General features: G+C 38.5%; 5 protein-coding genes across 9 annotated transcripts; 3 read left to right on the top strand and 2 right to left on the bottom strand.

Annotated features, from left to right (window-relative positions):
- Positions 1 to 4,485: 4,485 nt before the first annotated feature.
- Positions 4,486 to 12,953, top strand: LOC139937479 (uncharacterized). Its single transcript, XM_071932636.1, has 2 exons — positions 4,486 to 4,684; positions 8,736 to 12,953. The coding sequence occupies exons 1-2, from the start codon at positions 4,626 to 4,628 to the stop codon at positions 9,775 to 9,777; spliced, it is 1,101 nt and encodes a 366-aa protein (XP_071788737.1). The 5' UTR covers positions 4,486 to 4,625; the 3' UTR covers positions 9,778 to 12,953.
- Positions 12,954 to 14,051: 1,098 nt separating this feature from the next.
- LOC139937472 (uncharacterized) lies at positions 14,052 to 24,970 on the bottom strand. Its single transcript, XM_071932624.1, has 8 exons — positions 24,874 to 24,970; positions 23,992 to 24,120; positions 22,167 to 23,258; positions 20,904 to 21,062; positions 19,208 to 19,342; positions 17,771 to 17,975; positions 16,082 to 16,264; positions 14,052 to 15,384 (listed from the first exon to the last, which is right to left on the bottom strand). Exons 1-8 carry the CDS (start codon positions 24,958 to 24,960, stop codon positions 15,347 to 15,349), a joined length of 2,028 nt encoding a protein of 675 aa, XP_071788725.1. The 5' UTR covers positions 24,961 to 24,970; the 3' UTR covers positions 14,052 to 15,346.
- A 125-nt stretch (positions 24,971 to 25,095) lies between these two features.
- LOC139937462 (large ribosomal subunit protein uL4m-like) lies at positions 25,096 to 36,001 on the top strand. The gene is made up of 9 exons (XM_071932613.1): positions 25,096 to 25,243; positions 26,476 to 26,563; positions 27,555 to 27,738; positions 29,379 to 29,430; positions 30,232 to 30,349; positions 30,943 to 31,100; positions 31,708 to 31,766; positions 32,497 to 32,576; positions 33,743 to 36,001. Exons 1-9 carry the CDS (start codon positions 25,157 to 25,159, stop codon positions 33,928 to 33,930), a joined length of 1,014 nt encoding a protein of 337 aa, XP_071788714.1. The 5' UTR covers positions 25,096 to 25,156; the 3' UTR covers positions 33,931 to 36,001.
- Positions 36,002 to 36,141: 140 nt separating this feature from the next.
- Positions 36,142 to 43,924, bottom strand: LOC139937433 (proton-coupled folate transporter-like). 4 transcript variants are annotated; one of them, XM_071932585.1, is made up of 8 exons: positions 43,821 to 43,924; positions 41,972 to 42,932; positions 40,963 to 41,028; positions 39,992 to 40,165; positions 39,474 to 39,557; positions 38,703 to 38,862; positions 38,127 to 38,255; positions 36,142 to 36,880 (listed from the first exon to the last, which is right to left on the bottom strand). In XM_071932585.1, the coding sequence occupies exons 2-7, from the start codon at positions 42,909 to 42,911 to the stop codon at positions 38,162 to 38,164; spliced, it is 1,518 nt and encodes a 505-aa protein (XP_071788686.1). In that variant the 5' UTR covers positions 42,912 to 42,932; positions 43,821 to 43,924; the 3' UTR covers positions 36,142 to 36,880; positions 38,127 to 38,161. The 4 variants fall into 4 exon arrangements, with proteins under 4 accessions (XP_071788686.1, XP_071788694.1, XP_071788678.1 ...); XM_071932593.1 differs by having other exon boundaries at positions 36,142 to 36,876; XM_071932577.1 differs by having other exon boundaries at positions 38,194 to 38,255.
- A 727-nt stretch (positions 43,925 to 44,651) lies between these two features.
- LOC139937417 (cysteine-rich motor neuron 1 protein-like) lies at positions 44,652 to 117,959 on the top strand. Of its 2 annotated transcripts, none has more exons than XM_071932566.1 (17): positions 44,652 to 44,802; positions 47,498 to 47,983; positions 52,650 to 52,847; positions 98,376 to 98,621; positions 100,544 to 100,682; positions 102,564 to 102,685; positions 104,140 to 104,457; positions 104,914 to 105,030; positions 105,966 to 106,094; positions 106,702 to 106,977; positions 107,361 to 107,570; positions 108,157 to 108,372; positions 109,706 to 109,930; positions 110,789 to 110,977; positions 111,363 to 111,404; positions 112,347 to 112,421; positions 112,701 to 117,959. In XM_071932566.1, exons 2-17 carry the CDS (start codon positions 47,710 to 47,712, stop codon positions 113,102 to 113,104), a joined length of 3,180 nt encoding a protein of 1,059 aa, XP_071788667.1. In that variant the 5' UTR covers positions 44,652 to 44,802; positions 47,498 to 47,709; the 3' UTR covers positions 113,105 to 117,959. The 2 variants fall into 2 exon arrangements, with proteins under 2 accessions (XP_071788667.1, XP_071788659.1); XM_071932558.1 differs by lacking the exon at positions 44,652 to 44,802 and adding an exon at positions 46,024 to 46,367.
- The last annotated feature ends 2,255 nt before the right edge of the window (positions 117,960 to 120,214 follow it).

Genomic DNA, 120,214 nt, shown 5'->3' with positions numbered 1-120,214 from the left:
TATATGAAATTTTTCTGAAGATGACAAATAAAAAAAAAAATAATAATAATAAAAAAAACTTTAACAAAAACAAGAGCTGTTTCGCTGCGCTTCGCTACGAAACAGCTAATAATAAACTAGACATGATTGCATTTGTGCACAAATGCAGAGCTGTTTCGTTAATAACAGGTTAAATTTTGTCAACTGAATTTGAAATTTATTCTTTTTTTAAAGCAGTTATGACTAATCCAGGCTATTTAAAAAAAAAATTTTTGGATTATACCATGTTCGGATAGCAATTTTTTCGTTAAAGGTGCAAAAATTGAAAAAATCATAAAATATCGTGTGATGACGTCACTATGACGTCATTTCACAATTCACGAGAGCTTGCCAATACCTAACAACCTACCAAGTTTCAACATAATCGCATAAATACTTAGAGAGTTATATTAGTTCAAAATGTGCACCTTTAAGGCCGCGTCACGTGACCTCCAATGACGTCATTGATCTGAAACTTCACACATATGATGGCTGCCTGACAGTTAACGTGTGTGTAAAATTTAAAGTGATTACAAAAAACTTCACCACACACATCTTCAAAAAGTCCATTTTGACGAGTTTTCAACCTGCCGCTAGAGGGCGCCGTTGCATTTTGTGACGTCATTGGTATTTTTTTTGAACTGCCCACCCTTGCCACGCACTAACATCGTTAAAAGCAACTTCATATCTTTTTCCAATTTTGAATTAGAGGGCCACTTCCGGTTTCGACCGGAAGTAGAGGTCATGTGAGGTCACGCACACGAAACAAAATGAAGGCCTTATTTATCCCTCCCCAATCCCGCAAACAGAAACCTACGGTCTCTTGTGGCTGATTTGTTATAAATTTTCAAACATTTAAAATACAACACCTTTAAGATGACGTCACGTGACTTCTGATTATGTCATAATGACATCCTTGTTTCGCAATGATCATTGCACCAATACCTTTCATCCCTGAAAATTTCATTGCAATTGCTCTTTGGGAACATTGCAAATTAGCACTTATATGAAATTTTTCTGAAGATGACAAATAAAAAAAAAAATAATAATAATAATAATAATAATAACTAGAGCTAAATTGCATTTGTGCACAAATGCAGAGCTGTTTCGTCAACAAAAATTTCAAATTTCTCAACTGAGTTTTAAATTTGTTGGGTATTCAAAGCAATTTTACCCAATGTGGCATAAATAAAAAATAATTTGGATTATACCATATTCAGATAGCAATTTATGTGTTAAAGGTGCAAAAATTGAAAAAATCATAAAAAATCATGTGATGACGTCATCATGACGTCCTTTAATATTTCAGAAGAACTTGTCAATATCCAACAACCTACCAAGTTTCAACATGATCGCATAATTACTTAGGGAGTTATATTACTTCAAAAAGTGCACCTTTAAGGCCGCGTCACGTGACCCCCGATGACGTCATTGATCTGAAACTTCACACATATGATGGCTGCCTGACAGTTAACTTGTGTGTCAAATTTAAAGTGATTACAAAAAACTTCACCACAGACATCTTCAAAAAGTCCATTTTGAAGAGTTTTCATCCTGCCGCTAGAGGGCGCCGTTGCAATTTGTGACGTCATTGGTATTTTTTTTTAACTGCCCACCCTTGCCACGCACTAACATCGTTAAAAGCAACTTCATATCTTTTTCCAATTTTGAATTAGAGGGCCACTTCCGGTTTCGACCGGAAGTAGAGGTCATGTGAGGTCACGCACACGAAACAAAATGAAGACCTTATTTATTCCTCCCCAATCCCGCAAACAGAAACCTACGGTCTCTTGTGGCTGATTTGTTATAAATTTTCAAACATTTAAAATACAACACCTTTAAGATGACGTCACGTGACTTCTGATTATGTCATAATGACATCCTTGTTTCGCAATGATCATTGCACCAATACCTTTCATCCCTGAAAATTTCATTGCAATTGCTCTTTGGGAACATTGCAAATCAGCACTTATATGAAATTTTTCTGAAGATGACAAATAAAAAAAAAAATAATAATAATAAAAAAAACTTTAACAAAAACAAGAGCTGTTTCGCTGCGCTTCGCTACGAAACAGCTAAATATATATATATATATATATATAAAAAAATAAAATGATTTCACTTAATAATTTCAGTCACGTTATCTTGTAAAATGTAAATTGGAAGTAAAACTTGTCATTTCTGCAAATGATTAAATCTACGTTTAACTCCTTACCATACCAAGTATAAGACACCGGTAGTTGTGTTGATCAAAGAAAAACAAAACTAAAAATAAAGTGTGATTATTCTAAATGGACCGTCAATTTATGGGGCCTTCTAGAACGCATTTCATATTATACAAATTGTGTATAACATGCAGGACTTTGTGGTTTTAAAGTCGTATTTTTTTTATTTTTTTTATTTTATTTTTTTTTTTTGGGGGGGGGGGGGGGGCTGTAACCAATTTATTGGGTGGGGTCCAGGGGCCGGCCTTACGGCCCCTGGTGGGGTCCAGGGGGCGAAGCCCCGACGGGGGTACAGGGGGCTTTGCTCTGAGCTTTCTGGAGTTTTGAGGTGAACAATCAAGCCTCTTTATGCATAAATTTAGAAGAAAAACATACTTTTTAAGCACTTCTGATTCATATAAATGTATCGTCTATAATTACGAACTGCAAAAATCAGTCAATAATTGTGATTCGTAACCAGACGACAATACTTTATGTAGGCATTGTGATCAACATTCGATCGGGTCGGTCGGTATCTGGTTTCATGCATATTCATCGCGGGTAAAAAAAAAACATTACTATCCGGCGTTTCTCAAATTTAAGTGTAGTATACTAGAAAACCATTGATTGCCGGAGCGACCAAGAACGACGTGAGATATATTTTATCCTGGACAACGGGTTTCAAATGCTTAATATGTTATTGTTGCAAGTTTACACAATTACAAGGGAGTTGTCATAAGATCATTGCATAAGATGTGTTCAAAATCTTTCACCTCGCACCTCGCGTTATCGAATATCCCAGACAAAAGAGTTGTTTTGGCAGGGGAAAAAAATGCGAATGGCAAAGAAAGAAAAGAAAATACTTCCACCGGAAATAAAAACCAAAAACTACACACGCATTTGCGACTTTTCTCCATCGGCTCTTTTTTCCTTTCCCCTTCCTCCCCTCCCCATTATTATTTTTTCCTTTCTTCTCCTTTCCTTCCCTCTTTCTCCCCATTTTTTCTTTTGGGGGGACCCTCTTGGGGGGGGGGGGGGGGTTGAAGCCCCCCGAGCCCCCCCCCCCCCCTGGGTGCGCCGTTGACTCGTATGTTGCACCTTATAGCTCCATGGTTGCACAAACACGTTTCAAATCAATTATTCATCTAAATCGTTTTGTGATTCTCAAAATACTTGGCCTTACGTATTGTTTTGTTCAAAATCAAGTTAAATAGGTCGGTTACGCAATTTTGATATTCAGAATTGCGTAATAAAGTACTACGCGCTGAAATGCTATGACTTTCCAGAGATGGTTCATTGTGAGTCAGAATTATTCTCGAACTTGGCAATGTTCAAACCATGCGACCGCGTCCATACTTCATGTGCATAATAAATATTGACGGGTCTTTGTGCATGATATGTATGGGTCGGCCTTGTCCCCTCGGCCTCCGCGGTCGCTGTATTTCACATTGTTCTGAAAACCTGCGATATATATATACACACACTCAACGCTTTACCATTACCTAATAGCTTAAGAATGGCCAATTAGATCACCCGATATTAACAACGAGGCTGTGTTTTTCATGTAACACCGATACCGATTGGCTAGGATCATTATAAGTCCCGCCTAACCGTGCTTATGGCTGGCCGTCAAGTTCAGGTTCAGGTCACATTATAACGAAGGCTAGCTTGCTGCTGTGTAGATTGTGTGTAGACTGCGTTTATATCATGTACACACATACGTTATAAACGGCTGAATTGCACTTGTCGTTTGCTGGCACATGTTGGCGTAAATTCGAAATTAAAATGGTGGATAATTCATACAAGTGTTAGCCTTTGGGATACCTGTATCGCACCGCCAACTTGCGGGGAGGAACACGGACTGGATACGGGCTAAAACACTCCTCCAAAAGGGTTCGTCGTTCGGTGTTTTTGTTTCGCCGTCGTTGTCGCACACAAGGACAAGGTTAGTCTAGAGTCTTCATACATTAACCTAGATAGTTACGTAAGGGCGTGTCAACGTGAGATTTATTCTACCCCAAATGCAACCTTTTCGTCCCTTTTTGCTGGAAGGTAGTAAGTTCAGTGTGTGCCCGTGTGTACAAGTTAACCCCCTCTGCAAATCATAGCCGTGAAAAAAAGTTGAGAGATTACGTAATGTGTCGTAATAGTGGCAGTGTGAAGGCGCAGAAATGAAAAGTGTCTGGCCTCATACAATGTACGGAACTGACTGCGCCAGTAGTGAACCATTCGCAGATCAGCAGCAGTAACATCAATTCATGTTCGACTCTTTGATAACTTTGATGACACTTGAATGACTGTCTCACTGTATATATGTACCGACACGGTGTATTTTAGTACGGGGTTGTTTACAGTCATACATGTAGGTTTTTTTGTCATCGTGGCGGTGCGTTCAAACTGAACATGGCTTTGTCTATCGTTGGTTTGCTACGGCAGCATTACTTTCAGAGTGAAATGGCAAGGTAACGTGGTTGTTTTATCCGAGCATAGGGAATGCTATTTATTTAGGATAGGAGTAGACTATGAAACCATGGAGGACTAGCGGATCATGGTGACCATGATGGAAATACATTTATGGTTGGCCTACTCTTTCTAAATCGAAGTATTCGGACTACAAAAACATTCACTTGACTTTTACATAGGACTTAGGGGGTATTTTTACTCGCCACTGAATATACCGGTCATGACCTGACGAAACGAATCAATGAGTTGCTGTTTTTGTGTAGACATGGCATGGAGGTAGTCGGAAAGTGTCCGGGACAGAGTTTTTTTTAAATATTAAACCACTGTTTACAGTTTAGTTTGGTGCTCATCGCGAAATTGTTTATGGAATGGGACATGAGTTCATTTTTATTTTAGTAGGCCTACCTTGGGTAAAATCTTGAAAGGCATCGATGATCTTGGGATAAAGATGGAGCCATTCATCAGGTCCATGTCCACTTGAAATAAATACGATCATTACTTTAAATATTTGTATTAATAAATAAATGAACAAAAACAAAAGCAAGCAAATTTGCCCATATCAAATATGTTATAATTATTATTAAATATTGTAATGTTATGTTTAAATATGACCATGGATATGAAAAAAAAAAAATCAATTTGTATGTGGATGCTGCTATATATAAGGAGGACTATTTTATTCCTCTGCTGTATAAAACCATGGATGACAGAAATGATGTGATCAACCACGGGCCATTACAATTTATTAAACCCCACTCTAATTACCCACTCTATTGCTGAACTGTGGTGTCGACCATAATTACAATCACACCATATCACACACCAAGGTTGTATTGTATACCTCAATTTTCCAAATGTTTGTTAGTATCCGCCATTTGATTTGCTGATCGCCGAACAACCTCTGCGATTTTTGACGAATAGAAGCGAACAAATGTTTTACCGTCTGAATGGTACATTCTTTTCTAGAACATGGTTTTATTTCTGTGTGTGGACCTTCGATCATGCTCAGACCATAGTTTACCTCCATGTTGTGACCCGAAGATGGCCTTGCTTTATCCCATGGAGGCTTCCTCCATGATGGAGGTTGCCCATGGTGTCAATTCATGCACTGTTGAGCAAAGTGTTCCATCCTTGGTGTGAGAAAAAAAGAGGGTTACATGTTACGTAACATTACATCGTATATCAGACCATTATCGCACATGCGGCCGTCTTGCTCATAAACAAATGTTACCTTTTCGAAGTGGCTTGTTTGTAATATGGGTGCTGGGTTTCATTTGTCATGTAAGACATCGTTACATCATCTCTTTTTGTGTGAATTGAATTGAGGTTTACTAAGATCCCTGCTATATTCTTAGATGATGCTCTATGCATCTTGTCCTACCTCCATGTTCTATGGATGAATCAATCTAAATTCTGCCTGGGCCCAAGAAACTTGCATTCATCTTATTTATTGTATAGCTAGTTGCAAGGTGTGTATTTGTATTATATATTTGCTTGGAGTCAAATCGTTTTTTATATTTTTTTGATATTTCTCGGGCGGTAGTAAAACACTTTATTATTATACTTATAGGGACAAACACAATCAAAATAAAAAAATTATTAAATAAAACCACACAAAATACAATAAAAGCAGAGAAGAAGAGGTAAGTGCACCTGCTCGAGCCCGATTGAGTACAAACGGGAAAAAGTCAGGTGCCATCCACCTCTCTCGTTGCTGCTTTTTTATTTCAGGATGGTCACACTGGAGAAATAAATAAATACTTTGGTGAAACTTTGCCATAACTATCGGAATTGAAAGTGTAGGGCCTTGCAGATTTTTAAATCAATTATGAAAGTAATGATTTCGTAATAAAAAAATCACGATGACAGCCCATCTCAAGATGAATCTTATGTTTGTGTAATCGACAGTTATTTTTATGTTGATGATTTTAACAATTATGCCACACCGATACTTCTTACTTACAAGGTCTTATATTAACAGGCCTCCTAAAGACCGGTATTTGTCTGACCATGATGAAGGGTATTATTGTACTACGTTCGATTGGCCGGAGGGCGTTTAACCCAACGAATGCGTTCTGCACGTTCCCACCACTGGGTGTCTTAATGGTACACAATGGAACAAGTTCATGAGCCAACTGTCGAAATTATGGAAAGAGAACTTCCAGACTGCACTGATAGTTATTTGAAGAGAAGATCGAACGGGAAAAAATAGAAAACCTTTTTTTTTGTACAGACTTTTTAGTGCCTAATGAAACTGGAGAATTCCTTCCGCGTGCATTTGGTGCTACATGCGTACAATAATGCATTGCACTGTTGACCCGAAGTGCTGACCGCTGTACCCTAATGCATATAATGGTCACTGGTCAGATAACCTTTTGAACTTTAATTTTTACTGCCTATTTCCCAGCTGCTATTATATTCCCGACCCATAAACAAAAACCACTGTATGTTGACCGTCAGCTTTGGCCACTCAGCCCTTCGGCCCTGACCGTTACGTTTGACCTCCCTGACCATTAAAGTAACGTCAGTTGCTGAAATGGGGGTCATGTATCGGTGAAGTCATGCAATTGTAGCATAGGGGTTTGGTGTAAATTTACACAAATTAATTTAAACAGTTTTGGGAATTGTGAACAGGCTCCTTAAACCCGTTGTCCTTGCCTTATAATTAATTTTGTTTAATGTTTTATGCAAGTGTATGGTGTTTTGTACGTTTACACCAACTATTTTTGCTTGTACAGTTTGAGAAGACCTCTAATTAAATGTCCATGCTGGGAACATGTTTTGTAGTAGGTTTTATTCAATGAGTGTTTTTTTAACGTTTAGCACACAACTACAGTTTTGGAATTATGGAAGGTTCTCTAAGTTTTGGAATTATGAAAAAGGTCTCTTATAAATAGTTTGTCTTTCATGTTTTATGCAAGGAAGTGTAAGGGTTTTGACAAATTAATTTTATGCAGTTTTTGAATCATTTTTTTCCCAGACATGGAATAATATACTTCTTTATGTTTGAATAAAACGACAACATGTCTGGGTTTTTTTAAAAGATGAAACCGTGTTTTACACGGAACGTTAACACGAGGGGAAAAGTTCAAAGCATGCAGATCTCTAATTCAATTTCACTAGGCCTATAAATCACAGATCTTGAATGTACAGTACGTGCACAACGAACTGAGTAGGTGTTATACGGCAGTGATGTCAATTATATAATAATATTAATATTATAAATGTTAAAACAAAAGTAAATGGCCTCATGTTTCAACCCTTGCAGAGTCGATCTTTTTAGCCTTCGAGAAAGACTGTGACGTCAGTCCATTATCTATTTTTCAATGATACAATCCATTTGGTTCAGGCACAGTTTGCAAACAGCTCATCATATTTTCTCGATACTATTTTTTATACAAACAATTTGAAAATCTATATAGATATTCAAGTTGTTTGTATACATGAAATAATGTACGGGTATTTCCAAAAATACATAAAGCGTTTCGTGACTGAGCGGTGGAGGTCACCGGAGCCAAGCACTGGGCCCAATTTCATAGAGCTGCTAAGCACAAAAATTTGCTTAGCATGAAATTTCATCCTTGATAAAAACAGGATTACCAACAAAATTCCCATTTGTTTCGTGTTGCTTGTTACTATTCAGCTGTTGTTTGCTTATCCTAAAATTAACGTGGAAAATTGGTTGGTAATCCTGTTTCTATCAAGGGAGAAATTACATGGTAAGCAAATTGTTTTGCTTAGCAGCGCTATGAAATTGGGCCCTGGTGTTGTCAGAAGCAGAGTGTGGGTATTGTAATCTGCTCTACCAGTCTGGCTTCTATGCCTACTACATTACGGACGGTGAAGGGGGTAACCCCATTAAAGCAGGAGTTGGTGGCAACGTGCCTCTAGTTGCAGTTGAAGTTGATTTGGGTCGATGCCAGTTAAATGATAGCCCTCTCATTGAAGTGGCCTTCCGGCCTCGTAATTTTATGGCGACCTTTAACGAAACAAAAAAGTTTTCTAAAAAGTTATAAAAATAAATGTTCTCTGTGTTATTAATTTTCTCAGGTGGCATCTAGTTGCCATGTCGTCCCCTGACAATGGAAATACGGACGGGAAGACACCCGGCAGGTTTAAGTCTGAACCCGATCCAGATATGCCGATAGAGGGCGACGACGAATCTTCCGAACTTATGATTAACATCAAAGAGGAGCCGATGGACGAGGATTATTATCAGAACTATTCAAATACCAACGGAGACACGTGTCCAAGCGACTCGGCCGAAAGTGCCGAGTTGGATGATGACGTAGAGTCAAATAACTTCGATAACATTCGTGAGACCAACGAAGACGTAAGGCAACAAACCGTAGTTACCAAGATAGCGATTGCTCCAGTTACCACAGTGCCAAACGGTGGAGGGTTGAGGTCTAATATCAAGACGACCAAAATACTACCGAAACCCATGAAGTTTGCCGGGATGACCACAAAACAGGTTGTTGCTTCGACACGCTTGCTGCCGGTCGGCCTTAAAACATCGTGCCCCATCCCGATCGCTCTGACGGTCAACACGCCCGAGGTGGACCCCAAAGCAAAAGCTGCTCTGACCACCAGCCAAACCTCGGCCCACCATCTCATGACTCTTGCCACAGAGGCAGATAAAATATTGAAAAGGCAAAAGAAGACGAGTGAGAAGGGTTCTAATTCCGATCACACCGACGATGACAAGTTGAGTTACAGTGATGAGGAGGACGGCATGTGCACCTCAGACTCCAGTAACGGACTCGATCCTTTTGCGAACTGCTCCGATCAGACTTTGACCCTGATTCAAAGGCGAGCTGCTGAAGCATCTTTGTCAGCATCCAAGTCCAAGAAAACCAAGAGAAAACGGAACCAGTTACCAGACGACTTGAAAGATCAGACGTACTGGGAGAGACGGCGGAAGAACAACGAGGCCGCAAAAAGATCCCGTGATGCCCGCCGTGCCAAAGAGGATCAGATCGCGATTCGGGCAGCATTGCTGGAGCAAGAGAACATGAGACTCAAGATTGAGGTAGCAGCCCTCAAGGAAGAGACAATAAAACTGAGGGGAATGCTTTACGATAAGCGATGAGAGACACGATAAAACAATAATGAACTTATCCCTTGCCGATTTTTTTATTTTATTGTTTATTTATTGGACAGCTCGTTGTTAGCGTCCACTTGGCTTTCCGAAATGTTCATTTGGCAGCCATGTTTTATCAAACTATTGCCTTCATGCATTTAGAGAGAAGATCGCATCGTTTTGTACATCGATATCAGAGAAAGCTACAGGTGCCTTGTGAGCATTTTTGGCGAAAGAATAGTTAAGCTGCCTTTGTATTTGAAAATGAGCGCGAAATGGCACGTGTGAATTTCATTGCAACATTTTGGGCCAAAAGTTTTCGGAAGCTTTTCTTACATTATTTACCGGGTAATTGAAGCGATATTTAGTTGTTGGAAATGAATCTTTTTAAGGTGGTATGGCACACTTTTACACTGCACGTTGTGCAGGGTGTTGGAGTATGGGTGACTTTGGTCTAGAGAAAGGACCACTAGGCTTCGATCATTTCAATTCAGCCGGTGTCCCATGGAATTCCGTCCAGGAGATTCTGTGACCCGTAATATGGGAAAGTAACATGGGAGAAGGATGCGTTATCAGAGGAGGTTTGTACATAGTTCGCCATATGGCCTGGGGACATAATCTCCTGCCAACACGGAACGTATAACGGATAGTAACGAAATACTTATCACAATCGCTGCTGACATCGCTTGCAAAATCTTCGCTGGTTTCTAGTCGGTATCTGCGTTACTTTTCTCGTATTTGTTTTATCCCACCAAACTATCAATGACTGTACGCAGGTTCTTGCTGTTATTTTCATTTAGAGATGGACGATTTGGGTTATGATTTTTCTCACATGATCACGGTCTTCTTTTTGTGCTTTTGTTTGTATGCGGATATATTTTTGAGTGACATGGAAGGCCCATTTTCGGCAGAAGTGTGTACCAAAGTCACAATAGGTTTACTCTGTTGATTTATTACTAGATACCTTTGTTATCAACCAAACCAAATTTCAAATCTCGATTACCTCAGGTTTTCTTTTTCTTCATCTGTCTACTACGCATTAATCAGAAAAAGAGCAGCGACGTTGCCGTCGTGAATTTTACTAAAAACTATTACATTATAATGTATAGGCTTACGTATAGGCTTACGGCTTACGAAATTTGTTTCAACATTATTGTTATTATGTTCCTCAAAAGAAACCGTACATGAACTTTAAAGACATTGGACACTATTGGTAATTGTCAAAGACCAGTCTTCTCACTTGGTGTATATCAACATATGATTAAAATAACAAACCTGTGAATTGGTCGTCGAAGTTGCGAGATGAATTGATTGATTTAAATAAAAAGTTAAAATGTTTCTTTTTACTTTTTCTTTAAGTTAGGACACCCTCGGTGAGCACTTAAAGTAGCTATGAACCGACAGAAAAATCTTACTCAGCAAAAACAGGAAACCAGTCAAAGACCCATAAGTTGAAATCGATACAACTGGTGTCCCTCTCATTGTTTTGCTTAAATAGCAAAGGAAAATTGGTTAGCCACCACCGTGTTATTTTTAAGATGGCGTTGTGATGACGTCAGTGCATACAGTGCACTGATCTCCATTAGATGTACTAAATCAATGTTAAGGGCGTTTGACCGTCAAGTTGGGTATGTATGAACTTACGCGGGTAGGTATAACCGCGGGATTTAGGATAATTTTACAACCAACAAAATATACATGTCTTTGTTAATAATACAGCGGTATGGTTTACTGTAAGTCTGACCTCAATCTCTACAGCTGTTTACCGTGCATAACGAATTTTGTGTAGATGACTACTACATTACCTCATTGTACAAACAACTTCATAGGCCTATTGTTTGATTTACAATAATTATAAGAAATACAAATCTTGTACGTGGCAATTTAACTTCTCAGTGCATTGATGCTATAGTTGTTACATAATTATACAAAGCAATGGTATAAATCAAGCGTGGGTAGTTCGGTGTCACTGACGATTGTTGTGTATCAACATCCATAATATCAAAACTTGGTGTATTACAGTTGGCTTTTCCGTTTGTCATCAGAGCAGCGGCCATTCAACACACGAGGCCAACTTGGCCCAAATTTTCTGCGAGGGTTGAAGACATTAATTTCATTTGCAAAATATGAACAGGCTTTCATCTTTTAAGTTAACTTTTCAAGGCGAAATTTCAGATGCAAACAGTCTTGCATTTGTACGAAGTTCAAATCACTTCTAATCGATGAGTCGAAATCGGGGAGCCATCAGTTCGCGCGAGAGCAGTGATCTCGCGAGAGCACTATCTCAGCGCGTGGGCCGATTTAACGACCTGTCCACAAGTCTAGCGTGTGCATGGTAAATATTATAAGTACACAAGGAATTTGAATTTTTGTTTTATAAAAAAGCTTGGTTCGATGTTTTCAAACTATGTTTTTACCCAATCGTTTATTCGAAACTTACATCAGTTAATTTAATCTTGCCTTTTGTCAAGGTACATGAAGGTTGGTGTAATAAAAACCTGAGATGTGGTGACTAACTTTGCTTTGGCCATTAAGGGAGGGATGATTCTATACTATTAATTTTGTTATTACCACAGACAACTTTTAACCAAACCAAGTGGTTAAATAATGATGAGGTCGTTCTCGATTAAATTTTCTGTTATAAATTTAATGAATTGTTTTTAACTCGCAATGGATTTCGAAACATCACAGTTTCATGAAATTATATTTATCGTTTTTTTTTCTACAAAGCAAGAAAATCAGTGGTGGAAGACGGTAATGTCCATATACAATATGAACTTGGTCGTGTAACTTTAAAAAAAAAATATAGCTGCATGTAAATAACAGCAAGTATAAAATAAAATGCTTTAAAAATACCGGTTTCTGGTTTTCTCTGTTTCTGTTGTACCATGATTGTTCATATCCGAAGTCCGATTACATAACACAGGCATGCATTGGGTCATTGGAGATGGTAGGAACATTTGAGGGAACACAAGGGCTAGCCTACATACACACATGGTGAAGGGTCTAAAATAAACACCTCAGGCCTGAACATATCAATTTTTTCGAGTTTATTTCAAAGGGTTAAAGGAACACGTTGCCTTGGATCGGACGAGTTGGTCTATAAAAAAGCGTTTTTAACCGTTTGTTATAAAAAGCATATGGTTGGAAAGATGTTTTAAAAGTAGAATACAATGATCCACACAAGTTTGCCTCGAAATTGCGTGGTTTTCCTTTTACTGTGCGAACTAACACGGTCGGCCATTTATGGGAGTCAAAAGAGTCAAAAATTTGACTCCCATAAATGGCCGACTGAGTTAGTCGACGAGGTAAAAGGAAAACCGTACAATTTCGAGGCATGTTTGTGTGGATCATTGTTTTCCACTTTTACAGCATCTTTCTACCTATATACATTTTATAACAAACGCTTTTCAAAGACCAACTCAACCGATCCAAGGCAACGTGTTCCTTTAAAACCATCATAAAAGTAGGAAGGATACCATGCCTGCCTGCTAACATAAGAATGTCCCGAATCAAGTTGGTTTGGTTTAAAATGATATAGATTGCTTTAGGAAATATTTCCTTTCAAAGTTTTTCCCGAACTCAGATGTTGACAAACTAGGGACACCGCCAACATCGAGCTAGATAGCCAAGTTGGTATGACCCGGCGGCGGTCGCTGGTTCGAATCCCACTGCTAGTCGATTCTTTGTTCAACCCCCCCCCCCCCCCCCCCAAATCTTTAAAAGTTTCATAAGAGAAACACTTTTCTTGTGCGAAAATAACCTCCGTGTCACTTATATCCATCTGGATTTATTCCACGATGGTCGATTGCCAACTTACATGTAGGGTGATGTAGGTCCTATGCCACCGATTAAGAGGGAAAGAACATTTTGTACGGAAGGAAATGTACACAATTTGAATCCAAAAGGACGGCAAGAAAAAGCGGGGAAAATGGGCCCATTATCCCACCATCAAATAACCCATGCGTAAAAATACAATACTCCTGATCAATAGCAGTTCTGATAGATACCATTACCCCCCCCCCCCCCCGCTATGCTTGATGCTTTATCTTTGGTGGGTAATTTAACCAATATTGAGTTCAGTCCTTATGCCTACTTTGATTGTACAGGGCCCAATTTCATAGTTGCTTAAGCAAAAGTATTTGCTTAAGCAAAACATCCTTGCTTAGTAAAACCAGATTACTGGCCAAGACTCCACTCAATATTGTTATGCTAAGTAAACAACAACTAAATACTAGTCATAAGCAATGTATATGGCATGAAATTTTGACCAGTAATAGTGTAAATTAAGCGAGCTATTTTCGTGCTTAAGCAAATTTTTTGCTTAAGCAGCTCTATGAAATTGGCCCCAGGATACATGGGTCCCAAGATATAGAAACATTTATAAGGGACAAATAGGCAAAGAAATACGGGCGGGGTCCCACAGCACCTGCAATTTGACTCCAAGTTCGAAGGTGTCGATAAGCATACAGTCAATAATCCGGGTCCTTAAAACAAATTTTAGAAGTTATCGTCAGATAATTGTTTATTGATACAGATTGGTTTAGAACATTTACATATTTGGTGTGGAATTATTATAGGCGGATGATATCATACCATAAATAAAATAAACACAGTTTGCAAAATTGGGTGTACACAAAGAGAGTAATTATAATCCCACTGGAACCGATTCCTATTGACTATACTTAAATTTACCGAAGATCTTTTTAAATCACATCTCTGTGAATGATACCATGTCCTAAAGTGATTCGCCAATACTGTACACCATAGTAATTTGATAAATAAATAGTATGGTTTCAAAAGCAACGTGTTTCATCAATAGAAAATCTTCAAAGTGACAGGAAAACCAACGACACTTATCTCCTTAATTCTGACAGTGTTCCACTAACCTAATAATAAGTACATTGGTAAACACAAAGCTTTACCAACCTAAAAGCCCAAAGATGACTGCGTTTTTTTTTCTTTACCCTTGCGCTGACGTTTCATAAGTACTTATATATTTGTTATTTTTCGAGTACGAAAAAACCCTCAAGCTTATCTGATAGTATTTGTACCTGGCCCTTATCAACCTCAATACACTGCAGCATATGAATACCTTGAATGGTTGGAGTCCATGACAAAGATTTGCAACAAACCTGTGGTTTACGAGACACCATCAATCCCATGTTGTTGGAGTCCTTCAACATAACAATATGGGGAGTTCCCCTTTATGACATGTTCCTAACCAGAAAAGCCAAAAACCCTCATTAGCCAAGTTCCTAAATAACACCATCTTAACTTCATAGAGAGATGTATGCAGCTTCATATCAATGGAGGAAAGAAAAGCATGTTTAATAGTTTGCTAAGCAGTTTTCCTTCACAGTGTACCCCGTTTGTCATCTTGACATCAAACGACTGTGCTAAATACTACAAAATGGACATATGGTCGTGGATCTTGTATCAGCAGATTTCAAGGCAGCAAATTCGAATTTAGAAGGCAAGTAAAGTAGGCAAGCAAGCAAGCAGAATACTACAGCCCAGTGCTGTACCTGGCACTAACTGGTGGACTTTCAGTTGCATTTCCCTTCTCCAAAAACTTTTAGTAAGGACAGCCTCTTGCCCAGTGACCTCGTCTACCTGTGTAAACAAACAAACAAACAAACACACAAAAATCACCCCAAAAATTCAATTACAAGAGGAACACTACCAATAAGAGACCTCAAATAGGGCCAACCCACGCAATCCCTACCTGATTGCGTGGGTTGGCCCGATAAGAGGGTTTTTCTCCCACATCAAACTGCACATTTTTTTCTTGGTTTCCAATTCACTATCCTGTTATTTATGTGAAATGAAATATTCAAAATACTATCATTTGATGATATAGAATCAAATACACTCTATGTTGATGTCCTTCAAGGGGAGCAAAGGACCACATTAAAAATTATGAATTAAAGAAATTTCGTTTTAGCTCAGAGATTAAATTGTTTGTTTTATGTTTCTTAAATTCCTAAGCAAATAACCTTTGGAATCTGAATAACAGACAAAAACAAAACAGAATTTTTTTTAATCAAAACTTCATCGGCTCAGGACCGAAATGTCGTTATTGCAGTTGTATGGGTTTCATGAAATTGCTTTTGCATAATTTGGAGCTGTTAAATGGGGTTTATTGATCAATAGTGTTTGTTCAGCGAAAAGAAACTTTCATTTCTAAGTAACACATTTTTGTTGATTTTGATGATTTAAAAAAAATTATTTTTGCATTTTTCATTAACGATCTTTTGATCATTTCGATGATTGCCATTAATGAACTTATAGAACGGAGCCAACGACTCACCACAAATATGGCAAGTACCACCCCCATAGTACTCGCCATCTATTCCTGGATCGTAGTCCGTGTTGACTGAATCATCTTCATCATCTTCATCTACACTATTGTCACTGTCGTCATAGTCCGAGGATATTTCTATTGGACCATAATCATGAGATCGGGTACCAGACGCAGGCCCTACTGTTAAACCTGGTGATGGAAGGATGATAAAAAACGAAACATGCAGATAACAATATTTTGCCAAAAACCAAATTGTACTGTTAAAAGTAAAACAACCCTGCAAAAGCTAACCATTTATAAACATTCATAAGGTATGTCTAGACTACATTGAAGTTCTTTGACAAGAAATTCCTTAATGCATGACCAAATGTCAGAGCTACTGATAAAAAGAAGGTAAGCATAAAACAAATTGTGGCTTTCCATATGTAACACTTGTGACCAAATTCCTGACAAATCTTGTGTAGCATAAAAAAAGAGTTCAGCACAATTGTATGCTTAAAGTTGCATTGTCAGAGTTTTTGCTGATTTGGAGTCAAAAATCAATTTTGAATAGTGAACGAATTTAGAAAGGATATATATTTGTGTAACGAAAAATATAAAAAGTGAAGATTTGTGACGTCAGGAACTATAGTTGATTTTGGGGTTGAACAAAGAATTGACTAGTGTGGGATTCGAACCAACGACCTCCGGATTAACGTGCTGGCGCTCTACCAACTGAGCTATCTAGCCCTATATTGGCGGTGTCCCTATTTTTTCAATATCTTTGTTCGGGGGTACCAGTCAGAAGCCATACAACCGTTAACTGCCGTGGGATCACACCCAAATTACGATACAACCTGGGAAGCGGCAGCTAGGGGATCACCTTAAGGGGATGCGACTTTTTGTTTCAGATATCAATATAAACCACAAGGGAAGCTGACTGAGTAAATTTGTAAATTATTTTTGTAAATCATTTATAAATTTACCCAGTCAGTTTCCCTTGTGGTTTATATTGATATCAGGAACTATAGTTATAACACTTTTAAATTCTGCATTCTGAGGACTTCATTCTGATTGGCTGACTGCTGGCAAATCTGGCGGCCAATCAGAAAGATAAGCAAGTGAATGAATATTCATTATGAACAATCATTATTCACATGACGACACATGGCGATCGCGATTTACACCATAGAGTTATATAATAATAAGAACTAGAGGGCGCACTGGCCTATATACGGGCTCCGGCATGCATAGGCGGCCATTTTCTTAGTTGACAAATAAACTGGCATCCCCCACAGCTTGTGTTTGTGCGGCCATTTTGTAAGTTGAACAAAACAGCATCGCGTAGCGTTCAATATTCAATAAAAACAAACTCCAACGTGTGTTTCATATTCAACGCGTGTACATAAGGTCGCACGCTTGTCTCCTTGCTATTTGAAATTTAAATCAAAATTAGCAGGTAAATCGGCCAAAAATCTGACAATGCAACTTTAAGCAGCTCCATGAAATTTAGCTCTCGCCAACAAAGGCTTCGTAACTTCATCTAGAAATTGCAAATGTAAATGCCATACAAAATAGTCACATACCTTTTTTTGGCAGCGATAAATTTCACAGTATTAAAGCACAAGTCAACTGATGCGAATTATTCATTGCAAATTTGTGACGTCAAAATTTGTATCGCATTCACAGAATTATGGTCCTTTTAAAATCACTCACTTTTCCTTTCGGTGATGACCTCTTTCCTTTTCTGCTTCATGTCTTCGCTGAGACTCTCCACCATCTTATCAATGTAGTTATCTAAGACGATAGAGCGACTGTGAGAAGTGATGGAAGCACGGCAGACGGGGCACTCTTTCTTACGTTTCATCCAAGAGAGGATGCAGTATTGACAGAAGGAATGGGAACAGTTCAGAGTGGTAGCCTGAAAGTAATCAACATTAGAGACACAGCTTACAAGTTTGTTTCTTTGTGTTGTCCACAGGGGACCATACATGCAGATTCACATTGATATTGAAGACCAGAGAGACGGCCATTTCCCTGGTTGTATCGTAAACTTGGATCCCTAACAACGAGGCAGCTAACAGTTATATGGCTTCTAACTGGCAACCCCGAACAAAGATGTTTACTTCTTCTTCTGTTTGATCTCTGGACCAAGGTGAACATTGAATATAATTCATAAATACCTCAGACAGTTTCGCTATTCCTATTGGTGGAGAGCGCGTCACGTGGGTGTGTATAAACCTTTGTTTATGACCGGCAAAAAGTGTTAATTCATGGGCGTGACATGCGACCTTGCACCTGTTCTTATAAGACATTTTCTTCATTCCTATTGATCGAGAGCAACGGCTGAAACAGTTGTGCCACATCACGCGCGACGCACACAGCATTCCCTTATAAGGAGTTGTTTACCCAAGGGCTTTACCATTTCATAGCTGGAGGGGTGTTGTGTTGAAAGAAATCATTTAACAATTATAGTTTTTGCATCTATTTTACTTTTTGACCAAAAAGTGATGATGTTTTTGACCGAAAAGGTATTTATGAATGGGAGTCAAAGTTTTCAACTAGTGGTTTAATCCCAACAAGGCCTGGTTCTTGATAATTTTACCGAGACAACTCGAGGCAAATTATAAAGAACCAGGCCTCGGCGGGTTTAAACCACTCGTTGAAAACCGATTCAACACACTTTGATTCCCTTATTAATGTTATAACATAGTTTTAACAATTCCTGTGAGTGGCGGCTTTCCGCTGTTGGATGTCAATCAATAAATATATAAAAAAATAAATAAAAAACACTGTATAAGAAACTGGTAGGTTCTGTAAAGACATGAGAAATGTGAGGTGTCTTGGCTGAGCAGTTACGATCAACGAACTCAAGCTCTGAGTGCATAATCAGCAGAGTGTGGGTTCGAGTCCAGGTCGTGACACTGTGTCCTTAAGCCACTATTTCGTCTTTTGATGAGATGTAAAGCTGTAGGTCTCGTGTGTTGTTATACAAAACTGTCGACCCACAAAAAAAACAAAAACAAATACACACAAATTGCAGAGAGAAGGGGCTCGCCCCAATGAGTCTAAAAGTGTGTTTATCTGCCAACTTCAATCAAGAGGGCTGCACTATAAGGAAGAAGAGGTAGAAGACATGTGTTCATTCCCTACCTGGATAAAGAGTTCAGCACAGACACTACACTGCAGTTCATTCTCCATGACATCAGTGATACTCTGTAGAGCCTCTTCTTTAGCCTTCTGAATACAGATCTCATGCTCCTCTTTCTCAAGACGACTTGCCATCAGCTGATGAGGAAATACAAAATGCATCAATTAGCTTACTTTCAAAAAATGCTGTCATACTTATTATCATAATAAAACCCACAGTTCTTGCAAGCTACGCTCTTATTCTACTTCCCATTGTGCTTTTCCCTTGCACCTACTCACGTTAGGCCAAGTAAAAAAAGAAACATTTTCAGCGTCCCCGCCCGCTTCCTTTTTACCGGCCGCCTCCTTTTTTATTTTATTTTTTTTTAATTTTTTTTATGCACATTTTAATTTTTATTTTTGAATAGGGTTATTTTAAATGATCTCAGCAAAAACAGTCTAAACCATTTCAATTATGTTTTGTGTATTTCAGCAGTAAAAAAAAACAATGGCTATTTGACGTTATAACAAAGAAGGGCGGCCATCTTGAAATAAAAAATAAAAAATAAAAAGCCCCTCTTCCTCCTTTTTTTGAAAAACCTGCACGTGAAACATTTTTGTTTTTTTACTCGGCCTTATATGGCCAACAAGCATTCACAGTCAGTTGTGGAACAATCTCTACCACTTCACATCCGTCAGGCATCATCTTTTGTTAAAAACTCATTTAATTTGATGCCTAGTTACTATAGTTTTTGTTTATTCGTTTAAAAATGCTTTTATACAGCACTTTGAAACTTTTTTTAAAGGCACTTAATAAATAGATATCATTATAATTTAAGTAGGGTGAAATGGCCGAGCGGTCTACGTCTAGAGCATCAAACTCACATTCTAGTGGATGAGTCAATGAGTGTGGGTTCGAGTGTGGGTCTTAACACTCGATACTTAGCTAAGATACTAGTTTCTTCTCATCTCATCAACCAAGAGTAAAGGGGCCGGGTTCGATATCACTCGTCCTAACTTGGGACTAGTCCTTAGAGATATACAAATTGCATGGATAGTCCTAAGTTAGGACATGTAACTGGTCCTAACTCGAGATAAGACTAGTCCTAACTCTTTGTGAAATCCACCCCTGGGTTCTGCCCATGGTGGTCGGAAAAACCCACCCGGCACCCATGATTTCCAAACCACCACTAATTTTCAAATTTTGTGAATTAAATGATTTACCCCAAAACTGAAATGTCTTCCTTTGACCTCAGTGAGGGCACAGTTTGAGCTGGTGACATCTTACACAAGAATCAAAATAAATAAGTCTGTTTGAGGAATGTTATTAATAATTGATTTTTATATAGCGCTTTACACAGCCGAACAGAGTCTCAAAGCACTTCTAACATTACTATACCCCTGGACACTGGGCCATTTAATTCAATCCTTAAACCATCCAAGCTCCATGGGGAAAATACAGCCTGTGCAACAAATTTGCGCTTCTAAGCTTAATCAATCACAAGAACCATTTCTGCCCCTAAAAGGTACCCATTTACCCCTGGCTGGAGAGAAGCAATTATAGTTAAATTTCTCGCTCAGGGACACAAGTGTCATGACAGAGATTCAAACCCACACTCTGCTGAAGAGAAACAGCAGTGCTGGAGTTCAGGGCATTTATCCGCTCAGCCACGACCACCTATGAGTCCATTTCAGAAATTTCATGTGAAATCCAAGTTACCTCAGTATGCAGTTGAGCATATTCCCTCTCCTTCTTGGCAATGACCTCTTCCAACTTGGTCTTTTCGTTCTCCAATCCAGCCTGGAGGTCTTTGTCCTTCTCTTCCAGCTTTCTTTCCATCTCTTTCTGAAGACTTTCCTCTACTTTGGCTTTATCAGCCTGGAGAGAAATAAATTCAAAGTCTTAAGACAGTTCTGTACAATGAAGCCATGTTTCTTAAAATGGTCAATTGAACGAAAGGTGTAGGGATATAATAATATTTGGCCTAATGTTAATTATAATAATCATAATAATAAAACAATTATATAGAGCTAAAACCATTAAAAAGACAAATGCTCACAGGCGCTTTACATAAAGTTAACATTAAAACCAACAAAAGCTAAAACAGCAAAGAATTTAAGATACAGGGGCAGCAAAATAAATGAATACTAATTTAAGCCAAACAAATGGACAAGCCAGTACAGGAAACCATAAAAAAAAAACATTTACAAAATGAGTGAAAACAGGCCATCATTAATAAAAAATCAAAAAATCAAAAAAGAAATCAGTTATTTAAACCAAATATTAATCAATCAATGCATCAACAAAACCAATCAATCAAGTCAATCAACCAATCAATTAATCAATCAATCAAGTCAAGCAACCAATCAATTAATCAATAAGTCAATCAAGGGGTAAAAACAGACAATACGTAGTCAATTAACCAATTAATTAATTAATTATAAAATGCCATCCAGTACAATAAAATCAACCAAAAAGCATTTTTAGAAAAGGAAGTGATGACAGGCCTTCACCAAAAAGTCCTGCACGAATAAAATTAATAGTGCTAGATTTTACTGAAAAATTTCTAAAGATCAACATTGTTTTAGAAGAAACAAGTGGTCATAATTACATACAATTGAGTAAAACTCAATGAAAAACAAAGAGTTTTTTAATGTAAACATGAACATTTTGATGAGCGTCACTCATAGGCAAAAACGCAGAGTTTCACAAAACACCCCTAATGCCAAGGATTAAAAACAACACTGTGGTGTCACATTTCAGACTCGTTCCAAACAAGACAAAGGAAAATGCATAGCAACAAAGAGAAACAACCTTCATCCAGTCCGTGTTGTGATTTTTTCATCACAACACGGATCAGTTTTACACTGGATTTCTGAGGCAATGGTACTTCTGTGTTGTTTTCACTTTTCACATTATTGGTCTTTGATCTGTTTGAGTGATTTCGTTTAAGGTGATCTTTCGAATAAATAATGTAAATACCTGAAGCGATTCTTGCTGCGTTTGTAATTGCTGCAACATCATCTCTTCCTTCTTCCTTATTTCCTCCTCTAAGGTAGTCCGGAGTTCCTCTTGCATCTTACCGAGGCTCTTATCCTTCTCCTCCAGTTTCTTATTCCACTCCTCTTGTAGGCTCAATTCCAGGCGTTGCTTCTCCTTGAGGAGTTCCTCTCGCTGATACTTCAGCTGCTCCATCATGGTAGCCTCCTTCTCTTGTACCTGCGCCTCATGGGTGGATTGCATATCTGCTTGAATCTTCTTGAGTACTTTCTCTTGGTCTTGCAACCGCTTCTCCCACTCTGCCTTGAGCTTTTTCTCAAGGGTGAGTTTCTCTTCGGTGAGGGCATCCTGCTGCATTTTCAGCTGTTCTTGAAGGTCTAGTTCCTTCTGTTGGACCTGGAGCATAAGGGCTTTCTCCATCTCCTCTTGTAGCTGCTTCTTTTTGTTCTCCAGCTCCTCTTTCTCAGACTCCATTTCCCGATTGATATCAAGCTCTCTCTGTTTCAATTGCTCCTCCAGGAGTTCCCTTGCCGCTTGCTGCTCAGCAAGCATACGTGACAACTCATTAAACTGTTGTTCGGCCTCTGCAGCTTTCCTTTCAGCAACTCTTTTCTGCTCGGCTAACCTCGCAGAGAGTTCCAGTTCCGTTGTGGAAGCGAGCTTAGTTCTCTTTGGGAGGGGCAACCCAGAGGTGCCCGGCCTATCATTCCTATCAACATTTGTTTGTGAACATGTTCCTATTTTTCTCTTTTTCTCCTCCAGATCTGTCCTATTTTGAAGCACACTATCATTCCGATTAACGTTAGTCCTCCTGCATGCTATGGGCTCAGAGTCTTGACTCTCTTTCCGGCTTTCTACTCTTGCAATATTTCCCCTGTCCTTGCTTGCTTTGTAAGAGCCAAGGATTTGTGAGACTTCTTCATCGGAGTAGCTTTGCCGAGTCAAATTGAAGACAAATTCTGCCTGGGTTTCCCCGTCAGCGACAACTCCAAGTTGTATTGTGTCTCCACTCTGAAGAACATGCGGCCTCAATGCCGTTATACGTGATGAGTTTACATGAACACCATTCAGACTCTAAAATTGATATTAGGTGGAAACAGAATTTTAAAAAGATTATTATCAAATGGTTATTGTCCAATACAAGATTTCTGAAGCAACTTTACAGTAGCATAAAGTGCGTCACAAGTAAGCAGTTTGTTCACAACAAATCAACATTACACAACCAACAGCCTACAAGTACAAGGCTGTATGTCAAAATCTGTTCAAAGATAGATTTTATCTTGAATGCTGATGTTTGCTGGGTTTTTTTTAATGTTACTAGTCTAGAAATTATTTCATAAGACCAGTATATATAAAAGATGAAAGCATTTTATTATAGACATCATTCACAGTGTGAGTTGTTCTAATTCATATGAAAAACACAACAATGCTAGACTTGACCAGTTGTGAGTTTGGTGGCCCGGCACTAAAAACCACTGGTCTCAGAAATGTTGAGTCTTAATATTGAATGGAAAGGACTAAAATTCAATCAAATTATAAATATTCTTCAGGTTTTGAATGATAATGTGTCTTCGGAAATCTCTGGCAAGTGTCCAGCTGAATGCAATTTAAGAAAAGCAAACCTGTTGTGTAGAAAGAAATTTTTAAATTAAGGATAAAATAAAGCTACAAAAATTTGAATTCCATGAATGACAATCGTTTGTACACACCTAATGCTAATACATCTGAATAGCAAATAATGAGTTCAGAATGTACAATGAAAATCATTCATTCCACTATCTATATTTCATTGAAGACACAACATCACCTTATTATCAATGACAGCCCAGTTTCCATTCTCTGTTTCTTTGAAGATGGCATGCTTTCTTGACAACATCAATTGGTTCCTCCTTGATAACAACTGCACGGTGACATCAAGACCACGTCCTATTGTTACCTGTGATATTATAATTTATATAAAGTTAAGAAATATCGTCTCCATGAACATGTGAAGACAATAACTGAACAAACCTCATAGTTTTAGGTAGTCTAGGTAGGAGCTTCCCCTAGAACTATGAGGTTTGTGGAGTCGATAGCGGAATGTACCTCATAGTCATAGTACTAGTAGGGACAAGTACAAAATTACTATAATGACTATTCTAACTCCAATTGTCTAACTCTAGTCTAAGTCTAATCATAGAGGAAGGACAGTTCCTCTATGGTCTAAATGAGTTGAGTTTAAACCAACAGTTATTTTCAGAACCACCCCAACTCGTTGGAGATAGTCAATGGTGTTACCGCAAATCTTTCCATATTGAATTTCCACCATGCAACATTTTTTTTTTTTTTTTTTTTTGGGGGGGGGGAAATCAGATCTTGCCAAAATGAGGCTCAATGTTTTGCTTGAACTCATTTAGATCTGGATCTGTATCTGAAATGGAGTTACCACAGAACACTCCGTGTGGGGTCAACATGTACAGTATTGGTACAGTTGGGTGTGCCCATGGATAATTTTGTTATGGAGTTGTTTGACTTGTTCTTGTTGTAGAAATATAATGTTATGGCATGGTTGTTTGGTTATGGTAGGCCTATGGCCTGGGACGACCAAAACAACTTCCCAAAATACATAGTTTTAACAACTAATAATGGGCAAATTAATCGTGAAAGTTTACATGGAGGGTCTACATGAAATCATACAAGAACAGTTTACCTCAGTGCCTGCCTTAAGTGGAATCACGGAGTACTTTCTGCTCTGGGAATTAAATCTTTTTAGACACCACTCGCAGCCACCCGCCATTTTGTACTTTATTTACGAGTCGTTTTTAACCAAAGATTTCATGTAACAGCCGCCGGGAGAAACTGCGTTTAGTTATTCTGGCAATTATTGAACTAAAGAGGGCGCTCTTACAAATTCATTCTGGTTGTTAAATTCGTTCACCACACATGTGTGAGAAGGGAAAGTCAATTTTTCTCAACATAGTTGATCGTTTTCGATGATGTTGTCCCAGATAACAAGATCCTTACGGCTGTGTAGCTGTGTAGCTGTTCGTAAAATTCAAGAACCAAAGATATTGCGCAGAGTAAGTAGAGTTAGTAGCGATAATGTAACCCTTCTAAATCTATCTATTCTAACTTCCCTCGACGGCGTTATCGCAACTAAAGTAGAGTAGGCTTAACATACAAAATACAATCTCAATAGTCATACACTACAGTCATACAATAGAGGTAGACCTGGTAATCATTTGAGTAACTTTGGCGGTGTACACTACTCACGCTTATGACTTGTGAAGTATAAGTTGGCAGATCTCCGCCAACAACTAAACAAAATTTTCAGTAAAACTATTAGGGCGTTATTTCTATTAAATAACGCCCTATAGGATAGTATAGGATAGGCCTATTTAGTATTACACAGTTTAACTTTAAATTCTATACGGCGTTATTACGCCCTATTTACGGGCGTATAACGCTCTATTTTAGTTGGACGGCGTTATAATGCTCTACTACCTGATAAGGGCGTTATAGATAGATGGTTTGTTAAAAAACTGTCCTCGCAGCACAAAGGCTGAATTACAACAATTTTACATTAATTTAAAATTTGAAATAAAATAGAAGGCAAATTGGTAACAAAAATAGTTAAGCCACTCCCCTAAATTTACACATTGAAAATTTCACATTGAAATTGAATTACTTTTACTCAAATATGGTGTGACAATACAACAAAACAACAGACAAGAATTGAAATGTTATAATCAAGAAAAACCAGCAAAAGACCAATTAAAATCTGAACATCAATTAGATAAAAGCAGGCCATTGATTGTAATTGTATTTACAACATATTGCCCAATACAGCGTTATAACCATGATAAAAGTTAGGGCGTTATAACGTCTAATAGGGCGTTATAACGCAGAAAAATAGAGCACTATAACACCGTAAATTTAGGGCGTTATAAGGCTTTAATAGGGCGTCATAACGGATGAAGAAGTGGTGGAAACCCCCCTCTACCCCTCTTTGCATACCACAAGTAGCCAACATTATAAAAAATATTGAATTTCACTTTCAATGGGTTTTCAACCAGTGTGACTATATATAAGTTAAACTTGGTTAAAATAATATTTTAACCAAGTTCACATTCCTCTAATAACTATATTAATATTTATTTTACCCGAAGCATTAAACATTAAACTGAATTATTATATAAACTAAACAACAAATTTCCCCGGTTTTCTATAGATAGACATTTCATTTACTAATTTATAATTATGTAGTAATTGTTGTGGTTTTGAACCATAAATTATTTTCTTTTTGAAACAGAATCTGTGCACGACATACAATTTTCTGCAAACAACCTCGGAACATGGAACGTCACAGGGTGACAGTTTGGTACAAACAATAAATACAGGTAAGGGGAATATTCATCAACAAACATATTTATTAGAGCAATTGTTTATTAATTTATGATCTTTTTTTTAAAACTCAAGTTGGGGTATCGAAACCCTCAATCCTCTAGTTGTGATTTTATCACAACAGTATGCGAGGATGGATGGTTACGATTATCCCACATAGAGAATTGAGGGTTATGATGTCCCATGTTAACCCATCCTCCTAACGGTCTGCGACTGGTCTGGAGGGGCTATGATCAGTGTCTCCATTGGCCCCCTATGATTTTTATCAAATTTTTATCCTATGAGTTTTATCAAATTTACTTTTACTTTTTTTCCTATTGCCTGCAAGGTTCTGCTCCTGAATGCAAGACCAATCTATTAAAGGGAAGATACACGTTTGGTAATTACTCAAAACAAATATGAACTTAAAAACTGACTTGGTAAAGAGCATTGGAGAAAATATTGTGAGAAACGGCTCCCTCTAAAGTAGCATAGATTTTGAGGAAGGAGGTAATTTCACACTAAAATAATAAAAGACTTATTTATAGCCAGAAGTCTTTTTATTTCTTATCTGAAAGCACACAAATTCATCCAACAAGGGTGTTTTTTCTCTCATCATTTTCTCGCAACTAAGATGACCAATATAGCTCAAATTTTCACAGGTTTGTTATTTTATGCCTATGTTGGGATACACCAAGTGAGAAGGCTGGTCTTTGACAATTACCAAACGTGTACCTTCCCTCCTAGGTATCTTTGGTCCTTCAGTTTCACATATTGTTTTTTGCACCTTTTAGGTTGATCATTGCAAATGCCTATTATTATTATTATTATTATACTATCAATGAATAATCACTTTGTTTCTTTGACAAAATATTTATTTTGACTTCACTGCTTATGTTTCACTTAGTTACCTGTTCATGTTTGTTGTGTTGTCATTTAGCCTGTGAGAAAGACTCTGCCTGGGTTGAAACGTCAGGCCATTAACTTTAAAACAAAATATTTCCTCAGTTGTAGTTCCAGAGTTACTAAACGCGGACAGATGGGAGAATCTTCCACTAGTTACAGGCAGGGAGGTTGATGCTCCGGAATGTCTAGAAAAACCCCAAGCCTGGATGGAAACACTGAGCACCCTTGAGAACATCAAACTGGGACTGCTGGATCTTCATCCTGATGTATTTGCGACCATGCCACGGTACTTATTATTCATTCGTCATTCAATGGACATTTATTTTTTCATGTCGACAACAACAATTTAGCATACAGTAGAAAAAAAATAATGCTGAGTATGATAATGAAGGATGAATGCCAGATAATTTAACAATATTACAATGTATGGAAATTTGAAGATAATAACTGCAGAAATTAATGTGCTTGTCAACATGCAGGAATTTTTTTTTTAATTTTTAAAATAATGCTTTTCCCTAAGAAGTCCATCCTCTGATTTGGGCTGATTTTGATCGATGGGTTTCATAATGCGGTGTATCATGGCCGAGCGATCAAGTACACAGGACTTTACCAAGGTCTATAATGCTTTTCCCTAAGAAGTCCATCCTCTGATTTGGGCTGATTTTGATTGATGGGTTTCATAATGCGGTGTGTCATGGCCGAGCGATCAAGTACACTGGACTTTACCATGGTCTAGTGTTTCTGACCAGCAGAGTAAGGGTTTGAGTACGGATGGGACATAAGTTCAATGATCCTGTGTATTGTGTACTGCACGTAAAAGAACCCAAGTACACTTATTTTCAGGGGTTCTGCCCTGGTGTTTTCTAGTATTGTTGGCTGCAGATTGCGCCACAGTACCTTTGCAAACCATGACCAGCATTCTCCCTTAAAGGAACACGTTGCCTTGGATCGGTCGAGTTTATAACCGTTTTTTTTTATAAAATGCATATGGTTGGAAAGATGTCTTAAAAGTAGAATACAATGATCCACACAAATTTGCCTCAAAATTGCGTGGTTTTCCTTTTACTGTGCGAACTAACACGGTCGGCCATTTATGGGAGGCATGTTTGTGTGGATCATTGTACATGTATTCTACTTTTACAACATCTTTCTACCCATATGCATTTTATAAAAAACGGTTACAAACGCTTTTTAAAGACAACTCGACCGATCCAAGGCAACGTGTTCCTTAAACAGTAATTTGCTTGCTCAATGCCAGTCAAAACACCTGAGGACCTGTCGACATTCTCTGCAACTGGTCCGGCTGGCTAGTCCAGCGTTGAGAAGCATTCCTACTTCATTTTAAAGATTGGCTTGTGAAAAAGCTGACGAACTAGTGAAATGACAAGCTAACTGGTCCTGCTGACAGTCGGTGACAGGGGTCGAAATTGCCACTAGCCCACTAGCCCAGGACTACCAGATTTACAGCCGGGCTACTAATTTTTCCAGTTTGATAGCCCGGCGGGCTAGTGGGAAAATAATGCAAAAATCATTATCACAAACAGCAATGAACTGTGCGGATGGTGTACTGTAAACTTTGTGCCGTGACTCAAGACATGGTTTTGTTTTTTCGGGCTACCAAAATCTCATCAGGGCTACTAAAAATTCTTGGTTACTAGCCCTGCTGACTACCATGAAAATAGACTTAATTTCGACCCCTGGTCACTAACTAAGGGCAAACCCTTTGTTATAATGGTGCTTTGTAAATTAATGAATTTGATGTTGGAACAAGAATAAGTCTGATTCCTTGTGTGTTTTAATGGGTATGACTGTTATTGGGAAGAGGGAAGATGACCAAGATTACTTTTAATTGTGAATTGGACGTTGTTCAAGCCCCTGTAAACATCCTTTGTTTTCATCTTTTCTTTATTTTCTTTTTCATTACAGCATCGATATTTTATATAGAAACATGATGTGGCAACGAAACTATAAAAGAATTGTAAGTAAGATAATTAATACAACTTTGTGTCACAACGAGTTGCCGTTTGAGTGTTAATATTTATGTCCGTTTTGTTTGTGGTATATTTGTAAAAAAGAAATTAAGGCAGAAAGATGTTCTCATTCAAAAACAAGAGCACCTACATCAGTGTTGCAGTCATTCTGTGGATATTCCTTTGTTCTATACTCAGTTCAATTTAAGAAAATCCTACTTTTCAACACTGGTGAAAACCTTGTGTGGGTGGGCGTGTGCAAGTCCATAAAGTGTTCCAAAATTCTGCCAAATGTGGACTTCTTTGGTTTTCAGGTCTACACTTTGCATGTAATGCTTACCTTGCAAAACATGATGTGCTAGGGTACACACATAAAGTATCATAAAGACCGTTTGAGCATTAAAATGATCAGAGGAGGGGTTTACTCTGTGCTGAAAGATGACTCTGTGTCAGTTTGTCAAAAACCAAAGCATTGAACAGCCAGAAATACATAAGCAGTTTTACTAACAGATTTTCCTATCATACTAGTACATTAAGACCTTCTTTTTTCTTCTCTTTTTTTTTAACAGTGGGACATTCTTTTTGGCAGGACAGCTTTGTAGAGGTGCTGGTCACCTGTTCCTCCTCGCCACTCACTGGCTTGGTATTTTTTAGCTATTTTGGTTCTTTGTTTCTTTATGTATCGATTTGTATATTTAAATTTTTGATGCCAGTGTAAAGTCTAATAAAACTAAAGCCAAAAGATAAAGACTGGCAAATGTCAAATAAAAAGTGTGTGTTTAATGGTCAAACTTTCGTTTTTTTGTCAGAGTTTAGCAAAAACCAAAAGCCGTGCTGAGGTTAGAGGTGGTGGGCGTAAACCATGGCAACAGAAAGGGACCGGGAGGGCCAGACACGGGAGTATTAGGTCGCCCATCTGGAGGAAAGGTTGGTTTATGTCTTGAATAAATCCTTGTGTCTGGATCAATCACCCTGTGTAGCCCTTAAAATGACTTTCACAGGATGATTTTTCTTTGTTCATGTACATGACCTTTCAGTGATTCAAGATTCATGGTCACTATTTATTTTAGCTATAGCTTGAAAGACACTGGACACTATTGGTAACTGTCAAAGAGCAGTCTTCTCACTTGGTGTATCTCAACATATGCATCCAATAACAAACTTGTGAAAATTTGGGCTCAATCAGTCTTCGAAGTTGTGAGATAATAACGAAAAAAAAAACACCCTTGTCACACAAAGTTGTTTGCTTTCAGATGCATGATTTTGAGACCTAAAAATCTAATTCTGAGGTCTCGAAATCAAATCCGTGAAAAATTACTTCATTCTCGAAACTCCACACTTCAGAGGGAGCCGTTTCTCACAATGTGTTATACTATCAACAGCTCCCCATTACTCGTTACCAAGTAAGGATTTATGCTAAATAACTATTTTGAGTAATTACCAATAGTGTCCACTGCCTTTAAAACAAGTTATTGGATTTGAAATAATATTGGTTTCTTTGATTTGATTGTCTATTTTAGGTGGTAGAGCTACAGGTCCGAGAGGCCCCAAAAGTTACTGGTGTGAGCTTCCAGTGCAGGTGAAGACACAAGGTCTACGCATTGCCCTGACAGTGAAGCTAACCCAAGACAATCTACACATTGTAGACTCTCTGGAGTTACCATCCAATGAACCTGAGGTATGAACTGTGTATTAGTGTACTCATTGGGCATGATATTTTCCCCACTTTAGTCTGAATTGGGGTTGGAGGTTCACCCATGGGAAAAGCCTGAACAAAATTGTGATATAAATAGTCCAAATATTTATTAACTCTTTCAGTGCTGAGGTCGTACATGTGACATTTGTTGACATTTATTGATTTCTGATTAATGTGGCATTTCCAGCGGAATACTATTTCAGGATACTAGCCCTACATTACCATGTTTATAACAAAAAGTTTTTAAAAGAAATTAACACAAAAATAATAACCCAATTCCGACCCAGCCTTAAATACTCTCATATATTTGCACAGATAAAGAGTAACATTACATGCAGCAACTTGGCAACACTAACGAGCAAATACTACACATCAAAGCTTCATATTTGTATTGTGCAGTTTTAAAATAGTTTCTTGGAAAGTATGGAATTAAAGTATTCTTCCTTTTAACTTGACAGATGATACTCAACTTTTTTAAACATTACAAATGTGGTATAGGAACAGACTCTAATTTTGTACTGCTTGAGCGGAAAAGTTAACAGATAGTTTGCCATTGAGACATGTTAATAATCTTTGATTTTTTTTTCAGTTTCTGGAAGATTTAGCCTTGGAGAGGCACTGGGGTCCATCTGTCCTTTTTGTAGACAAGTAAGTTTTTAATCAAATAAAATATTGAATACCCACCCCCCCCCCCTTGCAAGATCAAGATGTTTAGATCTCTGCATGTTTAATAGTTAACCATAGCACCATTTAACCACTATAGCTTAAATGTACCCGCTGCCAAAACATAGGACTCAAACTGCCTCTATCTACCGGGCAACCTCGATAGTCTAGTTGGTAAGACACTGCTCTAGAATTGCAAGGGTCGTGGGTTCAAATCCCACCCGAGTAACATGCCTGTGATATTTTTTTCACAGGACTCCTGAAAGTACTGAGTATACAGTGCTAACACACATCGGTGTATGGGTAAAAACCAAAATAAATATTCTTTATCCCCGATGCAAATTTAACATCTCTCACATTATTGCTTCGTCCAATTTTGACTCCCATAAATGGCCGACCGTGTTAGTCGACGAAGTAAAAGGAAAACCGTGCAATTACGAGGCATGTTTGTGTGGATCATTGTACTCTACTTTTAAGACATCTTTCCAACTTTACAATCATATGCATTTTATAACAAACAGTTACAAACGCTTTTCAAATACCAACTCGACTGATTCAAGGCAACGTGTTCCTTTAACTTTGATGCGCGCTATATAAGACTCCAATATTATTACTATATACATGTAACTGAAAATATTGATCAAAAGTTTCACTGATAAACATTTTTGACACACACGCAAACTGATGTTGTATTTTTCTTGACTTGATATTTCAGCAAGCCAGTGACTGAAATGCCGGAAAACTTCCTCCAAGCTGTCAGCGGAATAAAAACTTACAATGTTCTGTCGACAGAAGGTAGGCTTTTAGATTCACATTAGCCTATTATGTTTACCCTGATTGATAACAATAACAAAACCTAAACTTAATTTTATTTGCTCTGCAAGTGTTTTTTCCTTTATCGTTTAACTTTTGTAATTTATCAAAATGCTTCTTGTCTTTAAACACTCCTTGGTGGAGGTTTGTGCTTCGAAAATGCAATTTCTCTAGTGTAATAGTAACCCCATTTTTATAGAATCCACTTTGCTTTGTATATTTGTATATTTGGCTAGCAAGACAAAGAACAAATCTACACTGCAAAATAGATAGTATATTAAAGATAGTATATTCTAGATAGTATATTCTAGATAGTATATTCATGGAGGAAGGAAGAGAAGTTCGAACAAGCTTCATATCAAAGACACAGACTCTCTTGCTGCGGTCGAGAAACAGCGGTGGGTAAACAAAGCACGAACTCCGCAAAGGGCCTCGGCCAAACACAAGCCGTGTTGCGCTGTGGTAAGATGGGGGAACGACGGCGCATGCGCTGTGAAGTGTGAAGCATTTCTGACAAAATATCAATTTTAAATTGCCTTATAATCAAAATGCTCCACTTGCTCCACCAAACTGAATTAACGAACGGACAAAGGAAACCATCACGTACACGATCCCCTAATTGAGCTTCTGGGAAAGGTCGGGGAAAGTCCCTAAAATCACACAAATATAAACCCATATTTCTCACAATATTTCCTTTGTCAATAGAGACAAATATCCCTGTATCTTGCCACAGAAAAATTGGATTGCGACGACCAAACCATCAAAAGATTCAGCTCTTTTTGTAGAATTACATGGAAAACATGTCGCACGTAAACACCCTAAACACAGCTACATTGGTGTGTTCGAATTTAGTAACTCCAGTGTAATATAGTAATATCAGAGCTCGATTCTCGCTGTGTGAAGCGCGGCAAGAGACAAGTGATTAAAGATGGGTTTGTAACAATGGTTTGTGAATACCCGGGCAGGCCGTTCAAAGTCCTTCTCTTCCTTCCTCCATGGTATATTACCGCAAACTGAATGTGTATTGATATTTCATCATGCTCACCCTCGAATTTCAATGCATTAAGTATATTGAAATTCGAAGGTGAACATAATTTCAATTCAGGCAGCTAATTCTCCAGTATTATTCATTCACAATTTGTCTACAGGGTTTAACGTCTACAGTGCATTGAAGCACGAAACATTGGTCTTGACACTAGACGCCTTGGAGTTCCTTGAAGACAGATTGCTATACTTCACTCGATGTTACAGAAAGAAAGACATCACAGACAACCGGAAGATTATGCTGACACAGCTGAAGAAATTGCAACCCTCAACGAAAATCATTCAAAATTAATAGCCTGCTTGTTTATCATTCTTTTACATGGAACAGCTTTGTTTTCTTTCACTTTAAAAACTATGCAACCGAACAGAGGTAGTTTGCTAGTATTTTTAAAGGCAGTGGACACTATTATACAAATATTGACTGCTTCGAGTGCTATGGTTAAAACTATGACTCCCGAGGTGATCCCCGTAGCGTTCTGTTTTCCCGAGGCGAAGCCGAGGGAAAATAGAACGCTCCGGGGATCACCGAGGGAGTCATAGTTTTTAACCATTGCACGAGTAAAAGCAGTCAATATTTGTTTTATAACACCCCAAACATTTCTAAATACTGTACTATTATTATTAAGTTACAGACCTGAATGCTACAATCCACGGACGACGCGAATACAGATTGCAAACACTTTTGCTGAATGTGTTGCATGTCGTGTCGTGCAATCCGAAATGGTTACAGACTATTAATTTATCATCCTCGTACACGCAACGGACGTCTGGGTACTGCACGCCGTGTGCTAGTCTGTCGGACTAGCGCGCGGCGCCATGTGCTAGTCTTCGGACTAGCGCATGGCAAACCGACGGCCGTCGTGTAGCAAAACTAAGACATGTCATGTGACGCGCTCTAAACCAATGAGCAGGCAGAATCTTTGCAAGGGGTGTTATAATGATAATTACTCAAAATAATTATAAGCATAAAACCTTACTTGGTAATGAGTAATTGGGAGAGGTTGACAGTATAAAACATTGTGAGAAACCGCTCCTTCTGAAGTGACGTAGTTTTCGAGAAAGGAGTTATTTTCCACAAATTTGATTTTGAGACCTCAAGTTTAGAATTTGAGGTCTCGAAATCAAGCATCTGAAAGCACACAACTTCGTATGACCAGGGTGTTTTTTCTTTCATTATTATCTCGCAACCTCGATGACCAATTGGGCTCAAATTTTCACCGGTTTGCTATTTTATACACATGTTGAGATACACCAAGTGAGCAGACTGGTCTTTGACAATTACCAATAGTGTCCACTGTCTTTAAGACGGAAATATTTCTGGAGGGTTTGTAAAAAAAGTGAGCGGTCAGGTTGAATCTGATGCGTTTTTTTTAATATTCAACTAATCATTGTGATTTTAATATCAGGCCAGTGAATGCACAACCAGACAAGTCCAATGGTCTTTTGTATTTCAATTGAATAGTTTTAATGCCTCTGTCCTTGCTGTGTCATATCGTTAAAGGAACATTACAGAATTGGTAAGAAACATAAATTGTGAAGATAACAGATTTACATAAACTTACACGGTCTAATGATGACGACAGTTGAAAACATTTCTTGAAATACTTCTGTCTGAAATGTCATATTTGATGAGAAATAAATAATCTAACTTCGCGTTTGGAGTTTATCGCTCAGTGAGCGTTTTATTCATTTTTATTTTGGCATCGATGCAATGCAAAATATGTAATCGGTTTATCACTATTCTCTCATGACCCTGATGGCCGATCGATCTCAAACTTCAACAGGTTTGTCAGTATATGTATATGGTGAATTCCACTTGCACAGCATTTATGGCGTAAGTTGCGCCATAAACTTTGCGAAAGTAGACTTGCGCAGTTGTGTAAAGTTTCGTGCAATCGGTTGCCGGGCCCAATTTCATAGAGCTGCTAAGCACAAAAATTTGCTTAGCATGAAATTTCTTCCTTGATAAAAACAGGATTACCAACCAAATTTTCAATTTTGCATATTGTTTGTTACTGGTATTCAGCTGTTGTTTGCAAATCATGTGGTTGGTAATCCTGTTTTTATCAAGGAAGACATTTCATGCTAAGCAAACTTTTGTGCTTAGCATCTCTATGAAATTGGTCCCTGGTCTGGTAATAACATTTTAAGCTACAAGGCCTGCAGTCTTGTGGAATTAACCCCTATAGTTGAGCCTACCATGCAAACATGTATCGCATTAAGCTAAACCTACACCTCAATGACTTGACCATCAGAGCTCGAGTCTGGTGCACTAAAACCCCGTTAGCTATTGGATTGAATTGTGCTAGAAAATGTGGGGAGAACTCGGAACAGAAGGAAAGAGTAAAGTTGAGACACGGTACACTTTATCAAAATATTGGCTGCAGATTATTTTAATGGCAATCATTCAAAAAATAAATTTATATTAGGAAAAAAATTACACAAACTGAACACCAAGTAAGCTGATATACAAATATTACTTTGATTAAATCCATTTTACCGATTTTATTATAAAAACAAAAGTCATTGTGAATAATTTTTTGTAAGAGCGCTTTATAAATGCCTTGTAGTATAGTATAGTATTACAATAGGACCATTACAATGTTCTGCCATGTGATATGACTTCTATTGTATTTTGTTTCCCTCAAAATGTTGTTCCCCCAAATTAGGCTTAGATTCTCACAGGGTCGGTTACCAGAAAAATTGCTAAAAGGCAGTGCACAATTTCATTAATGGCCAAAGACAAGTACCCTCACTTGTTGTATCCCAACATACGCATTCAAATACAAACCTTCAAAAATTGAGGCACAATTATTCATCGAAGTTGCAAGAAAATAACAAAAGACAATACACCATTGTTGCATAGAATTGTGTGCTTTCAAATGCCTTAGAAAGCCTTCACCACTGATTCAAAAAGTTTCTTGTTTCTCACGTTGTTACAGAACATTAACAGCTCTCAAGTGCTCTTTACCGTATCATTTGTCAATTGTCATTTTCTTAAATGTGAGATTTACCAAATGGAAACATTTTTTATTATTAATTTATATTGCAAAATCTACATAACTAGAGAGCTAAGCATTTTTAAATGAAATTGTTACCAATGATGTAAAGATTGCGAACGGATTTTGATTTGGATAATGAAGAAGGCGGGGCTCTCATAGACTGGATGATTCCACCGTCTCACAGACTGGATGATTCAACGATTGCACTATCTGTTTTTATCTGAAGACGTCCAAACCTAGCTGTGGTCACAGTAAAGGAGAACAAAAAGTAAATGAAAGTGATTGTCAATTGTTTGTGTCTTGTTGAGTATTATATCTGTATCTGTTGGATACTTCAATCAAACTCCACCAAGGGATATATAGTTGCACGCGTATGGTGGCTAGCAGTACAATAAATACATTTATATAGAGTTGAAGACATTTGCACCCTTTGGAATCTACTGAAGTAGCATCCCTGACATCTTTAAGTTTCACTCGGTTGTTCTTAAAGCCACATACTCTATCGTGCATTTTGTTGCTACCTTGGCAGAACTTGTTCTGTTTGGTAATGGCACGCCAAATTTTTGCAATACACATGATCAATAACTTTACATCATTTTACAAGACCAGTAAATATGTGCTATGCTGTCTGATGCAGTAGTTTTTGCTAGTACCTTCCTAACACTTTTATTTTTGATTTGTGTTATAAATACAAAGGAAGAGACGGAATAGATGAGGAGAAAGAAACTGTAAAGAGGGCAGGGAGATGGAGACTAGTAAATAAAGTTCTGGGGAGAAAAAACCCTCAGTGCAGCTGGACCAATGATTTGGAACAATTTTGGAATGTGTTAGTATATCTCTATTTCGTTACGCTCTAAAGTCTCACATCTGTGTTAAGTTTTGTTTCTTGTGTTTAGATATTTATATCAATATTGGCGACAACAAGCAAAAGCATCAAATGCTATTCAAGCGATATACAGTCTAGAGAATTGAAACAAAATTATAACATGACTAAAGATACTCCGTTAAGATAATACCAATATGCAGGGAAAATTTGAAGCATAGTGCCTTTTTTAAATTTACCCTGGGAAAGGGTGCACTATGATCTAAATGGAATAGTGCCCAGTAAATTTTAATTGTGATGTTGATGTTAGTAAGGAAGACTTTTTATGTGAGGTCTCAAAAGGATGTGCCTTGTGAAAAATTGAAAGCTTAAGCCACTGAAAATTCATCCACAGGACCTATAAGACCTGCAGCTGATTTCTTGAAACCTTATGCAACTGCGTAAGTCCACTTGCGCAGCGGGTATGGTGTTGCGCAAGTCCAGCAGGCTATGTGCAACTCTCAGTCAAAAAACTCTGCCCAAGGGGTCAACTGATTTAAACTTCGCTAGATTGGTTTTAAAGTAACATAGCACAGATTGAATAGCGGAAAAGATGTATATGTAAAGAGACAGAGAACAGATCTTTCAGCACATTGGTCTAGAGAGGTTGTGTTTTGAGCAAACCTTTAAAGCAAGAGCTGTGATGAGTGGGTGAGACGTTATGTATCACCATGAACGGAGGCTTCTTTACCTTCCCCTGATGCTCCGGATGGACTGTATCTTGCGCTTCCCTTCTGAAGATCTCGAACCCACCTTTAAAGGGAAGGTATAAATTGGTAATCAATCTTAACATTAATGGCAATTAATAACTATTGGTTAAAAGCCTACAGCAGCTTTCGATAGTATAAAGCATTTTGAGAAACATTTCACTTAAAATTAATGTGGTTATGTGCCACTTTTTATGACAAAAAAAATTTGAAACGGAGAAGTGTTACTGCAGATTATTTTTCCTGCATGGATGGGACACATTTGCTTCGGATTATCGGCGATATCTCAAAAATGTAAAATTTTCACACGTTTGTTTTATTGAATAAATTAACATTTATAAAGGTTAACTGCAGTCAACCGATGGTTGACCTAAACCAGCCTCGGGTTAAAGTAAACAAAGTTGACATTGAGTTAATCATATTGCGCACTCGTACATGCTCAATGTTATATCTTGATTTGAAAAATTTGTTTGGGGTGTTGAGAGTAACTTACAACATCAACAGCATTGGTATGATCAATAAAACTGCCATGACGATGAAGACGAAACCGCCACCGACGATATCCTTGGTGTTGCTGTACAGTGCATTGAACAGCGCTGAGGAGAGGAACGTTGTCATGGTTTCCATGGCTCCCGTTAGAGAAAACATTCCACCTAGAATTGGGACGACAACATTTAAAAGTGATTCAATAGTATGTTAAAGAGCAAGAATTTCGCCAGGGAATTTCTTGGCTCTGGTCTGACTATGCAGTTAAGAAGAATTAAATTTGAAATCTGGAATTAAATTTTTCAAAAGGACAAGGCCATTTTTATTTTGCAAAGGGCACTTCCATTGGAAAGTCAATAAAGAGGCATCAAGGCCATGGTCTCTGTGGCCTGCATGTAATTCTAGGCCTGCCCAAAGGAACAATAGATGCGTCACGACTGAGGCATCTAGATTTATGTAATTCAAATTGAACAGCACTGTGCGCACATTTTAGAACTGATACCGTGGAAAGACCACGATTATTTAAGGAGAAAATTTTACAGCTCTCTGCATTTTGTTTCTGTATTTTTGTTGTTGAATGATGGACTGTTGATTACGCCACATGCAGTGTTTGTCAAGTTTACTTTTCTGATTGTTTGTTTTAAGCTTTCCCTGCGATGCCTTTTTTTCAATTCTGATTCATAGTGAAAGCTTGTTTTCATCTACATTTCAGCCTAAAATATGGCCAATAATACCTTATTGAGTATTTCAAATCAAAACAAAAAAGTGTTTCACTAACCTTGTTCATTGGTGCCAACGTTCTTGGAGAGAAGGGATCTTGTAATGGCTGCTGGGATACCAGCCGGTGCATACAGAATGGTCACTAAAGATGAACAAAAAGCACATGTTACAAAAGGTTATATCTTACATATAAATTAAATGTTATTATGACTTCAATGACGGATTGGGCTTTAAAAGTTTCATAGGTTTTGTTACTTCCTGTTTGACATCTACCAATGTAACACCTGTGCTTTAACCCCCGCCCCCAAAATAAGAATTTTGTTTAAAAATAAAATAACAACACAACAACAACACTTCCCCCCCCCCAAGAACAACCCCCCCCCCAAAAAAAAAACCAAAAACAAAAACCACAACAACACCAAAATCCAATGCTGTCACGTGACTATACCTCAGACTGTAATGAATAAGTACATGATGATGGTTACTTACATTCTACACCAAAAGAACACAACCTTAAAAACAGAAAAGTTCCTGCAAACATTTCCAAAGCTCTCCGAGAAACCCGAAAGAACTTACTCAAGAAAACCGTTGTAGTGTCTCTAGCGAAGGCGATCATGATCATAGAGCCACTGCGGAACAGGAAAGCAACGATGGCTATGACTGTGTCATGCAACGGGGTCAATCTCAGTAGAGGCATTCCAATCATTAACGTCAAAGCAGCTACACCACTCTTCAGTCCCTGATAAAAACCTAAAGATCGAGGGAGAGTCAATGCTAAAGTAACTTGACTCATGATCTCAGAAAATCAACTGCAATGATGGAATTGCCACAGCGGTGGATTTCACAAAGACATAAGACTACTTGAGTTAGGATGAGTAACTTAGGACTAGCCTTAAAGACACTGGACACTATTGGTAATTGTCAAAGACCAGTCTTCTCACTTGGTGTATATGGTCGTCAGAGTTGCGAGATAATAATGAAAGAAAAAAACACTTATCACACGAGTTGTGTGCTTTAAGATACTTGATTTCGAGACCTCAAATTCTAAAACTTGAGGTCTCAAAATCAAATTTGTGGAAAATTACCTCTTTCTCAAAAACTATGTCACTTTAGAGGGAGCCGTTTCTCACAATGATTTATGCTATCAACCTCTCCCCATTACTCGTTACCAAGTGAGGTTTTATGCTAATAAGTATTTTGAGTAGTTACCAATAGTGTCCACTGCCTTTAAGTTTCTAATGTCTCCAAGGACAAGTTTTAAGTTTAGCTCTTTTTGAAATCGACCCCTGGAGTTATAAGCTCCAAGGAGTTTACGTAGGAGAACAGTTTCAATAGTGGATCAAAAAGAATGATTTTTTTTTTTCTGTGGAAAAAAAAACTGCATCGACTTTTTTGTCATCAGGAAATACATGAAAATTCTAATTTTGAGACTGAACTCCACAGTCTGCTGATTTAGAAACACTAGAGCTTGAGTCCAGTGCGCTTGACCACTCGGCCATGACAGTGACACACCCTGTCAATCAAAATTCCACGTAAGACATATTTACCAACTGTTGAAGCATCAAAACCCAAGGGTGCTTTCTTGATGAACAATATGATGGTATCTCCGAATCCTTTGATGTAGAGATAAAACAATGGAAACATACTCAATGTCACTATAGACTTTTCAGGCCTTATTTATAAAATAAAAAAATAATCAGATTTCTTCAAAGGGCTACAAAAATCAGAAAACGGACTTAAAGTAGGATGAATATCATTCCTCTTTAGTCCAGTCCACCTTCTTGCAAGACCCTATTATAGGCCTTGAAATTCAAACAAACTTGATCTACAAGTTTAGAGAGATAAAATAATGGAAACATTTTCAGTGTCACTATATATGCAGTTCTACCCCAGTTCTAACCGGCCATGATAATCGGCCCTTGTGATAAAAAGTCTGGAAATCTTATTGGGTACAAAAGCTGATGTACATGATATTTATTTTTTTAGACTTTCTAATTGTCAGACACTTTGTACAACATTGGAAATATTAAAAACTTTGATTGGGCCCAAAATAGCAAATTTTGCTGATTTTGCTGAGGGCACAAAAACCATTTGGCAATCAAATTATTAAAAGTAGGAAGAATTGAATACATGTATGTCTGTTATACTTTGCGCACATTTACAATATTTCACTTACTCTCTCTCAAGTGAAAATGTACTCAAATCAGCCACTTGAAAACATTTTAAATGAATTTGATTTATATTTTGTATTAATAGACCGAGTTTTCACTTGACAATGAGTTTAAAAGAAATGCATAGTACAGTTGGGACATTTTAAAGGTGTAATAACCATTAAAAGATAAAATTTTTACGCATATTGAAACTATCTATTTCCAAATTGCCTTACTGATTGAATAATGCCGACAGTAAAATCAACTTAAATATATAAAATTTAAAAAAGATTGATAAAAGCCGACAGTCCAAAACATTTTTTTTTAAAATCCAAAATTTGGACCTTCCTTTTCATGAAAATGTGAACCCCAGATGCTAAACCTCAAGTAGTTACTAATCTGTTACCTTCTCCGACAAGCTGCAGAATGAATAGACAGAATATCAACAAAACAATCTGTAGCCTCCCATAGTGTTCTCTTTTCTTGGTGAGAACTCTCAGTGCACTCTTCACATTCTCAAAGCGTACCAGCTCCTGGCAGATACCCTTTTGCGTATTATCCGGTCTTCCTAGCTCAGTCTCTACCTGACTGTCAATGTCATCAACGAGCACCCGACTATCGAGAGCACTGACTGCAGCCGTGCTGGACTCCCGTAGCCACAACACCGTGTAGAGAACTACAGCCAGATTACAAGCGATGTAATAACCGAAGACTGCAATGTAGCCGACATGGTCTATGACGACACCACCGGTTATATGCCCGATGAAGCTACCAACAAACGTCATGGCTTCAAGGATTCCATATCTCATAGTTCTGTTGTCTGCATTCGTCACGTCGCCTAGGTAGCTGAAAACAGCCGTTGTAAGGGTAGGGTAACTACCCGACAATCCCATGAGAACGGTTGCCAATACAATATACCACGGCGATGAAAATGTATACTTGGCAGAGAATATCATGACGATACCATTCATGATGGATCCAATAGTGGGAAGAATGATAGTGACTCGTCTCCCAACTCGATCGGACCATGCACCGAAAAACAGGGTACTTACAATTGACGACACAGTCAAGAACGCATTTATAATGATCAGCCAGTTCGACACCGCTGTTTGTGTGTACTTTTCCATGTCTTTATGATGGGTGAGATTTTGACAGGCTGCGGTATTGTTGTACTCAATCTGGCAGAGTTTGAGATACATCAGCTGTATGAGGGCGCTGTACTGAAGGAAACTGCCCAACATGTAAAACAGCATGACTGGCTCGACTGTTAGATTCTGACGGGTTTGGCGGCAGAACCACAAGAAGGCATTGCCCACTTTTCGTGGGCAGGATGTAACATCTACCATGATGAAGGTGCTCAGTTGTACCTGGGTTAGACAGAGAGAAAACAAAATGTACATTCGTGAGAAAATTATCAATCATAACTGTGCAATTTAAGCTAGTTAGACGTCTATGAAGACCCAGTAACTGGGGTGCTGTAGTGTACTCCTTTTTCGAATTTTGGTTGTACTAGCTAGTACTAGTACTAGTAGTTGTACGACCGATAATGATAACATTTCGAACAAAGGAGTACTGTACATCACCCTAGTGGTGTAGTTACACTAGGGTCTATATGTCTACTCTACTAAAATAAGAAGACAAAAACCACTGGACATTCAATTCAACTTGCAAGTCAGAATTCAAGTCCTTTTTAACAAAAAAGCAATTGCCACCTTATTTTAGAGGTTTCAGGTAATAAAACAATCCAAACAAATGGGCAAACAGCCCAAATACTTGAACGAGACACCAACAATCATGACCATACCCACCGAATCTGCCCATCAACTCAGCCCGGTTCATAATCATACTTCCTGCGAATGCGAATGCGATACAAATGTTGACGTCACAAATCCGCAACAAATAATTCGCAGCAGTTCAGATTTGCTCAACTCACTTGCAAATATCGCTGCGAAAGGAGGGTTGTGACGTCAAATTTACGTCAAATTCTCTTCATATTCGCATTCACAGGAAGTATGAATCGGGCTTTACCGTGCATGCATTACATGCATGCCCCCCCACCCCACCCCACCCCACCCCACCCCCTCCTCTTGATCTTGATATTTTTTACTGCACAACAGTCACGAAATCGCCTCACTCAGATCTTACTCTATGCTCAGATGTGGCTGTTGACAAATACATCCTAAATTCACAAAAAGAAAGTGTGTGATGTTAAGGATCCCACGTTAAAATGCCTTATAAGACTTTACAACAATTACCTTGAGTCTTAACAGAACTTAGAAAGCTACATACGCTGTCACTACTATACTATTCCTTCCTCCATGCTATCATCATGATGATCACCCCACGATCAAAAACTGTAGATTGAAGTGCGCCCTCTCTGTCCATGATTCGTACACACACGGAATTGTACCCAATCAACTCTTTAGACTTTTGAACGAACCATTGAAATGGTATCAGGCTAAATCGTGAGGAGGGAAGCGTATTTTTTTTCCTAGGACGAACGTGGGCAATTACCATAAAATGTTCCAATTTAAGTAACTGTCAAATTTGTTCTAATTTGAATAGCCGTTACTTAAATTGGAACATTTTATGTTAATTGCCCACGTTCGTCCTAGGAAAAAAAATACGCAGGAGGGGCGACAACGTCGCGCGCGCGGTTGATCATAGTTGAAAGTAAAGTTAAAGGAACACGTTGCCTTGGATCGGACGAGTTGGTCAAAACACAAGCGTTTGTAACCGTTTTTTATATAATGCATATGGTTGGAAAGATGTTTTAAAAGTAGAATACAATGATCCACACAAGTTTGCCTCGAAATTGCGTGGTTTTCCTTCTACTGTGCGAACTAACACCGTCGGCCATTTATGGGAGTCAAAATTTTGACCCCCATAAATGGCCGACGTGTTAGTCGACGAGGTAAAAGGAAAACCACGCAATTTCGAGGCATGTTTGTGTGGATCATTGTATTCTACTTTTCAACATCTTTCTACCCATATGCATTTTATAAAAAACGGTTACAAACGCTTTTCAAAGACCAACTCGACCGATCCAAGGCAACGTGTTCCTTTAACTTCTATGCAAAAAATTTTCACAAACTATTTTACTAGACAGTCTAGATCTTTCGCTTCAACTATTTTTTTAAATTCGCTTAGTTAGATTATTATTAATACTAGCAGTACAGAAGCGACTTAACCTGGACGCGGTTTCAGAACCAACCAGTTCTAGTGGAGCAATCACGGGTAACTTTGTAAAGTTTTCCAGACAAATTTTAAATTAAAACCACTAAACCTTTTTACTTTTTAGTTTGTTTTATTGTACTAACAATGACTAGACTAACTCTCAACTGACTAGTTAGAACTACCTAACCTAGGTAGACGAAGACTCAACAAACTGAACCGATTACACACATTTAAGTTTATTGATAGGTTTTTAAAAGTATCGTACCTAAAATTGTTGTTAAAAACATTGTTGAATTAGGTTAGTGTTTTATAGTTATTTGCCCACCACACAACAAGACCCCCTCCCCTAAAAAACGGGCAAAATGCACGAGTTGGAAAATGTTACAGCGCCCTCTATAACTGCGGCGCCCTAAATCCACATCGTGCATGCTGTCCTGTCATATGTTTTTTGTTGTTGCACTCACTGGGGCGATTTCCTTGTAACAAACATACATGGTTAATAACATTAGGGTTCTCAGGGTAGAGAGAAATACTGATAGGGAAAAACTAAACTAATTGAATTATGTAATTAATAAACAAGTTGTATGCAAGCAAGAAGGAGGGTGAGTCAAAACATAGAGCTAGCTGTGACCATTAGAGCATCAATACGACCACTCTTCCACATAATTTGTTCCACATATAATTTGTAATGACAAAGTTAGGACACTGGGTATGGTGGGGGTACTTGGGGACCTTTCTGATCAGGATAAAAAAAACAATGACGGGAAGAGTGTGCCAGAAGAGTTGCTTTTGGGAGTATGCTTACAAAATGGCATTAATGTCAAAGGAAAAATTTCATATCGAGGTGGATTTTTTTATTTTTGTTTTACTACTAAAGATAGAAAAGTTATTTTGTACAACTTATTTTCTTCACCAAAATCATAAATCCAATTGCTAAAGCCAGGACATTCCAAAGTGTGTGTGCGGGGGGGGGGGGGTAAGTAATTCTGCTGGCGAGGTTATTAAATTTTACAGTATTAATAGTCACAACTTGCAAAGTCCCGGATGTCAACTCATTACATTGGTTCCCACTCCTCATCCAATCAAAATACTCAGTCTGCGTTTTTACCCCAAAAGAATACAAAAAGACACAACACAGAGGGTGTCATCATCGTTGGCCACCAGGCCCAGCTGCATTGTGTACGTGTGTACAAATACATGGCAATTCACTATTGTAGTTCACCTGTTGTGATTGTGCGCATGTTTTGAAAAGCGGGTCACGCACACACAACGTTAGGTATGCAAGGCGTCTAGCCGATCCGACAAGCTCTGGATGGCCAGCTAGCTGCCACCACCAATATACACACACGTTAGCTCGCTAATTCAGCCACCATGGTTGATGCCTCGTTGAATTGCAGTTCACACTAAACTAAAAAAAATCCTTCTCCAAGTTCACAATACGGACGGGACGTTCGCTGAGGGTACTCATCAGCCGTTCGCGTAGTGCACTCTGCTTCGGGAGACGTTTGACGGTAGACCGCTATATTATTGTGGCAATGCTGGATTTTTTTTATCGACTGCGCCAAACGAGGAACGTTGGATGTTGAAGTTTTGTTGCGTGACAGTTTTCACGGGAATTCCATTCGGCAAGTATTTATCATGTTTATCGTACATTTCAACACAAGGGTCCACACGTGGTTAGTTATTACTGTTTTGGTCCTAGTCTAGTTGTGTATTTTTGCCACAAGTTACACAGTGAGTGAGTGGGGCAAAAGGTATTTCTTTGAATGAAAACAAGTAGCCAATGCCGAGACTAGGTAGGCCCTTGCATTTTTACACAATAATATTGACAACACCATGCATCATATTCTTCCTACTTTAATCTGATTTTCGACCCCCCCCCCCCAAAGGCAGGTAATTACTGGCCAATCAGTGAAAATGTTATTAAATAGCCTGGCAAGCCTACCACAATACTATACCATGTGTTGTACATGTATGCTATGGATAGTATTACTATAGTATTAGAGTATAGGTCGGCTCTTTTTCTCTAACTATTTATGCAATTTCCTGCTTTTTTCCAAGAAGGGTTAAATATCATGCTAGTTTTTATAATTAAATATATTAATAAAACTTGGTAAACCGAAACATCCTTTTTGACATAATAAATTTATTGTGGATTTGGAAGTAGACCTATTCAGAATGCTTGGCGCCCCCTCATCATAAAAGTTAATTTTGTGCTTTACATTTCTTCTTGTTATTGGTAACTGTTGTAAGTTGCCACCCCCCCCCCCCCCCGTTTTGAAATTGAAGGCCATAAGGCCATTTAAACTGAAATGTATTGTGCATAATAACCATTGTCGCTTGTTAATGTCCCTAGCTGCTACACTCTTCAGATTGAGATACAGAATTGCTTGATTAGTTGGTGGTAGGCAGCGTCATAATCAGAATATTGGGTTTTTTTTTTTGGGGGGGGGGGCACATAGGAGATGTAAAAAAAGAATTCTGGGGGCACTTCTGGCCAAATTTCTGTTTGCTTTTTTCTTTAAAAAAAATGCAGTGCCTTTTTAATGTAATGGGAAATAGTGTAACGGCATTAGTGTAAAACAAATTTAAATTACAAAAAGTATTGCGCGTGACATTTTGAGGTTGCTCTGCCGGTCATATTTTAAAAAGATTTTAGCATTTATACTGTGCATAAAAAAATTCTTAAAAACTCGGATGATTACAATGTAATATTTCAACGTATTTATATACTTTTTTCTTCTCATCAAAACAGGAGCAAACTGATCGCATCATTTTGTCAAGATTTCCAACTTATTTTTTCTTTGAAAATGAGTTGACTTCAGTTGTTGTTGCCTCTGATGAAATCCTACACGCATTTTTGATTAACGGCAACCACCACAACTTAAGTTTGACCCACAAACAAACTTTGAACGTAAAGTCAACTCGAACAGTCCCAAAAGGAACATTCTATAGACTGCAGCAGATATGCTGTCGTACTTTATCCTGATTCTGTGCATGGTGTTGCACATTGAGGCGCTATCCTGTGGGCCTTGTGAGCCAGAAACCTGCCCGACTATCTCCTGCAGTGGATCACAGATACCTGGCCCATGTGGCTGCTGTACGGTCTGTGCTAAACAATTAGGAGAATCATGCGGTGGTCAATACGACCTGGCTGGACGATGTGACGAGGGACTTATGTGTGCGGTCAGTCTGGAATTTGGAGAAGCTGTACCACAGCAAGCAGTCGGCATTTGTCAAGGTAACGTAGTGTCACTAACTTCTCGAACTTAGTATAATTAGTATGCCCTATAATACTTGCTTTTTTTTTTAATGAATCGTTAATTCTGTTTAGGCCCAATGCTATTTAAAGCCAATGAGTTTTCATATTTGTTAAACTCAGATTGAAAAGAATTGAGCCTGATAGGTTTTGCCAAGTATGAAAACATTGATTTTGTTTTCTATGGTCTTTGGGGCAAGAAAGGGCAAAACAATCCTTTTCCTGACCTGACAGTTGAACTTTTAAAAAGGCTGGAAATTTGGAAAGACAGACAACCAAGAAGTAAGAGAGTTGATAATTTGCACAGTTAAAAGAAAGTCAAAAGGACCATCCCAAGACTAAAGAAGCGGAACTGCCTTGGTGCTCAAAGTCAAAACTGAGATTCCACAACCTTGCATCCAGGCATCATTTGTTCTCAAAGGGCTTTGTCCCATCTTAGAAGGAAACAAAGGTTGAACTGGTGTCCTATGACCTTAAACTAATCCTATTATCCATTTCATATTTCAAGGACATTAAAAAATACTTGTGAATCTAAACAAACTGGCTACTAGGCCTCCTGACTACTGCTGATAATGAAATTGATTTTTCATTTTAAAAATGTATGTTCTCTTTATACATGGTCTTCTTGTTTTCAGTCATTATTTATGTTGGACTTTTCTGTAAATAGCATGATCAAACAACATACACCCTTAAAACAACATTTCACGCAATCTTGATATGACATGCATGTAACAAGGTGTCACATTCACTTTTGTTCATTCACCCTTGAAAGTAGGAAATCATGTGTTACCCAACTCAGGTTTAAAGATGAATTGCTACTTTTAGGACTAAGTACTCTTAATGTTTACACCCCAAAACACAAAGAGTAACAGGGACTCTTCATAATAAGATTTGTTGCATTGTGGGCGCTAGCAACATCATTGTCTATGTTTTGATAAGTTAACTTTAGATAGGTGGGAGGGGGGGGGAATGGAATGTAGAATATTTCAGCTTCTTTTCTCAAGTATATTTTCCCTTATTGTGTACCAAAGAAGGGGATCTCAAAAAGAGAAAAAGAAGTAAGGAGTGGACCTTTTGAGTGACATTTTGGAATTCATTTACAAGAGGCTATGTGTAATTTATTTGGCAGTTGTTTGCTGTGTTTCAATTGGTTTAACCTTGTTATTGTGGATCTTATAGTGGAGGCCATTGAAGCAAAAGGACAGGTGTGTTTGTGTGTGTGCATGAACTGGTGGTATGCGAAGGTTGAACAATCAAGAGATGGGCAGAAAATCAGCTGACTGTTACTAATAATCATCAATTAGGCAAAGCATGAAACAGGATCAGAAAAGAGAAGGCAGACAGTCAAAGAATTACCTGGCCACCAACCCTCCCCCCCCTTTGATACACCCTCTCTCAATGTTTATTAAAGTCACATTGTCTGGATCCAATGTTGTTTTTATTTTGCGCGCAACATGGAATCTTTTAATAATGTACCGGCATTGCAAGATTCATTGGTAAAAGTGCTTACTGCCACAGGTAGAGCCTGTTTCTAACCCTCCCAGAGATGTATTCTTTGCCATACACTGTAGCTGACATTCCACTCTACTCTATCAATATCCACTGCATCTAATCCGCTTAATGTTGTTATCTTTTAAATTGTTATGTTATTTGGAGGCAGGGGAATGTGGCAATGTTTTGGTTAGTTAGTTTCAGTTTGAGGAAAGATTCTTCTGTAAGGATGACGACCACGCGGTGGTTTTAACCAAACTTTAATTTATGCAAGACCTTATGGCTACTGTATCGTGTGTGCACTTTTGTCAAAGCACATTTGATACAAAGACAGAAAAGTAGGCTAGACTACAGTTTCATGAATAGCAAGTTCATAAAAAAATCTAACTTTAATTGGTAAACTCAGTACTTTTTTTACACAGTTTGGTTAACAGCTTATTTTATCATATGGACACTTGAAATAAAAAGCACATCACAAGTTTAATTGGCAGTCTCCGAAACAACAATTTCAAATAATATAACTTCAAAAGTGATTTTCTCCAAAACAAAAGTTTGGCTTCAGTCGGCTAATTGTCTCTTTATTGAATTGTTGATGACGTCAACCTTGTGTCTCAAGTTCAAGTGTAGGCCTACTCAATGCTAATTATGCAAAGTTGCCCCAATATGTCCCCTTTCTTATATACATTCCTCTAGCAGTTGGCATAGTTCTCTAAAGGCATCAGGCACAAGTGACCAAAGTATTTGACAAATGCTGGTTGGAGTGTAAACACATGAAACAAAGACACAACAATTTATAGTCTTGGCAGTAAGGAAGGTCAAGTTGCTGAGATTGGAAATAGAGACTAATGGCTGTGGAATGCTGTGAGAGAAAACGCTGGAAGCCCACGCTTGCTTGGCTAGAGCTGGGCTTACCTTTTATGGAGAATGCTCCCCCTGTTTAACTAACCCCTTGCTGCTACCTGTAATATAGGCCTCTTTGAATTAATTAGAGATGAAGCAGCTAAACGTAGGCATACCCTTGCTGCATAGTAACATAAATGCTAAGCAAATGGAACAATGTAGGAAAAGCTGAACTAGAAATTGGTTGTCGTTTTTTGAAGTATATACAGCAAGGAAAGTAAGAGGCTACCTCTTATACTGATTGGTGAATTAGTCACCCTTCCATTTTATTTGCCTTTTCCGTGTTTTTCAACCTTTATTTTTGAGGAGGTGGAAACTTCCAATAAGGGTGATGTATGGAGTGTTTGATGAGATGAGTCAAGCTTTTTGGAAATGAGTTCTTCGAGTCAAAAACAAGGGTCGGTGGTTGTTTCCTTACAAAAAACAACGTACGGATCCCATCTTTGGAATAGGCCATTCCTGTGGAATGTTTTATGCTCGGCGGTGTACATTCAATTTTGTCACCCTCGGAAGTAGGAAATCCTGTATTACCCAACTTAGATAGCAAGTTTTAGTATTAATCAGATATGATGTTTCCAATCTTTTGGGAAATGAGCTCTTAGAAGAGTTTAAAAAAACCAAGGATGACATTGACTTGCAGAAAAGTCCTGGTGGTTGTTCATTACCATCTTCCCATCTTCAGAATAGGTGGATACACGCTGGAATGGTTGATCAAGATTGAATTTCAAGACTTGCCCGGGAAAAATAGCCAACAGATGTGAGCATTTAGTGAGAGAGTTACAAACATGTTCATACATTATATACACTAAGTGATTTATTATTGACATTAATTGAGCAAAGTGTTAACTCAAGACATGTGACTGATATTTGTGTGATACATCAACACCTTTGTGGACATTTAATGGTACAGGTACAATCATTTTTGATGTGCGTGACACTTAAAAAATTGGTTAATATGGTAGGCCTAGATATCAAGTTGAACTTGAATTGTTTTTCTTTTTTCTTTTCTTTTAATTTGTTAGTATTATTTTTTATTGTGGTGGGGGGGGGGGTTTCCTTGCTTGTGAAAGTATTTTGTTGTCTTATTTCTTTTTAGTGCGTTAAGTCTTACCCCCCCCCCCCCCCCCAATGAGTGTGGGTTATAGGATTTGTGCTCTTAACACAATTTGTTATCACATTGCACTCACTGTTGAATGTCTCCCCTCAACACCATAAATCACAGAGGACTGGACTTGCCTACAGACCCTAAGCCCTACTAATAAACATCAGATCTGGCCAGTAAGCAATTAGTCTATATTACACAAGTACTCAAGCCACCTGATTACTTCCCACAGTGATGAGGTGTAGTTAATTGATTGGTCTCAAAGCCCAGTAACGGGCCTGTAATTAATTCCTCCCCTGGAGACTATGGAATGTGTACACAGGTAATGGGATTTTCACACTTGAGGGAGCAGATTCACTTATTTGCACTGTGGGTTCTTTTGTAGGCCACATTAGGTGATTATCCAATGTGAGAGACCAGAGCAGACCTGTGAGCAAATCTTGTTGATCTTTCTTCTTGGTGGTGAAAACAAAAATTTGGGTTGGCAAGGCAAATTATGGCCTGCTCAAGCTTCCCTGCTTAGGCTGCTTTCTTCTGTTCACTTCACCCCTTCCTCCATGCTTCTTATCAGGTTACTGTTAGGTCTAAGTTAGGAGTACACTATTAGTGTTATCAATTATTTCAGGCAAGGTAGAATTGATCTTTGTATTGCACTAGTGATCAAAATCCCCCAACAAGACTGTGATATTATTATTATTATTATTATTAACAAACTTACTGTATCATTGAATCATTACAGTTTCCAAAATAAGTTACTTCTCAGAATTTACGTTGTTGTTATTTGAAAAGCATACAGTGTGCTTTTCAAATAACAACCAGTACTTTATGCTGTGAATATGAATAGGAAGAAACATGTTGGTCCTATGCTGGATTTTTTCTTCTTCTTGCCTTACCGAGGAGAAAACCCCGCTTGGTGCCCTTGCCATTTACGAAACGGAGAATCAACCCTGCAAAGGCTTACATAAATGTACATGTTGGAACCTTGTTTAAAGTTCTGCCAGCGTTACTCCTGGGTCAATAGGATGAAATAATGTGTAAAACTTTTGAATTTTAAAGCCGACTTTGACAACAGTAAGCATTTTAATACAAGAACATTTGATTTGCTAAACCATGTTCTGAATGTTCTTCTTGTTATTGTCCATTTTACAAATGCAGAGAGGCACCCACAAGAATATCTTGGATCTGGCTCGGGGGCGGAGCGCCTGGGCATGCAGTGTGACGGTCTCCATGCTGGCTGTAACATCAGGAACGGGTTGTGCCTTTGTGACAGCGATGTGCCAGGATGCCAGAATCCATTTGAGTACAAGAGCCAGGAAGAATGTGGAAAAGCCCTGGAGAGAGGGGCAACAGGAGGTAAGGGAATTTTTTCTTTTGCTTGATTTTTAACCCATCATAAGGAAAGTCAGCAACAGCCATTTTTAAGTGTGTGGTAGGATGGCTTAGTTGCGGTACGTGTAGCCGGCAATGAGATAAAGAGTTCTCGATCCAGTTGTGTTTTTTGTTCACACTTGGTATTTTTCATCCATTCATTACAACACGGATCAACCATGAATCAACTGAGGAATTTATACCATGTTACTGTAGCCATCCAACTATTTTTGCGAGTCAAGTTATCTGAGAGAAAAAAATGTCAGAGCTGCAAACATTTGCATCTCGCAATCAGGGAGATATTGTCCAACCAGGAGATATTTGGAATCACATTCAACCTGAATAGGGAAACTTTTTCTATAATCAGGAAGATTCTCAAAACATGGAAGAATCGGTTTATTTTCTGAGATATTTCTGCAGAATCTGGGAGAGTTGGCGGCTTTGACGGCTGCAACTTAATTTACAAAAACCTTTCTGAATAACAAATTAGAATATCTCCCTGACTATGATTTAGTGGGCCTGTGTGCCTGTTCGAGGTTTCCCTTCTACACTTATGCTGTATTTTATTGTTTGTGCAGTAAAAGTAATAGACTAAACTTTGAAACTAAACTAAACTTCATTCACACTGTAATCAACTTTCATCACAGTGGTGTGGAGTGTAAATTTCTATTTAGCTCTGTAAATTTCCATTTAGCAATGCATACTCATACAAAATGGATGAGAGGGTTACAATCCACTGTTCCAATGGATTAGATTATTGTCCAGAGTATGTGAAAGAATTATCACCCATGCTATTTAACTACACAGTAGTGAAACACAATGGTGTATTGACCATGGATGGACAGAGGGAAGTTCCTTTTGTATAATGTTGTGGCAAACCACAAGTTTATCTGTGCCAGGCAATATAATTTGTATAAACCTTGTTTGGGGAAACACCTTGTAAGTGTCACTTTGATGGGCTGCAATGTGTGACCAGAGATAAGAGGGCCAGCTGACATGAGTCTTGCCTATGCCTTTCCTAAATGTTTAGTTTTGGTTTAATGGAAGTGGTATGTCAGTGCATGTAAGAATTCCTATTTGCTTTATATGTATACAGCCTTCAGGGCAGAATGGTTTGTTGTTATTTCTGGTGTATTTGTAAGCATTGCTTGAAATTACGTAGGTTCAATAGGCACAATTTATGAGCCATTCGTATGCTTAATTTTTTGTGATGAAAGTTCGGGTATATTCTCATCATAAATCTGATGCTTATTTAAAGGAAAATTTTGTATGTAAACGTAATGTATATCATTTGATATTTTACAAAAAATCATAATTTAAAACTGTTTTTGGCAAAAAAAATCCCTTTATGACGACAAACTGTATGTTGAAATCTTCCTCGTAAACCTGTCAATGTGTAGAAATTGACGAGAGTCGCTGTTCACTGTCAACAATTTGTTTCATCATGGAAAAAACCTCAACCTTGATTGATACTCTCATCTGGTGCAAAATTATGATGAATGGGTCATAATCTGACACAACGTGATCCAGTGAAATTAACCGAGGGTTATATTTGGTGCTGTCTGATTCCAAAGCAATTCTAAGGACGTTGTGGGTTGTTCTGCAAAGTGTCGTCCATGAAGAAGATCCCCCGTTGGTATCACTCGTTAGGGAGGTATAAATATAGACGAAGCTTACCTCCTCTTAAGAATTCCTAGAGATCATCCCAGGATGACAGAGTATGCCAGATAGCTGGTGGATAGAATGATGTATCGTGCCTGGATAGGTCACCAATATTAGGCCATCGGAAGAAAGGAAACTAACATTGATCTTAATTTCTTAGAAGTACTACATAAGCACCTCTTGTGAGCAAGTTTCATAGGCTAGTTTCAAGTACATAGTGTGAATTAATAATGTTATCTTAACGGATGTTGACGATGACAAACAGGGCCCTAAATGTAAACATGAATAAACTCTGTGGGTATTTTTAGCCCAATGACGTATTAAACCTGCTGGTTTTCGTAGAATTCTTTTCAAGAAATGTACACTGTTCATCATGTTGGATATATTTGTGTTGATTAACTCTGTGAATTCTCACCGAAAAAAAAAGAAGAAGAAAAAGAGAACAAGAAATACCAAGTAGGCCCTATGGAAAGCAGAACAGAAAAGCTGTGACTCTTGCTCTGGCTATGTTTTTACCTTCATAATAAAAATGGTCTTGCATGCTGTTTGTCAGGAAAATGTACATTATAGGCTACACGTCAGTACAGATAAAAAGGAAGTTGGTAATAAACAAAATGAAATTGTATGAACGTTTAAGCCCAATGTTCTATGCAATGCTTTTATTATCACATGTCCTTTGGCAGTGTTTTCTGCGTACAATGTATAAAAGTTCAAACTCCAAAGTTCATTTTTTGTTTAATCTCTCACTCACAGGGCACGTATACATACATACATTTTTCTGTAGGCGTGGGACACTTTTGAGCACAGTCTGGCCTATTTTTTAGTCGATTTAATTGTCTACACGTGTGGTTGTGAGATAGATCTTCAGAATGGAACTATCAGATGGCTTTTGTTCCGATGGGGAAGGTGCTGACTGCACTTTATGAGTGTCATTGTTGTTAGGCCTGACGTGCATGTCAGTTGGAAGTTTGCATAAAGGGTGCAATATGTTCCCTTTCATAGATACCACAGTAGTCAGAGAGAAGGGGTCAGTTTAGGTGCAGAGCAGAGCAGCGGTTAAGATATTCTTGTAACTTGACACAATTACTAAAAGTAGAAGTGACGTCATTGGTTGTAGACATGTCTTTTTAGTACAGTGGGTCACACCATAAGGCCATAATTAACATGCCCTATTTTAAAACAAATAACTACCAATGTGAAAAACAAAGGTTTGCTCTTGTCCTGCAGTCAGTCATTTTTACGCATCTTGAGTACTAGGCTAGATGAAACTTTTAATTTTAATGGACACATTTCCTAGTTTGCCTTTGGATTGGCAATAAAAATTAATGTTTTGAAATATTAGTGGAAAGTTAATTTAGAGTAAAATATAATAATTCACACAAATTTTACATTAACTTTCACTTCTTTTACTTCTAGAACTTGCACGATCCGCCATTTTGTTGAATCAAAATTTTGGTGCGCCAAAAATGGCGTTTTTATGAGATTTATCCATCAAATGTGTTAGGATTAAAAATGTACAACGAAAGGTGCCGATTGTCGGCGGCCCTGTCGGGTGGAACATTTGAATGACATTTTGTCAAGTACAAAGCAAAACTAAGTCACTTATTGAAAGCCCTATTGTATGTTGGCTTGCCACACCCGAATCACGTACAACAATTCAACATTGTGATTTCAAACGTTCAATCTGCCAGACGAGGGATTAACAATTTTTTGATGTAGAGTATTCAGTCAAAGAAGAAAAGAGGAAAAAAAAAGAGATGGAAAACCTCATTCAGGTGGATAGACAGACATTGTTCATTGTTTGGTTTCAGACACCCGTTGGGAAAAGCACATTCAGGAGACAGGAGTGTTTCCCAAAGTGGGGCAAGGGGTGTTCTAGACTAGACATCAGGTTCAGCAATTGTGCCCAAGTCTTTTGTAGTTAAGTTTGATTATCGGCACAGTTAGATTGTAAATGCGTGATTAACCTATTTTATGGTTTTATGGTCTTTCTTTTGCATTGTACCCAAACTTATAATGGGGAATCAAAATTTTCCTGAAACTGTTCTCAAGCTCGTTAGAGTGAAGCACACTGATTTTAAACTTCAGACAGAATTTTTTAGGAACTTTGCTGTGTCTGTGATTCTTTCTATGGGGAATCAGCATTAAGTTTTGGGAATTAGCTTTAATATCCTTTCATGGCACTTACAGTGTCATAAAATCCATGAAATAATGTTGTATATTGAAACCTAAAAGGGCAATTTGTGAGAAGCGTGAACAATCATTTGAACTTAGAAGATGTCAGTTTGCACGTGGCCTCAAAAATATACAGCAACAACTTGAGATTCTAAAATGTGATGTTTTACTCTAGTTTTGCCTTAAACACATTGTATAGGGAACCTAGTCTTTATTTGATATTAAGACCATGGGGTAGCTTAGGAAAAATATGCCTTGAGTTGTACAGTGCATTGCCATGTTTTGGCAGGTTTTTATTATGATGAAGAGAGCCTGCCGTCCCTTTCATATCCCGTGGGAGTACCAGCTCAACTTCCTTGTCATAAGACCTGCCCGTTCCAATTCACATGGGCATCCATCTAGTCTGGTACTCGCTGTACCCCAAACCTCCATTCCATTCTTAAGTTGTCTTGAATAGCTGTGCCGGAGAGCTTGGTAGATTAGGTGACAGGTTTATGCAGCAATTGGCGACACCAGTCTTGCCAACCGGTTGAAATATAACAAGTTTCGCATAGCTTTGTGTTTGCTTTTCATAGGGCAGGTGTATCATTCACTGTGAAGGAACGGCTTGATGCATTTACAAAAGGTGAACAGATAAACAGAGAAACACTTCAACTTGATTCAATGTGACACCTTCATGTTTCTAGTTTTCGGCCGCTTAGATGAAGATTGTGTAAATATCAGTCACCACAAGTGATATTATTCATAGGAATATTGATTGCTTAACAGGTATTGTGTTCAAAGTTTTTGCTTGGCGTTGACCGAAAAGTTACTGGATTTTTTTTCTTTCTGAATGTATGCATCGTTGCAACACAACCATGCCTTTAAAATATGCTCACGGCTTATTAACCTTTGTTGCCTACAATGTATATGAACACAAATTCATCAACACAGTAAATTTTCTATGCCATCTATGGATCACCATATTTTATTCAAAGTGTTCAGAAGGAATTTCAGGGCAGGAATTCGGAGGACGGGTCAGCAAAAAAAAAAAAAAAAACATTTATAAAATATGACCTTGTTAAGAGCATTTATGGGAACTGTAAATTCCGTATGAATGGAACAACCAGACCAGAAAGGAATTAAGGTTATTTTTTTTTGTCAAAAAAGGAAATTTTAGGCCTATAGTGAGTATACCCACGGCCAATCAAATTTTTAATCAATTTTGTGTCAGCATAAAAATGATTCGTAGTATGGCAAGGGTCCTTGACCATTTAATATACTGTATTGTTTGTTTCTAGTTGAAGAAATGTAAGAGAAAAGAATCACTGGTAAGTGTGAAGGAAATATTTAAAAAATACCGGAATGTAAACATGTAGGCCTAGTTTACTCTTTCACACGCTTACCTTTTTTATGAAGATTATGAAATTGCTAGTTAGTTTGGATAAGTCAACAGGACGAAGGGAATTTTCTTGTTAGTGGTGTGATGATGGAGATGTAAATTGGTGAATTTTTTGCTCTTTCCTAAGTGCTCTTACTGCAACAATTGCAGTGTAAACACTAACATCAAAGTTCGTCGTTGCTTTTCGGCCGGGAGAGTAGCTGAAATTCTCCCTTGCAGTTTTTCAATCAATCAACCTTAGAATGGTTTCAGGTAGTTTTTATACAGCTTTTTTTACAGCAGCACTGTCCTGTCTTTGCACAAATCATTGGTGCACATTTTTAGAAAAAATCTGTTGGCTAGATTGTATACCATTGATAAATTGGAAAAGGTTTCTGGTAGTTGCATGCGATCTCTTATAAAAATGGTGGTACATGTACGTCATAATACATCATGTTCCTTCTGAAAAGAGTCTGGCGGTTATATCTGGCAGTTGTAGTATAACCGCAAGTGTACTTAAGATTTTGTGCATTTCCGCTGTGCAAAGTCCCTTCATGAAAAAGGCTTTTATTTAATCTTAGTGTGAATGTCCAAGAAGTTGTTGAGTCTGGGGTTTTGCCAAAGCTCTGACAAAACCACAACACACTTGAGGTTATGCCACGGACTCTCATCCCTGGATGTACATTGTACATGTATGGAAAGATCAGTCTGGTTTACCGCTGAAATGAGCACATTCAAGTTCACTGGACTGAAATAAAAAAGGGATTTAACGGTCAGGGAAAGCCCTCAAAAGGGAGAGTTTGTGGTTTGGAGGTCTGGGCTTTCACTAGGTTTTTAGTTTGGCCTCGGGTGAGGAAATACGTTTATGTAGTGAACTAGTCTTTGTTTGAGATATGAGATATTAACAATGCTGTATTTTGAAAGTGATTTACATGAATTGCAGACACAGTTTGAAGGTCGTAACAGATCTACCTAACGATTTTAAGTGAACAAATAATAAGGAAATGAACCAAAAAGGTTATGCAGTTCATCTTGACATGATCTTGAGAATAAAAAACAAACAAAGTGTGGGAGTTTATTAGTTTGATTACTTACACATTAATTGCACACACCTAGAACATGCCTAGAATTACAAGGAGACAGCGAAGATGCATCTGATGTCTTGGTGTTGGCCTTGGTGTCCCTTTACAAGGAGACAGCGAAGATGCATCTGATGTCGTTGTGTTGGCCTTGGTGTCCCTTTACAAGGAGACAGCGAAGATGCATCTGATGTCGTTGTGTTGGCCTTAGTGTCCCTTAAAAAAGTTTCCGAAAGACTTGCAAAGCTTCTCCGATGGAAGTGCTCTTTGCAAAGGACAGTGGCCTTGTTAACTAACTGACTTTGATCATTCTTAAGGTTGTGCAACTCATCAAACATCTTAATTGCTTGCGATTAGAGTGATAAACGTGATTGATTGACTCTTTTGAGATGTTGAAATTATGAAAATTTCTTTTTTCTTTTAATTATCAAGTAGCCATAACAAATCTTGATCTGATGGTGATTGTCAACTGTTGCCAGGAACAACCCACAAAACTAATAAGCCGACTCTGTCTGTGTAAAGGGTAATCCTTGCAATGACCCTCACTTGATAACCTCTCATGGAAAAGCTCAAATAAGAAATGTTATGGTTTTCCAATGGAAGCCTTTGTTTCACTTGATTATTATAAGGGTAGTTTTTATTGGCTAGCTGGCGGTAGGAGTTGATGTTTCTCTTAAAATAGTCAAGATGCCATTGAAGAAGATGTTTCCTTGCATCTATGTGGCAAACGTGGTGTTTTTCATGAAATTTACATGTAAATGTAATGCCCAGAATTACACATGAATTTTGAAAAATAACAGATTCAACTACCTCCTACTTCTGCCAAAGCTCTTTCTAAATACTCAACAAGATTGTAAATGAAAAATGGAAGACTTTTAAAGGCTAACTGTAAAAAACCCCAAAACAAACGTAACTGTAAAATCATTGTCTCTACAGTGTTTATGGAGTGAACACTTGACATTATTAGGATGCGTCTTTAACTGTTACGCCCAAAACTGAACAAAAGCTTTGCATTTAACGTGCGTCATTATTGCCCCCACTTCCAATGTTCTCTGTTTAGCTTGTAAACTTTACCCTCTTTGTTTACTCTTTGCTAGAGGACAACAGCTACTGGCCCTTTCAGCTGATCAAATTTAACCCATTGTTCTTCTCCTTATTGCATTCAGTGGGTCAGTTCCAAAGCTCCTTTGTTCCAATATTCACAGAGAACACATCAGACATTCCCACACCATAAAACAAGCTGTTGACTGTTCTTTTTTTAAAATAAGTTTTAGGCACAGGGGTATTTAGAATCTTTACAATGACATCAAAGTCAATGTTTGTAGAAGCCTTTTGTGCAGTGAGCCACTGATGATAATGGAATCAAATAGCACAGGCTTGTTGTGATGTTACCCCTCACACTGGCAGATAAAACACCCATTCAATCAGGGCTTTGGTCTTTGCAGTGTGTTGGTTACAATAGTCCAAACTGATGTCTGGAGTAAACACTGCTGTACCATGGAGAAGACTGAATAATCCATTGGGTCAACATGACAGTAAATGTGGTGTTGAAACTGCGAGACACTAAAGGTGTCAGGGCATAATGACTGTAATGTGTGGAATTTGCCAATGACTAGACAATTCTCACATGTGTTCAGAATCATTTTGTATTCATTCATGTCACAAGGACTGGTTGTGGAAATTGAGCTACTATTTAATAAACACCTGACTTAGCTCCATGGTTTGAGGATGGTGATTTAATCAATAAATGGAGATTTATCAATGCATTGAGAGATAATTAGCGTAGGCTCTCTGAATCTTTTAGAATCCAATGCAAACCACTTTGTGCATGTGGAATGAATGCCATAACCTGCTGTATGCATGGAGGCTACCTCCATGCTCTAGGGTAGTATTTGCACTACATGTACATGTAGTGTGTGGATGGTCCAAGGTTCCTTATCACAATTTTTGGGGTGTTTTTTTTTATTTTATTTTATTTTTTTTTTTTGGGGGGGGGGGGGCTGGTGCAGTGCCAAACTGTGACCCTAGCAAGAAAATATACATTATTTTCGGGTAAAACATCCCCCCCAGTAAAGTCTAGGTCAGTATTAAATTGAAATCTAAGCAGGGTAGAATCAAATAGTGGTAAACAACCATAGATTCTGAGAACTGGACCAGAGTGGTACTGTTTGTTTTTGTATAAATACCTCTGGAAAATGTAAATATTGTTTCTGGAAGCGGAACTGTGGGGGTGTACATGTAGTGGGGGCTAGAGATGTGGTCAAGGGCAGTGAGAGTTTTTAGGGAATACGACTTGAGCTGGTTTTTTTTTCTGAGATGAGGTTATGGTTAAAAAGGGGCAATGAGCTTGTGCCACTTAGGAATCACTAAAGCCCAATTTATACTTCCTGATAATGCGAATGCAATGTGAGTTTAGCATTATAACTCTGTTTTTGATGCAAATATTCACAAGAGTTGAGCACAGCTCGGCCTGTATGTTTTGTTTTTGAAAGGGCAAGGGCACCAGCGCATTTTATTCTCGGTAAAATGGCACCGTATGAAGAAATTGTAAATTTCTACTGGAGCATTTCAAGGGCACCAATGCAATGACCTGGGGGTGTGGTCCTAAGGAGGAATCGCCTTTGTTACCTCCTTAGTATCATGCTGACATCAAGACATTTTGTCTGTGAACCTGAAGTCTCGGCGACTGGAATTAATTTAGTTGGCTGGAGAACAAGACAAGAGAAGTCTAGGGAAAACTTGACTGCTAAGGATGGGTGTGACCAGGCTGCTCACATCCTGTCCCCCCCTTACCCCAATTCTCAGACGGGATATCGGTGAATTTGAATTTGACATTTTAGGATCCTGTCCCAAGCAACAGCTGGCTGTCATGGACATTAGCCACCATCATTCAGGGAAGAGCAAGAAGATAATGTGGCAGTTTGCTTTAACTGGGATGTCATATGTCAGTACAGACAGTTATTACTTGGTCTTGTAGAACTCTGCACATGTAAAGCCTACTGCTATGGAAGGAACGGTTTTTCAAAATGTTGTTAACTTAATGATGTTTGAAATCCGGGTGAAATTGCATGGCATCGCGTATGATGTACCCCCAATTGGGGGTACATGAACTCATGCTCTCAACCACTTTCATTTATGACATTTAAATTTTTTATCACATTGGATTTCATCGTTCATCAATTTGGTAACCAAAATAGTAGACTCACTCCGGTACTGAAAGTGAAATAAATTTAATTCCCTAGAAAGTATGAGAGTCCACAGTGAGAAAGACGACCTCTTGAAATGAAACACCAGCATCCCTGACCTCTCCTTGAAGGAGGGCGCTTGTCTTAATTGGGAACCCTCTATGGTGCTAGGGCAAGCCATGTTTTAAGAAGATTGCCTTACAACCAGGGGTATATCTGAGGTTCATTTTGAACTAGAGGCTTGGGTACAAGGACAGTTCCTTAGCTTTTTGCACAAGTTTACATGAACATGCATGATAACATTATTTGAATCTATTTATATTTGGTTTGTGGTAACACCATGTGTGTATCTACTTGCCAGGTAGATTTGTTCTTAGAGAACTGTCTTGCTTTATTCTACTACCGTGGAGCAGATGTTCGGGGGTTCGGGAGACTTCTCAGTTCTGAAAAGAACTGTCCTGCTTTTTAGCTGTTACCCGGGCGGATGGTATAGAAAATAGGCTGGGACTACTAGCTTATAGGATCGTGGTTAACTGTACTACCGTTCTTAAATTGGTCTCAACGTTTCAACTAGCTTGCGCTAGTCATCGTCAGGAGACTGTCTCTTAGCCAAAGGTTGAAGTGTTCTCTTAGTTTTATCTATAAAAAATACTGATGCATTAGAGCTAAACAACTTTCATTGGACTTTTATAATGCGGTTAGAATATAGACACGTTTTTGTATGCTTTTTTTCTGTATTAAGGGAGATGGGTTTATCATTAGGGATCCCCGTACAATAGTAATTCCTAGGTTGTACAGTTAATGATCCCTGGCTATACTGTAGTATACGGTTGTATGACTTCTGCCTAGCGCCCCTGTGAACAATTGACACACAAAAAAGAGACCTTCATTATAGGGCTACATAGCTCAGTTGGTATAGCTAGCATCAGCATGTAAAACCTGAGCTCACACTCGCTGTTTAAAATCACGTTTTTGTCAATTTCTCTCCTAGCTCAACCCAAAGTTGATTTGGTTTTCATTTGGTTTGGTTAGTATGTAATATAAATATATAAACAACAACAACAACAACAACAACAACAACAACAACAACAACAACAACAACAACAACAACAACATCAAACTTAAGTGTTTCATATTCTGTACTGAAAACAGTTTTGCTCTTTCATCGCCAAATAATAGACAGGCTGTGCGCAGGGCTGCCACAGTCTGCCAGAGAAAGACTCAGCTAAGCCTTTCACTGTTATTAAAGTGCTAACGGATTTCCTTCCTCCAATTCAGACTTGAGTACTTATGTGCTGCCCAAGACAAAACCTTCAGTTAGCACTAAAGACTGAAAGGCTTTGGCTGAAACTTCCCAGCAGACTTGCAGCCCTGCTCCTTACAACCTGGAACCAAGTGTACCATAAGATTGAATCTGTGTGATTTATTTCAATTATGTTGCCTGCAAGGGCATTTTGAACCCTAGCCTTGGGGAAGGGGAGGGTTGTTTCCGGTACCTTGGGGTAATGTTTCTCCCCTACTCCCCGATATTGACTCCATCTGATAAGAGAAGGACCAATTTTTTAATGGAGGCATTGATAGATGTGGCATACAGGATTGTGTCCTTGGTGGTAGAAAAGGAAATTGGCCTGGTAAAAAAACCTGCACTTCAGAGATTTTACAAAGTAATCGTGATTTATGACTTTGTGTTGGTATCGATGGTAAACATGATCTGTATTTTCGGATTACAGTTTTTAAAACTTGTTTTGATGTTGTTGTAAACTTGTTGTGTATTGCGGCTGCAAGTTGTTGATACAGCGCCATGGGGATACCTTAACTCGCCAGTAAACAAGCTGTTATATAACCTCATAAAAAAACAATTACTAAAATTTGAAAACGCCAATTTAGATATAATCAAATCAGTGGCAATGGCAGCTCACTGGTGGCTTAGAATAAAGTCCCAAGACCCTGGGTGAACGGTATTACTATTACACACGTAATTGGCAAATTTTTCATCTGGGGGTCAAGAAGGAAATTGAATGCTACCTTGGTGCGCTGATCTCTGAGATATTATTAGCGGCTGGGATTTTTTTTGCACTTGGAAGGTATAGTCTCCTGGGGACCCTTTGTTAGGATTTCTTGGTCTCCGCGGTGGGATTAAGAGGATCTTCTAGCCTCGCAAACCTCAGGAGACCTCATGGTTAGTTTACACCCAGGTAAACTCAAGAGTGTAAAATCCAAGACTATTGAATTACTCAAGGCAGTGGTTGACCCATGGAGCATACTCAAGTTGTTGGCCTACTATTTTAAGGAACAAGTCAGGCTCTAGCAAAATCAGTAAGCCCAAATTCGTAGAGCTGCAACAAGCAAAAGTACTTCTGGAAAGTTTGTAGTTATGGAGACAGAAATATTATAACTGTGATGCCAGTTTTGCTGATTTTCTTACCATGTGTAATCTATTTTTGTTATGAAGACAAATCCAAAATATTGTGGCCAATGGGTCTGTCTTTGTGATCACAAAAGAAAATGTGATCAACAGAAACACAGGGTGAACTTTGTCTTTAAACCACGGAGCAAGCTTTAACCATAGCAAAACAAGCCCATGGCATACCCTTGCGTGATTAGGAAACATAATCCATGGGTTGCTAGGGGCAGCAGACCTCCTGGCAGGTATACCTGGGCAGGTGCTTGGCAATCTGGTCATGTTATCGAAACAAAAGAGCCGCCTCCACTCTAGCTGAATTCTGCTCTTGGCTTTGGAACTGAACTTGCACTTGAACACCAAGTATATCACCAAGTGTTTTATGTGTCAAATTTACACATAAAACACTGTCGAAAACCATAACATTTTGCAAATCTATTTTGTGGGGGTAAATTATTTATGTACTCAATGCTGTTTATGCCTACCAAGTTTCAGGACCTATTTCGTAATTACACTTACACTTATTAGCCGACGATAAAATTTTTGTGACAAATCAAAGTTTGCCACTGAAGCCCATTAAACTACACAGCGCAGGCACGGTACCAAAACAAATGTAATGTTGATCTTTCTCATGTAATCAATCGCTCTGCGAAGTTGAAGTATTGCTGTGCAGATGGTTGTGATTACTCTCCTTTAATATTTGTCAATAACCCTTATCCCCAAAATCTTGCAATTCTTTTTCTCAGGGAATCGGTTTTCAATGGTACTCAATCTGAGCTACGTTACATGAAGTGTGAACAATTTTGTAACTTGACAATTAAACATAAGTTCTCTTAAGTCTAGTTTAATAACGCTTCTTTTGAAATTGAGACACTGAAATCTGTTCGTGATTGCCACATTACCTCTGTTTATGTTTCAAAGCAAGTAGTTGTATTTGAACAGGCACTTGAAATGTGTATTTGGAACATGTACCGGCATTTGAAACATGTATTTGAAAATGTATTTTGAAACATGTACTTGATAATGTGTTTGAAGCAGGTAGGAAAGCCTACTTGAAAGTAATTGGAACATTACCAGATTTGAAACATTTTAAAACTGGGACATGTCGGCCTTTATGAAGCATTTTGTATTTCGAAACCATGTGTTTGAACGTGTATTTGAAACGGGTACTTGAAACAGGTATTTGAAACATGTAAAGTAACATTTTATGTGATAACCAAGATACTTATTTTGTTAAAGAAATGGATGACTTGACTGCATGCAGCACATGTGTCCAGTTCTCACACAACATGGAATTGTGAAGGCCCTCAGGGTGATAACATGACCAAAATCCGTCTGGGTCCGCAGAAATATAGCATACCTCTGCAACCCCCCTCACCATACTACATCAAATGAAGGGTTTTTTAAGAAGGCTTAACATACCATGGATTTAAACTCACCCCTAATCATTCTTCTATCAACAACTGTTTTCTATTGTTGTGGTGATAGCCAAGGGTGGAGATCAATATAGTGATTGTAAGTCAGTATTGGAATCCGGGTCTAGCGAGTGGCTTTCGCTGAGGTGTGTGGACGATGATGTTTCCGTACCCCTGCATGATAAAACCCTTCATTGACTTCCACAATGGGTTGTTTGCAATAATGGCTGCTCCTCATAGAGATCGATCTCGTTAATGTTTCATCAGGATTTTTTATGGATTTCCGTTTTTTCGGCAACAGGGATTTTTCAACGGGTTTTGATTCTTTTGAGTCTTGGCGGCCGACACTGGGCTTTTGCCAAGCCAAGGGTTCAGTGACATGGAGTATGTTACAACAGTTTTGTTCTCAAGTTTTGTTCTCAACAGTTTTGTTCTGTGTATTATCTGTTAAATAAAAGGTATAGTTTTACAGCAGGTTTTTGTGTTGGCCTTGAGCCTAAGGACAGAGTCTCTTGCATGTGGATAGCTGTAAGGCAAAATGTTGCCCCTTTCTACTTGATCCTCTACATCACCATGGAGCCTTTTTGTAGGCTGTCCATGAGCACATGTAGCGAGCTGCTGCTGTCCCTGGATTACATTTCTACCCTGGACGATGTGTTTATCCAGGATGGAGGTCCACTGGTGTTTTTCTTTCAAGTTGCTCAATTTTGACTTTGCAAAGTTACAGTAGGGCCCATATCAATTGAAAAATTATAGCAAACGGAGACAAATGTACTACATTTATGAAGTCAGTGTTTACTCCATATTTTTGTTACACTCGGGTGGATATTTTTTATCGAAGTTACATACTGTTTACAACCCTCCAAATCAGACGGAAAAAGGAAAACAAAAAAGCCTGGCACCTTCTTTGCACATGAACAACGAAGCCCACAAATATTAATGCTGCTTATGCTACAGGGCACCAGGCAAAGACATCAATGACTGGCTTGTGAGTTCAAAGCGTGTTGGAATCAAACGCAGCAGATGTTAAGTCCCTCAGACAGCTGTAATAAATCAAGAAACATGACAGAGTCAGGCCTCTTGATACCAATACAGTATGGCCGAAATAAAGGAGACTGCAGTGACAGAAGGACAATTCAGCGTAAATGTCAACCAAATGTCAAACTGCATGGAAGTGATGATTATGCTGTATTATACCATGCCACAGAGAGCGTCGACAGATGCACAAATCTGAAAATTTCATTGGATATGATCTTAACCTTTTGGGGGTTGTCCCTTTTGCGATACCATGATAAATTTTAGAAGAGGTTTTTTATGAGCGATTATAAGAGCTTATCATCAAGTTGTCATTGTTACTGGCGTCTGCATTACCACACTTACTGTCAAAACAAAGTAATAAAACCTATTATGACAAGTGCATGACTGATGGTTGCCTAATTGGTAAGAAAAAAATCTGGCAAAACAAAGTATAGCGTTCGGGTCTGAATCTAAGAATGTTTTTTTTATGTGGCATGTCGTGGCTGAGCGGGTCAGAAGTTTGGACTCTGGTTCTAGTGTTTCTGATCAGCAGAGGGTGGGTTAGAGTCCCAGTTGTGACACAATTGTGTCCCTATCAGTAAGACTATCAAAAACTGTTGTTGCTGTGGCCTTGTGATAAGAGCTGTCTTGCAGAAGGCTCGCTCTGTATTTCACAAATTGTTTTTTAATGTGTTGTGCCATAACAGAATATCAGTAACAACGTGTACCCCAGATTGTTGCAATAAGCTTGCAACGTTGAGCACACGTGCTCATCTTCTTTCCTAGGCATACAATAACGTACATGTAGATGCCATGGATTATTTTTCTCACAAGTCAGTGCGTGCGACAGATGAGCATGCAAAAACGATTGCATCCTGGATCCCCCCCTAGTTCTCAATTACATCGGGGGGAAAACCGTCATTACAAATTGTTACCTCTGTTTTGATTCAATCTACACATGTTCTTAAATTAAACCACTTGCATGTGGTGTTATCTGGGATTGTAATAGAAGCGAAGTTCACAAGTAAATGTGCTGTAGTACACAAGGACAGTTTTATGAGGAGGGGAAAGTACAGCTTGTCCACTTTACTTGTTCTGAATCATTCATTTCTGAAGGAAATCTCGTTGCACGCAAGCCACGCTGCAGTCTGTGTTTCTTGGGCTCCTGCCAAGTACGTGAACATGACTGTTTACTGTGGGTATGTCTCTCTCTCTCTCTGCCTCTCCTAATGAGCAGATGCAACCGGTGAACCCGGTACTCATACCTTTGATTAGATGTATTCCCAGCGCCGGAAAAAAAAAATTATGATGAAAACCCGTACTTCGGCTACCCCGCTGTTACGTACGAATCTGTGGAATGAAAATAATAATAGCTAAACCATGGAGTTATGACTGGTATCCAAGTGAGTGGGTTGTTTGTTGACATGTTCTGCTCCAACTGTGCGAACCCGGAGCTTCAATAAAATGACTTGCACAAATCATGGTTTGCCCTCTCCGTATAACTTTAAGATTGGCAAGATCACAAATTGCAACGTGGTTTATCGATAAGAACGATTCACAGATCATTTGCTTCATTGGTTTGGATGGAGTACATTTAGATCCAATCCTCAAGTTTCCAAGGAGTTAGTCACTTTGTCAGTTTTAAGAAATGTTTCACTAACAGTTTCTTAAGATTCTCAATACAGGCTGGGAATTACACACAGGCCACGGTGGCCACAGCCTTCGTTGCTCCTGGTCTTTGCCTTGATGCCCATTCAAAAGTTTCCAATTGACTTTTTAAGATATTCCAATGCAAGTGCCCCTTTCAAAATGAAAATGACCTTGCCCTCTCAAATATGAAATTTTAGGCCTGCAGTGAGCCTGCTGCATTTTGACAAGGAGGGGTATTTTTCAAAGTTTATCTTGGAAAAAAGGGTCAACAAGTTTTTTTTTCATTATGCCATGCTCGCCACACAACCCTGGCGACATTCAAACACTTGAGGCCAGAATGCCCCACTGTTTTGAAAAGTCCTATCTAATTGTGGAGCATTCTGGACCCAAATGTTTGGATGTTTGGCCCGAGCTCGCTGAATTTAAAAAAACAATCTGTATAGTTTTCTCTTGATGTTTTTGTTTGTTGTGAAAACAAAAATTCAAAAAAATAAATGAAAATGGCTTTGCCCTGTCAAATATGAATGTCAAGGAGCCTGACGGTCTACCCATGTTAAATATTAGTACTTTGATGCAATGTTCATCAGAATGGTCTCGTTCAAGAAAATGCATCAATTACATCCATCAAAATTCCCCTTGCAATAACAGATAGTCTTCAACATTCTCCCATGTCCAACAGATATCATTAAGGGAATGTGCATGTACATTGCACAGCGGTACTTTTTGTGCATAACATAAAAACATAAATTGTCACTATTTTACTGAGACATGAGGTTCCTGTTACTGTTTTTTTTAGGAAAGCGTCCAACTCTTCTGGACTTACAAGTAGCATGCCTCTATTTAAGTTTCAGTAGTCACTAGTTATTGAGTTGTCTTATTATTGACAATTTTCAATTTCATTGCAAGTATGTGTGCAATTAATGACGACCAAACTTCTGTAGGACTTCATCAAATAAGATCATAAAAACAGAAGAGGAAAAAAAAGATATTGCCTATACTGTTCTTCCCAAAAAAGGTTTTCAGTTTCTTCTTTGTAGAAGTCAGAAACATTGAAGGCTTCAAGTTGACATTTTGCAACTTCATGTTGATCATACACTTGTTAAGATATACAAATGTCAAGTAAAAAACCCAGGGCTTTGATACAAACAACACTGTGTCGTACAAAAACATGGCTGAATCATGAACAACCATGGAACAACAGTCTAAAGCCTCCATACCATGCTGTGCTGTTAAAAAAACGCCAATGTGACTCACGGTCACCGGTTGATGTTTGTACAAGAAATTGTACTTCTTGAAATAGGTGCTTGATGTATTGCTTGTTTATAGCGTCCCAGTCACACTAAGTAAACTTGCTGTACAGCGAACATGACGTGTGAACAGTATGTGTAGTTTGTTGCACATCTCGGACAAGGATTTCTTTGAAAAAGCTGTAAAAGTGTGATCAACTTTCGACGGCGCTGGCAACACTCCATTTAAGTGAGAGATTTGACGTTGAACTCACAAGCACTACCATTGGCACGTGTCTACGAATAAATGACTAAAAAGGGCTCCAGCATTTCCAAGGAATGTACTAATGGTTCGGATTTGATTCATTCTGACAAACTTTTTACTTTGTAACCACATCCTAATTCTCTTATTTTGTATTTTTTAAAATAAACCAATTTTGAATTGAATTGAATTGAATTGAATTGTGAAAATCCTTTCATTTAATTGTTGCTTTAACCAATTTGCTTCACATACATAGGCCTTTAAATCATTAAAAAAGGGGCGAAAAGGTGGATTTATTTTTAGAAAGCCATGATTCAACCCTTCTGGGTGTGTTTCCTTCTACTCATCAAAGACTCTGCACAGCTGAGCTCAGAGGTCAAAGTCATAGCTTGTAAATATCCCATAAAGGTGCACCTTTTTGTAGCTTATAGAGAGGACGGACTGTGCTTCAAGGGCAATTAGTTAAAGCTTCAGTTATGTTAACAAGAGTCCAGGGTTAAATGTACGCAGATGGTCATTATTGTTCAAGTTCATGAGCATGGAGTAAATATTGTGTGGGTATCCACTTCTAAATAACATCAAGGTATACCAACCAATGAGGTACATGGCGTCATGTTTTTGCTGTTCTCCCATAAAACTTGAGCAACTTTCATTGGTTGTTTCTTGGAACGCTAGCTGGTAGACTTACCCGGTAAATTTCCATTGTTTACGTGGTTCTGAGTTTGTGCACATTACTGAGAACGACGGATTTACCTGGTAAGTCTGCTGCCACCTAGCATCCTAGTAGTCCACGATTACACTTCACATTTCAACATTCATCGCTGGGGTTTAATACTTTGTCCAAGGTCATCCACAGGATTTATTTTCTGAATAATTTATCATGGTCTGGCTATGGCATCCCATGTACTTCTTGAAAAAGGGGTTTATCAGGCACCCGTTGTCAAGTTTGTGAAAGTTTTACGTATAAACACGTCTTGTGATATTCACTTCACTTGGTAAAAAGTAATACCATTCTTTTAAGCCCTAATATCTTTGAACTCTCTATTAAAAAACCAACTTGTTAGAATTTTTTCCAAATATTCTGTGTCATCTGGTGTCATCAACAAGGACGCTATTGAGCATAGTTCCAATGCTTGTTGTCAGTGTCTAATCATAGAGCAAGGTCTAATGTGGGATTTCCTTCTCTTGAGGATTCTAATCAGTTGAGAGATTATTGGACTAAAATAACTTCACGTTATACCAAAAGATTTCCGGGTTGGTTGGGGGGGGGGAGTATGATGAAATACCATCGGCAGTTTTTTAAAGACAAAGTTTTGTAAAGCCGGATTGGCATTGGCGGCTACAGCTACAGCTATGACTACTGCTAAACAGTGGTACTTCAACCAACGCATGATTGTGGGGAAATCTAGCCATAGCCATCGATTCAGACACAGCCTTTTTAAAGTACCTTCCAGACCCTTTGAGCACCGAAAGCCTCTAACTGAAAAAGAAAAAAATCAACAAGTTGTTTTTCCGATCATTACGGATGGGACACTGACACACTTGAGGAAATGTACTTTACTCTCTTGCCATTTTTTTTATAGATCAGTTATTGACCCTGGAATACCAAACAATAAGTGGCTATGAAAGGAATATGACCTTCAAGATTTCAGATTCAATAGTATGTTAGTCATCGCATACTGTAAAGACTGGTACTCATAAAAAAACCTTTAGGCAACAGGGCTACAACCTGACTTATCCTTGTGGAAAAATGTCTTTATGTAGTAATTTCATAACAGGGGACATGAGATAACAATAACCAGAATTTTGTTTTGACAAGAATGGACGCAGATGGTCCAGCCTTCTCACAACAAAATTAAGGCATACTTTGCATTCTTGAAGTTGTGCATGGTTTGGCAACATTGCACCTGGGGTGTTCCATTGGTGTTTTTCTTCTTCTTTTTTAATATTATAAGAATGCCAAGAATGGGAGACATCAGGTGTATCACTTGACATAACGGAAACAATATATTTGGTTGAGGTTTAGGGGTTACCATATGGGGGGTTACCATATGGGAACTTAAGTTCTTGGTTGGGGTATGGGGGGTTACCATATGGGAACTTAAGAACTCATATTGAACATGGAGTAATAGAGATAACGCCAGGTTTGGCTAATAATCATTGTTTTTGATTTCGGAGGCTTTTTGTTTTTCAAAGTTAAAAATACTGGTTGTCTCTTGATTTTTTATTTTCGTCACATCATCTGTAATTAAACTCTGATCAGCACCCAGCACTGCTTTCCATGGAGGCCCTTAATGAAAAAATGTGTTGGTAAAAACCATATTACACCATCAAAAATGCTTTAAAAGAGAAAGACACCATGGTCTCCTGGTAAAACAAGCCAATACTTCACAAAGCAATGGACATTAAAATACACATTAAATTGAAATCAAAAGTAAGCAATAAGCTTGGGCGATATCGATTTATTTTATTCACGATATATCGCCGACAATATATTGCGATATTCGATATAATCGCGATTAATGAAATTTGACATCATCAGTCTTAAAACTCCAAGTGAAAGTTGTAGAAGAGACAGTCCTAGTATAAGAGAGGTGTTCTAATGACCTATTCTTCTGGTTTTACTCCAAATTTATGGGGTATCAGCTAGCAAATATATCGCGATATTTAATCGATATATCGATATATCGCAATTATCGCGATTATCGCGATTATCGCGACATATCGCAATATATTGCGATATATCGATATTTCGATTAAAACCAAATCCATCCGATATCGAAATCGTGTCCAAATTAATATCGCGATATTCGATAATATCGTGATATCGCCCAAGCTTAGTAAGCAAAGTTGGTTTAACAATAAGGCTCAAAATATGCAAATAACTAAATGAACTTGAAATGTGCTCCTTTAAACGCCATTTGAAATTTGTAGAAGTTTGCAAGTGGAAGATCATTCCATGTCCTGGCTCCAGAGAACTTAAGGAGCTACCAATTGTCCTTGGGAGAAAAAAAAAATTGGGGGGATAAAAATGCACTTTGACAAGGCGTTAAAATGATTAAGAGCCATGTATTGTGAAAAAGGTATTTGGTTACCATGGTTAATCTGTTGTCACTGAGGTCAGTGCTCGGAAGATGATAAACAATCCCATCAAGCATCCCTGCAAGTCACATGGGATGTGGGAGCTGTCAGCTGGAGTTGGCCCTTTTGTCACACCTGCCCTACCAGGGAGGATATTAGATGTCAAACTCAAAAGTTTCACATAATCTCCCCAATTAGAAATGGGTCTCAGAAGTTCCAGGACTTATGTTGTTGCGCGGTTGTCTACCTAGAGACATTTTCTAGGGGGATTGATTTGGATAATTTTGTTGAAGGGCCATCTGCTTCCCGAAGGAAAGTTGGATAATGTGACGAAAATGACTGTAACGAACCAGATGGTGCCAGTAAGTGTTTGGCAATTTGACAAATAAAATCGTTAAAGAAATGAACACGGCTTTCTGTAAATCAATGCTTTTGGTTTGGCTTGGGTTTTTGAAGTTCCTTTGAAGCCCGATATTTCAGCAAGATTGTTCAAGTTTGTGCTGGGAACTGAAGCCGGAATGTTTTTTTTTTTTTTGTGCTCCAGTTCTTATATACACCGCTTATTGATAAAAATTGATTTGGAAAAGGTTCGATTAAGCAAGGTGGTAGGTATGTTTGTTGCAAAGGGTCAGGGAAATTATTGTGGTCAGGTACTTCACTGCATTGCTCCTGTCACAATGCTCTATGACCCTACATGTGTCTATCTTGCTGTAAATCAAAAGTGGGGATAATTCTTGGTTTCGATGGTGTTATATTTTGAACTTTGTGAAGTTTTTGTTTTGACACTTTCAGTTTATTCTCTTTTTGGTTAGTATATATATATATATATATATTTTTTACATTTTCATTGTCTGCTAAAAGTAAGGGTGAAATTGAAAATGAATATATACTACAAAAACATAATGTTGGCCTAGTGTAGTGTTTCTAGACAGTATATTTTATTAAATGTTTTCTTCTATCATCTGAATGACTTTTGAACTATTGTCCACAAAACATATTGGCTGCTCCTTTGAAAATTGTGAGCCAAAATATGCAAGTTTTGTTTTTTGTTGTTCTAATGACTACATGTAGATGCAACTGAGGGTACTCAACATTTTCAGAGAAACAGTCGCCAGCTTTAGTATGCAGTTTGTTCTGATTCTGTGATGTAAGATTTAATTAAACACGAACAAAAACACTTATTACAAAATTAATATAGTGATGTTTGGGGAGTTGCTGTCAGCTGTCAGGGAAAAAATGTGTGGAATTTCAGGCATTGGAAATGCAGCTTGGGAGCAGAAAGCTAGGAAGTAGCAGCAGGGGCGACGTGACAAGTGTCCATGTGAACTGTTAGGTATTTTTTGTTATGTTAGTAGTTTCCAAGACTCCAGGAATGCGGCCAATACCTTCAGGTAAAACGAATCGTTATTACCAGTTTGGGGGTGTAGAGACCTTTCAGTTGGCATCAGTTGACAATTTAGGGAAGATGCAGTGTGTGATTGGTGGCTGTTGAAATTGAATAGCTCTGCATTATTTGTCTTCCTTCTGGTGTTTAATTGAAAAGCTCTGCTTTCTATATCGTGATAGAATGAATAACTTCTGAAGATACTGTTAAAGACATACAGAGTTCTATGTGAAAGGGCATGGATTTTGTGATTTGTCTCGCAAAAAGATTTGAAGTTGAGAATTTTTAAAAGTGAAATGTTTTTAAAAATGAATTCATTTAATTCAACAAAATGATAAGTGTGTACATTGTGTGACTGTTGTGGCAGTAATTAAACGCTATACTTGTTTTGGTAGGACACACGGCTAAATTCAGCCATTCTCTAGATCCACGATTAGATTTAGAGGAGGCAGTAGTTCAACCAGGGATCAATTTCATAGAAATGCTTGAACAGAAAATATTGCTTAATTGTGCTTTTTTTGTGCTTAGCTAGCAGAAATTGGCAGGATACCACTCACAAACTGTAGACATAACAGGTGGTAGTTTGGCTGGTAACCTTAGTCTGGTAAGCATAATTTTGTTGTGCTTAGCCACTTTTTGTGCGTACGCTGAAAGAGGCTCATCATGCTACTCCTGGCGCGTACTTCTCTTAGTTATCACCAGCTTTCACATTTGTTTACTTGGACAATACAATCAAATTCATAAGTCACCTTTCTCTTGAGCTCTGTCAACAAACTGCCCCGCTCAGGCTTTGGGTTATTTTCCATCCACCACAAGAGGTCATAATTACCTGGACCTTTGTCCAAAGAAGAACACACCATTGGTCACTCTTGAGTCGGTTGTTATCCGGTCAAGTATGCTGGTATGAGGGGCAGTCACTCCGGAATGCTCGGGACAAAGGCGGGAACGATGCCCACAGTTGTTTTGGTATTGCAGTTGCCCCGGACAATAGCGGTTGGGTCAGTAGATATTGACTTATATCACAGCAACACAATGTGAGGAGTGGAATGATGTAGAATCAAAAAGCCAGTTTTGTAATACTACAATGAGAGCTTTCCCCTTTGTTTAAATACAAAGATGATCATATTTAATTTAATACAAAATTTGGTAAAAGATGATTGTTGGTTGTGGTTGAGCGATTACTTAGTAGTTTGACCAGTAACCTCAAAATACTCTTTCTATAGTATTGGCAAAGCATAGAGTAAGGACAGAGGAGCAAGGGTGGAACAGATGCCTCATGTTTGTTGGATAAAATAATACTATACCATGTAAGGTTCCTCTCTTTGTTAAAATAACAAGTAATAAACTATAGGGGAAACTGAAAGCAAAAATTTGAATTACTCTTGGGTTGCAAAAGAAATATTTACCCAAGCGGGATTTGAACCTATGTCATGACCTCCTGAATAACTTGCAAGCGCTCTACCAACTGAGCATTCTAGCCCTATTTTGGTTGTCTAGAAAATTAAGTTGACAACTAGGCTGGCAGCTAATTCAGTCCCATGAAACTACTATCATTGTTCAATATTGTAAAAATGTAATAGTATTCATCAAGTTCTAAAATACCCTCCCCCACCTTTGTAAATTTGTAAAGCAACTTTGAAAACACTTGTATGCTTGTTACGCTTGTACTTTTTGTATTCATTACTTGTTTTCCCAAAGTATTTGACCACTATATCTACCCCTAAGGTGGTGTTAAATAATGGCATGCTGAATAAAACGTCATGCTACCACACGTTGACAGAAATCTCAATTGCAGCTTTGGTCAGACATGTGGATTGGATTTAAATAGATGTTGAAACAAACTCCCAATGGGAACAGAGGTTGTAAAGTACTTTAGGCAGTGACCTAACCCCCCAGGAAAGAAAAAAAATTCATCACTCAAGATTTCTGGGATTCTTGGTAATAAAGATGTATGCACCTCTGTGTAAGACAAGTGACAGAAGAAGGGATGGGGGGGGGAGGAGGGGTCTAAATGCACCTTGTTGTATCTTCACAGCTCGCAAAAGCGTGGACCTGTTTTGGTTTTTTGTTTTCTAAAAACCCAAACAATATGTTTTACCTTGAGAAAGCAGACCTGGGGCTATCCCTACCACCCTTGTGCACAATTGCCTTTTCATTCACATTTCGGCCCTGATTATAGAGAGACTGTTGTTGCATTTGGGAAGTGACTGACTAAACATTGACATGTCCACATTGGGAAGTGACACAACAAGAGATAACAAAACCTGTGACAACTCTAATCTCTGTTTCTACCCTTGCCCGAACTGATAGTTTTACTCTTTTCTCAAATCCTTTCAGGTCTTTCGAGGAAAGTTTTTTATCTTGCTATTGTTTTTCAATGGTGCAAATCTGTGTGGTTGTTAATTTTCAATCTTACCATCATACTAACGTAATGGTTTAAACTGGCTGTTTTTATCTCTTCCAACAAGCGATCATTACGGATTGTGCACAGATCAAGATGCGCATGTTTATTCCAAGCTATGATCAGTCTTTGTGTTGAGGTTTCCATCAACTCTCACTGTTATTATTTATTTAAAAAAAAAGTTACTTTCCCCTTAAAATTTTTAGTGTTTTGGGGTGTATGCAAGATTTGCTTATACTTGCTGACTAATTGGATTCACCTACCATGAAGTATTTGTGGCATAGAAGCAAGTCTGATGTTCTTCTATGTTTGATTTCCTTCAGATGTTTGTTGACCTCGTCTACAAAAGTTCATTTTTATTAGCCCGTCTTTTTAGGAAACATTTTCAGGGAAAAAAAAAGGTTCTAACAAGTTGAAACAGAATCAACTTCAGATGATTGTGATTAAGATCTGATTGGGCCCACGCAACCGCAGACTGGCGTTGAAAACATACACTGTGTGGGGGAAACAAACTCTCAAATTTTTCTATACATTTTGATGTTCGCATTAGCAGCGTGATGAAAGGTTGTACCATGGAATTCACCCAGGGCAATGGGGGGACTGGCATGATCACATGTGTTTGTTATTTCTCGCAGTCTCCAAAAAATGGCCTCACACTGAGAGAAAGATTGTATGTCCACAGACTGAGGTTTTGAACGTGGAGAGGTTCACTGTCAAGTTTCCATGTCCCAGTCATGTCGGGTCTAGTGGTCTAGGATTAATTTTCATCTCTGTTTTTTGTGTATGCTAAAAGCATAAAGCATGCGGACAACATTAAAAAAAATATATATATTTTATTATTTTATATATAAGGAGCAAATGTGAACAATAGCCCAACAGACATTGATATGGTCGATGAACAGAATGAAATTTGGATCAGACTGAAGGATCTTAAAAGAAGAACTCTGATGGGCTAATCAAATGCTTCACTGCAGCTCAGATTTACCAGAAAAGAATAACAGAAAAACAAAGATATAATGGTATCAAGGAAACACTGAGTTATGTAAGAAGGAGGTGTCCATGCACACGGCATTTAATTGACTGAATCCCTTCCTCAGTATTGTTGCCGGTAATGTTGCCATTGGTAATGAACAAAGAGCAGTATCCACACGTTATGTGGCCCAACAATGATGAAATAACAAACCTGTATAAGTTTAAGCTTATCGATCATCAGAGTGAGAAGACATTTAAAAACCTTATTTCATGTTTTCACTATTGTCAAACATCAGATTTTGTAGTCACCAGATCAAAACTAGTAACCACAGCATTATGTTTGCATTTTTGAAAAATCTGTGAACATATGTATCCTCAGTCTTACCAATGGCTTCAACATGTCATTGCACCTCAGATCTTTTAAAACTAATCAATTATTTGGGATGAAGTTGAAGGCTGGTGGTTTGGGACTGGATGTCAATGACGCTAGCTTTCAGTTTCATTCACCATGTCATGTCTGTATTGCAAGGAGTATGTATGATATACTATTTGAACTACATGTACATGAAGATAAAAAGCCCAGCGAATTCCTTTTAAAATAATTCCCAGACGCATTTTTGAAAGAATGATGAATTGTGAGGTAGTATTTTATGTTTTGACCGTACAGGGATGTATGTTGTTGTGGTGGAATTGAGTGGTGGAGGGAAAACTTTTTCACTCGACTTCCATTCCAGCAATAGCTCCATGTTTAAACTGCTCAAGTGGACAATTATGTTCCAGCCGAGTTCTTGGCCCAGATTCTTGGATTAGAGTTCAGTTATTTAAAGTTGCCTGCGTCTACTTTTCCAGAGTCTCCGGTATTCAGGGACTGCAGGAAATTATTGACAAGATTAAAAGGGCCACGGGCAAGAAGTTGGGGAGGGAGAGTTTTGTTGAAAACACTACAAGTACAAGTAGCTTGTTAACCCAGGTTGCCCCTTCAATAATCGTATTAGAATAATTTGGAATGGCGTGGGTGTTTCCGGACAAATCAAGTACACATGTAGTGTTGTGCCCCTATCAAATGGGAGGTGAGTTCTCAACAAATTGTGAATTGATTGATGAATCAAACAAGTATTAGTGCCATATTAAATTCAACCTGTGTCGAGTTTCTACCATTGTTTGTTTTTGATCACGGTTAGAACTGGTGGAATTTTTTTTAGAGTGAAGTTTTTGTTGTAAATAGTTTCTTTGAGCGATTCTCTTTTTTAACGACCAGCAGAATTTTCTATACCATAATAGAAAACTGCAACATAAACAGTTGTGTCAAATTTGAGGTACCGTGCATTGATAATCATATCTGTGAAGGCAAGTAATGCATCATAAATCCCAGAAGCAGCTTTATTTTTCTATAGAGAGACAAACCCCAGTTTGAAGTGAAATTATTGCATGGGGGCCAACTATGGAACCTTGGTCCTTTGTGGGTTGATGGACCCCAAGGACAATGCAGCTGGAATGTCAAGCACCTGTGACATCAACTATCATAAAAGTCACAAATATAGACCTCAGAAACATTATAAAGTCACTTATTCCACATTTTGTGACTGAAAGAGGGACTCTGTAAAAAATTAAATTTTAAGTTTGCTTTTGTAAAAATTAGTACAGTTTGTTGTTGAAAAACTTGCTTTTCCCAAAACCTTTACCTTTCGATAATTGAAAAAAAAAAATCAGAAGAACTGTTATTTGTAGATATGGACTGGGGACAATATTCTATTGTAAAACGGTATAACAGCAAGCTTACTGGTCTTGTGGTTAGGCTGGCATGTAAGCAAAACAATACATAGCAGAACCTGCCATGAAATTTGTATTATATTAATGGTTTATTTAATCTGAATAAAAAACAACCAGAAGTAGTTTCGTAACTTGTGCAGTTAATTTTGCAGACTTAAATGTTGTAGGAATCTTTAGTCACTCTGGTAGCGGCAAATAAGTTAAGGGAAAACGATCTTTGAAAAAGTGGATGCATCTTGATGGATAACTTCCTTCCTTCTCTGAGTGTGCTCGGACATTGCTCCATGATTGCTTCGTCTCCGTGCTTCAAGCAGGGGCAGGACTTGTTCCTTCCTAATCTCTGACCACTAGATCCTTTACTCATTAGATACCAATTTCCTTTATGGTACAGCCATAGTCCTTTGCTCAAGGGTCAATGGTGGGCCTAATATAAAAACCAAACTACCTCCCTGTCCAAATTTGATAGACCCACCCCTTGAGAAACAACTTCCCATTGGGTATTGACCCTTATCGCCCTCTCTGCTAAGGTCAGCCCACATTCCCACTAATTTGATCAGCTGATTATTGTCTCTCTCCTAACTGGCCTGGAATGTTCCCCCTCAGAGACACCTGGGCAGTTCATTGCACCTTGCATGTAATTGAGTGTCAGACAGGGCCCCAACAAAACAGATTTGTTTTTCCCTGGTCCAACCTTAGCAGAAATTCAGGGGTAAATCTCAGAACAGACCCATAATGTGGATTCTCCCTAATTATTCTGTAATTTATCAACAACTTTAGCGTGTTTTGTATATGCTGTTGAATGCTTCTACATTGTGTTACTTTGTAGTGTTGGGTAAGACTTTCATTGCAAGCTAGGCACCTGTCTCATCTAAGAATGAATTTTTATGATGGGTTTCAGACGCTTTCTAAGATAGTTAACATGAAGACTAACCCCCCCCCCCCCCCCCCCCCCCCCCCCGCTCTACTAGTAACAATACTTTGTTAGAGAAGAAGGGGTAGCTTTGAAGGAGTGTGTGTCTATAACTTTTAATAAGAAAGATAGCATTGTCTACGGTATATTTGTTCTTTCTATTTTTCCTTTCTGTTTCGGGAAGGAGTGTGGTTTTGGAGGAGCAAAATAAGGGTTAGGATTGATATCGTGATGGGCAAGCACTTCAGACAGGAAACACTGCAGGCTAGAGTACAACAAAATACTACTCGTTCAATAATTAGGCACGAAATTTCATTTAAAATGTCTGGATTTTGAAATGAAAATATCTTGGGGGCTCAATTTCATACTGGTGGATCATTAGCTTTCAGTAAAGCGACATACATTTATGTTTTGTTGCATTTTGCTTCAGACGTCTATTGACATTAATTTGTGAAGAATTTGCAAGGAGCTGGTAGTTGTCAGAAGTGATTTTGCTTGACTTCCCTGTTCAGTAAACAAGTTGACTTGAATAAACTGCTACCAAAAGAAAAGAACAAGAAACCACCAAATTTGTGCACTTTGAAGTTAATTTTCCTCTAGAAAAAAATCATAAAGAATTTGATAAACTGGCACTGGCCCAGCCCCATGGGGTTCTTAAGCCGCCATCGTAATTGCCAGAGAAATTGAATTGTCTCCAACGGAAACACCAGCGAGAAGAGAAAGGGGAAGAAAAAAAACGAGATGAAGAAAGCAAAGTGTTTGCGTGTCCTGGAGGCTTTTAGACAGTTTGATTTTGTAATCATTTTTGAGGAAGTGCAGATGAGAAATTTCCAGGTGTAGTTTTTATTTTGATGGGCGAGCCCAGACAGGGGTAGAGGTTTGCCCCGAGGGTCTTTCTCTTTTAAGGTTTACTGATGAACCTTGTGCTTACAATGGAGGGAATCTGACACTGACAAATACCGACTTGAGACAAATTTGGATTGAAACTTCCCGTTTTGGAGTGGGAGTGGTGGGGCATGTAAACACGTCCCAATTTCATAGAGCTGCTTAAAAGCAACCCCCCCCCCTTAACAAAAAAAATGTTGCTGAGCACAACAAATTTAAGCTTACCATATTGTGGTACCCAGCCAAACTATCGTGTCACATTATGACTGGTATCCTGGTCCTGCGAATTTCTGCCTAACTTCAAACTGTTGTTTAGTAATATTATCTTTAGCAGCTCTCTGAAATTGGGCCCAGCTGGTCTTTCGAATACACTTTAGCATCTTATTTAGATGAGTGGTAATTTGGGGGCCAAGGTTCCCCTGTCCTCAGTGAATGTGACAACATACAGGGGTCGATTTCACAAAGAGTTTAGGACTAGTCCTTAACTTAGGACTAGTCCTAAGAGATATCAAAAACGTATAGCTTGTCCTTATAGTTAGGACGTGTAACTCTTCCTGACTTGAGATAAGACTAGTCCTAACTCTTTGTGAAATCCACCCCTGATATTTGAACCTTTTTGAACCTTTGTAAACAAATGTACTTGAAGAGTCTTGCTTCACTGTACTGGCAAAACATAGCTTCCCACTCCATAACCAGAGCATGTTTCCTGTGTTGAGACGTTTCTGCTGCTCAAAGTTAACTTTTCACAAACGAAGCTGTTTTGCGCAGCCGAGGGTCACAAAATACCCCCCATGTAAAATAAATCCTCTGTTACTCAGCGATATCCGGTTTGAACACTAGCCAGAAACCCCTGAAGTCTAAAATTGTCTCCTTTTTAAAACTCCCCAGCTTCCTCTAAATTGTCTGGTTTATATTGGTAGGTTATGTTTTGTTTCTTCTTAATAGGTCAATGGTGTTTTCATTGGCGGTGAACAATTGGAATGTCAGTGAAGTGACTGGGATAGATTCATGGGCCCGGTCCCAATGGGCTTGATATGGACGCTCTCTGTCAAAACTTTATATAGGGTCCTAAGCCCCCCCCCCCCCCCCCCAAAAAAAAGAGAGCAACAATGAATTTGTCATCAGAAAATCAAACATAGTTAAAATGTCTGCTGTGCACTCAACTACAACTTACAAGTTCTGTAGTCTTGTGGTCTTTTCCACCAATTTTGAGCCCTGAGCAACCCCAAAAACAAAACACACCAACAAGAATTGGTTGTTTTGTTGGCCTAGTTTGAAAACAAGGAGCCCAGAGGAGCTACAGTGTTGTCCTTAATCTTAGAAATGCCTTGATCTAATTTCAAATAGGGGCCAAGGCTTGAAATTAACACTGGAGACAGTACCATGTAGCCCAGAGGCCAGTGATTTTAGTGTTGGGCCAGTAAACTCAATAATAATAATAATAATAATAATAATAATAATAATAATAATAATAATAATAATAATAATAATACAGCATTTTTAAAGCACACTAAATCTGTGGAACATTCAAAGGCGCTGGTCAAAGAACAAGAAGAAAATTTCACTCTGTATCTGCAAAGGCTAATCTGAAGAGATGGGTTTTGAGAGAATGTTGAAATCGAGAGATGTCATGTGTGTCCTTGAGGTGTTGAGGCAGAGAGTTCCAGAGGCATGGTGAAATGTTACTGAATGCCCTGTCCCCATAGCTGGATAAACGGGTCAGAGGAACATAGAGCATGCTGCCAGATGACCTCAGACCCGGCCTGCACAAGTCTGGCCAGTCAGTCTGGCCAGTCTTGTGTTTTTTAGTTGAGAGTAATAGTAGCTCATCACTGTGCCATTAAAAAGCATAAAGAAAGAACCCACTACTTTCTCTCTGTTAAAAGTAAGATACTGAAATGTTTACTTTCAATTACTTTCATGTTGAGTATCAAAGTATGCTTGCCATTAAGAACAATTTATATGGGGCCTAAATCTTCTCTCCATCTCGCTTCTTGCTTAAAAGAAATTACAGTCTGCATATTTGTATTCAATTTAATTCAATAATACGTTTATTCCATACTCTTGTTAAAAAATTTAAAAAAGCCATTATACACTTTCCAAACAGAAAAAAAAAAAAAAAAAAGTTCACAGATTTACAAATAACTTACAGAGTTTACAGAAGGTAATGGTGAAAGACTTCTCTTGAAATATTATTCCATGAAATGCTTTACTTTTTGAGAAAACATTAAAACAATTATCAATTCTCGATAGCGAGAATTACAGATTTATTTTAAACACATGTCATGACACGGCGAAACGTGCGTAAACAAGGGTGGGTTTCCCCGTTATTTTCTCCCGACCGATTGAGCCTAAATTTGCACAGGTTTGTTATTTGATATGTTAGTTGTGATACACGAAGTGTGGGCCTTTGGACAATAGTTTTACCTAAAGTGTCCAATGGCTTTAAACAGTACATAGAAGTGTAACAAAATCTAAAGTGCATTAAATTGTACAGAAACAATATGATCTTAAAGCAAATAATAGGTAAATAACTAGGAATTAACTTTGTACAAGAGAGGAGCGAGACGATGAGGCTGTTAGAGTAAGTCGAGGCTTGTAGTAAGAAGTGTGTAAGAAGTTTTTTATGCAACTTTTATTCCAATCTTGTAACAAAACATCTGGTCTGGTAAAATTTGTGAACTCCAGCGGTCTTTCGGACTTTTCCCACCCAATTTGAGCCCTGAGCAACCCACAAGACAAAGGCCTCTACCTTGTGTAGCTTGTTCAGTATGACAAATGATCAAGTAAACAGGAGTATCTTGAGCAGCAATTGATCTTATCTTGACCAAGGTGATATGTCCACTTAACTCGTATCTCATCCCTGTAATTATTGCAAGAGACCTTAAGCCAGACAGTCTTTTTTTAATGTCAGCATGACCAAAACCTTTTAAGTGAGTTTCCAGTGCCATGTCAGACGCAACTTCCTTCTGTTCAATGATGTTGGCATTGAAGGTGAGCCATCCAAAAAAATATTGCTGTTCCTTTGAGATTCCAACTGTTGGGCACAGACAGATTGCGTTTTTTTTTTTCTGGAACAATTCTCTGGGATTTTCCTCCCACATCTTCAACCTCCCTTCCTTGTCTTTTCTCTCTCCCAAAGGGATTTTTTGGCTAGTAAGGTAGTGATTAAGTTCACTTTTCTGAGAAGCCTTGGCTTCGCAACAAGAATTATTGAGTAAATAAATAAATAGACAATTTGCACCCTCCTCCATCATTAAAGACGCTATGTCAAATTTTTGGCCCCAAACATTAAAAAATAGATTTTTTTTGAGTGAATGGTATTTCAAAGAGTATCACCCGCTCCAACAATTTTTTTTTAAAACTTTTACTTTTAAAGTTCAGGAACCATGACAAAAATTTTGAGCACTTTATTTCACTGCTATTGGCGGACTTTTTCGAGCAATGGCTCAAATGAAAGCTTGTAACTTTCTTGACCTAGGCTTTAATCCTAGGCTAATGGGATGTAATCATGGCTTGACAACCCATACTCTCATCTATATTGTGAGATGTAGGTATTTTAGTGTAGTTGGGAAGTTAATCTTGTTGTATTAATTTATCTAGTTAATTTGTTTGTATCTAAAGCCCTGTTCTTACTTCAAGCAAAGGCTAATCAGAAAATGTTTTTTCAAGAGTTGAGCACAATTAAATTTGAGCCAACTGTTTGACATGATTTTGTGACATCATATTCGCTTTACCCCGCACTTGAATGAACTATACGCCTCTCTTAATATTTATGTATGACGTCAAAATTCTTACCCAAAATGAGGCTATGGGTGCACGTCCGCCACCACTTGCAGTGGCCGCGCCCATGGCCTCGTTTTGGGTTAGCATTGTGACGTACCTCATGCATAAATGCAACAGCGCAACAGTGGCAAATTGGCATTAGGCAACTCCCACCCCAAATGTCACAACAATATTCTGCCCATTTAGAATGAATTTAAAAAAAATATTTTAATTTTCCAAAGAAACTCACTTTGAGAATCTAGATAAATCTTAAGCTGAACCAAAAAAGATGACTTGTCTAAACTTGTCAAAATTTCTATTGATTACCACGAAAACCCAGGGAGTGAGTTCCACCGCCCCAAACAGTACCCCTCCCCCAACCAAGTGATTTCAAACAAGTCAGCATGGTGGTAGTTTTGCCAACATCCTCTCTTTAAAGGATCCAGCACTTGACCCTATTCACAGTAAATCCCAGACAGCAGAAGTTTTCTCACAAAGTTGTTCTCCTAGTGCAGTGATTCATTGCATGGCGAAGGTAAACACACTGAGTGTGGAAATCAACTCAATAAGTATGTTACTGAGTGATACTTTATTTTGGACTGGGTGCATGATTTGTGTCAGTCATCTGCTTAAATGTCTGCTTATCAACTATTTACAGTGTTTATCATACACAGCTGACAGGCCAGAGATATTTGTTATCAGTTAGAATTAGCGAAGGTCCTGCTGATTTCTGAGGGATTTCTGGGTGTTGAATGTGTTTGTGGAGTGCAGAATGCACATTAGATTGATTTTTTTTTTGTAATTTGATATATTAACCTCGCATTTTGATCTTTGAGGAGATTTTGTGAAAGCATAGAGGGAAGTAAGGCATTGTTTAAGATTTAATGTTCTTAGGGCCAATACGTGAGGTCAGTTCTAGGCTGTTACAGGACCCTTCAGACTGAAGCAGGTTTGTAGGAAGTTCTGTAACTCGTGCATAGCTCTTTGATTGACATAGTCCTTAGATATGCATTCCTGTAGAGATTTCTATCGTAATCTTTCCTTTGTCCGTGTACAAAACATCCTCCCATAGTGCGTAGACTCCGACACAAAGTTCCTGAGGGAACATCCTGAACACAAAATGAAAATCAAACCTTCTTATTAATCTGCCTTCTATGCCTGGCATTTCATCTTATGAAAGGGCGAGGCCATTTTCATTTTGCAAAGGGCACTTCCATTGGAAAATCTTAAAGTCAATGCTAAACTTTTGAAGGGGCACCAAGGCCAAGACCATGGGCAACAGTGGCACCCATGGCCTGCATGTAATTCCAGGCCTGGCCTTCAGACATAAATATGAACACTCCTCCATTTTGAGATGGTCTAATGCTTGCAGTCAGGTGTCAATACACCGCATGTGATTGGCATCAAGATTCAAGTATTATTGCAACCTTTCCGTCATTCCCAGTAATTGCTTCCCTTGGCTATGTTGACAAATCTCTGCCTCTTGTCAAAAAGTTAAGCTGATCTAAACGAATGTGCGGGGATAAGCTGCAAACTAGGAACAAACTTTGTTGTGAGTTTTTCTTGTTTTGATGGTCAGTTCACAGTTGTCCGTTGATGCAACAGCCCCAGGATATAGAAGTACTGGCTTGCATATAATAGGCCACTTATGACCAGTGCGCCATTTGTAGAGACCGGCTCCATTGTATTTGCCAGTTCTCCGACACAATGTAGGGTGTTTGACAGATGATATTTAACTCATTATTACACTATGTTGTGGTCCCTTGGAGTTCAGTTCACTTCAAAATGGTCGTAATGAATAAAGCAGTGTGCCATTGCAATAGTTGTCTTGGAAAATTGAAATTAGTCAAAGGGAAAGGAAACTTAATTTCTCGAGGTATAAGTGAGATGAGTCCTAGCTTAAGGCTGAGCTTAAGTTCTCAAAAGTACCTTATAGAGTTTATTATTTTTAAAGCATGAAACATTTCAACCTTTAGACATTTTGCTGACTTTTTACCTTGACATTTTGACAAGCTTGTTCCTAGTAGTAAAGCTTGGTGGTCCCAAGTGTAAACCAACACTGTGACCAAGTCACTATTATTCATTATTAGTCGCCACAGGTTTCTTGTTTTTATTTGGGTAGAGGAAATCCATCATTGTAATTCCTACTTTTCTAAGAATAGTGTCTGCCAATCACCCAATGTTAAGTGTGCAATTGTTACAGGGTTCAGCCCCCCCCCCCCAAACTGTTGGCATGGGCACTTCACCATCTAAAACCATATGCTTAAACAATGGAGGTAGAACAAGTTGTTGTCTTTGCCACTTTGGTAAGAATATCTGTCACTCTTGAAATGGATATGCAAGGCAGGCTGGCACCAGCTGTAGCAAGGAGTTCTTAAATAGTTCCCTCTCTCTTCTCGTGGGTCTAGTTTCCATTCCTGATAACTCCATAATGCCATATTGAATTAAAGCCCATTGCAGAATACTTGTCATCAGCCATTATGGACATTAGCCCCCTCGTAAGTGCTTTGCCAGCCAGGAGGGTGGATGATCGAAATAGCATCTGGGCTTGGACTTGAGAACCATGTGTTCCTTGAACACTAAGTAAAACATGTGCGCTTTATGTGAACGTTAAGTCCAGCACAACAGGTGCTTGTATGTGGAGATTTAAGGCTGCATTAACACGGACATTTCTGTAGAATTTTTAAAAGCTATATTGTTTTGTTTTTTTTATAACAAGAAGCCCTTCTAATTCTCTTGATTGAAAAACAACATTTTTCACAAACAGCAGGATGTCTTGCTGAGCCCTTGAGAGGTGCATTAAAAAAATTCTTTACATTTTTGGGGGAGCAACTGTCAAAAATTTGCTAATGGGTTTTTGATTTTATACAGTGATAGATTGCTGGGAGTGCGGGAAATCAAGATTTCAACATAAATATTAGTCATAGCCTACACTATGTACAGGGTGTGGTTGACTATTTGCAAGAATTAGCACTTTTTAACGTAATGGTGAAGCCAGGATTTTTTGTACGGTTGGGAAGTTTGATAGCGATCAGTTCAATTGACGTCATCATTACAATAATCTTGGGTGCACCGATTTGGGATTCAACGCCCTGTGTGCTAAATATTGTGTAGGGTAGTGCAATTACGGCATTTACATGTCTACCATAAATAATTGTTAAACCTCGGTAACAAACTGTGAAGTTTGATTGGTCGAGAACCAATCATGTGACGCGCAACAAAAACGCATGTTACCTGGCTCGACGGACCCCGGGTAACATGAAAAGTGATGTTCACCGGTGTACATCACTTTGATTGTTCCCTGCGTTGGTCAATTTCCAGCGCTGTGTACGAAACAACCGCGGGTACGAGGGTATTGTTTCTTGTTCGTCTGCTAATTAAACAGTGAATAGTCCGTGGTCATAATGTTTGAAGATACAACAGAACTTTGAGAAGAGGAATAACAATTATACAAAGGTATAACAAAACAATTATTGCACGCTGTGACTGGGGTCCATGGGTTTTGAAAACCCTCGGTGGCAATTTTCCCCCTCGGGTGTACAAAACGCCATGGACCCCAGTCACAGGGTGCAACAATTGTATACTGTTCCCTGCATTCCAAAATGGTAAACATTGGCCGAGTGTGACATTAGAGTTTGTATAAGTGGGTCTGGTGAATAAAACATGGTTCATCATTCATGGCTGCTGCCATTGTAGAAATTCCTTCACAAATTAGATTAACTCCTCCTTAATTAGGTGATTACATGAAGGATACTTTCAGAAATTTGGATTTCCATTGTTGTCTTCTGAAAATGGACAGCAAGTGGGGCAAGATTGCATCAACAACTTTCAGAAACGCTTGAGGCCCATTGCATCCACTGTACCTCTGTGAATTATGACCCACATGGTTATTTCACCCCCACCCCCTTCCCCTAGGGGAACTACCAATACAGAACACTCTGAAAGCATAATGAAGCTCAGGTTTAAAAGAAGGCACTATTAATGTTGTCTCTTCAGTAATAACAGATGAGTCCTCGAGGTGTCTTACAGTACCTCCTTCTTTACTGTTGACAAACACTGAAGGGTGACAGAGCATGTGTAAGCATAGAGTAATAAGCCACTGCTTTGATGTGTAGCAGAAGCTGCAAGGCCCGGAGGAGCTTGGCATTTCTACCCATGGGCAAGGTGGTCCAATGGCTTTAGAATTGAGCCACACAGTGAAAAACTTGTCATCTTTGAGATAAACAGGAGTGTTTGAGTAGATACAGACTGTTCAACATCTGACAGTGCTGGTGGAGGACAAAGGAAGTGCATTTTACTATGAATGATATTTATGCTGAGGCACCGTGCTCAGGAGTTGGGAACAGCAGGCAGGGATCATGTGGAAAAAAAAGCCTGAGGCTGCAAAAATATTTGTAGGAGATGGTGAACGGGTTGCCTACAGTCATTCAGAGTCTTATTTAATGAAGCAAGAGAAACCTCACAACTAAAAACAACAAAAGTAAAATCAAATTAAAAATGTCCACAGTTCACTTCCCTCTAACTCACCATTATTAAATTATTCAGAAATGTACCCCCCCCCCCCCCTCAAAAAAAGAATACCCCCAAAACCCATGCCTGATTATTGATCCGGTTGATTTGTTACAATTAAGAAACTTTTCCCAAACGTGGAATGACCTTACAAATTACAGATCAAAAACGGCACACTTCCTGAATCCTGATGACATTTATGCTTTTGAAACAGAATATTTGATACAATTATTGGATAATTGGTGCCCGATCAAGTTCTAGTTGAATGTAGTTTCCTTCTCTGTCCTTGCTGTGTGTAAGAAAAGTTTTGGTTTCATGGAGGAGCATCCCACTCAAAGTAATCATCTAAGCACAGAGAAAGGACCTCTACGATATTATATAGGGTGCGTTTGTTTAGCTTCCCTGGGTCTACCCCGCGGTGCTCACTCGGGTGAGCCCGCTGGCCCCTGACAAGAGCTAATCAAACGATCACTCTCGCCCTCTCGTGGTGACGGCATGCACCTCAGATCACCCCCAAGTGACCCACTCCACAAGCAGGGCACTGGGGGCTGACCGGGGTGAGCCCCGTCAAAGCTATTTGAACGTACCGGGGCAGACCGGGGTCGACCCAGGGAAGCTTAACGAATGCACCCATAGAGAGTAAGGTTTGCGATGACAACATGTAAGAAAATCTATCAAATATGTGAACAGTGGTGGCTCTGAGAAGAGCAGGTTCATGCTCAACTTTTCGATCAGTGTGCTCTGACCATCTTCTGGATAAGTAATCGTTTCTTTTCGAAAAAATAACAGTCTCTTGTTGTGGGACTGATGGGCCAGCATCTGGAATCACAGATAGAGTGATATCAGTGGGATGTCCATCTAGGGATCCATTATTATGTGTGCGTTTGGGCTGGCAGGGGGTGTGTGTAGAAGGAAGGCACTTTGTTGACCTGACTGTGTATGGGATTACCATTAGCTGCATGGAGTGCGAAGAAGTCTCTGCTGAGCCCAGGGGTGTACAACCTTCTGAGCTCTCAATGTATAGTTCTTGGACATCATTAGTTAAAGGCAGGCTGTACTTTGGGTAATTATTTTACAAGTTAATGACCATAAAAACTTACGTGGTAAGGAGCGCTGAAAATGAAGAGGTTTTGATAGTTTAAAAACAATTGTGATAAACGACACCCTTTGAAGTTTCATCTGAGCACAGAGGAAGGAATCTGAGAAATGCTTCAGGCATGGATCAGCCATCTAAAGCACTCAGTTCTATGCCACAAAGGTGTTTTTGCTTTCATTTTTTTCTTGCAACTTTGATGGCCAATTAAGCCCAAATTTGTCGGAGGTTTGTGTTTTTTTGAACTGACGCATATGGTGGGCTTAACCAAGTGAGGGTACACTTCTTGCTTTGATGATACATGTGGTGAGGATAGGCGGTTTTTGCCTGTGGGACAACTTTAAAATAAGGTATATAATTTATTCGAAATTGTGGGGCTTCATATGCTATTTCCTCAACTTCAAAAATAATGCAGATGGAAATACCTACATGAATGCGGAAGTCAATTAGCTATCATATTGTTATTGATAATTGTGTGGTCGTGTGGTTCCCCCCCCAACAGATAATTACCATGTCTTTAAATTATCAAAGTAATTAATCGTTTAAGTGTCTGTTGTTGATTGATAACTGTTTCAACATCCATCAATAGCTAACTTGCTTTTGAAGCTCCAGATATGAGAAGAATGTGTACATAGTAATCTGCAAGCTGGTGTTCATTTAAAATGTCAATCAAAACCTTATAGATAGCAGACTGTGCGAAGTGTCACTGATCTGTTTCTGTATTTATCATGAATGGCATACTTATGTGGTTTGGATCCGCTGTATGTAGTGATGAGTTGTGTCTGACATGTCAACCACAGAAACCACAGACTGAACCACAAACTGAACCACAAACTGAACCCTCCTGACAGATCAAGAATCTGTTAAGTGTCTTGTTCTTCTCACTCACCCCCCCCCCCCACACACACAGTTTTCTCACATGGTGTATCCCAACAGATGATAAAACACAGATCTGTTGAAGTTTGGACTCTATTGGTCATAGAAGTTGCAAAAATACCCTTGTTGCACAAATGTGTGTGCTTTCAGATGCCTAAATAGTAAAAAGATATTTTTAAGTTTATTGATTTTCATTGTTTTTATTATATTTTTAATATTTTTTCTAAAAGACTTCAGGCCGTAAGCCTCCTAATATTTGAGTAAAACAATCATTTTAACAAGTGGTAGCAATGTTTGAGATATCACCGAAAATCTGGAGCAGTTTTGTCAATGAAGGAAGAATATTCCATAAAATTGGCATACACATACTGAGGCAAGTTTCTGCATGAAATGTTTATGTTTCTCAGATTGATTTTTTGGGAAAGGAATCCAGTGGTGTAGGGCCCACATTGATATGGTGTTATTTCGCTGTGAAATGTTGTATGTTGTCCAGTGCCGTAAGTCTCATAATAACCCCAAGTCATACTGTCATATGGTAGAGCTTGTGACAAATACCAGGATACCAGGATACCATGCTCTCTAAGGTGCTATGACCTGAGGTTAATTGGTTGGTAACACATCATTCCCATTCTGTCTCATATCATATGAGATGCTTGGATCTCCCTAGGCTGAATCTTTGGCCTTTTTTTTTTAATCCACGGCTTCGGCTTTGGATTCACCTTCAGGCTCCGTTCTCTCTTCTGAAGCCCTGAGCGTGTATACAAAGCATGTTCAAATGTGCTAAGCTAGCCTGAGCCGAGTCTGGAGCTGAAGCCATGGTTTCGCAAAGGGCCTTAGTTACTGTGCTTTCATTGCCCGTAGTAACCAAATACTTTCCAAGATGGTTGTTGTCAACTTGACAATAAATGAAAGCGCCCCTCATTATGTGAGGAGGGGGAAGCCTTCCCAGTGTCTTGGAGACATCCCAATTACCAGCGGACTGAGTACCTAATTGCCATGATGCAGTCCTTGTAGAACATGAAGTGACATGGTTGACAGGGTTTGTGGGGGAAGGGGTTGTCAGAACTGAATTAAAGTGAAATTGAGTCTGATTAAGAGGATATTGTTATTATTGTATGGTATTGAAGGGGGACATTGTGCATTGACTGTGTAGACATCGGAGAGACATATTCATCAGCACTATTTTGACTCTTAAGTTCTGAAAGCTCCATGAAAGAAAAGCAGCATCCTACAATGCACAAACCACTGATCCAGGGAAATACTCTATTCCCTGTCTAAAAAAAAAAGGTAAAAATCGACACGGAAGAGAGAAGATCTGAGCAGACTTTCCTTTCAGTGTTTTTTTTCTCTTTTTACTTTGATTAAAATGCAATAACTTTTCTTTGTGACTTACAAACAAGTGGGTTAGGGGAATTCAATGGGATTTTTTTCAAAACCCTGGCATTTAACTGTCTTTCACATTCCCGTCATGCATGAAAAACAAAAAAAAAGGTAATTCTTGGTATTTTACATCCCATTGACAGCGAGGGTTCATGAGGGGAAAACAAACTTCAAAGCAAGCAAGAATTCCTTGGGTTTACAGGGATCTCTGTCCAAGCACCAGGCCGAAGAGTTTTTGACAGGTGGGGAAACCAAATCTGGGGCTATTCAAAAACAATCTTCTGGCATCCCTGACTGGAGCTCAAGTCTGACAATCAAAACCCAACATGGCCGCCCACCCAGGTTCAGACAGGACCTCCGTGAACCCAAACCCCCCTGTCTGTATAAACACTGTGACACAACTTGTTACCGATGACACACACAGGTTCTAATTTCTTGGCCCGATGAACGCTTTGTGTGATTGTCAAGTTCAGTTTTTTAAATTATAAATTTTAAATTTTTTCCCCTCTGTTTTTTTTTTTTTTTTTTGGGGGGGGAGGGGGTGTTGTCTGGCTCAGGCAGTGAATATCGTACTCTCAGGAATGTATGTAATTATATTGTGTAAATAATACATACACATTTTTTTCTTCTTGAAGAAATCTAATCGCACAATAACATGTTTTGTGAATGCAGAAGCGGACAGTTGTAATGAATGGGGTACATATGGTGCATCTTATGATGTAGTAGGCATATTATGTGACTTGAAACAAGGAGGAAGAAAAAAGCTTGAACTGAACCCAGTTTTCTTTTTGATACAAGAACACCATGTCTAGTCTGTGGGAAATTTTTAAGCTGATTATAGATAGATGGAAATCAAAGGGGCTATTTATGTCGATTAGTTGGCATAAGTCTCTTAGGTTTTTGTTTTTTGGACCAAGCTTCTTTTTTATTCATTCAACAAATAAACTATCAAGTTATAAACCAGGAGGGAAACTGTCCGGTACATTTAAAATAATTTGGGGTTTGAAACAACCCAAGGGTCAAATTTAGCAGATAAATTTGTTACAAGTAATGCTGGATTTAACTAACTGCAATGCAGTTAGCTTCAAAGTTATTAAAGTGTAATTACACCCAAATGGTGAAACCACATCAATGCACAGTATCCATGTTGCAGGAAAATCACTGTTTTGGTCACTTTTTAGTTTTAAAAGTGAGATTCACCATTAGTCCCGCAATCTTTCACCACATGTTCATCTTGATTAGCATCCACATTTTGACTGGCCCCTGCGGACTACAAATGGAAATGTTTTGACTCACATGCCAATGTTTTCACTCACGTTTGGAGCATGCCAATGTTTTCACTCATATTTGAAGCATGTCAATGTTTTCACTCATATTTGAAGCATGCCAGTGTTTTCACTCGCATTTGGAGCATGCCAAACTTTGGGCCACTGTTCCACTCGCATTTGTCGAGCAGGCAACTGGTTAAAGTTGAACTCTGATAATTCAAATGGAAGTAGAGTAGCTAAGACTAAGAGATGGGATTTAATATCGGGAGCTGCAGTGTTTTTTTCCCCTCATTTTTCCCCCTCCCTTCTCAGGCTTGCAATGAATATTCTTTGTCAGGCTACCAATGCAGTTTGCAGTACTTGCCTATAATGTGCAACTTTCTTGAACCTGTCCTGTACATTACGTACACCATGTAAGACTACAGAGCAGGGTTCCTTATTAAAACGTCCTTAACTACAAATTACATGTGAACTTCACCCCACTGTGACTCTTGGCTTAAATTTCTGGCCTACGTTGCGCGCCACAGAAGCTTGGGCTACACGTACCGCTCGTCGCTGTTCAAAAATAGAATGCCAAGCTTGCAAAGACTGTGTACAGATGCTGTGCTTTAGAGTATGAAGCACAGTGTACCTCCCGTTGTGGGTAGCTTAAAACAGTAACCCTGGAGGATTACTGGGGATGTGTTCTTTTCACTGTCACTGCTGTGGTTCACTGGTTACCTCTGTGGGGTCAGAAGTCCCAGGAAGCCCCTTGAGTTCGCTGTAAGGTCAGGGTCAGAGGCTTGGGAAGATTGGGATGGGGAGGGAGTCTGGAGATAGTCGTCATGTAGTTGTTTAATAATAGCCTGTGTGGTTTGATGAGGAGTTGAAGAGAAGGACATCACGTTCATTATCAAATGCCAGTCGCTTCAACGAAGTTGTAACTCGCAGTTTGTGAGACAGAGACCAGGGGGGTGGTCATAATGCTGTCTCGAGTTCGAGATTTATAAAACTTCTTGTCTGAGATAAGTACATAAATTTTCTTTGGTACAGTAACAGATGGATGTATGTTTAAATTGGAAAATGTCACAGATCCTTTAACATATATCATAATAAAATAAGGCCTTTATATAACTTTATGAGATTGAAAAATTAAGTAACTTTTTCCTCACCCTTAATTGAACACGTACTCCTGTTTTGTTCTGTACATAAATTAGATCAGTGTTTTGTTTGAGCAATCTATTTTTACTCTGACGGCTTCTGAATTTTAAAAACATGTTTGGAATCTTGTGTATCGGGTTTATTATGCACCTTTACAGAAATGAGTATTGCATGTCTCTTTAATTAAACACATCCGCCGCTGAAGTCAACAACTTGTCCAGCCTGTCAGTATGTCGGACGAGGCAACGTCTGAATGGGGAAAGACAGTCATTGCTGATGAGTTTGCATCAACAAGGTGCAACGTACTAATAAGAAATCCCTCTTTACTAACGGGCTGTATTTATATCATCGTGAAGATCCAGATTACCAGGGAAATAGATTTGTTGAATTTTACTCGCTCTTATTTATCTTATCACTCAACAACAACCACCCGTTGTGATGTCCAGATTTCCAAGAAATGAGACAGAAGACTGTCTTAAGTTTTTCCCTCAAGGTCTGGAAGCCAAGTGGATAATCCCCTACTTTCCTGTTGTTTTAACTTGATTGATTGTTACTCCTGAACTTTACATACAGACGAAGGTCACTTGCATTTTGTTCAGCTGTGGTTAGCTGTTTCCAGAACCACCTTCTACTTACTTCTCATATTACTGCTTTCTCTAGCACTTGAGAATTCCCTCTTTTCCATCTTGACCGGCGCCTTTGAATGGTTTTAAACCAGATTTAGTGCGGCTTTATAATTCTGCTTGGCTAGTGGGTTCAAATCCTATCGGAGGACACAGAAAGTATGGACTTCGTGAACAGTGGTTTTGGGTTGTTTTGTGATTGCATGTTCTTTTTAAACGCCACTTGGGTCAAATTGCTCTATGGATCGCTCCATGGTAAAACCAAACTAAATATATGTAGGCTCATTTCCAAACCCTTGCAGGACTCACTACATGTGTTTGTCTAGCCATCTTAACTTTTGCATCCCTTTACCCCCCCCCCCCCTCGTCCTTAGCTCATTGAAAGAACAAACTTTACACTGGCCAGTCCAGACAGGGAAGATAATAATGTGTCATCGCAGGCTGAATGATTCATTCCCTGAGATTGAGATTTGCCTCTATACTCTGGCTGGACTCAAACCAATATTAGTCCTTCTTGATGGGGCTGTACCTTCAGGCTCCCTCTGCTTGTCTGTAAAGTTGACTCTAGCCTAAACCTAAGCCATATGTGATGATACAGTGGTTATTATTCTGCCCAGGTTTAGAGGTGGAACTCCCTCCCCTCCTTTGTTGGTGATTTCTGCCCTGGGTGGTTTGTCTCATGGTCTCATTAAGGAATAAGCTTTATAGTTTTTTTTTATGAGATTTAAATGGATGGAGCAATAAGTAGGTCTGGAATTTAACTCTAATGTGGGTTAGTCTTAGCCCTAAAGGCTTGTATCTATTCTTTCTCCTCCTCTCTTTTGGAAAATCTCTTCTTCTTTTCATTCATGGGATATGGCTTTGTCTGGCCCCTACAAGATGCCTCTGCAACGAAGACATTCCAACCCTGGATAACACCTGTTTGCCAGGTGTAAATTAACCCCCAAAATGGGGACAGAGTAGATTCCAGATTTTGGGGGGGGGACTTACTTATTAAAGATTTCATTGGACACCTTTGGGAACTGTCTTCTCACAAGGTTGTGTGCTTTCAGATGCATAATCAAAAGCTTCAGGCCTGAAGTGAGAAATTACCTCTTTCAAAAAATCTTTTTAATTTCAGTGGGAGCCGTTTCTCACAACTTTTTACCTATCAACAGCTCTCCATTGCTTTTTACCATGGAAGTGTTTTTACCAAGCTAACAAATTATTTGTTTACCAAAAGTGTGCCCAGTGCCTTTAAATTTAAGCAATTTATGTGAACGTTTTGAAATGTAGTGTCTGACCAGGGCAGTTTTTTGTCAGTCCCCAGACCTTGGAAGTGTCAACATGGACTGTAAATATCATCTTTTTTCGGAAACTACCATTTACTGTTGGTGTTTTGGGTCCCTAGTAACCACATCCTCTCATATCTTACGTACACAATATAAGTTCTGAACTAGTGTTTAAGCCCTGGTTTGGGCAGATTTGAACTGAAAATAAAGATTTAAATTTTGAGAAGCAATTTTTTTTAGAGCTTTGAAAAAGTTACATACATCCATTAGAGGTAATGCATGAAGAAAACATCGCCTATAGATGATATAACTGAACAATATTTTTTTGGGGGATCGCAACATAATCTAACATCCATCAGCCCTGTACAAACAATTTTGCTTTGTATTTTGTGTATCGTCCATGGTATATTTGTTGTTCTTGGTTTTAAAACAGCTTTGTCTTTAAAAGTTCACTCAGAGGAAAGCAAAGATTAAACATATTTCTTTCAGGGAAAAGCAGGACATGTAACTATTAACCTGGTATTGGCCCCTTGCACGCACATCACACTCAGGGACTTGTCGTACGTTCACCATTTTGGTTGGCAGTTACGATTACATGTGTAAATGCTGCGACGTCAAAAAATGGGCACTTCACTGAATAAGGCACAGTGACGTTGCCCACCAGTATGGCGTATCCAAGGTTATTCTAACTGACTTCAGGTGAATTGGGTCATGAGAGTAACATTTGCAATCGTATCTCTTTCTCTCTTGTAGAAAAATTCACGGACTGTTCCCAAGCCCGTTGCAAGATCGTCTTTGACATCGTCTGTCCATCAGATAGCCTTAAGATTCAGCCACGGCCACCACCTGGTGACTGCTGCCCTCAACCAGCGACATGCCGTTGCGATTTTGCATCTTGTCCCGACATGATGTGTGGTGATGAGTACATCAAAGTGACAGTCAGGGTGGCTACCGGCCAGCCAGGAAGTTGTTGTGATCAGTACGAGTGCAAACCTAAAGGTACTATTTCCATCTCCAATTAAATGTTCAAGTTTGTGTCTTAATGGACCTCGATTTTGGGCGGGGGATTTGCAACAACTATGGGAATAGGTAGCACAGCTTTTTACAAGACCACAATTAAAAAAGAGAGAAAAATCTCTTTAAAAGGTTTTAAGACACCCCCCCCCCCCCCAAACCTATCTATCTAGATTCTCTTTACTTAAGTTGGTTTTCTTATGGGAAAAATCAGAAAAATTGTGATTAAATAGCCTGAAAGATCTTCTAAAACTTTGACCATGTGTATATTATAGGTCAACTCTTGTACTCAATTAGTATACTCCTACATTTGTTCATAGACCAAATATCACGCCTGTTTACTCTTACCAGCATTCTCCCTCATCGGTGGCTCCCTGGCCAAATATTAGTTATAACACCCAATGACCAGTCAGAATTCACTCCAAGGGGTCCGACTAATTAACTAGTACAGTGTTGAAAAGCATCCCTTTTATATTGAAATATTACTTGTCCACAGATCCATTAGTCTTTTCACAATTGTGAAAAGGCTGATGGAGCAAGGGAATGACAAGTTAACTAGTCCTGCTGGCTAGTCATCTAAACCATGGAGGTAGCTGAAACAAGTTAAAACCCTGAACTGACACTCTCCTGAATTCATGTTTTTCTCTTCTTAAAATGCATTCTTGATTACTTTGGGTTTTTTTTCAGGGGGTGGGGGTGCCAAGTTCTATGTTGTTGCAGCTGTATCTGTTTGCCTTTCTGTTTGGTGTTTTTATTTTACCAGTTGTGTACTGTAGTAACATGCGCCTTTGTGTGAACAATATAGAACATTCTACAAATGTTTTTGACATTGGGGTAAACAGCTTGTTTACTTGTCAAGACGTGTATAGAGTCGTAACAACTGGGGCATCACATGTAGGTCGTGGAGTAAAAAGCACCACACCTCAAGCCACTGATCATCAGTACCCTGTCAGTATCAGTCCAAATAACAAGCATCCATCCAATGGGGAGATTTCTAACGCATCCACAAACTGTCACCTGGCGTACATTTCTATAATATCTCACACCAACTGGACCAACTTATAATCGGATAATGCACATATTATCACACGCTAATAATACCCGTTCAGGTACAATGGGTTACCCACGGCGTAGCCAGACTAAATATGGGTTGCTGTATTTGTTGATGTAAGGACATAGTCTCACCGCTTGACTCCATTCATTTGGCTCATGCTGGTTTCAATGTTGTTTTTCTCTCTTCTCTCTGTGAAATGGAGTCATGTTCCACTCTGATGTTCACAGATAAAACCAGCTGTGTAAACACTGAGTTCATATTCCATATCTCCCTTTTCTGAGCATTTTGTAACTAAAAACATCGGCTATGAATTGTTGATATCACCGCTCATGTTTGACCCGTGTTTGACCTTCATGTTTCATGACACATCGCGGTGGAAAAACATGTTTTGAAGACAACAATTTTCAACTGAATGTGGGAAAAAATCTTGTGGGGATATTATTGCAAACGACGATTCAGAATTAGGGATACAGTTTGATATTTGGTCTTTCCGTATGTAATTTGTTATATTTAACTGAGGGAAAAAGCAAAGAGAATCAAAAACAATGATTTTGTCCTACTTTTTTTTCTGAATTTGTTTTCTTCTTCAACAAAAAAGTTCATTATATGAAAGAGGCATTGGATCAAGAACTAATGCTGGCGCCGTAATTTTGTGGAGTATAACATAAATACAAAATAGCCAACCGTGGAAAACCACACAAGGGGTGTGAATCAATATATTATTATACTGTTTAAACATATTTTCAGCGAAATTCATTTCATAACAAATGCTTTTTCAACTCCGAAGCGCCCAATTCGAAGGCAGCGTGTGAAGTTTCTTTGATTTATAGCAACATTCGTATTTGTCTTTTAGCTCTAGATGTTGGACTAACGTCTGCGTGTGACGGTGTGGTTTGTCCAGACGTGTCAACCGAGCCTTCAGTCTGTCCCCCTGGCACCAAACTCATTCAAGGAGGGCCTACAGAGGATGGGTGCTGCACCATACCAAGCAGGTACAGCATCATTTCTGGACTTGGTGTAGGGAGTTTTTGTGAACTGATTTTGTTTAAGGTGTGAAGAAAAACTACAGGTAGTATAGGCCTTGACCTTCGTTCTTGAAGGGGCACAGCAATTTCCCTCTGGTAAGGGCACTTCTATAAGGAAAATGCAAGTTTTTAACAAAGGGGCACCACAGCATAAGCACAGGGCACCATGGCAATTTCTGTGGGTGTCCTTTGGTTGTTTCAAGGCCTGTGTAGTAATACAAAAAGGTACAACTATGTTTAATAACTCTTCTGGGAGAAGTGTTGGATCTGAGAAGAACCAGGGACTGTTTTTATTTTCTAGACCGTTTGCTGCCGAAGGTTGATCACTTTTTAAATCCCCCCCTTCACTTTCTAAAAGCAGGTATTTAACGCACTGACTCAAAATGGGTCACGTTATAAAGACCAAACCCGACTCAAACTTGTAAAAAGAAATTTAAGATTGTTTTTTTTTGTTTTACCAAAAATATTTATTGGTGGAATTTTAATTTGATTATAAGTTTTTAGAGAACACTAGAGTACTCATGCACATTTAAAAGGATCAAATCCTTAATTTTCTAAGTTTTAGCTTTGTCTTAGGCATAGTTTAAATGCCATGAACTGGAAAATTGTCGTATTTACTGAAACAAAGTTTAATATAACATCGCTTTCATATATACGGCATAATTTCAGTCAACTTTTGTTGTTGAAAAAATGGAATCAAGGAAGCCCCACTTTAGACCCATGTCAGATGTCACGGTCTTGATTTATAGTGGAAATCATATACACCCAACGTGTTTATCTCTGCAAGGTTATCTAACATGTTGAGATGTTTTGGTATCAGTGTAAAAGGTTAACAAACCTCGTTCATTCATCTTCCCTTCTCTAAACAAACAATTCATATCCTGGCGAACCTTGCCTGTCATTTCTACTTTCGGTTTGTATAATCCTAGTTAAGCTGCGTAAGTACAGCTTAAGTACTGCATTTCCCACACATTAAGTAGCAGACAGTTTTGTTCCAGTTACAAAAGGGGATCTCAATTATTATTCTCTCCGGATAGCAACTCTGGCTAACATTTTAAAGAAAAGGAAAGTCCAATATTGTTATGGTTTTTTTTTTTAACTGTCAAATAAACTTGTGGTTTTTGGGGGATTTTTTGTTGTAATTTTTTCCCCTTTTATTATACTGTGGGCTTCATTTATAGCTACATGTATCACTATTTTTTATTATTATTTTTTACCTCAGTTAAACAACATTCATAAATACCCCAGACAGTTTCGCTACTCATATTGGTAGAGAGCGCGTCACGTGGGGGTGTTCAAACGGTTGATAATGACCAGCTGGAGCTGTATATAACCAGCTGGTTGGGTGTGGGTGTTGGGTGTGCGCGTTCGGCAATATTATCAAGCGAAAATGCGCAATTCATAGCTATTAGTGACAGCTCGTAATCTATTTCAAGAAGTCTTTTATTCCTATCTGAAAGCACACAATTTTGTTCAACAAGGGTGTTTTTTCATTCATCATTTTCTTGCAACTTTTACGACCAATTGGGCCCAAATTTCCACAGGCTTGTTATTTTATGCTTATGTTGGGATACACCAAGTGAGAAGAACGGGTCTTTGACAATTACCAAACGTGCCTTTAAAACAATTAAACGGTTGAACAAAACCTAAAAGATACTACTGTGCCTTAAAACATCCCTACCTAGTTTACTTGCTGGAACAAAAACACACCCTTAGTAGGACAAGGGGGGTGGGGGAGTCGGTCTTATGTTGTACACAATGTGCTACTTTTGTTCGCATGCACATATGGAGCAGATGTTGTGTCTTGTTTTATTCCTGACCTTTTTTATTTGTGTGTTTCCCCCTCAGGTGCGAGTGTGCACCAGAAAGCTGTGAGGTGCCAACTTGCTGGCCTGCCTTCTCCCCAAAGCGCATTGCCATGGCAACGCAGGAAATGGGCCATTGCTGTGACATGTATGATTGTGTGGCAGGTACGTTTTCTATCATGTGCGTGTATAACCTTTTCCCTTTTTTTCACAGTGAAGCACTTCGTGTGTAGTGATAGCTTATTTGTCAGCACGAGTGTAAGTTTGCTGAAAATTATTATGGTACTTTAAAAAAGCTATTTTCATAATCCCTCTTTACAACTGCTTAATTAAAGTAAAGTAACACAAACAATGTCTGTATATAGTAAAATCCTCAACTGTTTGCAAATATTGTAGGAGTATATTTTTGTAATGTAAAGTAGAAAACAGGCTTTTTATTTGGTTTGACCCATACACCGATGTGTGTAAAGCACTGTGCAGAGCATTTCACAAGTTCGGTGAACAAAATATAGGATTCAAACTGCCTCTAGCTACCAGGCAATCTATGTGGTCTTGTTACTCTAGAATGGCAAAGGTTGTGGGTTTGAATCCCACCCGAGTCATATGCCTGTGGATATCTTTTACAGAACTCTGGAAAGTACAGTTCATGGGTACGGGTAAAACCAAATAAGCTCTCTATTCCCGATGCAGTTAAAAAGAAAACAGGCTGTTATTGTTTGTGATAAGCAACCTGATAAGACTGTGCCAATCATGGTATTTGTGATATAATAGTGTCAAAATAGTTTTGTTTCGTAACCAGTTTCTTGAAATTGTTATGATCTTGGTACTCAGCTCTCAGTCAGCTGTTTTGATCATTCTGACAATCCTTTGTTTAACAATTTTGTCAGGATGGTCTAGGGGTTGTCCATGAGTGTCGGGGTTTAAAGACAGAGGACACTTTTGGTAATTGTCAAAATCTAGTCTTCACACTTGGTGTATCTCAACATATGCATAGTATAACAAACCTGTCGAAGTTGCGAGATAATAATGAAAGAAAAAACACCCTTGTCACACGAAGCTGTGTGCATTCAGATGCTTGATTTCGAGACCTCAAGTTCTAAACTTGAGGTGTCCTCTGTCTTTAAACCCCGACACTCATGGACAACCCCAAGTTCTAAACTTGAGGTCCCGAAATCAATTTCGTGGAAAATTACTTCTTTCTCGAAAACTACTTCACTTCAGAGGGAGCCATTTCTCACAATGTTTTATACCATCAACCTCTCTCCATTACTCGTTACCAATTAAGGTTTTATGATGATAATTATTTTGAGTAATTACCAATAGTGTCCACTGCCTTTAAAAAGAAAACAGGCTGTTATTGTTTGTGATAAACAACCACTATTAGTACGTACACTGTGCCAATTATGGTATTTGTGAAAGTGTCAAAGTAGTTTTGACAACAATTTGTCAGGATGGTCTAGGTGTTGTCCATGAGTGTCAGGGTTTAAGGTACCATTTATTGTAAATGTAATGTATTTTTTATCTTGTCTGTCTTTTGAGGTTTTGTTGAAATAAATAAATAAATAAATAAATGAATAAATAAATAAATAAAAATGTAAACATTATTTATTTCTACACAGTTGAAACAATTCCCAATTGTATTCACGAGGACATGTTGTTCATGGAGGGTGCGATGTGGAGTGTTGGTAACTGCAGACAATGTACATGTCATGACAACCAAGGTCTCTGTGAGATCACCCAATCCTGCTACGCTGAAGAGAGTCTCAAGATGTGCTATCTCTTCTCGGGATCGCGGCGACCGGGAGAGGAGTGGGAAGAGGACGACTGTACGACGTGTGTCTGCCAAGACGGCGAAGTGAGGTGCCATACGGCGAGCTGCATCACCAACTGTCTGAATCCAAGGAGAATGGAAGGAGTCTGCTGTCCTGTTTGTGAGGGTAGGCTGTATGCAGAAGAGTTCTTTACATCTTAAGCCCCTTTTCACACTAATCTGTTCCCCGGGTGCATCCTCGGGGAATAACGAATGGCCCTTTCACACTTGGATTGTTTTACCCATATAATTTACCTCTGCAAATTAAATGGGCATACACCAGGAACTAAGTAGCCACCCCTGCTCTGGAGTAGGGGTAAGAAGGATAACCTTGGGTTATCCTTCAAGTGTGCAACCTGAACCTTGTAGAATAGGGACCTAGGCGGGGACAGTAAGAACGGCGCCAGGCAAAAGGTGTTGAACTTTGCTGAATATAATAAACACATTTTTATTCCTACGATTATAATTTTCCTTTTTAAAAATTATTGAAAGAGATTTAAACAAAATTTATTGAAAGAGATAAAAAAAATCCACCATATTGGCTAGCATTGCTAATTACTACTGTTCCTATTTATTTTTTCAGAGCCAACGTTTGTTACCATAGCACCAGTAGATTGTCCGGAGACAAAGTGTTTGCTGCCTTGTGTCCATGGCCACATTGATGACAGTCGAGGCTGCATGACGTGTGAATGCATCGCTGGTATGTATGTCATCATACAAGAATCACCAACACATCCATTTATATATATTTTTTGAAAGAACATTTTAAGACAAGTATATGATCTGGGTTGATTTTTAGAAAGGTCTAAGATTGATCTTAAGATGTGTATTAATCTTAATCACGTAGCAGTGTGATGTCACAATACAAATCACTGTGGTAATATATTGACAACTCATCTTAAAGGAACACGTTGCCTTGGATCGGTCAGGTTGTTTTTTGAACAGCTTTTGTAACCGTTTGTTATAAAATGCATATTATTAGAGTGACTTTTTAAAAGACAAATATAATGATTCACACAAGTATCACTCAAAATTGCGTTGCAAATATAGGAAAACCCTGCAATTTTGAAGTAAATTTTTGTGGATCAATGTATTCTACTTTTAAAATATCTTTCTAACCATATGCATTTTATAAAAACGGTTTCAAAGCTTTTCAAAGACCAACTCGACCAATCCAAGGCAACGTGTTCCTTTGAAGGGTTTTGATACCTTTTGTAGATTAAGTTTTTGGTCATGACATGAACCCTCACTCACTGTGAATGAAGATGTATGTAACACAATTTACCTGTAGAAGTTTCAGCTTCATTGAAAATCAAAGAGCAATGTTTCCAGAAGAGTCGCGTAAATCCGTTGTACGTGCTGAAATAATTTTTTTATCTCCTGAGATGGAATTTTCTTTTTTGTGAAATTGTTTTACTCATTTCTCATAGACTACAGCACCTCAGCAAGCAATGTTTTAATGGAAGCCTTTTTTCCATTATTATCTTTATGAAACTTTATGAAAGTTTAATGTAAATCTGTGTACCAATTAAACCCTTTTTGAAAGATGAGTATAGGCCTAAGTGCTTTGTAAAATTGAGCCCTGATGTTATTTCAAACTATGCTTGATGTTTTGTTTGATGTTTTCCGTCATAGGTACACCTGGTGTTCTGACGACAGTTACACCACCTACCATAGTTTGCCCAGCATTAGACTGTGCTCTGGTGTGTCCAATGGCCCTCAAAATGGACACCAATGGCTGCAGAGTTTGTGAATGTGACAAGGGTAAGATTTACAATCATTTGTCCCAAGCTCTGGGCCCAGTTTCAGAGAATAGCTCAAGCAGAACACAAATCTTCTTCTTTTGTGTTTATTTCAATTAAAACGATATTTATCGAGGGTGACCCATCCAGCACAGCTGATCACTTGGGGCCCTCACATTGTCCAAAAGATAAATTAGTACAAAAAGTGACAAGACTTGGCAGAAGGCTTGTATAAGGGAAAAATTACTGATACTTTACAATAGGTGTAATATGTAAGTACAATTGAACGAATTAAAAGGCATTAACAGCCAACCACACAAAAAAATAAGATTGAAAATTCTAATAAAAAATGAGCAGGATACCATTTTCCCAGATGTTATATGGACATTTGCCTGATAACCTTCTGTTATAAGTGTTAAGCTAAATTTTGTTGTATTTATATAGTATAAATTTATACTGTAGCTACTTATGAATTCATATTTGTAAAACATCAAAGGAAGTTAACATTTTAAGAGCCGTTGAACAAATTTATTTGTAGAACTTGGCTCCAGTCTCGAACTTGTTTGTAAATTGGCATCAAACGCAACAAAAGAAACCAACAGTCAAGTTTGTTTCCTTCTTCTTGACAGATTCTTGTCGAGACATGACATCATCATGTCCGAAGGTCTGTCCCTGGGGTTATCGGACAGACGACAGGGGCTGCAGTATCTGCAAGTGCCAACGCAAGCAGGCATGCCCAGAAACGGAGACCTGTGATAAGACGTGTCTATACGGATACCAGACTGGACGCAACGGGTGTATGCGCTGTAAATGTCAGAACTGCCCCGCCCTGTTGGACTGTAGCAAACAGTGCACACATGGATTGGAAAGAGATGACAGAGGATGTGAGATTTGTAAATGCAAAGGTAGTGATTGTTGATTATTGAAAAGTGCTTATCGATTATTGATTACTGCTTATTAATTATTGCTTACTGCTTATTATTTATTGCTTACTGCTTGTTGATATGATGTTCTTAATTACTTATTTTCGCAGTTGTTTGCTGAGATTGTAACAAATCAGTGCATTTCTATTGGGAAAAGATGAAAAACAGAAAAATAATTTTACACATGAGTCAATTTACAGGCAACCAGTTCCAGGCAATCTCCAAGAAGAAAAATGTTCTCTGGTTGGCCCCAAGCTTCTGCAGTCATCAGAACTTAAATTTGATACTTTACTTGAGTGTTTAACCATGACTCCCAACAAAGGCGTCTAAAATAACTGTGTTTATAAAATCTGTTGCCACCATAGGTGCCGCTCTGCCCACTCTTCGCCCAGTGACATTGGGATCCTGCCTGACTTTGGATGGCCGTATCCATGATGACAGCGAAATATGGCACGACGGTTGCCGGGAGTGTTTCTGTCATAATGGCAAAGAGATGTGCTCCTTGATATCATGCCCTGTGCCTGAATGTGCACAACCTACCATCAATCAGGGTGAATGCTGTCCCACATGTCCAGGTAAATACTACGTTTTCAAACTGAGCAGAAGTCACTGTTTATGTGTTGTTCAATTTCTTATCCCCTGGCAGATTTTATCACAGATATAAATGTAATGCTATCTTTGCATAGTTAACGGCACTGGACAATGAACTGGTAATTACTCAAAATAATTGTTAGCATAAAAACTTAATTGGTAACGAGTAATGGAGAGCTGGTGAGAGTATAAAACAATTAAGAGAAACGGCTCCGTATGAAGTAACGTAATTTTTGAGAAAGAGGTAATTTATCACTCAAATATTAAAAGACTTCAGGCCTGAAGCCCTTTTCAGAGCAACAAGGGAGTTTTTTTCTTTCACTATTCTCTTGCAACTTCGATGAAAAATTGAATCCAAATTTTCACAGATTTGTTGTTTTATGCATATATTGCGATACACCAAGTGAGCATACTGGTCTTTGACAATAACCAAAGTCCTCCAGTGCCTTTGGGTGCAAAACTTTCAGTACTTAGTCTTGCGTAAAATGTTAAGCCTTTTTCTGTGATACCCTTGCTGTTCAGCCACTACAAAATTCACAATTTGGGGGAAATTTTTCTTTTTCTGTTCAGGGTCCGTAGCCATCATTCCAGACCACACAGTAAATCACAAAGTGTGTCAATCAGTGCGAGGGGAATACTACATCGATGGGGAAACATGGAACGCAGATTCCTGTACGGTGTGTGTTTGTCACGATAGTCGGGTCCTCTGCTCCACACTGACGTGTCCTCCATTGCCCTGCAACCAGCCTGTCATAGGGGAGGCAGGATGCTGTCCGGTCTGCCCAGGTGAGAGAGAAAAAGCTCCTTTTTGTTTCAATTGCAGGCATTCATGTTTTATTGGTCACTGGTATGGGTTTTTCTGAAGGGTGTCGGAACTTCAAGTACTTGGGTGGATTTCACAAAGAGTTAGGACTATAGTCTCATTTCCATTTAGGATGAGTTACTCGTCCTAACTTAGGACTAGCCTTAGGTTTTTCATATATCCTAGGACTAGTCCTAAGTTAGGACTATTTTTTTTCCAGTGATGGTCGAGCTTCCTGTGCTTCTATATACATTTTTGATGTGCTTTTTTTCTTATATAATTTTCTATCATTGTAAATTGTTTGCTATATTGATGGTTTACAAATATTTCCTTGATTGAAACTTTTTGTGACTTTTAATTATTGATACAGTGCCGTTCTTTTGCCACCTTTGTGTTTTTTATACCTTTTTTGGTGTGCTATTTGTCTTTTTATATATAACATGTATTTTGATCATTGTAAATTGTTTGCTCTATTGTTTGTTTACTAACATTTCCTTGATTGAAACCGTACAATGTTTTTGTCACTTTATATTATTGACACAATAATGACGCTCTTTTGCCATTTTTATCGGTCTTTTACGCTGATGGTTGCGAGCTTCCTGTGCTTTGAAGTATATGTTTGATGTGCTTTTTGTCTAATATAACTTGTGTTGTTTTCACTGTGTATTGCCTGCTTTATTGTTGGTTTAGTATCAATGCTTTTGGCGTTGTTTAAAAATCCTGCTCATTACTACTACTATTATTATTTTCAATTGCTAACACATCCAAGTCATAAATAACTGATTTCCGATACCTGTTTTATTTTATTTTAAAGTGACTAGCCATGGGATAGACCTAGGCCTAATTTATAACTACTTGACCATGGAATTCAACCCTTATGGCACCCTGTAAAGCTCATGATTCCATTGTCTGGCTACAAAAGGGTTAGAAAGGGGAGATCTGGGTGGTAATGAGTGCCATGAAATTGAGCCATGACGCCTTCATGGATCCTAACTCAAAGTTTACCATTTTATTATCCATTTCAAGTAGAATTATTATATTAGCTGCGTTCTATTGCAAAATGAATAATAACAAAAGATATGTCTGCATTACATAGTTAAACTGCTCTAGTATACTTTATTGTAATGTTTTGCTCTGGGCAGAGCTGCATGTTTTATCTCAACAATTTTTCTAGTTATTAAATGTGGTTTTTACCCTTAACAATGTGTGTCAGCACTGTATACTCAGTAGGCCTACTTTCCATAGGAAATGTTAAATCCTTTAGTAACACTTTCACAAATTGTATTGTCATCGTATACCACTTTCTTAACACTACAGAGAACACTCTGAATGGCTCAGTGACCCCAGACGACATCCGACCACCGAGCAGCTGCCAGATGGTCAGCGGAGTTTTCTTTGAGTCTGGAGCCTCGTGGAAGGAAGATGACTGCACAAGCTGCACCTGCCAAGATGGTGAGATCACCTGCTACTCACAGGTCTGCACGCCAGTGGACTGCAGGGTACCAGTGCTGAAGAAGGGACAGTGTTGCCCTGCGTGTATGGGTAGGTTGACGTTAGCCATTATTTATAGTCTCGGCAATCTTAAGTTTTTATATCTCTTTGTTTGTTTTATACATAAGATTGAGGATGAGTCTTGAAGATTAGCTAAGTACAGTGATCAAAATGGAAATTATTGAGACTGAATTTGTGCCCTTTTTGAATTCATGGCTTGGTCTAGCGGGCAGTTGGGCTGCGGTTTGGGCTCTGGCTGTAGTTTGGCTTTGGTCTGCAAATCGGGCCTTGGGCTGGTCTTAGGCTTGGGTTGTGGTTTGGGCTTGGGCTGCAGTGTGGCTTTGGCCTTCAAATCGGGCCTTATGGGCTGGTCTTAGGCTTGGGTTGTGGTTTTGGCTCAGGCTGTAGTTTGGCTTTGGCCTGCAAACCGGGCCTTGGGCTGGTCTCAGGCTTGGGTTGTGGTTTGGGCTTGGGCTGCAGCTTGTGGCTAGGGCTGCGGCTTGGGCAGGAGCTAAGGCTGGTGTGGCTTGGGTTTGGGCTGTGACTTGGGCTCGGGATGCAGCTTTGACTGCCTGGGCTTGGCATGGAGAAGGGGCTTGGGTTTTGGCTACGGCTACAGTATAGGTTCTATCAGTAATTTTGAAAACGGGTGCTTTTGGTACAGCTTTACAGAGCCTAAGTCAGAGCCCAGGCCCCTAGCCAAAAGAGCTGAATTTCCAAAAGGGCTTTGTAACCAGCATTTCTTTGATGAGTTATTTGCATGAGTGTCTTCAGTAAACAGGGTTTCTTCATATACTACATTGGTTTCATTAGGGTTAGTCTTATTAGCATAAATTGTGGTTTTAACTTAAATTGTTTCTCACATAATTGGATTCTCAAAAAATTAAGATGTTTGTTCCTACCACTCAGGACCAGCTCCAGTCTCGTACTGTGAATTTGATGGAGTGACGTACTCGGATGGGGAGACCTGGAATCTAGACCAGTGCATTCACTGTATGTGTGAGAATGGCAGGACGGGATGCGTGGTACCAGACTGTCCTGATACAAGCTGCAGTAATTCTGTTATATTGCCGGGCGAATGCTGCCCCCGGTGTCCAAGTAAGTCCTTCACTTGCTCAGTTGATCTTTATGTATCAGTGAAGTCTTGTTGGATATATAAAATGTACAACTCTTTTTATCATTGATGTTCACATAGTTTTCAAAAGGTTTTTTTGTTCCCAACATTTAATTAATAAAACAGAATTGGGTTTGATTTGGGGGGGGGGTGCTGGCTAGCCACTGATCCAGTGGACTGATAGATCAATTATTGCAGTTACTTTCATTCTGAAAAACTCTAGTTGTGACTCGGAAATTAATAATGTTTTCAATTATTTAAGTAGGTTTTCAATTATTTTCATTCTGAAAATAAAATAGAAATTTGCTTTTACTCTATAGTTATGAATTAGAAATTAAGTATGTATGTCTGATTTCATTTTAATCGTAGATGAAACTCCCAGAGGAACCGAGGAACCTGTTGAGAATAACGGTAAGTCCAGATATTCAGGGTATTCACTCAGTGCAGTGAATTTCAAAATTCACTTTGCTCTCCATTAAAGGGAAGTTACACATTTGGTAATTACTCAAAACAAATATTAACTTAAAAACTGACTTGGTAATGAGCATTGGAGAGCTGTCGATAGTATAAAACATTGTGAGAAACGGCTCCCTCTGAAGTAGCATATATATTTTGAGAAAAAGGTAATTTCTCACTAAAATAATAAAAGACTTCTAGCTAGAAGTCTTTTATTCCTATCTGAAAGCACACACATTCGTCCAACAAGGGTGTTTTTTCTCATAATTTTCTTGCAAATTCGATGACCAATTGAGCCCAAATTTGCACAGGCTTGTTAATTATGCTTATGATGGGATACACCAAGTGAGAAGACTGGTCTTTGACAATTACCAAAGGTGTACCTTCCCTTTAATGTGTTGCACACAATCGTAAAGACTTCACAGACATTCCTACAAGTTTATTGCTTGACTCTGATCCATCAATGTGGAACTAACTCCATTGTGACAGTATCTTCTTCCATTTATTTATTTCAATGCATGCCATAAATCACAAGAACATAATCAGATTGACAGTACATGTACAGCATTAATGTTTTACAAATTAATCAAATAGTGAACATTAACCAAATGGCAACTTAAGAAAAAAAACACAAGTTACTCTGTTACATACACAATTACATACAGTATTTTATCATGCAATTCCAGAATAAGGTTTTAAGTTTCTAGTAAATGCATCATACAAAGGTCAATGTGTTCAAATCCCACCTGAGTGATTTGCCTGTGGATTTTTCCACTGTACTTTGGAAAATATTGAACATACAGTGCTTAAAACACTGCAGGGCAGTGTAAAGGTAAAAACGAATTAAACTCTTTAAGTTCTCAATTTAATTTGATATTGATTGTTTTTACCTTACAGAAATACTTCCAACAGCGGCAGACACACGACCCAAAACCCAAATATCGAACCATTTGCCAAACGGATATGACATTGGTAAGTTCATAATGTAGAATCAATTTTCACAGGAAGAGTTCTGCATTATTCACGTTCTCTGTGTTTCAGTTACAACAAACACTAACAAATTTTATCAAATTTGTGTAAGTAATATGTACTGTGAGGGGTTTTGTGTTCTTTGGGACTAAGCTCTTTCAGTTGTTTTTTCTTTGCTGAAAGGCAGCAATGATTAATTCTTGCATTTTTAATTTTGCCAAAGTTGTTGTGATCAGATAATCTACCTAGTACTTAAATATCTTCTCTGGGTTGACTTTGTAGATACAGATTCCAAAACAACTCTCGGTGGCAACGACTTATCCTCAACTCCGTCTAAACCATTCCCCGTCCTGGCGGTCATCTTCTCCATCCTCGCTGTAATTCTTGCCATCTGTATCGTTCTAATCATGCTCCTCTACGTCACAAGATGGCGACACCGCCTCCTCTACCAGGTCACCAAGAAAGGAGCCCCGCCCCCAAAGGTCATCACCACGGCGGCGACCATCAAGACCAAGAACCTTGATATTAAGAACAGTAACCGAGACTCGGTCCGCGACTCAATGCGGGATTCCATTAGAGATTCAGCCATTTTTAAGGAAAACAATGTGCCGCGGAGCAAGCTGGAGTCAGGCACGGACGTCAAACGATTAGGTGATTACACAATAGGTAAACCGGTACCCGTTTGATAAGTACCGGGGAAATTTTTAACTTGTGGACTATCATTCTTTTGTAGTTTAAAAAAAAAAAAAAAAAAAAAAAAAAAAAAAAAAAAGTTGACAGAGTCTATTTTGGGGTACTTCTTCTAGGGAGAGGGATATTCTTTTATTTTCCAGTAGAATTGTTTTCAGTTAATAATTTGAGAAATCCTAAGCGCACATAAGTATGGTTCAATTCAAGCAAACAAATAAAGATAAGGTATTGAAAGCCTTTTGAATTGGAATTTACTTGCAGTTTAAACTATAAAATATGCAATTATTTACCTATCAATACAAATTTGATCAAAATTTATAGAAAGCTTACAATTATACAAACTAAAATTGGGGTTGAAATCCAGACCCCTAGAAGAGGACAACTTGAAATATGAACAATGCCGTTGGTTGTGCGCAGCAATACAAAATGACGATTAGGTGATTTGTTGCTGGTTGCAACACTACTAAAGATGGTGAAAGTCTGCACAGAATCAGTTCACATCCCAAATACCAATGAATTTGGACAGCTGCAGTGAAAACATACCAGGGCTAAATGGTCAGGGATATGCATTGTCACGGTGTGTGCATTGTTATTCAGTGTCTTACTATAAGGTCATGAAAGCACACTACCAGGATGGATGATCTACATTTTGAGGGATTAATACAAAAACATAATAACTTGCAACAAACTCATAAAAATAGTAAGTAATATTATTTATTAATTTCAAACCATACATTCAGCCCCAAAAAGGTTTTTTAAACATACCACTTTGTGTACTTTTAAAAGACACCCTCAATACTTGCATAAATATCAAAGCAAAATTGAGAAAATATTTCTCTTGTTGGAACACTTGGTCATTTCTTGGAAGTTTTTAACACTAAGCCTTCTAATAAGCCACAGATGTGTTTCCATTAGAACAATGCGTACAAAAATCAAATTTCTGCAATTATTCACTTTTCTCTGTTAATGTTTGAGTGTAGTGGTAGGGTCTTAACTGGCAGTAGGGTTTAGACTATTGCCCTACATCTGTTGTATCTCTGTTCCCACTATGCAGTCGGTTCAGTTACCTTAACATGATGTCTGTAAGCCATGCCACATCGTTTCCTTCAATCCAGGGCATATTCTGGCAGACGAAACACTAAACTGGTCATGTAAAGAACTTAACTGTGGGTGTCATAGTAAAAACAAGAATTGTGAAATAACCAGCGGAACAAATTTTGAGATGTGCCCTCTAAATTTCATCATATCAGAATATTCATACAACTGCATATACCGCGGTCATGATGGGGTCAATTTCAAAAAGATAGTCCTAACTTAGGACTAGTGCTATGACTCTTTAGCAGTTATTAAAAACTTAAGGCTAGCCCTAAGTTAAGACAAGTAACTCATCCCAACTCGAGATAAGACTAGTCTTAACTCCAGGGCCCAATTTCATAGAGCTGCTTAAGCAAAAAATGTTGCTTAAGCAAAAAAATCTTTGCTTTGTAAAATCAGATTACCGGCTAAGACTCCACTCAATTGTTGTGCTAAGTAAACAACAGCTAAATATTAGTCACAAGCAATGTACATGGCATGAGATTTTTGCCAGTAACGTGTGTAAAATGAGCAAGCTATTTTCGTGCTTAAGCAAATTATTTTGCTTAAGCAGCTCTATGAAATTGGGCCCAGGCTATGTGATGTCACGGGTTACTTGGTATATAGTGAATCAGAATTCTTAATTTCAAGGTGTAAGTCAATGTGACAATATCTGATGAGAAGTAAATATATTGTAGCCTCCCAGAAAGACTGCTTTGGTCAAACTTTTTTTTTTGCAAGTAATAAATACATGAGAAGAGACATGACCGTTTTTTTTTTCTGGGCACCACATTTTGGGCAAAGAGTGTGAACTGTGAGTTAAGGTCAGTGTTAACGAGCAAGGTGACTGATGTTATGACGCTATTTCCAAAAGCAATAAACCAAAGAGAGATTGTGATTGCTATAATCACAATGGGGGATATTATAACCTTAAATTCAATTATTTGATTTGATATCAGGATTTTTTTTGCCTCGTTTTTTTTCTTCCATCTCATTTCCATTAACTCTGTGAGTTTGTTTAACCTTTTGTATCATTGAATTTATTTAACTGAACAAATAAAATGATTTTATAGGTATGGTGTTTGAGTGATGGGGGTCACCTTGAAGTTGCACATGTATGTGCAACCAAACAGTGTAGGCTACATGTATGTTGGCAGCATTTGGTCATATTTTGTGGTGTAACAGGGTGATGTAAAAAAAAATTGTTTTATCGCAACCTTCTCAAAAGCTTCTATTTGAATTATATTAGGAGATACTAGGTACCACATTTTACTGTTCCTAAAACCTTAAAAGAGAAAGACACTTGTATTTTTGAGCTGTTTTTTTTTTCTCTCTTCTTTCTTGAAAGCTATAATGCTGAACAACAATAATGTACCACCCCTTGAAAAAGACTAGTACTTTTGACATGGTGACGCACAATGTTGTGCATAGTGTCATTCCTTCATGGAACCAGACAGCGTAAACAAAGTTGAAGCAAATTTTCTTCCGTTTTTGTTTTTGTTTTGAAATAGTTCTTTTAGGCAGATGGTGTTTTCTAATAGTGTAAAAAAAAACGTAAAATACATTTTTTATGAACTCCCACCAAGAACGAGGGATTTGTTCCTGTTTTTGAAGTTATTAATATGCAAAAAAAAAATTAAGGTCATCAAAAACCACTAAAACCAACGAATTTCCTATTTGTAAATAGAAATATTGTAAATATTTGAATACCTAATTGTGCCATGTATTATTTGTTTTTTGTTAATTCATGATGACAAATCAATATTTATAAAGTTACTTTGGATTGGACAGCAGCATTTTGGTCTAATTCACCCCCCCCCCCCCTGGTTGGAGAGAATCTATATATACTGTGTATATGTTTCTGTGTAAAACTCTGTTTTTATTCCGCTTTACATAACAAATTAGTTCTTGAAACTTGAAAGCTAAATCTTCAGTCGAAGAGGCAGCAAACCTGCAGGTTATCCAAGATCAAACAGTTTTCTTAAGACAATGACAAGTTTAGCTGGGAAAATATTGCCAGTAACAATATTATATCAAGTAATTGCCACCAAACTGTATCTGTTATTAGCAATGTACTACTGACTGCAACCTGGTGGATATAAACTTGGTGTAATCTAACTGCATCTTAACTAGTGGGATAGGTGAGACGGGCAATTTATTTGCAACGAGGTGATACTAACAGATATACTTAAAAAGTGAAACAAAATAAGGATTATTGTGATGCAATTTATGTAAGTTTTTTTATCCAACTGTGAAGAAGGATATCGTGTAGGTAATAACAGTTGTCATAAAAAGTTATAATTAATATTTATTTTGGGATTGAACAAAGGGAACTTTAATAGAGCAGGATCTGCTCTTACAACCTTTGGTTTAAGGTACCGGTGGCGGCGCTCTACCAAATGAGCTATCTATCCCACTGCCGCTTCCCAGGTTGTATCTTTAATTTGGTAGTGATCCCTGGCTACTACACGGCAGCTAACGGTTGCATGATTTCTGACTGCATGGCACCCCCGAAAAAAAGACATTGACAAAATAGGGATACTGCAAACATAAGGCTAGATAGCTCAGTTGGTGGAGCGCCACCAGCTATCAAACTGAAGGGCGGTGGTTCTAATCCCACTCTAGTAATGTTTTCTTCATTCAACCCAAAATTATTTAAAAATTGACTCACTCAGTTTTCCTTATGGTTCATGTCTTGATAATTAATATTTGGTTGAACGAGGGAATAGAATTAAGTCGTCTTCGGACTGATGATACCAAAGCCTACATCCGTATGGACTGTAATAGGGGTAACCCTGTTTCAGCCCTAGGAGTTGGTGGCAATGGCCTCTGGAATAAAATAATTGTAGCCCACACCTTTAAGTGGCCTGACGGCCTTGTGTGTCCGGCGACTTGCTAGATGTCACCTAGGCCTAATTTCATAAAGGCGTTAAGCAGAAAATACTGCTTGATAAACTTATTTGCTAAGTAAAGATTTGGTGGGCACTAGTCAAAACAGTGTAACTTAATGTGATTTTGGCTTTTCTTTGAAATTTTGCCCTGACGAGGGGCATCATCTCATAATGGCCATTGCCCCCCCCCCATTTTTAAATGGCAAAGAAATGGAAACAACATTTTGTAAATGTTAAATGTTCATCAGGTCAAGTCAGTGACTCATGATGGTATAACTCCTTTCCAAGTCCAGACATTTTGGTACTAGTTTTGGTACAAAGCCCTGAATCTTTGTTTGGTTGGTAGTTTGCAACAACTCTCTTTATCTTGAGGAAGTGTACAAATGTGTGTTTGAATTTAAATTGCAATTTAATAATACATGCTCATGAAAATGATTGAACATCGGTAGGAAATAGGCCCTTCATATAAACTGGCAAAGATTGTATTTATACCATTTTTGTGGACAACAATTTATTGCTTTATGCATTTAATAGTAACGGAGTGTCAAACAGGGTCCTGTTATTCGAAAAAAGCTTAAAGTGGAATATTGAATAAAAATCAACTCATTTTGTTCCAATTGTTTTCATTTGTTAAAACACTTTTATTTTTTATGCGGTCAATTTTTGATACTTGTATATAAGAAGCTAGCATTTAATTATTGCTTTTTCCTTCCAGGCCATGGATTATTGTTGTTATTATCGTTATTATTACTTTGTTTTTGTATTTGGCATTACTATTACCAAGTACATGGATTTGTATGTACATGTATGTAATTATTGCAACATTCTTTGCATAGAAATGATAGTTATATCTCAAAATGGATAAGTAAATAAAATTTACTGAGCTAAGAAGAAGTTGTTTGTAACATCTTGTACTGATTTTTGTGTTGTTGGTGTTGATGAAACTCGGATTGAGTATATTTTTGGGTACACTTTACTGAGTACACTTTAACAGCTGGGAGTCCTACTGGTACATGTACAAATACTTCAACTGTGAATTGAACTCAAAATGAGGAAATCTGAGACTTTATCTGGTGATATGGCACTGAGACTGGACCCAAAGGGCCCTCTACCAAGATCGTAAACTTAAAAGACTGACCTAAGCCCAGCAAAAGAGGCTTTGAGACCCACAGCACAGGGATGTTGTTTAGTACAACTTATAAAGCACATGTATTGGCAAGATTTAAAAAGGTATTGCAGTGTACATCATGACCCTTCAGAAAGCGGCAAGTATAATCACAACTCGCTAAGAAGGTACGAGATTGGATATTTTTGGGGAAGGGAAATGCAAAAATTGTGGTATTCTGTTCCTACTCCATTTTTTTAAAGGGTGTTCTGTGACTATTAGGTGAGCAGGTAGTCGTAACAGCTTATTCAGAGTATACTGGTTTTCCCCTTTTTCATCTCTTTTTTTTCCTTTCAGTTGTCCATACAGTCAACATACAGTCAATTTAGCCTTAATTGCATGTTTCTAGACACCAATCCTTACCAAATTATAGTCCTTTTTTATGCCAAAAAGCAGCAATAACAAATACTGACAGTCTTTACCTACTTCTGAATGAACCAATTTGTACAATTTACACAGAACTTCCTCATAATTAGGGCACTACCATAGCTTAGGACACAACCAATAGCCCAAGTAAGTACACAAATTACACATTAGCTTTTGTTTGGATACAGCTCTAAGGGGAAATTAGATTTTAGATTGCGAGTGAAATGGGGTTAACAACCATTCTGACGCCAGACATATTAGCAGTTACTTTACGCCCAAGGCTAGCGTCTTCATCAAGTAGTCTGGCCTGAATGAATGTATTGTTGTCCATGACAAAAATACGCTCCAAATATTGACTCGCTGGTCCATAAACCTGTCAGCATTTATGATGAATGATTGTGGAACATCTTGTTCAACCTTGTACAAAGCCTTATCTTTTTAACAAGTTAGATGAATGTTTATGATAGAATAATGTTCTACATGGTATTATTAACTCTTTCAACTTTGTGGCTGGTTTTGTTTAGAACATCATGACATCATTTCATATTGTACCAAAAAATGTGAGTGTTAGACAACTTTCCTTCAATCATGATGAAAAATGAAATTGTATTTTGTTCTTGCTGAAAGGCTTTAGAGGCAATGAAGAAAATTATTGTTACGACTTCTTCCGGTTCACATGCGGAACTAATTTCAAAGTGAATTTCCCTTTTATTGACCAAGTCATGGTGCTTGCCCAATAAGCCATTGCGAGTTGAATTTGAATAAAGTCTGATACAATGACTTGCTAAGTCACAAGTTTTATTTCAACCCTTCCCATAGAGTATTAAACAAGCTTATCTGATGAGGAAAGCGTGTTCTACCCTAGTCACAGAGAGTCAAGCCTCAATACATTATACACTAGAGCCCAATTTTATAGAGCTGCTTAAGCGCAAAAGTGATGCTTATCAGAATAAGGTTACCAGCCAAAATACCATGCCACATGCCCAATTTGGGACAGGTATCCTGCTTATTTTGCTGATTTCCCGCTTAAGCATTGGTCCAGAAATTGGACCAAAACACAGGTTATTTCATGGGGTTGGCAAAATACAACATTACACTAAAAGGAAGCACTTTGATGCATAGTTTTTTCGCTGTTAGTTCTTTTAATATTGTTCTTCAGGATGCATTAAAATTTGAACCAAGATATATATTTCTTTTTTTATAAAACAAGATTTTATATTTGTTTAAAATGTTCACCGGTTAATTAAAAAAAAGGGGGATAGCTGCAAAAAGGTAGTGAAGAGAGGGGAGCGAACGTCAAAGGGAGAGGGTTAGGCAATCTGGGCAAAATATAATCTAAGTAAATTGAATTTAAGATGGCGATACAAAGAGCACAGTAAATAACCAATGATGCAATACCCTTTGACAGCACTACTAACCCCTGCCAGCACTAATAATACCAAAGGTACAGCTAGTATTCTCTAAAGCCTGGTTCATACTTCCTGCGAATGGGGAAAACAAAATGTTGACAACGAAAAATCAGCTGCGAAAACAGCCATGTGCTGTCAAAATTCGCTTCTCATTCGCAGGAAGTATGAACCAGGCTATAGGCATGCACGATGTCAGCCTCC

Source organism: Asterias amurensis, chromosome 1 (genome assembly GCF_032118995.1).
Source record: "Asterias amurensis chromosome 1, ASM3211899v1".
Taxonomy (NCBI): domain Eukaryota; kingdom Metazoa; phylum Echinodermata; class Asteroidea; order Forcipulatida; family Asteriidae; genus Asterias; species Asterias amurensis.
Note: the sequence above shows the minus strand (reverse complement) of the source record. Positions and strands in the feature narration are given on the sequence as shown.

What these genes read in the sequence shown, in the direction of transcription:
- LOC139937479 (XM_071932636.1), top strand. Translation starts at nt 4,626, where the DNA reads ATGGCTTTGTCTATCGTTGGTTTGCTACGGCAGCATTACTTTCAGAGT. An exon ending in TTTCAGAGTGAAATGGCAAG is followed by an intron (nt 4,685 to 8,735) that starts GTAACGTGGTTG and finishes TAATTTTCTCAG; the next exon opens with GTGGCATCTAGTTGCCATGT.
- LOC139937472 (XM_071932624.1), bottom strand. Translation starts at nt 24,960, where the DNA reads ATGGCGGGTGGCTGCGAGTGGTGTCTAAAAAGATTTAATTCCCAGAGC. An exon ending in CGCAGCAAGAATCGCTTCAG is followed by an intron (nt 21,063 to 22,166) that starts GTATTTACATTA and finishes ATTTCTCTCCAG; the next exon opens with GCTGATAAAGCCAAAGTAGA. An exon ending in GTGCTGAACTCTTTATCCAG is followed by an intron (nt 17,976 to 19,207) that starts GTAGGGAATGAA and finishes GATTACTTTCAG; the next exon opens with GCTACCACTCTGAACTGTTC.
- LOC139937462 (XM_071932613.1), top strand. Translation starts at nt 25,157, where the DNA reads ATGATGTTGTCCCAGATAACAAGATCCTTACGGCTGTGTAGCTGTGTA. An exon ending in GTCGCCCATCTGGAGGAAAG is followed by an intron (nt 30,350 to 30,942) that starts GTTGGTTTATGT and finishes TGTCTATTTTAG; the next exon opens with GTGGTAGAGCTACAGGTCCG. An exon ending in CAATGTTCTGTCGACAGAAG is followed by an intron (nt 32,577 to 33,742) that starts GTAGGCTTTTAG and finishes ATTTGTCTACAG; the next exon opens with GGTTTAACGTCTACAGTGCA.
- LOC139937433 (XM_071932577.1), bottom strand. Translation starts at nt 42,911, where the DNA reads ATGGTAGATGTTACATCCTGCCCACGAAAAGTGGGCAATGCCTTCTTG. An exon ending in TTTTGATGCTTCAACAGTTG is followed by an intron (nt 40,166 to 40,962) that starts GTAAATATGTCT and finishes CTCGATCTTTAG; the next exon opens with GTTTTTATCAGGGACTGAAG. An exon ending in ATCCGGAGCATCAGGGGAAG is followed by an intron (nt 36,881 to 38,193) that starts GTAAAGAAGCCT and finishes CTGTGACCACAG; the next exon opens with CTAGGTTTGGACGTCTTCAG.
- LOC139937417 (XM_071932566.1), top strand. Translation starts at nt 47,710, where the DNA reads ATGCTGTCGTACTTTATCCTGATTCTGTGCATGGTGTTGCACATTGAG. An exon ending in TGAGATTTGTAAATGCAAAG is followed by an intron (nt 106,978 to 107,360) that starts GTAGTGATTGTT and finishes TTGCCACCATAG; the next exon opens with GTGCCGCTCTGCCCACTCTT. An exon ending in ATGCTGCCCCCGGTGTCCAA is followed by an intron (nt 110,978 to 111,362) that starts GTAAGTCCTTCA and finishes TTTTAATCGTAG; the next exon opens with ATGAAACTCCCAGAGGAACC.